This window comes from Dipodomys spectabilis, unplaced genomic scaffold (assembly GCF_019054845.1).
Source record: "Dipodomys spectabilis isolate Male_0828 unplaced genomic scaffold, ASM1905484v1 ptg000277l, whole genome shotgun sequence".
Classification (NCBI taxonomy): Eukaryota; Metazoa; Chordata; class Mammalia; order Rodentia; family Heteromyidae; genus Dipodomys; species Dipodomys spectabilis.
In genome coordinates, this window is record NW_024870954.1 from 362,334 (window position 1) to 484,229 (window position 121,896).

Below are 121,896 nucleotides of genomic sequence, written 5' to 3' on the forward strand. Positions count from 1 at the left end.
TGCTCTGACACACGCAGTGCTCTGACACACGCAGTGCTCTGACACGCAGTGCTCTGACACAGGGAGTGCTCTGACACACGCAGTGCTCTGACACAGGGAGTGCTCTGACACACACAGTGCTCTGACACACGCAGTGCTCTGACACACACACAGTGCTCTGACACACACGCAGTGCTCTGAAACACACGCAGTGCTCTGACACACGCAGTGCTCTGACACACGCAGTGCTCTGACACACGCAGTGCTGACACACAGTGCTCTGACACACGCAGTGCTCTGACACATGCAGTGCTCTGACACACACAGTGCTGACACACGCAGTGCTCTGACACACGCAGTGCTGACACACAGTGCTCTGACACACGCAGTGCTCTGACACATGCAGTGCTCTGACACACACAGTGCTGACACACGCAGTGCTCTGACACACGCAGTGCTGACACACAGTGCTCTGACACACGCAGTGCTCTGACACACGCAGTGCTCTGACACACGCAGTGCTGACACACAGTGCTCTGACACACGCAGTGCTCTGACACATGCAGTGCTCTGACACACACAGTGCTGACACACGCAGTGCTCTGACACACGCAGTGCTGACACACAGTGCTCTGACACACGCAGTGCTCTGACACATGCAGTGCTCTGACACACACAGTGCTGACACACGCAGTGCTCTGACACACGCAGTGCTCTGACACACACAGTGCTGACACACGCAGTGCTCTGACACACGCAGTGCTCTGACACACACAGTGCTCTGACACACGCAGTGCTCTGACACACACACAGTGCTCTGACACACACGCAGTGCTCTGAAACACACGCAGTGCTCTGACACACGCAGTGCTCTGACACACGCAGTGCTGACACACGCAGTGCTCTGACACACGCGGTGCTCTGACACACGCGGTGCTCTGACACACACGCAGTGCTCTGACACACGCAGTGCTCTGACACACGCAGTGCTGACACACGCAGTGCTCTGACACACACAGTGCTCTGACACACACGTAGTGCTCTGACACACACGCAGTGCTCTGACACACGCAGTGCTCTGACACACACGCAGTGCTCTGACACACGCAGTGCTCTGACACACGCAGTGCTCAGACACACGCAGTGCTCTGACACACGCAGTGCTCTGACACACGCAACACTGACACACGCAGTGCTCTGACACACGCAGTGCTCTGACACACGCAGTGCTCTGACACACACGGTGCTCTGACACACACGGTGCTCTGACACACGCAGTGCTGACACACACAGTGCTCTGACACACGCAGTGCTCTGACACACGCAGTGCTGACACACACAGTGCTCTGACACACACAGTGCTCTGACACACAAAGTGCTCTGACACACGCAGTGCTCTGACACAGGGAGTGCTCTGACACACACGGTACTGACACACACAGTGCTCTGACACACACAGTGCTCTGACACACGCAGTGCTCTGACACACACAGTGCTCTGACACAGGGAGTGCTCTGACACACACAGTGCTCTGACACACGCAGTGCTCTGACACACGCAGTGCTCTGACACACACAGTGCTCTGACACAGGGAGTGCTCTGACACACGCAGTGCTCTGACACACGCAGTGCTCTGACACAGGGAGTGCTCTGACACACGCAGTGCTCTGACACACGCAGTGCTGACACACACAGTGCTCTGACACACGCAGTGCTCTGACACACGCAGTGCTGACACACACAGTGCTCTGACACACACAGTGCTCTGACACACACAGTGCTCTGACACACGCAGTGCTCTGACACAGACAGTGCTCTGACACACGCAGTGCTCTGACACACGCAGTGCTGACACACACAGTGCTCTGACACACACAGTGCTGACACACGCAGTGCTCTGACACACGCAACACTGACACACACAGTGCTCTGACACACGCAGTGCTCTGACACACGCAGTGCTGACACACACAGTGCTCTGACACACGCAGTGCTGACACACACGCAGTGCTCTGACACACGCAGTGCTCTGACACACGCAGTGCTCTGACACACGCAGTGTTGACACACGCAGTGCTCTGACACACGCAGTGATCTGACACAGGGAGTGCTCTGAAACACGCAGTGCTCTGACACACGCAGTGCTGACACACGCAGTGCTGACACACGCAGTACTCTGACACACGCAGTGCTCTGATACAGGGAGTGCTCTGACACACACAGTGCTCTGACACACGCAGTGCTCTGACACACGCAGTGCTCTGACACACACAGTGCTCTGACACAGGGGGTGCTCTGACACGCAGTGCTGACACACACAGTGCTCTGACACACGCAGAGCTCTGACACACACAGTGCTCTGACACACACAGTGCTCTGACACACGCAGTGCTCTGACACACACAGTGCTCTGACACACGCAGAGCTCTGACACACACAGTGCTCTGACACACACAGTGCTCTGACACACGCAGTGCTCTGACACACGCAGTGCTGACACACACAGTGCTCTGACACACACAGTGCTGACACACGCAGTGCTCTGACACACGCAACACTGACACACACAGTGCTCTGACACACGCAGTGCTCTGACACACGCAGTGCTGACACACACAGTGCTCTGACACACGCAGTGCTGACACACACGCAGTGCTCTGACACACGCAGTGCTCTGACACACGCAGTGCTCTGACCCAGGGAGTGCTCTGACACACGCAGTGCTCTGACACACGCAGTGCTCTGACACAGGGAGTGCTCTGACACACGCAGTGCTCTGACACACGCAGTGCTCTGACACACGCAGTACGCTGACACACGCAGTGCTCTGACACACGCAGTGCTCTGACACATGCAGTGCTCTGACACACGCAGTGCTGACACACGCAGTGCTCTGACACACGCAGTGCTCTGACACACACAGTGCTCTGACACACGCAGTGCTCTGACACACGCAGTGCTGACACACGCAGAGCTCTGACACACGCAGTGCTGACACACGCAGTGCTCTGACACACGCAGCGCGCTGACACACGCAGTGCTCTGACACACGCAGTGCTGACACACGCAGTGCTCTGACACACGCAGTGCTCTGACACACGCAGTGCTGACACACGCAGTGCTCTGACACAGTGCTCTGACACACGCAGTGCTCTGACACAGGGAGTGCTCTGACACACGCAGTGCTCTGACACACACAGTGCTCTGACACACGCAGTGCTCTGACACACACAGTTCTGACACACGCAGTGCTCTGACACACAGTGCTGACACACGCAGTGCTCTGACACACGCAGTGCTGACACACACAGTGCTCTGACACAGGGAGTGCTCTGACACACGCAGTGCTGACACACGCAGTGCTCTGACACAAGCAGTGCTGACACACACAGTGCTCTGACACACGCAGTGCTCTGACACACACAGTGCTCTGACACACACACTGCTCTGACACTCACAGTGCTCTGACACACGCAGTGCTCTGACACACGCAGTGCTGACACACACAGTGCTCTGACACACGCAGTGCTCTGACACACGCGGTGCTCTCACACACGCAGTGCTCTGACACACGCGGTGCTCTGACACACACAGTGCTCTGACACACGCAGTGCTCTGACACAGGGAGTGCTGACACACGCGGTGCTCTGACACACGCAGTGCTCTCACACACACAGTGCTCTGACACAGGGAGTGCTGACACACGCGGTGCTCTGACACACGCAGTGCTGACACACGCAGTGCTCTGACACACGCAGTGCTCTGACACACGCAGTGCTCTGACACAGGGAGTGCTGACACACGCAGTGCTCTGACACACGCAGTGCTCTGACACACACGGTGCTCTGACACTTGGGCAGTGTGGTCCCAGCCTCTCTGGATGCCCGTGTTCATCTCTGTCTGTGGCTCCTTCCCCCCAACCCTCACCACCCCGGTTCCCGGCTGGTCAAAGAGCTTCATGGAAGGACTTCCAGTAGGTCGTGCATCGGTCTTCTTTGTGGGGCTTGGGTGAGTGTTCCTGCACAACCTTCAGCACCCGGCAGATAACGGGCACTGTGATGTGGCCCTCAGCCCGCAGGAGCTTCCTGGGGAACCAGCCGGTCTGCCGGGGCCTGTGCAGGACCTGGGCCTGGGCTCTGGTGCTCACATGGCCAGCATGGAGCTGCAGAAGCCGTGGGGGACCGGCAGGGCAGTCTCCTCCAGAGGAGCTGAGGGCTCTGAGGAGGCCACGCCCTTCCCTGGGCCCCGGGCTCAGCCCAGCCAGGGGCGCAGTGGCCTCTGAGGGACTTGGCCTGAGGCCAAGGGGCACTACGGTCAGGGCAGTCACCGTGCACCAGCCGCACTGGGGGCCCACCCACGAGCCCTCCATCCTCCTGCCTCACCGAGACCACCGGCGACTTGGGAGGAAAGCAGACCAGCAGGAGCCTGCTCTAGAAACCAGGAGTCCAAGTTTGGAAGAGAGCTAACGTGCCTACTGCTCACGCGGCAGAGAGGGGAGGAATCCCAGCCCCTCCCGCTCCACGTCCACCTTCTGATCTTAGGAGATCTTGGCCCTAGAAGCAGTCATTTCTATGCTGCTCAACTGTGATTTGGATGCTTTCCTAGAATTTTATGGTGTTGATTGCAGGATTAGTGTGTTCTATTCTGAGGATTATAAATCATTTTGATAATACAGAAATTATTTACAAGATAATTCACTAAAGCGGAACTTGGCCTGCATTAACAGCTGGGCCATTGCTCAACACAGACCCAGCAGAATATCTTCTGGAATGATCTACTTCATATAATAGATGTCAGAGGCTCAGCACAAGAGAAAAGCAATCTCTTTGCCTGTTGCTGGTGGCTCATGCCTGTAATCCTAGCTACTCAAGAGGCTGAACTCCAAAGGATCACAGTTCAAAGTCAGCATGGGAAGAAAAGTTCACAAGACTCTACCTCCAAAATCCTCTCAAAAAGCAAGGTTGGAGGTATGTCTCAAGTGGTAGAGTGCCAGACAAGCAAACAAGCAGAGCAAGAGTCCACGTTCAAATACTAGCAGGAAGAAAGTAACTTCTCTCGCAGCTCTGGCTGCCTGGGTCTGCAGGTGTGTGAGTAACAAATGACAGAGACAAATGAGCCAGTGACTCTCACCTGCCAGCTGCACACACCACCGGCCGAGGGCCACACAGGTGCACAGGTGCGTTTTGTGGAGTGGATGCTGGTGCTCAAGGTTGGAGGACGGACTCCAGGTCACACAGCTCTGAGAAGTCCCGGCGTAGTTCTCAGATCTGCCATGAGGGGCCACTCCTCTGGCCCCATCAGCCCCCGGCTCACAGCAAGACAACAAAATACATGTTAACCCTTCCATTTTACCCACACACTCAAACTACAATCGAACACGGTCCCTCCTGTCTACTCCCTACTCCAGAATATTTCATGTTACTTCATTTTCATCCAGGAAACTCCCAAGAATAGCCATGTTTATATAGGTGCAGATGCAAGTGTGGATTATGGGTACATCGGCGAGAGAAAGACGTACATCAAGGAACTTGTTTGTAGGACCTAGGGTTGGAAGTTCCAAACCGGTGGGACTGGCCATAAATAGGATATAGTCTACAGGCATAGAAGAACTTTCTTCTTCATCATGGAAACCCTAGTATTTGCTTTTAGGATTTCTCAGTGTGGACAAGGCTCTGACATTTATTAAGAACATCTGCTTGCTTCAAGCCAGCTGGTGGGAGCTCATGGAACAGCACAGCGAGGCTTTGATTGAGGAATGTGCTAGAACCAGGTCACATGAACACGTCTCAAAGTGCTGCTAATACAGGAGGCTGGAAATCAGCCGTGGAGGCTGAACGGACCCAAGGCTCGACTCCCCAAGGCTCTGCCAGCAGATGCAAAGCTGAGGCTGGCGGTGCCGAGCAGCCCTGCTGTGCCCTGAGGACTCACGTGCACCTCGCTCTCTCTGCCAGGCCAAGGCCCACTTGGATTCTCCATGTTTATGTTTCTTAGTATAAGATGTGGATGGATGACAAAACCTGAGTCCAAGACAAAGCACAAGATGTCCATCTCAAACCTGGTGATGGCCTGTGTCACCCGAGACCTATGACTTACGGCCCTATGACACGTAGGTGCTGATGGTGTCAGCCAGGACCCTCGCGTGCTGAGGGAGGCCTCGGTTCCGGGTCACAGACGTGCCTGCCCCCCAGGGAGCGGATGCCCACCCAGGCATCATCCCAACGGGCCTGTGCCGGGCAGCCGCACCAGGCAGACACTGGTTGGCTAGAGACACAAGCATGCACACACACCCTGAATCTTGAGCCTTGCTCAAACGCCACACCCAGCACACAACTCCCTCCAAACAGGATGCTCCGCAATGCTTACTGCAAGTGTTCACAGCTGGCCCTTGTTCTTGGTTTCTCCAGGTTCGAATGCCCAGATCCGTGTAGGCTGGAGCGTACACTGTACCTTACGCTTGCCGCTCACCTGTGTGTGTGCCTGTAGGCTGGAGTTTACACTGTACCTTACGCTTGCCGCTCACCTGTGTGTGTGCCTGTAGGCTGGAGTTTACACTGTACCTTACGCTTGCCGCTCACCTGTGTGTGTGCCTGTAGGCTGAAGCGTACACTGTACCTTATGCTTGCCCCTCACCTGTGTGTGTGCCTGTAGGCTGGAGTTTACACTGTATCTTACGCTTGCCGCTCACCTGTGTATGTGCCTGTAGGCTGGAGTTTACACTGTACCTTACGCTTGCCGCTCACCTGTGTGTGTGCCTGTAGGCTGGAGCACACACTGTGCCTTATGCTTGCCGCTCACCTGTGTGTGTGCCTGTAGGCTGGAGTTTACACTGTACCTTATGCTTGCCACTCACCTGTGTGTGTGCCTGTAGGCTGGAGTTTACACTGTATCTTACGTTTGGTGCTCACCTGTGTGTGTGCCTGCAGGCTGGAGCGTACACTGTACCTTACGCTTGCCGCTCACCTGTGTGTGTGCCAGTAGGCTGGAGTTTACACTGTACCTTATGCTTGCCGCTCACCTGTGTGTGTGCCTGTAGGCTGGAGCGTACACTGTACCTTACGTTTGGTGCTCACCTGTGTGTGTGCCTGTAGGCTGGAGTTTACACTGTATCTTACGTTTGGTGCTCACCTGTGTGTGTGCCTGCAGGCTGGAGTTTACACTGTACCTTACGCTTGCCGCTCACCTGTGTGTGTGCCTGTAGGCTGGAGCGTACACTGTACCTTACGTTTGGTGCTCACCTGTGTGTGTGCCTGTAGGCTGGAGTTTACACTGTACCTTACGTTTGGTGCTCACCTGTGTGTGTGCCTGCAGGCTGGAGCGTACACGGTACCTTACGCTTGGTGCTCACCTGTGTGTGTGCCTGTAGGCTGGAGTTTACACTGTACCTTATGTTTGGTGCTCACCTGTGTGTGTGCCTGTAGGCTGGAGTTTACACCGTCCCTTACGCTTGGTGCTCACCTGTGTGTGTGCCTGCAGGCTGGAGCGTACACGGTACCTTACGTTTGGTGCTCACCTGTGTGTGTACCTGTAGGCTGGAGTTTACACTGTACCTTACGTTTGGTGCTCACCTGTGTGTGTGCCCGTAGGCTGGAGTGTACACGGTACCTTACACTTGCCGCTCACCTGTGTGTGTGCCTGCACTTCCATCGGGAGCTGGGCACAGGGCCTTGTCACAGGCCGCCGTGTCAGGGCGGGATTCTGACGGGGTCGCCGCGTCCGGCTGATCTCTCTCCAGCCCGATGTTGCGGGCGGGAAGCTGCGGCCTCTTGTCTCTGCACAGTCAGGGCTCATCCTGCCATCCTAGGCCCTGAGCTATCGGGGTCTCACAGGGCCTGAGCCACAGCGGCCGTGCCCTGGCCGGGGCACTCCAGAGGCCAAGGCCCGGGGACCTGCCGCCCCGCGGGCCCCTGGGCACAGAGGGCACAGGCGGGCCAAGGCAGCGGCGACTCTGAGTGCCGCCCGCTCCTGTTTGCAATGTGTTTCTTTCTGTAATGACGCCACAGAACCGAGACCAGCGCTGTGAACCAGCACGGCTAACTCTCACAACCGCCACCGGTCAGCCGTCCTTCGTGCTCACACGCGCCTGAGACCATCACGGACGCAGGGAAGGCGTCCTGTCCCGCAGGGAAGGCGGGCTGTCCCACAGGGAAGGAAGGCGGGCTGTCCCTCAGGGAAGGCGTCCTGTCCCGCAGGGAAGGCGTCCTGTCCCACAGGGAAGGCGGGCTGTCCCGCAGGGAAGGCGTCCTGTCCCGCAGGGAAGGCGTCCTGTCCCACAGGGAAGAAAGGCGTCCTGTCCCACAGGGAAGGCGTCCTGTCCCACAGAGAAGGCGTCCTGTCCCACAGGGAAGGCGTCCTGTCCCGCAGGGAAGGCGTGCTGTCCCACAGAGAAGGCGTCCTGTCCCGCGGGGAAGGCGGGCTGTCCCGAAGGGAAGGCGTCCTGTCCCACAGGGAAGGAAGGCGTCCTGTCCCCCAGGGAGGGCGTCCTGTCCCGCAGGGAAGGCGTCCTGTCCCACGGGGAAGGCGGGCTGTCCCGAAGGGAAGGCGGGCTGTCCCGCAGGGAAGGAAGGCGGGCTGTCCCGCGGGGAAGGAGGGCTGTCCCGCAGGGAAGGAAGGCGGGCTGTCCCGAGGGGAAGGCGTCCTGTCCCGCAGGGAAGGAAGGTGGGCTGTGGACAGGGAAGGAAGGCGGGCTGTCCCGCAGGGAAGGAAGGTGGGCTGTCCCACGGGGAAGGCAGGCTGTCCCGTGGGGAAGGCGGGCTGTCCCGCGGGGAAGGCAGGCTGTCCCGCAGGGAAGGAAGGCGGCCTGTCCCGCAGGGAAGGCGGGCTGTCCCGCAGGGAAGGAAGGCGGGCTGTCCCGCGGGGAAGGAAGGCGGGCTGTCCCGCAGGGAAGGAAGGTGGGCTGTCCCGCAGGGAAGGAAGGTGGGCTGTCCCGCGGGGAAGGCGGCTGTCCCGCGGGGAAGGCGGGCTGTCCCGCAGGGAAGGCGGGCTGTCCCGCAGGGAAGGAAGGTGGGCTGTCCCGCAGGGAAGGAAGGCGGGCTGTCCCTCAGGGAAGGAAGGCGGGCTGTCCCGCAGGGAAGGAAGGTGGGCTGTCCCGCGGGGAAGGCGGGCTGTCCCGCAGGGAAGGAAGGTGGGCTGTCCCGCAGGGAAGGAAGGTGGGCTGTCCCGCGGGGAAGGCGGGCTGTCCCGCAGGGAAGGCGGGCTGTCCCGCAGGGAAGGCGGGCTGTCCCGCAGGGAAGGAAGACGGGCTGTCCCGCAGGGAAGGTGGGCTGTCCCGCAGGGAAGGCGGGTTGTCCCGCGGGGAAGGCGGGCTGTCCCGCAGGGAAGGAAGGCGGGCTGTCCCGCGGGGAAGGCGTCCTGTCCCGCGGGGAAGGAAGGCGTCCTGTCCCGCAGGGAAGGAAGGCGGGCTGTCCCGCGGGGAAGGAAGGCGTCCTGTCCCGCGGGGAAGGAAGGCGGGCTGTCCCGCGGGGAAGGAAGGCGGGCTGTCCCGCGGGGAAGGCGTCCTGTCCCGCAGGGAAGGATGGCGGGCTGTCCCGCGGGGAAGGAAGGCGGGCTGTCCCGCGGGGAAGGAAGGCGGGCTGTCCCGCAGGGAAGGTGGGCTGTCCCGCGGGGAAGGAAGGCGGGCTGTCCCGCAGGGAAGGTGGGCTGTCCCGCGGGGAAGGAAGGCGGGCTGTCCCGCGGGGAAGGAAGGCGGGCTGTCCCGCGGGGAAGGAAGGCGGGCTGTCCCGCGGGGAAGGAAGGCGGGCTGTCCCGCAGGGAAGGATGGCGGGCTGTCCCGCGGGGAAGGTGGGCTGTCCCGCAGGGAAGGAAGGCGGGCTGTGGACAGGGAAGGAAGGCGGGCTGTCCCGCGGGGAAGGTGGGCTGTCCCGCAGGGAAGGAAGGCGGGCTGTCCCGCGGGGAAGGTGGGCTGTCCCGCAGGGAAGGAAGGCGGGCTGTCCCGCGGGGAAGGCGGGCTGCCACTCCTGCTCTCTCGGTGCTGGGCGCAGAGTGATGCAGCCAAGAGAACGCGCCCAGGCCAGCCGGGGACTGGCCACCCTCCTCGGCCGTCTGCCTCAGCACGGGCCGGCGTCACGGGGCCGGCGTCACGGGGCAGCGGCGTGACAGGGCGTCACGGGGCAGCGGCGTCACGGGGCAGCGGCGTCACGGGGCCGGCGTCACGGGGCAGCGGCGTCACGGGGCCGACGTCACGGGGCAGAGGCGTCACGGGGCAGCGGCGTCACAGGGCCGGCGTCACGGGGCAGCGGCGTGACAGGGCGTCACGGGGCAGTGGCGTCACGGGGCGTCACGGGGCCGGCGTCACGGGACAGCAGCGTGACGGGGCAGCAGCGTGACGGGGGCAGCGGCGTGACGGGGCAGCAGCGTCACGGGGCAGCGGCGTCACGGGGCGTCACGGGACAGCAGCGTGACGGGGCAGCAGCGTGACGGGGCAGCGGCGTGACGGGGCAGCGGCGTCACGGGGCAGCGGCGTCACGGGGCAGCAGCGTCACGGGGCAGTGGCGTCACGGGGCGTCACGGGGCCAGCGTCACGGGACAGCAGCGTGACGGGGGCAGCGGCGTCACGGGGCAGCGGCGTCACGGGGCAGCGGCGTCACGGGGCAGCAGCGTCACGGGGCAGCAGCGTGACGGGGCGTCACGGGGCCGGCGTCACGGGGCAGCAGCGCCACGGGGCAGCGGCCAGCCCGCCCTGCCCCCACCCGGGCCTCACAGCCACCAGGCTGCGCTGGCACCGCTGCCCGGAGCTCCGCGGGCCGCTGAGGGACCCCCGCGGGCCGCTGACGGAGCCCCGGAGCTCCGCGGGCCGCTGAGGGACCCCCGCGGGCCGCTGACGGAGCCCCGGAGCTCCGCGGGCCGCTGAGGGAGCCCCGCGGGCCGCTGAGGGAGCCCCGCGGGCCGCTGACGGAGCCCCGGAGCTCCGCGGGCCGCTGAGGGAGCCCCGCGGGCCGCTGACGGAGCCCCGCGGGCCGCTGAGGGAGCCCCGCGGGCCGCTGAGGGAGCCCCGCGGGCCGCTGACGGAGCCCCGGAGCTCCGCGGGCCGCTGAGGGAGCCCCGCGGCCGCCGCTGACGGAGCCCCGCGGGCCGCTGAGGGAGCCCCGCGGGCCGCTGAGGGAGCCCCGCGGGCCGCTGACGGAGCCCCGGAGCTCCGCGGGCCGCTGAGGGAGCCCCGCGGGCCGCTGAGGGAGCCCCGCGGGCCGCTGACGGAGCCCCGGAGCCCCGCGGGCCGCTGAGGGAGCCCCGCGGCCGCCGCTGACGGAGCCCCGCGGCCGCCGCTGACGGAGCCCCGCGGGCCGCTGACGGAGCCCCGCGGGCCGCTGACGGAGCCCCGCGGCCGCCGCTGAGGGAGCCCCGCGGCCGCTGACGGAGCCCCGCGGCCGCTGACGGAGCCCCGCGGGCCGCTGACGGAGCCCCGCGGCCGCTGAGGGAGCCCCGCGGCCGCTGAGGGAGCCCGCGGGCCGCTGAGGGAGCCCCGCGGCCGCTGAGGGAGCCCGCGGGCCGCTGAGGGAGCCCCGCGGCCGCTGAGGGAGCCCCGCGGGCCGCTGACGGAGCCCCGCGGGCCGCTGAGGGAGCCCCGCGGCCGCCGCTGACGGAGCCCCGCGGCCGCTGACGGAGCCCCGCGGGCCGCTGACGGAGCCCCGCGGCCGCCGCTGACGGAGCCCCGCGGGCCGCTGACGGAGCCCCGCGGGCCGCTGACGGAGCCCCGCGGCCGCCGCTGAGGGAGCCCCGCGGGCCGCTGAGGGAGCCCCGCGGCCGCTGACGGAGCCCCGCGGCCGCCGCTGACGGAGCCCCGCGGCCGCTGACGGAGCCCCGCGGGCCGCTGACGGAGCCCCGCGGCCGCTGACGGAGCCCCGCGGGCCGCTGACGGAGCCCCGCGGGCCGCTGACGGAGCCCCGCGGGCCGCTGACGGAGCCCCGCGGCCGCCGCTGACGGAGCCCCGCGGGCCGCTGACGGAGCCCCGCGGGCCGCCGCTGAGGGAGCCCCGCGGCCGCTGACGGAGCCCCGCGGCCGCTGAGGGAGCCCCGCGGCCGCCGCTGAGGGAGCCCCGCGGCCGCTGACGGAGCCCCGCGGGCCGCCGCTGAGGGAGCCCCGCGGCCGCTGAGGGAGCCCCGCGGCCGCTGACGGAGCCCCGCGGCCGCTGAGGGAGCCCCGCGGCCGCCGCTGACGGAGCCCCGCGGCCGCTGACGGAGCCCCGCGGCCGCCGCTGAGGGAGCCCCGCGGCCGCCGCTGAGGGAGCCCCGTGGCCGCTGACGGAGCCCCGCGGCCGCTGACGGAGCCCCGCGGCCGCTGACGGAGCCCCGCGGCCGCTGACGGAGCCCCGCGGGCCGCTGAGGGAGCCCCGCGGCCGCCGCTGAGGGAGCTCCGCGGGCCGCTGAGGGAGCTCCGCGGGCCGCTGAGGGAGCCCTGCGGCCGCCGCTGACGGAGCCCCGCGGGCCGCTGAGGGAGCCCCGCGGCCGCTGAGGGAGCCCCGCGGCCGCTGATGGAGCCCCGCGGGCCGCTGCCCGAGCTGCACACACCCACGCCGGTAAGCGCATAAACTAAAGCCAGGGGCTTATTCAAAAGGGCAAAGGAGAGTTCACTGCACAGCGGGCGGCCGGAGCACAGGCCCAGTCTACAAAGGGTGCTCTCCACTGCTGCTCCCTCGCAGCACAAAGCAGGGGCCTCTGGAGCCAGCCTGGAACATTCTCTGCCGGGAGACTGAGCTGCCAGGGGGCAGGGTCCGCTCCCGGCCCCAGAGCTGCTGGGCAGCTTTGCGGCCGCGGACCCCACGCGAGGACCCGGCTCCAGCCTTCCCGGAGTCGGGCCGTGGCCCCCGGGAGCCCTGGGCCCGAGCGGCTGCCCCGGCTGCGTGAGCTCTTGGCTGGCGAGCCGATGGCCAAAGGGCGAAGCAGCCCCTGATGCCAACCTCTGTCCTCTGCACACACCGCACACAGTGCTTCTCTCACAGGGGCGTGTGCTGAGATGATTTCTATCACAACACCGGTAATGACAAGTGGTAATCATCGTAATCCAACGAGACTCAAAGTGTCCTGACACACTGAACTCACACAGCCAGGGCCCAGAGAGGTCAGGAAACGGGCCTGGCCCTGCCCAGGCAGGCAGAGCGTGAACCAGACCGGCTGAACAGAGAGGCAGCTCTCCTCTACCGCCTTGTGTCTGAGTATGGACTCAGTGCGCGTGCGCAGGGGCACAGGTATGGCCTCCAATCCTGCAGGGAGCAATCTGGCTTGGCTGAGGCAGCTCTGCTTGGAGACTGGACACCCCTCCCCAACCTCCAGCTCCCTGTCCCTCTGCTCCAGGCATGGGAGCCTGGCTGTCCACCCCACCACCCTGGGCTCAGGAGGAGAGAAGACCGCTATCTCTCAGGACAGCCTAATACACAGGCACATTTTCCCATCAGGGTTGTGCAGTCTTTCATTTCTTGTTGTGATGTTGCTAGGCTGCTGGTCAGAGCAGCTGTGAAGCCTCAGGAACTATTGTCAGGGAGCCACAGGCTGTGGACCGTGAGCTCGCGTAGGACCAGAATAGTAACAGCAGTCATGCTGGCATAAAGACTGGCCCAAAAAGCATTATTCATTTTCAAAGCAGCAACTGACATAAAGTGGAGCCCAGATGAAAACTCCAGGCAGTGCTCTGATGAAGAACTAAGGAGACCCTTCCCACACCCCCACACACCCGACCCCCTCCTGCCTCCGTGACAGCCCTACAACGCTACTTCTTGGCTTGCCAACTGTATATGTATTTATGTTGACTTCCTATCTGGGTAGAAAGGTGTCATTTATACACTCCAGTACCTGTCCTTTCCCTTTATGAGTAAACTGGATGTTAACTCAGAGAACCATCAAACTGTGCACAGTAGATCATGCCTGAAATGCCAGCTACTTCTGAGATGGAGATCAGGTGAAGGCAGTTTGAGGCTAGTCCAGTTAGAAAGTTAGCAAGACCCCCACCTCATCCAGTATCTGGGGGTGGTTGCAAACACTTGTCCTAGCTACTATGTGGGAAGCATAAACAGAAAGGTCGATAACCCAGGACAATCTGGACATAACAGTGAGGCCTGAGTCTGAAAATAATGAAGGCAAAAATGACTGTAGCTCTGTATCCAGTGGTAGAGAGCCTGGCCACCAAGCTTGGGTTCCTAGCCCATAAACACTGCTGCACACATTCACACACACAGAATAAACAAAAACTAAATCACCATGACATGATTAGCTAGCACCTAAGCAGCCTGACATTTCTGACATTTGCATTTCTCCTCTGTACTGCTATTCATTCCTCCCAGAGATCCTGAACTCTTTCTTCCTTTCTCTTGCTCCTCTTGCCATTATGGTCTTCTTCGGTTTTTGTTTGTTTGTTTTTATTTTTTCCAGTCCTGGGGCTTAAACTCAGGCCTGGGCACTGTCTCTGAGCTTCTTTTGCTCAAGGCTAGCGCTCTACCACGCGAGCCACAGCATTACTTCTGGCTTTTTCTGCTCATGTGGTGCTGAGGAATGGAACCCAGGGCCTCATGCATGCTAGGCAAGCACTCTACCACTGAGCCACCTTCCCAGCCCTCTCGTGTCCTTCTTATAACACTATCACATCCAACTTCAACCCTGTGCGGACACTCTTGTACCTAGGGAGCTCTGATCTCTCTCACACCAGCTCCTCCAGCTGGGCTTACTCCATTATCCATCTTTGTTCCAGGCTTGCTGAGCTGCATTCTTTCTTGGACCCCCACGCCTCCTCTGTTCTTGATTTACTGCCTTGTTTTCTTGAGGTGCACCCTCAAGTAACCTTCTAAAAGAGTACACCAGAGAAAAAAGCATCTGAGATTATGACTCTACTAAATAACTAGTCTACTGCCATATCTTATTCATAAGTTGTCTTGGCCTGGGTTGAAAGTCCTTCCTCTTGTCAAATGATCAGGGCATGCTCCTATGTCTCCTAGTTCCAGTGCAGCAGTGGGGTCTTGAAGCCATCTACATTTCTCCACCTCCACTCCTGCCCTGGTGCCCCGGGCTGCTGACGCCTGCCTTTTCCTTTATTTTCCTGGGCCCTGGTAGGTCCATTTGATCTGAGAACCAACGTGCTTTAACTCGGAATGTCCTATTTTTTCTGCAATTTCCCTCTATTTTATCCATTCTTTTCCCTTAATTCCTGTCGGATATTGATTGAACTGTGAACTGTTCTTTTAAGTCTTGTCATTTGTTCTACTTTCTAGGATGTTTGCTGAATTTCTCATTTTGTCAGTTATGACTGGGGTTTCCTGGAGCCTCTCTGCTTCCCCACGTTCCCCCTGTGTTACGCCGTTCCTTCAGGCTGTCCATGCCGTTCCCTCTGCTTCCTCAACATCATCTTCCTTGTTGTTGTTATGTGCTGGTCCTGAGTCTTAAACTCAGGGCCTGGGCACTGTCCCTGAGCATTTATGCTCAAGGCTGGTGCTCTGCTCCACTTCCAGATTTGGGGTTGTTAACTGAGATGAGAGTCTCACTTTCCTGCCTAAACTGGCTTCGAACCACTGTCCTCAGAGCTCAGCCTCCTGAGTAGCTAGGATTACAGGTGTGAGCCACTGGTGGCTAGCCTAGGTCACACTGTTAAGTGATTATTGGGGTCTGTTGTATGTTGAGAACTTTGTCACACATTTCCGACCAGTGCCCAGCACACAGATATCTCCTTCTGGGCTTTGCATTCCCCAAGAACCATCTCCACTTCCCGTGGCAGAGGCCAGGGAGGGAACCTCTGCCTCCTCCAGGCCAGGAGGCTCAGCGGCCAGGGTCTCACTGATGGTACACAAAATCGTCATGAATTCCCGTGTGTGCAACCCTGGAGGGGTTAACTGAACTGACACATCTGTTTTCAGCCCCCCCCTCCACATTTCCACCTGGAAGGGGCTTTGGCCTTAGCCATCCTGCTTCATGTAAGCCCAGAGGACAAAGCCATTTTCCTCTGGGGGCGAAGCTGGCTGGCTGCCCCGCTGGCCTGGGCAGGACTGGGGTGACCTCCTCCCGACCAAACTGCCTTCCGCCCCTGTGCACCCCTGCCTATGGCATCTTCACGGGTCGAGTCCGGCCTTCTCTCCTTGGAAGCTCTGCATCGCCAGGCCATGGGCTCCTAATTCCCGTGTGCTCCATGCCGGCCCTCTATGCTGCACCCCTCCCCTGCTCTGTCAGGCTGACAGCGTGCCACTCGCGCGTCACAGCACACAGCTCCCCTGCCCCAGCTCTCTCCCCTCTTATGCCCAGCACTCCACAGCCATCACAGGAGGCTCGCAGAGGTGAGCAGCTCTGGGCCATGCCTGCCTGTCAGAGGGACTCAGGAGTGTTCGGGAACTCTCAGTCACAGTAGCAGATGTGATGCATTCAGCGAACACGGGAGCAGTGACCACGAGCAGACCCATCCCACACGCAGGCAGAGAACACGGGAGCAGTGACCACGAGCAGACCCATCCCACACGCAGGCAGAGAACACGGGAGCAGTGACCACGAGCAGACCCATCCCACACGCAGGCAGAGAACACGGGAGCAGTGACCACGAGCAGACCCATCCCACACGCAGGCAGAGAACACGGGAGCAGTGACCACGAGCAGACCCATCCCACACGCAGGCAGAGAACACGGGAGCAGTGACCACGAGCAGACCCATCCCACACGCAGGCAGAGAACACGGGAGCAGTGACCACGAGCAGACCCATCCCACACGCAGGCAGAGAACACGGGAGCAGTGAGTGTTGGACAGAGCTGTGCCAAGGAAAGTGGGCTGAAGAGACAAGGGGCACCGATGAGATTTCCCAGGGAAACTTCCGTGCAGGTCTCATACAGGGAGCCAGGCGCTTATGAGGGGCAGCGGGGGGCGGGGGGGAGGAGAAGGGGGCAGGGAGGGTGTGGACCTCAGACCCTGCTCTCCACTGTGACTGGGGTGACCTCACCTCTGCCTCAGTGGGCCGGATCAGCTGGTCCCGAGGACAGGAAGGCAGCCGGCAGGGCAGGACTACAATCAGCAAGAAGAGAAGCAGCAGCTTCTGGGCACTGATGATTCTCATCCTCGATCCTAGCTACTCAGGTGCTGAGACTCAGAGGATCACAGTTCAAAGCTAGCCAGGGCAGAAAAATCTGGGAAACTCCATTTCCAATTAACCATCAAAATGCTGGACTGAAGGTTTGGCTCAGGTGATAGAATACCAGCTGTGAGCAAGAATCCAAGAGACAGCACCACGCCTCAGAGCTCAAGTCCCAGTACCAGAAGAAAGAAAAAGAAATGAAGAAAAATACAATAAAATTTAAAAAAGAAATAAAGAAGAAAAAGAAAGAGGAAGAGAGAGAAAGAGGGAAAGGAAGGAAGGAAGGGAGGGAGGGGGGGAGGGAGGGGGGAGGGAGGGAGGGAGGGAGGGAGGGGGGAGGGAGGGAGGGAGGGAGGGAGGAGGGAGGGAGGGAGGGAGCGACAGCAGCTTGGACTCCATACCCCGGCAGTAAGCACAGTAGGATCTCTCAGAGTTTGATAGGAGTAAGACTCCATATGATTGAAGCTTTGGTGTGGTGTAGAAAATAATGGTTACAAATTAAGCAGAGGGACGTAACTGCAGGGTCGACAGGGCCAAGGCTCTGCAGTGAGGAGTAAGACAGCAGCTGGGATTCAGAAACAGTGAAATGTAGCCCCCTGGCAGGCTTATTCTTTATACCTTTATGAATGTGTTTGAGACAAAAAGTTTACCAAACGATACCGTTAGCAGCGACCAGATCACGGTACCCAGAGTCAAGTACAAACCAAGGTGTGCTGGCAGACGCCAAATGAGGAAGAAGGGCCCTGGTGGAGCCGTGGTGAGGGAGGGACACACCACGCCACCACATGCAAGCGAGCTGAAAAGCGGTGACCACAGAGTTGTTAGCCTCCTGCTCAGCAAGAGGCAGGAGCAGGGCCTGTGGAGAAAGACTTGAGGGGAGAAAGCTGAGGGTGTTTCTTGCAGTTAGAGTGGAACAAAAATAACATAAGCCATCTCATGGAGGGGTGCGGAGATGAAGCCAGAGAGCGGAGGCAAACAACCAGGCCTGAATGTGCAGGTCACAGGGCCAGGGCTCAAGGGCTCACTGAAAAGCAAGCTCTGCAGAACTGGACGCCCAGTCCCCACGGCCGGAAGCAGTGCTTCCTCCAGCACAGATGTGCACCGGAGATGGCAACCTCCCCTCCTCCCCCCGAAGTCCTATGACCCCCGGAAAAGGTTACCAGAAAAACCACGTCTTCAATCATCTGCATAGCCGGTGTGGACGTCCTCCTCACACCAACACCAAGGCCCAGCCAGTGCGGCAAAGATTCCACCACTTTCTCTGTGAAGAAGGTGCTCTTCCTGGCAGGAAGTAACCATGCTGGTCTCATCACAAATCCTCGGATGCTTTTAATTTTGAGCTGATGGCCCCGCTAAAATCTAGAAACACAGTCCATGCTTCTAATTTTCTAAAGCCTCGCCCCAGCAAGCATTGTGCCATGGCCTGGAACCTGCGCCCGTCACCACAGACGCGCCCTGGGGCTGGCAGTCTCGGAACCCACTGATTCCCGAGGACAGACAGGGGGCAGATGCAGCCCCATGTCCTCACAAGAGCAAAGCAGGACCGGCACCGTCGTCACGACGCCTGATGAGGGTGTGGACTCACAGTTCTGGGCTTCTCAAGCGACCAGGCTGGCTGTGGCAGGCAGGTGGTGATGCCAGGGACCCTTGGTGGTGGAGTGGGGGGGAGGGGCGGAGGGGGAGGAGCGGGGGAGGAGGAGGGGTGGGGGAGGGGAGGGGGGAGGGGCGGGGGGAGGGGCGGGGGGGGGGAGGCCAGCTGCTGCAGGCGGACCAGGTCCCAGTCCTTCCCCGCTGTTCCACACAGGTGCACGCCATTGTCCCACAAGCACCGAGCAGAGCATGGCTGACTTGCCAACCCTGTCCCAGAATGGGCCCTGCCAACATACGATGTCAGCAACACAGGTGTTTTCCTCATGATGACATTAGGGAAAAAACAGCATGAAAATTAAGTCTTCTAATGACTGACATGTTTGGGAGAGCTTTTAATATTGTGCCTGTTTCAGGCTAAAGATTGTGAAAACATTGATTCTGGGTTCCAGATTCTCTTTTCAAAGCAGAGTTGCTGTTCATGGCAATATGTGGAATGAGTATCTGCTCCTGCTTCTAGACCTTAAAACATCACCCAGCGCTGGTAGGCATATTCACTTGGGTCACGAGAACAGACATCTTTCTCTGCACCATGGACTGTGCTGTTCTTTGTTCTATTCGCCAGATCTGTCTTGCACTGTTACCAAATTTAAATGCAAATAATGCTTTCTCTCAAAAGCGTTCAGGATTCTGGCCACAGAGGAAGTGGCATACACCCGATAGCATGAAGCAAAGGTAACAGGGGCACTATGCCCCTCCTGAATGCTGGAGAGAAGCAGACACAGCCTGGCACCACACAGCGGGCGCATGGCCACTGCCCCAGGCACCCCACCGGCCAGGCCAGCCCCCAGAAGCTTCTCTGTGCCAGCCAGTAGCTTAAGGGTTGCCTTCCAGGGAACCTAGCTTTCTCTGAGGTTCTAGCTTGATTTGACAACTTGTGTAAAAGCAAATGAAATTTATATATTCAAAGTAGGTATCTATCCAAGGCCAATACCACACATTATTGTTAAATAGCCGTTTTCACTGATTATCTGTGCAGCTTGGCAGCCTCTGCGGTGACAGTTGCTACATCTATGCTCAGTTCATAATGACAGGCATCATGCCACAGCTGATGTTGGGTAATGCGGCCTCTTGTCCTTTTGAGATGGAAATTCAACACAGTGGTGCCATAGAGAGGGGCCCTGGGTGGTAGGAAAGGAAACAGGCTGGGAAAGAACCGACACAGACATCACAGGGCTGCAGAAACTCTGATTGGAAGCGAGAGGCGCATGCTCATTTGGCTACATCTTCCATGTGGAAAAGAAGCACTGACCCTGACAGGCATCCTCTGGTCCCGGGAAGGCTCAGGGCCAAGATGTGGAAGAGGACAAAGGGGTGAGGAGCCCTGAGGATGCACACACAGTGGAGACAAAGCCCCAGGAGAGACGCTGGCCACGGGTCACCGACATCCCACAGCAGATCCCAAACACAGCCAGGAGCACTGTCTGCAGAAAGCAATATGACAACACTTTCATCTTCTCCGAAGTCAGGGGCCCAGGAACAGGAGGGAGAGGATGGCACGAAGACACAGGACAGAACAGGAAGAAGGGGACGGCACTGAGACACAGGACAGGACAGGATGGAGGGGACGGCACTGACACACAGGACAGGATGGAGGGGACGGCACTGACACACAGGACAGGATGGAGGGGACGGCACTGACACACAGGACAGGATGGAGGGGACGGCACTGGGGCCTCCATCCAGAGGTGCAGGTTCACTGTGCGGCTTCATGCCCATGGATGTCTGTCGGTGTCAAAGTTCTTATTTTCTTCCTCACTAAACTCATCTGCACCAAAATAAAAACATGTTTCCAGGTTGAAACAGATGTGTGTGGAAAGAATGGAAACGTATCTGGCTGTGAAGTTCAAACGCTTTAGAAGACTTCCTGGGAAGTCTGAGCCAAGAAAGGGCCTGGGCAGGTGAATGGCGGAAACCTTCCGTGTTGGCCGGTGGCCGTCCCTCCCTGTCAGATCAGACTGGATGTGCACACGCTCTAAGACCTGAGAACTTTTCAGGGCCTGGGAAGGATTGGGGCCAAGAGGAGCAAGTGGCAGACAGGGTGAGGAGTCCTGGGATGCACACTCCGGAGCCAGTGGAGCCACAGCCCCAGACCTGCTGAGACCCGGCTCCCGTCCTACAGAGCACTGTCTCCCTGCACTTCACGGGGAGCGAGGTCTCAGAGCCCAGGGTGGCCTCCTTCCCTCAGGAGGAGTAGAAGGGTGGTCACGGGGGAGAAAGGCACCGGGGAGCAGCCTGGATGTCAGCTTGCCCTAGTTACCCAGGAACCTCCCCAAAGGACAGAGATGCACACCTTGGGAGCTCCCTGGACCGTCAATCCTGGGTCCAGTCCTGTTACAGTATGAAAAGCAGTCGTGTGACACCACGTTTCCCAAGTATGATGCTTCTTCATCTACACTGACAGGTTCAGGAGATTGGTATAGAAAACCCACTCCTGGCCAGATGGCAGCTGGCAGTCGCTCACACCTGTAACCCTAGCTGCTCAGGAGGGTAAGATCTGAGGATCGTGGTTCAAAGCCAGCCCAGGCAGGAAGTCTTTTATCTCCAATTAACCAGCACAAAGCTGGAAGTGGAGCTGTGGCTCAAGTGGTAGAGTACTGGCCTTGAGCAAAAACCTCAGGGACAGTGTCTAAGCCGTGAGTTTGAGCCCCAGGATCCATACAAGAAAAAAGAGGGGGGGAGAGAGAGGGGGAGAGAGGGAGGGAGGAAGGGCAGGAGGGAAGGAGGGAGGAAGGGAGGGAAGGAGGGAAGAAGGAGGAAGAGGAAGGAAGCAAGCCCCCCTCTTACTGCCAGTGCCCTGGGCTGTGCTCACCCGCAAGGACGCAGTGTCTCAGCCCAGCCCAGAGGAAGGAGCGACCCCTCCACCGCTAGCAGGGGAGGTACTGACTATACCTTATGCACGTCACAGCTGTTCAGGGCTTGAGGACGCTAGCATCATGATCATCAGATTGTTTTCTTTGAAAACCCCGTGTTCACACAGTGTCTATCTTCAGAGCTGGTCCAGAGGAAGTACTCAACAAATATTCGTAAAAATGAAGGCTCGAACCATCTAAATGAAAAAAGGCAGAAAATACCAGCTCTCAACGTAAATCAAAGCTAACAAGAATCCAAGTGAGACATTGGAGACTATCAAGAAGTGCTCCCGATTATGTTCTCTCCAGGGTCTACGAAAGCCTGCCCCGTGAGATTGGGGTGTGGAGGAGGGAATTGGCCACCTGCAGCAACGGGTCCTTACAACTGACCCTGAAGGGCAGGTGTGGCAGCTGGGCACAGCCAGCGGGGATCTGCGGAGCATCCTCTGAGCAAGCCGGGGCACAGCCCTGGTCATCAGTTAGAAATTCCAGCGCGAGCATTGGCTCCCTGCAGGGAGGCGCTGAGCCTGCGTCGGGGGCAGCAGGTGCTGTGAACCCAAGAGCCTGAGCTCCTGGTCTCTGGGAAGACAGTGCTGCTCTTCCTCCCGCCACGTGTGGAAGCAGCTGCAGGCTCCCCGAGGGACCCAAGCACCCGGCACCGTGGAAGACACAGAAGAGAACCCATAAATATTGCAAATCGTGAAGCGCCGAGACCACGGTCAGACGCAGACGATTCATGCACCACTGGCCCCTGGACTCCCAGCCAGCCTGACTGCCCTGAGATTCTAGGTCAGAGGAGAGGTTTCTTTTCATGTTTATGTTTTGAACACATTTCAGACCAGCAAGCAAGCAATCATGCCTTCGAACACCTGGGGAATTTGTTCTTTCCATTATTAGCAGAAAGCTAAGTTTAAGGTTTAAATTTTTCACGAGAACTTGAGAACAATGTAAGGAAACAAGTATCTTCTACTGGCAGAGCACACGCTAGATACTATCCACATAACAGGGTACACAGGCCCCGCAGGGGGGCAGGGGTGGGTGAGTCCCACAGGGACCCGTCCCCAGCGGGAGCATGGCTCTGAGGGACGGGGGACCGGCCCCAGTGGGAGCATGGCTCCGAGGGACGGGGGACCGTCCCCAGCTGGAGCATGGCTCCAAGCGAAGGACAGTGAGGTGCACGGAGTTCCCATGAATTCCAGACAAGAAGCTTCTCGGTGGATCTCCACGGAGTTCCACCCACTGGCTCTGCCCTCTCAGGAGTTGCCAGGAGAGTTAACCCGGGAGAGTGAGCGTCTACCCCAGGCGGACCTTGCTGATAGCAGTGTGCTCTGCCCTGAGTGCCCTCAGCCAGGAGCAGGTGAGAGGATGGGGCAGTGGGGACAGGAAACGGAGCCCTCTGATGCCTGACAGCATGCAAGAGAGCCTCTCACTGGGCCTGCTGGGTCTGAAAACCCAGGCCTGGGGGCTGGTGCAGTCGCCCTAGGGGAACAGGGCCCAGGTGGGCGCAGTCCCCACACAGGGGACAGGGCCCAGGTGGACGCAGTCTCCACACAGGGGACAGGAAACAGGTGGACGCAGTTGTCCAGGAGAACGGCGCTGGGACTCCCCTCCTCTCTGGACTTTAGGAGCCTCAGGCTTCCTCCTGACAGTGGAGCGTGCCCTGGGTGTGCTTGGTTATACCACATCTCCCCCAGGAGCTTTTCCTCTCTGGGGTCACTTTGCTTTACTGTTGGTCCAGTCTATACTCGGAAATCTAACATGAGAAGCTGTGTGCCAAAATGAGCTAATAATTGGTCATTCAGAGCATTAGGACCTGAGGTGTGTTCTGTATACTCAAAGTGCTGTAGAGGCCCAAAGGGATTGCCGGACACACACACACACACACGGATGGGGGTGAGCCATGGGGATGGGAAAGGCAAGCAGGGGACTCGGGGCCCCGGCGGCTCCCGAGCCTGGACTCAGGACTGGACAGGCAGCTGCCCCTGAGGAGCACCAGGCTCAGAACAGAGACACCAGCACACCTCGCTTTGAGGACGTGGACTGAAAGATGCCCGTGGCAGACGGCACACACCAAAGCTGCCAACATGTCTAGGGACGTTTATGAAGTTTGCATGCGAACCCATAAACCCACCTGTAAGACGTGTGCATTTTGCTGAGCATTTGTACGGATCTCAGGCAAGGTAAGTGACATAAGGCAGCACTGCCACAGAATCGAGGCCCGAGGAGAGGCACAGACTCAGACACTGCCGGGAGGGGACCGAGCTGAGGGCATCCACAGGTGGGAAGCGTGGAGGAAGGGCCCCACCCTGGAGACGACCATGGGCTCCCCCTGGGGGGGCAGAGCAGGGAAGCGCCCCCCACCCCGCAGGGAAGCTGTCCCGCCAGCCTCTCGCGTGCAGGTTGGGTGCTTGGGACGGAGGGGGAGAGGGCTGTTAGGAAGGCAGAGCTCTCCAGAGGCCTGGGGGCAGGGGGGCAGGTGGAGGGGGAAGGTAGGGATGGAACTCTCAATCAGCAAGCTGATAAACCGTGTGATAGTCCAGCCTCATTCAGAAAACATGGCTGCAGGCTCTGCCTTTTGGGGGCACGGTGCCTTCCCTAGGAAGCAGAGAATTGGAGAGTGCTGCACATCTTCACACCTGGGTCTCTGTGGCTGGATCTCATGGACTAAGACCCCCCGGAGACGCGTGAATGGCTGCGGCAGTCTGGGGACCCAGCTGGTGCTAGCTGGTCACAGAACGCAGTCAGGTGGACAAGCGCCCAGGGGTGCAGACCAGCACCGACACCGAGTCTACACTGCCCAGGGCGAGACCAGCCCAGCCTGGTGGAGCACACATATCATCAGTCCTCGGGAAAGAGGAGGATCTTTGCTGCACGTGTGTGGAGCTGGGGGCCACACATGGACCCAGTGACTCCTGTCTCCTGAACAGACAGCTGAGAAGCTGGCCAACGCTCTGTCCTCAAGTCCTGATGATGGGCTTTCTTTGTGTGTGTGCAGGTCCTGGAACTTGAACTCTGGGCCAGGGTGCTGTCCCTGACCCTTTTTGCTCATGGCTGGCGCTCTACCACTTGAGCCACAGCGCCACTTAGGCTTTTTTTTTGGTCAGTCGTCAGGCCTGAACTCTGGGCCTGGGCACTGTCCCTCAGCTCCTCAGCTCAAGGCTAGCCCTCTACCGCTTGAGCCACAGCGCCACTTCCAGCTTTTTCTGCTTCTGTGGTGCTGAGGAATCAAGCTGAGGGCCTCATGCATGGGAGGCCAGTGCTGTACCGCTGAGCCACCTTCCCGGCCCCTTTTAGGCTTTTTGAGATTAATTGGTGATAAGGGTCTCACAGACTTTCCTTTCCTGGGCTGTTTTTGACCCACAATCCTCAGATCTCTGCCTCTTCTGTAGCAAGGATTACAGGTGTGAGCCACGGGCTCCTGACTTGACTGTCTTTCTTAATGAACAACTCTTATTGAAGTTAACAAACATCATCCACTCTTACCTGGTAAATCTGCTTATTGCCAAAGTTTTAGCCCAGAGAAGTCACAACTCTGGTGATTCTTCTCTATCAAGTCTATTCTATCACACCAGCAATTCCAGACAACCACTTAATCATGTAAACCCCTTCTAATTGACCTGCACATTCCTCTCGCCCAGAATGTCCTGGGTTGCGGTATTTACAGCCTCTTGTGCCTCTCTTCCCCTCCCCAGGGGAGTGGCTGAGGCTGAGAGAAGGCGCCTGGGATAGTGAGAATGTGAGAAGCCACCGTGAAGAGGGCCTGGGCGAGGCCAGCTGGGCTGCTCCACCAGGACAAGCAGCGTCTGCCAGTGCGCAGCGTCTGGGCACTGGAAAGCGGCCATCCAGAGAAGCCTGGCACCGAGCAGAGCCGCAGCTGCCTCTGGAGATGCACACTTCAAGAGGGAATCAATGACCACCATGCACGTTATGCACATACAGAAATGTCCTAATGAAACCCTAGTACCACCAATGTACATGAATAAAAATGCAGCCCGTGTTTCTTCAAAAAATGTATATGCAGAAAATTAAATTCCATTATAGTTCATAATTTCCATCTAAAAACATGTTTAAGAAACTTTGCCAGGCAGTCACTCCACGAGGCCAATCACTGCTGGGCGAAATTCACTGAGCCAGTTTTCTCCGGTGGGCATGGACAGAGTCTGGCCTAGGAAGCAGGCAAAGGTAGGGGCAGGAAACCCAGTCAGCACCAAGACTGGGCTCCAGACAGGGCAGGCGCCTGGGCCGGAGGCTGGCTACAACTACAGGACGTGTCACCGGATATCCACACAGGTCTATCACAGGAACCACCGCCCGGGACCGCCTCCCGGGACAAGCCCCCGCTATCTGCATACCACATCACAGGACGCCTGCACAGGGCAACTTGACTCCAGCACAGGGAAACCCTGTCGGAAGCCAGGGCTGCCGACCCCTGCCCTGGATAAACGTCGTTAGCTGTGCCTGGGTGCCCTTCCTACCCAGATCAACTCCAGGGCCTAGGCTGGAATGAGCTCTAAAGGCGGCTGTGGTGGGGGTGTAGAACGGTGGGCAACGCTCTGGGCACGAGGCCCGGGACCATGTGCCCACCATGCTCACACGGCTTTTCCGTACAGCCCCGCCGCTGCCGTCAGCGCCTCTGGGACCCTGGCTCGCTCTTTCTCCACGCTCCTCTGGGCTGTCCTCCAGTAGTTTATCCCCATCTTGTCTTGATGGGAAACAGTAGCCCTGAGCGTTCATCTGAAGAATTCTCCCACTACCCGGAGCGCTTGTCCAACCCCAGATTCCTTTGGCGCCCGCCAAAGAGTCCGCTCTTCCTCCTGCTCCTGCCTGTGCAGCAGTTAAACGCATCCAGAGCCCACAGTTCTCCTCTCCCTTCCATTTCCTGAAACCTCCAAGCGTAGAGGCCACAACAAATGAGACTAATTTCCAGACTTTCTGTATTTGGTGTGTCGCTTACTAGGTATAGCACACTTGTGACATTGGGCAGAAATGTCACTGAGTAATAAATGAACATGCACCTACTAGGGGATGTGTCTAATGTATTTTGATGTCCATGGGCAGTGTGGAGCAAGGTTTACTTCCCCAGCCTTAGGAGGATGGATCTGATCTCTCTGCAGAGCTGAAGGGAGGAGTCTGGGGATGAGGGCTGCAGGCTTGGGAGGCGTGCCAGGGCCACAGATGCAGGCCAAGGTGCGCCTTTGTGAACACCCAGGGTGATGGGAAACACGCGGCAGAATGAATCAGCAGCCTTGGAGTCCACTGGTCCTTACGGCTCATGGCCCTCTTTGGGAAGAAGTGTCCACAGGGACACACCGCCAGAGCCACCACCCCGAGGACGAACCACAGCCGCTCAGACTGCAGGGTCCAGGATGGCGCAGCAATGTTCTGTTGTTTTTCCTACAACCGCTCCCAGCCAGACAACACCGCCTTTCAACAAATTGCAAGTTTTACCTGCCACTTCAGTAAGGAGCATGATTTGCATATTTTCCCAAAGTTAAGGGCAGGGAAAGGCTCAGCAGACCACACCAAGATGTAAACAAAACTAACAGTAACTCAGGGCTGACTGAGAGCTCGGATCAACCAAGCCGCACAGCGCGTGTGCAGGAACTTAAAGTTCTATTGGTTTTGAAATTTTATTTATCTGCATGTGGTCAAAACTATGTATACTAGGAGACAGCAAAGAAGGGGTGAAATTGTCCAAAAGAAATGTACTCTTTACCTGACTTATGAAAGTGTGACCCCTCTGTACATCACCTTTATAATAATAAACATTAAATATATACATATTATCCATCCATGAATAAGGCAAACTTACTCTATCATGAGGAGGGCGTAGAACGTGAGCAATGCAGCCTCCCAGAGCTCAGTGGATCCACTGGAACAGCTGAACCACAGCAAAGAGGGCCAGATTCTGAGTAAAGACATCTTGAATTATAAAGGTATTTTGTATTCGTGTATTATATTATTGGGAGACTATTCAGAAAACAGACACCCTGGCCCTGGGGGTATGAGAATTGCAGAGCACAGTGTAGATCTCAGCAAGTTTAAGTTCTAAGACAATCTCTAGCAAGAAGAAAGCAGCAGCACCAAGGGCTGCCTTCGGTCTCTGTGCTAAATTCCAGTTCTGGAAAAGAGAAGACAGATGTCTGTGGACGAGCCACACAGGCTGCCCCTCGTGACCACGCATTCACCAATGGCCAGGCTGCGGCCTGTGGCTGTGGCCACTCTGTCCCCAGCCACACAGGCCCAGGTTGACAGACAGCTCTGGGCCCCAGGGGTTTACAGGGACGCCAGCGGTCTGTTCCCTCTCATTGCCTGAACTGGGCTCTGCCTGGCTCCGACAGAACCTCCCACCTGAGACGGGAGGCATTCGTGATCAGGACAGAACAGAACTCCCGCCTCTCCTGGGTGACTTCAGAGAGCTTCTGGGCGAGTTCAGAAGCCACTGGGTCACATAACTTGTCAGGAGTTGTTTCTCCTGATCATTTGAAGAAGAACACGATTGCTGGCTGAAATGGGACAGCAACAAACATCGGCTATGCACTTTCCATCCTCCCACTGGGAATCTCACGGCGGGCCCTTGTTGCTCACAGCTTGGCCTTCCTGCGATGTCGGGGCGCAGCGGGCTCTGTCCCACGGCTCCCCCTGCTTCTTTACCAGCCAGTCACCCAAGAGCACACCCGGGCCTCGGCCCCCTCCTTAACCCCACCCCCACCCCGCTTACCAGCTTAGCTCTGGATTAAACAATCGCCGGTGTGATGGACGTCGTTTGTCCTTATTGTTGTGGGATTTTCCTGGCTTCTCACAAACACTGACTGGGCCTGTGCTCTACAATAAATGCACTGTGTTACCATTCCTGACACTCCGACTCTGCCATCGAGGAGGCCGGGCCTTTGAAGGTGACCTAGATGTGCCCGGGGATTCCTTACATGCTTCAACGTTTACTCCAGACAGCATCTGGCATTGCAAACACAACACTAGAGATTTGACTGGAGTGTTTCACCTTTTGCTATAAAAAGAAAAATTGATCCCTGGTCATTTTAAAAGCCGAGTCCAAGCCCTAGAACTGGCAAAAAAAAAAAAAAAAAGCTAAGAAAGCTGTTTAGAGCAAATGCAGGGTTAATGAACCAGGATTACAAGTGTGTGTGGGCATTCACAAGTGAAGGCTGTGCATGGGTGTTTGTCTGCATTGTGTGAACTCACATATAGAGCTGAGTGTGTGTGTGTGTGCGTACACAAGTAGAGGCTGTGCATGTGTGCTTCGTTCATGTAGAGCTGTGCATGTGTGCATATGTGCTAATGTACTGCTAATGTGCTGCATTGTGAACCCGTATGCAGAGCTGTGCATGTGTGTGCATGCATGCGTGTGTAAGTGCATGTCTGCTGTGTGCATTGTGTACACTCACGTGTAGAGCTGTGTGTGTATGTGTGCTCATGCACTGTGTATGTGTGCTAGATTGTGTGAACTCATATGTAGCCTGTGTGTGTGTATGTCTGATGTGTGCGCTGTGTGGGCTCACATGTACTATGTACGTGAGCAGGTGTGCATGCATGCTAAGAGGGATCAGAGCAAAGTCCTCAGGAGGGACTTCAAGTGTTCAGGAAAGGGGTCGATTCCTCAGCACCACATAAGGAGAAAAAGCCAGAAGTGGCGCTGTGGTTCAAGTGGTCGAGCGCTCGCCTTGAGCTGTAGAGCTGAGGGACAGCGCCCAGGCCCAGAGTTCAGGCCCCATGACTGACAAAAGTAATAATAAATAAATAAGTGTTCAGGGAAGGGGAGGTAGGCCATGTGACTCAGGAATACATTTTTCTGAAGACAACAGGAAATCTGTCAAGTCTAGGGAGTGACAAGATCCAATCGGAAGCTGCAGGGTGCTCAGTGGTTAATGCGTCCTGTGTTTGTCAGAGAGGATCTGTGCTCAGAACACCGGTTCTGCCGATACCGAGGCCACCCCCGCCGAGCAGGCTTCCCAGGGATCCGCAGGAGCAGCTGCGGAGACAACAATCCAGGCAAAAGGTTGGGAAGCTGGAGACGCACAGACAAGGTTGGACACTTTCCCTGGAGCCCTTGTCTACCCCTGGGGCTACCTAGAGTCAGGCTTCGCTCAGCTGGGCTGGGCCCTGGCCGGCCAAACACGCCGGCCAAGGCTCCATGTCCCAGCGGCCCGACTCCAGCTACCTGGATGAAGGCAGGGCCATGTCAGGCTGGGACCCAGCTTGTCCGGGCTCTGCCATCTACTAGCTCATGTGACCCAGGACAAGACACACAGCCCGAGCACCAAGGGTCTCACTGAAACACGGGATACACCAGCTTTGGTGGCGTGAACTTGACGTAGGCACCAAGCACAGCTCTGAGCTCTCTCACAGGGGCTTGCTGTGTAACTCATCTGGGCCTCACAACCGTCTTGCAAGGCGGGGAAGGCCGACCTGTCTTTTGAGATGAAGCTTGCTCACAGGACTTCGTGCTGTGGGAGCTGGCACCTGCCCCAAGGTCCACTTCTGCAGTGCACATTTCTACACCATTCCTGCAGTGCACACCACTCCTGCAGTACACATTTACACACCACGCCTGCAGTGCACATTTACACACCACTCCTGCAGTGCACACCACTCCTGCAGTACACATTTACACACCACTCCTGCAGTGCACATTTACACACCACTCCTGCAGTGCACATTTCTACACCACTCCTGCAGTGCACATTTACACATCACTCCTGCATCACCCCTGCAGTGCACACCACTCCTGCAGTGCATTTACACACCACTCCTGCAGTGCACATTTACACACCACTCCTGCAGTGCACATTTACACACCACTCCTGCAGTGCACACCACTCCTGCAGTGCACATTTACACACCACTCCTGCAGTGCACATTTACACACCACTCCTGCAGTGCACATTTCTACACCACTCCTGCAGTGCACATTTACACATCACTCCTGCATCACCCCTGCAGTGCACACCACTCCTGCAGTGCACATTTACACACCACTCCTGCAGTGCACATTTACACACCACTCCTGCAGTGCACACCACTCCTGCAGTGCACATTTACACACCACTCCTGCAGTGCACATTTACACACCACTCCTGCAGTGCACATTTACACACCACTCCTGCAGTGCACATTTCTACACCACTCCTGCAGTGCACACCACTCCTGCAGTGCACATTTACACATCACTCCTGCAGTGCACATTTACACACCACTCCTGCAGTGCACATTTACACATCACTCCTGCAGTGCACATTTACACACCACTCCTGCAGTGCACATTTACACACCGCTCCTGCAGTGCACATTTCTATACCACTCCTGCAGTGCACACCACTCCTGCAGTGCACACTACTTCTCTTAGTTAATCTTTTTTTGTGTGTGTGTGGCTGAGGGGTCTGAACTCTGGGCCTGGGCGCTGTCCCTCAACTCTTCAGCTCAAGACGAGCACTCTACCACTTGAGCCACAGCGCCACTTCTGACTTTTGCTGCTTATGTGATGCTGAGGAACTGAACCCAGGGCCTCGTGCATGGGAGGCAAGCGCTCTACCACTGAGCCACCCGCCCAGCCCACACACCACTTCTCATACCAGCTCTGATGGATGAACGCGCATGGCTAAGAAAAGCTAATAAGCAAGCTCACAAGTGCTGCTGGAAAGTTGTCTGCATGGTCACATCACTCCGTGTGGTACAGGTTTCAAAATCTCCATGTCTCTCCATTCTCTCGCCCTCCTATATAAAGGTCAAGGCCCGCTAATGACAGGATGGTCCTCGCGTGTCACCCACGGCGGCAGGGCCGGGCCCCGGGTGAGAACAGGCGTGGCCCGGCAGGGAAGCCTCCTTAGCACAGCTCCCGGCCCCTCCGGGGGCCCTGCCCCGCGTGCTGGCCGCCCTGTCCACAGCGCGCCTCCTTCAGGCAGCCACATCCAATCGCACAGGGGCCGCCCCTGGCCAGACTCCCATCCACACCACGGCCACTCTGGGCCTCCACACACCTCTCCATAAGCCCACACCGCAAGAGGCGTGTAACTGCACGGTGTCCGCAAGCTGGATTCTCTAGGAAGTCTCCACGGCAGGGCTCCCCAGGGAGATTCCATTTCCAGTGCCAAAGGTTCACAAAGCAACTTGAGGAAATAAAAGCAGAACACAAGATGGGACCTGAAATGGGAAGCACAGGAAACAGCCTGTGCACACTCAGGAGACAACCCTCAGCGAACTGGGGCCAGCCAGATGGCCTGTGATGGAGAGGAGCGGGGGGAGGCGAGTCCCACGCAAGGCACCCCGGACATCCGGCTGGAAAGTTTCTGCACAGTGAAGGACACAGGCACGAAGCTGAAAACAGCCTAAACTCCAGGAGATCTTTGCAAGCTTTATGTCTGATAAGAACTAATATTCAAAATGAAGAATGAGGGCTGGGAAGGTGGTTCAGTGGTAGAGCACTTGCCTTGCATGCCTGAGGCCCTCGGTTCGATTCCTCAGCACCACATAAGCAAAAAGAGAAAAGCCAGAAGTGGCGCTGTGGCTCAAGTGGTAGAGCGCTAGCCTTAAGCTGAAGAGCTGAGGGACAGCGCCCAGGCCCAGAGTTCAGGCTCCATGACCGGACCCCCCCCCCAAAAAAAAAACAGAATAAAGAATGAAACCCCAAAGAATCAATAACTTTATTAATGAGAAATGGAGCTAGAGATTTCTCAGAAGCAGCAAAAACAGCTAATAAACACATGAAGAAATGCTCATCTCTGAAAATAAATACAAATTTAAAAAAAATATATTTCTTCCCACCCAAGTAAGGCTGGTCACCATGGAGGGTGGCGGGATGTGGGGGAAGGAGACCGGTACACCTTGGTGGGGGTGTAAGCTAGTGAATCCATGGTGGAAGGTCATTTGGAGATTCCTCAAAGCACAGAGCACAGAACTAGTGGACTACTTACGATCCAGTGGTGCCACTCATGGGCCTTTCTCCAAAGGATCTCACGTCAGGATGAAGACACTTGCACACCCACGTTTCTTGCTGCACTATTCACCAAAGCCCAGATGCCCACAATGGATGAGTAGAACAAGAAACCATGACTCTATATGGAATGGAATGGTACGCATCCATCAGGAAGAATACTACGTGGTTTGCAGGGAAATGAATGGTCCTGGAAAACCTAGTTAAGTGAAATAAGTCAGGCTCAGAGAAACAAAAGGTTGATGTTTTCTCTCATATGTGGAAACCAGATCTAAGTTACAATCACACAGGAAAACATGCATAGGGCTATGCACGTATATACACAAACAACCCATTCCCGCACCCAGCAGGGCAGCTGGGACGGGGAGGGGGGGGGAGGGGGGCCGGAGGGGCAGGTGTCAGTGGAGAGGGGCAGAAAGGTAGGCAGAAACAGTCCTAAAGTTCAACGGATATAGGTGAAGACCGAGTCCACTAACTTTAGGGGATGAGTGGAGTTTGGGGAAATGGGTGAGAATAATGGAAGGGTGACATGGATCCAGATGCATTTCGTAAACTGAAACCCCTTTGCACAACTAAAGATAATTAAAAAGGGAAGGAAAGGAGGAAGAAAGGAAGAGAAAAGGGAGGAGGGAAGGAAGGAAGGAAGGAAGGAAGGAAGGAAGGAAGGAAGGAAGGAAGGAAGGAAGGAAGGAGGGAAGGAAGGAGAGAAGGAAGGAAGGAAGGAGGGAGGGAAGGAGGGAAGAAGGGAAGGAAGGAAGGAAGGAAAGAGGGAAGGAATGAGAGAAGGAAGGGAAGGAGGGAGGGAGGGAAGGAGGGAGGGGGAGAGAGGGCAGACAGGCAAGAGGAGGCCTTCACTCCCAAGCATAGGCAGGAAACCAAGGAGCAGGCAGGGAGGACCCTGTGCACCTGCTGGGGGCTTTGTACACCAGGACCCCCTGGAATACAAAATGTCTGATGAAAGTACATCCGAGAGGGAGGGAGGAGGAGGGGGATGGGAAAGGGGGGGAGGCAGAGAGGGAGGGGAGGGCAGGGGAGGGGGAAGAGAGGCAGAGAGAATGGCTCTGCGATGCAGTATCAAGCAAAATGGACAATTCACACTAAGGAGGCAAAAGGCTGCAGAGGCCTGGAGTCCAGCGTTACCCCTCATCCCTGCCCCCGAGGGCCTGCGTTAGTGTTAAATGCAGTGCTGTAGAGCGCGTTACCTGTTTTCTGTAACATGAGCCTCAGGACATCACCTTCACAGCAACAAGACAATTTTACCTTTAAAGCGTGGCACTGTGGCGTTCTAAGAGGTGTCGCTGGGCTCGTGAACTGGTTAAAAGCGTGGCGTCTGGCTGCATGCTCTGCGTATCTCTCATTTGTGTGTGTGCTGGGAGCCGTTCTCGGTCTTCACCGTGTGGGTTCCAGGGAGGCCGGAGGACCGCCAGCCCCCAGGGGCAGCTCACTGCAACTGCCCCACGGGGTCAGCTCTGAGACAGGACTGTCAGACTGCCTCTGACGGTCTCTGAACACACCTGCGGCCTGGGACTTGCTGTTCGTATCGCCACCATCGTAGAGTGCTCAGTCTCCTCGGTTCCCCCCCATTGCCACCTTCGTTACGTACTTCATGGATATGACAACTGCATCCGCTCAGCCTTCCTCGCTCCACTCCTGCGCTCCCGTCCCCCAAACGTGTTCCTGCTTTGGGACTCGTTTTGGCTTTGCAATGCCCTCACAGGCTCTACCCCTGCTTAACCTATGACCAAGAGCCCTGCCCTGGAGATGGCTGGAAAAGGATGGCGTGATAAAGCTCTCTCTTCCACCCCCAAGTCTGGGCATGCAAAGGAGGAGCGGAGGGAGAGCGTGACTGTACCTGCAAGTCTGCAACAGACACTGCAGAGATGCTTGGGCTGCATTGGCCAGCGGAGGGCGGGAACATGTCTGCCGGCAGACGGGGGAGGCGGCCCTGGAGAAAGCCAGTGAAAAAGGCGTCGTGTCTCTGGGAGTTACCTGGCGGGTAAGGACAGGGTGAGGGCCGGGACCTGGACGGCAGCCCCGCCGGGGGGCGGGAGGCCCCTCCAACCAGGTGCCAACACCAGGTTCTCAAGTCTCCACCCCAGCCGGCCTGCAAAGTCTGAGGATGAGTCAGTATTACTGAAATACGGGCACGGGGTTTGGAGGATGCCGCCAGGGCTGCCAGCGGCCGGACTGGGGATGGATGGCATGTGTTTACTTGTGTGTCTGCACCCAGCCTCCAGAGAGGTGCCTCGGCCCCATGGCGCCCGGGTGGTGTTTAGACTGACTGCGGCAGCTTTCAGAGGCCCGCGGCTCGAGCTGCCAGGAGGACACGGCACGGAGACGTGCAGAACCAAGGCCCCGCCTCACGGAAACTATGCAAACGTTTATAAAACACTGCGAAGGTAAACAAAACCCTTGTGCGTGCAGTGCAGGCCCTCCAGCTCAGGCTAGCCACACCACCACTGTGCTGCGGGGAGGCCAGGCCTCCTTTCCACTTGTATCCTCCTGGGGCCTGTGCCTCAAGGAAGTGCCTGTTGAGCTGGACAAAAGTGAGAGACGGAGCACCACTCCAGGGCTGTTCCCGGGAGGACTCACTGGCATGGAGATGTCTCTCCAGGGCCGCTCCCGGGAGGACTCACTGGGATGGAGATGTCACTCCAGGGCCGCTCCCGGGAGGACTCACTGGCATGGAGATGTCACTCCAGGGCTGTTCCGGGAGGACTCACTGGGATGGAGATGTCACTCCAGGGCTGTTCCGGGAGCACTCACTGGGATGGAGATGTCACTCCAGGGCTGTTCCGGGAGGACTCACTGGGATGGAGATGTCACTCCAGGGCTGCTCCCGGGAGCACTCACTGGGATGGAGATGTCACTCCAGGGCTGTTCCGGGAGCACTCACTGGGATGGAGATGTCACTCCAGGGCTGTTCCGGGAGGACTCACTGGGATGGAGATGTCACTCCAGGGCTGTTCCCGGGAGCACTCACTGGGATGGAGATGTCACTCCAGGGCTGTTCCCGGGAGGACTCACTGGCATGGAGATGTCACTCCAGGGCTGTTCCTGGGAGGGCTCACTGGGATGGAGATGTCACTCCAGGGCTGTTCCCGGGAGCACTCACTGGGATGGAGATGTCACTCCAGGGCTGTTCCCGGGAGGACTCACTGGCATGGAGATGTCACTCCAGGGCTGTTCCTGGGAGGGCTCACTGGGATGGAGATGTCACTCCAGGGCTGCTCCCGGGAGGATTCACCGGGATGGAGATGTCACTCCAGGGCTGTTCCCGGGAGGATTCACTGGCATGGAGATGTCACTCCAGGGCTGTTCCCGGGAGGGCTCACTGGGATGGAGATGTCACTCCAGGGCTGTTCCCGGGAGGACTCACTGGGATGGAGATGTCACTCCAGGGCCGCTCCTGGGAGGGCTCACTGGGATGGAGATGTCACTCCAGGGCTGTCCCGGGAGCACTCACTGGGATGGAGATGTCACTCCAGGGCTGTTCCCGGGAGGACTCACTGGCATGGAGATGTCACTCCAGGGCTGTTCCCGGGAGCACTCACTGGGATGGAGATGTCACTCCAGGGCTGTTCCGGGAGGACTCACTGGGATGGAGATGTCACTCCAGGGCTGTCCCGGGAGCACTCACTGGGATGGAGATGTCACTCCAGGGCTGTTCCCGGGAGGACTCACTGGCATGGAGATGTCACTCCAGGGCTGTTCCCGGGAGGACTCACTGGCATGGAGATGTCACTCCAGGGCTGTTCCCGGGAGGGCTCACTGGGATGGAGATGTCACTCCAGGGCTGTTCCCGGGAGCACTCACTGGGATGGGCTGTCACTCCAGGGCCGCTCCTGGGAGGGCTCACTGGGATGGAGATGTCACTCCAGGGCCGCTCCTGGGAGGGCTCACTGGGATGGAGCACTACTCCATGGCTGTTCCCGGGAAGATTCACTGGGATGGAGATGTCACACCACAGCCGTTCCTTGGAGGACTGAGATTTGAGGCCAGTTTAAGACGCTCACAAGACCTCCCCTCAGTCATGACTCCACAAGGGAAGAGTAAATACGAAAAAGAAAGCTCAGGCATAAACTGAGCATTGTTCACCCTAGCTAAGACATGGAACCAACCTAGAGACCCCTCAGTGGACGAATGGATGAAGAAAATGTGGCATATACACAACGGAATTCTATGTCTCCGTCAGAAAGAATGACACCACCCCATCTGTAAAGAAATGGAAAGACTTGGAAAAACCTATGCAAAGTAAGCCAGACCCAAAGAGACTTAGGCTGCATGGTTTCCCTCATTTGTAATAATCAGCAAGCCTTCAGATAGTAAAAAACAAAACATTACACTTGGAGGTGATTAATGAAGCAGGACTCTATTCATTCACAGTGAGGCTATTCTGTTAGCAGAGGATCTCAGGGGCTCAATAGCTATGTGCACCTGACCACATCCAATGATGCTTATCAGCCTGGCACCTATGGCTCACGCCTGTGACCCTAGCTACACAAGGGGCTGAGCCCTGAGGATCGCAACTGGAAGCCAGCCCAGGCAGGAAAGTCCATGAAACACTCATCTCCAATTAACCACCAGAAAGCTAGGAGGATGGCTCAAGTAGCAGAGTGCCAGCCTTGAGCCGAAAAAACCCATACCCTACACTGAAGCCCCTACCGGCAGGGAGAAAAAGCAATCACGAGGTCTACAAACATGATTGTGGGTCTACAATAAACAAAGCAAACAGAGAAGTCTGGGAATGAGGCCTGGGGACTGATCTCTACCCACGAGACGTCACATAGCCAATGTGACAGATGTACAAACAGCTGAGGTGAGGCAGAATTACATAGGTGCCAAGTGGAAGGATCTGGGTCTGGGTGGCGATGGAGGGAGGGCGTGGCAGGTCTAAGAACCCTTCAAAAGCTACAGTATTTCATTGCCCAGCACCTACCCCTTTGGCCACAGCTCCACTTCCAGTTTCCTGATGGTTAGTTGCAGATAGGAGTCTCATGGACTTTCCTGTCTGCGCTGGCTTTGAACCACAATCCTCATATCTCAGCCTCCTGAGTAGCTAGGATGACAGATGTGCGCCACCAGTGCCTGGCCTGAGAGGAGTTTTTAAATCACATTTCTCTGTGCCTTTTGGTCATTTTTCCTCAAATGTGTGTAAAATGTAAGCCAATCTGAGGGGCATTGCTCTATTGTTGCTGTCAAGTAGCGCAGTGAAGCAGCTGTATAGAAACCTGACCAGCAGAGCTGCTCACCACAGCGCCCGGCTCGGTGTGAGAGGCGAGCCCTCGAAGGGACCCCCGGGCACCCATGCGGTGTCTGCCACAGTTCAGGTGCGGGGTGAAACCGGCACTGGTGGCTCAGGCCTGTCATCCCAGCTACTCAGGAGGCTGAGAGCTGAGGATCACGGTTCAAAGCCAGCCAGACAGGAAAGTCCGTGAGACTCTCATCTCCAATAAACCACCAGAAAACCAGAAGTTGGTGCAGTGGCTCAAGTAGTAGAGCACTGGCCTTGAGCTGAAGAGCTGAGGAATAGCACCCAGGCCCAGAGTTCAAGCCCCACAACAGACCCAAAACAAAGAAAGGAAGAAAGAGGAAGGAAGGGAGGAAGGGAGGGAGGGAGAGAGAGAGAAAGGGAGGGAGGGAGGGAGGAAGGGAGGGAGGGAGGGAGGAAGGGAGGGAGGGAGAGAGACAGAGAAAGCAAGGGAGGGAGGGAGGGAGGGAGGGAGGGAGGGAGGGAGGGAGGGAGGGAGGGAAGGAAGAAAGAAAGAAAGAAAGCCCTGTCCCGTCTCAGGCAGCATCGGCAGCCACACCCTCTGGGGCGAGGCGCAGGCTATTACCATGGACAGCTTCCCCCTTTGGGCAGTACTGGGGTCTGCACTCAGGGCCATGCTTGTCAGGCAGCATCGGCAGCCACACCCTCTGGGGCGAGGCGCAGGCTATTGTTACCATGGACAGCTTTCCCCTTTGGGCAGTACTGGGGTCTGCACTCAGGGCCATGCTTGGTAGGCAGGCCCACTAGCACTTGGGCCACAGTCACAGCTCTTCCTTGCTTTAGTTGTTTTTCAGGTACGGTCTACCCCTTTTTTGCCGACCAGACCATGACTCCTATCCTCCTGTTGCCACACCCGGTACAGGAGAGACTTTGCGCACGTTGCTTCTCACAAGCTGGTTTGGCCTAGAGCTCTACAGGGACGGGAAGCAGCTGCTGGAGAGTAGACCCGCGCGGCCTGGACGCCAGCTGGTCTTTGCTGCCCTCATGTGGCTAGCTTCATAATCACCCTTCACCAAACAGGTGAGGTCTACAGAAAAGCCATGAACATCAACCAGATTTTAAGATGGAATCTGATCGTTAAAACGTTCATCAGTGTCAGTCTTGAACACCCTAGAAAACCTACAAATAAGAACCTTAAACACCTCAGGCCGACTACTGAAGGACTGACCCCAGGACCTCCCTTCGTCCATGGGTGGCCGAGTGGTAGGTTCTGCCAGGAAACGGCATCAAGTTCAGCCCCTGCTTTAGCCCAGGCTGGCTAAGCTGCACTGACACCTGGGCTCTGTGGCCAGCCTCTGGCTCATGAATGAACAGTCCTCCGACACTCACTCTCCTTGGGTCTCCCCTTCCCAGGAACCTCTGGCAGTCTGCCCACAGCCACACGTCAGCTTCAGTGACCCACAGGCAGAGGGAAGGACAGAACCACCCAGTGGACAGGAACCCACAAGCATGGCCTCGGCACCAGCGCCTGTGCATGCTTCAAACAGGCCTGCGTCAACCCCGCAACGCCGCCTGTGCATCTGACACAGGCCTGCATCAACCCCACAATGCCATCTGTGCATCTGACACAGACCCACATCAACCCCGCAACGCCGCCTGTGCATCTGACACAGGCCTGCGTCAACCCCACAACGCCCCTGTGCATCTGACACAGGCCTGTGTCAACCCCGCAACGCCGCCTGTGCATCTGACACAGGCCTGCGTCAAGCCCACAACGCCACCTGTGCATCTGACACAGGCCTGCGTCAACCCCACAACGCCAGTGCATCTGACACAGGCCTGCGTCAACCCCACAATGCCCCTGTGCATCTGACACAGGCCTGCGTCAACCCCACAATGCCCCTGTGCATCTGACACAGGCCTGTGTCAACCCCACAATGCCCCTGTGCATCTGACACAGGCCTGTGTCAACCCCACGCCGCCTGTGCATCTGACACAGGCCTGCGTCAACCCCACGCCACCTGTGCATCTGACACAGGCCTGCGTCAACCCCACGCCGCCTGTGCATCTGACACAGGCCTGCGTCAACCCCACGCCGCCTGTGCATCTGACACAGGCCTGCATCAACCCCACAATGCCCCTGTGCATCTGATACAGGCCTGTGTCAACCCCACAATGCCCCTGTGCATCTGACACAGGCCTGTGTCAACCCCACAACGCCCCTGTGCATCTGACACAGGCCTGCGTCAACCCCACAATGCCCCTGTGCATCTGACACAGGCCTGCGTCAACACCACAATGCCATCTGTGCATCTGACACAGGCCTGCGTCAACCCCACAATGCCCCTGTGCACCTGACACAGGCCTGTGTCAACCCCACAATGCCCCTGTGCATCTGACACAAGCCTGTGTCAACCCCACGCCGCCTGTGCATCTGACACAGGCCTGCGTCAACCCCACGCCGCCTGTGCATCTGACACAGGCCTGCGTCAACCCCACAATGCCCCTGTGCATCTGACACAGGACTGCGTCAACCCCACAATGCCCCTGTGCATCTGACGCAGGCCTGTGTCAACCCCACAACACCCCTGTACATCTGACACAGGCCTGTGTCAACCCCACAACGCCGCCTGTGCATCTGACACAGGCCTGCGTCAACCCCACAATGCCCCTGTGCATCTGACACAGGCCTGCGTCAACCCCACAACGCCGCCTGTGCATCTGACACAGGCCTGCGTCAACCCCGCAACGCCGCCTGTGCATCTGACACAGGCCTGTGTCAACCCCACAACGCCGCCTGTGCATCTGACACAGGCCTGCGTCAACCCCACAATGCCCCTGTGCATCTGACACAAGACTGCGTCAACCCCGCAACGCCGCCTGTGTATCTGACACAGGCCTATGTCAACCCCACAATGCCCCCGTGCATCTGACACAGGCCTGTGTCAACCCCACAACACCCCTGTGCATCTGACACAGGCCTGCGTCAACCCCACAATGCCGTCTGTGCATCTCTGACACAGGCCTGCGTCAACCCCACAACGCCGCCTGTGCATCTCTGACAAAGGCCTGCGTCAACCCCACAACGCCGCCTGTGCATCTGACGCAGGCCTGCGTCAACCCCACAATGCCCCTGTGCATCTGACACAGGCCTGTGTCAACCCCACAACACCCCTGTGCATCTGACACAGGCCTGCGTCAACCCCACAATGCCGTCTGTGCATCTCTGACACAGGCCTGCGTCAACCCCACAACGCCGCCTGTGCATCTCTGACAAAGGCCTGCGTCAACCCCACAACGCCGCCTGTGCATCTGACGCAGGCCTGCGTCAACCCCACAACGCCGTCTGTGCATCTGACACACAGATGGCCTCTCCTGATTGGAAGGACACTGTCTGAACTATTCTAGTTCAGATACTCTCATGATAAACACATGGGTTTTGCTGATGTAAATTAACATGCTGTAAATGAAGCAAAGCGCAAAGCTTGTCGGGTGGCTGGAAGGTAGACAGAGACCGAAGTGGGAGTCACAGCATGAAGATCCACTGTCACGCAGTGCAGGCCAGTTCCCCATCGGATGAGAGGCAGATTGCAAACGCCTCTCAAGTGCCGGATGCCGCAGCTCTGGCGGGAGTGGAGGGGTGACCTGATGTGCTGCCCGCACTCTGACAGGACCATCAGCGGGGCCTGGGGACCATCAGCGGGGCCTGGGGACCATCAGCGGGGCCTGGAGACCATCAACGGGGCCTGGGGACCATCAACGGGGCCTGGGGACCATCAGCAGGAGCCTGGGGATCATCAATGGGGCCTGAGGACCATCAATGGGGCCTGGGGACCATCAATGGGGCCTGGGGACCATCAATGGGGCCTGAGGACCATCAGCGGGGCCTGGGGACCATCAATGGGGCCTAGGGACCATCAGCGGGGGCCTGGGGACCATCAATGGGGCCTGGGGACCATCAATTGGGCCTGGGGACCATCAATGGGGCCTGGGGACCATCAATGGGGCCTGGGGACCATCAATGGGGCCTGGGGACCATCAGCGGGGCCTGGGGACCATCAACGGGGCCTGGGGACCATCAGCGGGGCCTGAGGACCATCAATGGGGCCTGGGGACCATCAATGGGGCCTGGGGACCATCAATGGGGCCTGGGGACCATCAATGGGGCCTGGGGACCATCAATGGGGCCTGGGGACCATCAATGGGGCCTGGGGACCATCAGCGGGGCCTGGGGACCATCAATGGGGCCTGGGGACCATCAGCGGGGCCTGAGGACCATCAGCAGGGCCTGGGGACCATCAGCAGGCGCCTGGGGACCATCAATGGGGCCTGGGGACCATCAATGGGGCCTGGGGACCATCAATGGGGTCTGGGGACCATCAATGGGGCCTGGGGACCATCAGCAGGGCCTGGGGACCATCAGCGGGGCCTGGGGACCATCAATGGGGCCTGGGGACCATCAATGGGGCCTGGGACCATCAATGGGGCCTGGGGACCATCAGCGGGGGCCTGGGGACCATCAATGGGGCCTGGGGACCATCAGCGGGGCCTGGGGACCATCAATGGGGCCTGGGGACCATCAGCGGGGCCTGGGGACCATCAATGGGGCCTGGGGACAATCAATGGGGCCTGGGGATCATCAATGGGGCCTGGGGACCATCAATGGGGCCTGGGACCATCAATGGGGCCTGGGGACCATCAATGGGGCCTGGGGACCGTCAGCAGGGCCTGGGGACCATCAGCAGGGCCTGGGGACCATCAATGGGGCCTGGGACCATCAATGGGGCCTGGGGACCATCAGCGGGGGCCTGGGGACCATCAGTCGGGCTAGTCGGGCTTTTCCCCGAACTTACCCGAGCCTCTTGTAGAGGTTTCAATGTGGGTAACCTTCCACCATCCACAGCTGGATTTGAGCCCTGGCCACTGTGTCAAGAGACTGGTGTATACAAGCGGGGTGAAGAGACTCAACGAAAGCTGGGAGGGCAAGGGAACCAAACAGGGGGTGGAGACAAGGAGGAGGAGAGAGGTTGAAGACTGTCAAATAGGTAAGGCACAAGAGTGAACAGAGCAATGGAACAGGCTGAGATTGTTACGGGAAAGACAGAGAAGAAGGGGGCGTGGTGAAGGAGGTGGGCTGGCTGGAATGCAACCCACATGTGTAACTAATAGAAGCTAAATTTTAAAAACAGAGATTGAGCTGTGGGGTGGAGCCCGTTGAGAATGAGTCTGTGCTATTTTAAACGAGGCAGAAGAGAGTACACGAGCACTCTCCCCATCCCGCCACACAGCTGCTGTGGCTGTAACCCACAGCCACATCAGGGCACGGCTCCACCCCCAGCAGCCACCCCACAACACCAGGCGGCAGACAGCCCCCTCACCAACAGAGACCCTGGACAGACAGCCTCGCACACCATGACAAATGGTCCACTGCTCTTATAACCTGGACTAAGGCATGTCCTGAGAAACGACGCTGGTGCGAGTTTTATTTACCTGTATTATTTCTACACAAAGACAATTTTAGTACTAAGAGATCATGCAAACTGTGGTCAACTAAACAACAGTCAAGCAACAGTAAGGTTATGCCCAAGAAAACACAGTTAGCAGAGCTCACTGCAATGGAGCAATTCCTTTTAATCTAGTCATGTGTGTACCATTTTATACATGACTAAGAAAATAGCCCATTTTTCCATGGACTGTTTAAAATCTAGTGATAAATGTGACAGTATTTTAGATCTGGTTCAAAAATAACTCCTAGAAGAAAAGCATCTGGACATGACTTAATACTTCCTTTGAAGTTCAGCATACGCTAAAGGGTTCATTTGTTTCCAAAAATAGTGATTTATTTACTGGGACTACCGCAGAAACACTGCTGTAAAGCAAACGTATGTACAGAATATACACACAGACCTAGCGGTCCTTGCAGTCTTCAGGCGTGCGGTGGCCCGCGTGGGCCCCTCCGGGGGTGCTCGCTGCTCCACAGGCCTTCCTGCAGGAGCAGGTGCAGCTGGCTCTGCTCGTCGGCCTTCGGGACTGTCCACTGCCTCTTCAGGTACTGGATGTCCACAGCGCCAGAGGCCCTGGCCAGAGCCAGGGCCAGGAAGCTGCCACCAGCTTTGTCTGACTCACCCGTGACCGTCATGGCCAACAGCCTACAGGCAAGAGGGGCAGGGGGAGGGTCAGCAGAGCGGTCTCAGCCTCGTGTGCGCATGCTCGGGGTGGCCCCGGCCAGGCCAGCGGAGGGGCGCGCTCACGCTGGGCATCTGGGCAGGGGACACAGGGGGGGGCTCTGTACCTTCCCATCTCTGTTTTGCTGCGAAACTAAAACCAGTAGGTTTTTCTGTAAGTATTTCAAAGTAAGCAAGATCCAACTTAAACTTAAGTCACATAACTCTACATAACCTAGCAAGCAGGAAGGCGAGGGAGGCTGCAGCTGAGGCTGGGCTCACCGGTCTGGGGAGATGAGCTGCGTGGCCACAGGACCCAGGTCGCTCTCAAGGAGGTCCCAGATGTAGACTCTGGAGGCAGCATCCTGAACCAGGAACACGGCGGGCCTCGTCGGGGACCACTGCAGGCTGCAGACGGCGGAGCCTTCAGTGCTGTTGTCCCACTGAGCCAGCGGCCACTCCGACGCCAGCTGATGGAGCCTGATGCTTCCATCCGAGCAGCCAGCCTGCAACCAGGGCATGGGGGCTGTTTGCACGGTTCTGTGTGTGTCTGTGTGTGTGTGTGTGCATGCGTGTGTACAGCCTGCAACCAGGGCGTGGGGGCTGTTTGCACAGTTCTGTGTGTGTGTGTGTGCATGCGTGTGTGTACAGCCTGCAACCAGGGTATGGGGGCTGTTTGCACGGTTCTGTGTGTGTGTGTGTGTGTGTGTGCATGCGTGTGTGCAGCCTGCAACCAGGGCATGGGGGCTGTTTGCACAGTTCTGTGTGTGTGTGTGCATGCGTGTGTGTGCAGCCTGCAACCAGGGCAGGGGGGCTGTTTGCATGGTTCTGTGTGTGTGTGCATGCGTGTGTGTGCAGCCTGCAACCAGGGCGTGGGGGCTGTTTGCACGGTTCTGTGTGTGTGTGTGCATGCGTGTGTGTACAGCCTGCAACCAGGGCATGGGGGCTGTTTGCACGGTTCTGTGTGTGTCTGTGTGTGTGTGTGCATGTGTGTGTGTACAGCCTGCAACCAGGACATGGGGGCTGTTTGCACGGTTCTGTGTGTGTCTGTGTGTGTGCATGCGTGTGTGCAGCCTGCAACCAGGGCATGGGGGCTGTTGCACAGTTCTGTGTGTGTGTGTGTCTGTGTGTGTGCATGCGTGTGTACAGCCTGCAACCAGGGCATGGGGGCTGTTTGCACAGTTCTGTGTGTGTGTGCATGCGTGTGTGTACAGCCTGCAACCAGGGCATGGGGGCTGTTTGCACGGTTCTGTGTGTGTGTGTGTGTGTGTGCATGCGTGTGTGTGCAGCCTGCAACCAGGGCGTGGGGGCTGTTTGCACAGTTCTGTGTGTGTGTGTGTGTGCATGCGTGTGTGTACAGCCTGCAACCAGGGCGTGGGGGCTGTTTGCACGGTTCTGTGTGTGTGTGCATGCGTGTGTGTACAGCCTGCAACCAGGGCATGGGGGCTGTTTGCACGGTTCTGTGTGTGTCTGTGTGTGTGTGTGCATGTGTGTGTGTACAGCCTGCAACCAGGGCATGGGGGCTGTTTGCACGGTTCTGTGTGTGTCTGTGTGTGTGCATGCGTGTGTGCAGCCTGCAACCAGGGCATGGGGGCTGTTGCACAGTTCTGTGTGTGTGTGTGTGTGTCTGTGTGTGTGTGCATGCGTGTGTACAGCCTGCAACCAGGGCATGGGGGCTGTTTGCACAGTTCTGTGTGTGTGTGCATGCGTGTGTGTACAGCCTGCAACCAGGGCATGGGGGCTGTTTGCACGGTTCTGTGTGTGTGTGTGCATGCGTGTGTGTGCAGCCTGCAAGCAGGGCATGGGGGCTGTTTGCACGGTTCTGTGAGTGTGTGAATGCGTGTGTGTGCAGCCTGCAACCAGGGCGTGGGGGCTGTTTGCACAGTTCTGTGTGTGTGTGTGTGCATGCGTGTGTGTACAGCCTGCAACCAGGGCATGGGGGCTGTTTGCACAGTTCTGTGTGTGTGTGCATGCGTGTGTGTACAGCCTGCAACCAGGGCATGGGGGCTGTTTGCATGGTTCTATGTGTGTGTGCGTGCGTGTGTTCAGCCTGCAACCAGGGCGTGGGGGCTGTTGGCATGGTTCTGTGTGTGTGTGTGTGCATGCGTGTGTGTACAGCCTGCAACCAGGGTGTGGGGGCTGTTTGCACAGTTCTGTGTGTGTGTATGTGTGTGTGTGTGCGTGCGTGTGTCCAGCCTGCAACCAGGGCATGGGGGCTGTTTGCACAGTTCTGTGTGTGTGTGTGTGTGTGCATGCGTGTGTGTGCAGCCTGCAACCAGGGCGTGGGGGCTGTTTGCACAGTTCTGTGTGTGTGTGTGTGCATGCGTGTGTACAGCCTGCAACCAGGGCATGGGGGCTGTTTGCACAGTTCTGTGTGTGTGTGTGTGTGCATGCGTGTGTGTCCAGCCTGCAACCAGGGCATGGGGGCTGTTTGCATGGTTCTGTGTGTGTGTGCATGCGTGTGTGTACAGCCTGCAACCAGGGCGTGGGGGCTGTTTGCACAGTTCTGTGTGTTTGTGTGCATGCGTGTATGTCCAGCCTGCAACCAGGGCATGGGGGCTGTTTGCATGGTTCTATGTGTGTGTGTGTGTGTGCGCGTGCGTGTGTGTCCAGCCTGCAACCAGGGCATGGGAGCTGTTTACACAGTTGTGTGTGTGTGTGTGTGTGTGCGTGTGTGTGTGTCCAGCCTGCAACCAGGGCGTGGGAGCTGTTTGCACAGTTCTGTGTGTGTGTGTGCATGCGTGTGTGTCCAGCCTGCAACCAGGGCGTGGGAGCTGTTTGCACAGTTCTGTGTGTGTGTGTGTGTGCATGCGTGTGTCCAGCCTGCAACCAGGGCGTGGGAGCTGTTTGCACAGTTGTGTGTGTGTGTGTGTGTGTGTGCGTGCGTGTGTGTCCAGCCTGCAACCAGGGCATGGGGGCTGTTTGCACAGTTCTGTGTGTGTGTGTGCGTGCATGTGTGAGTGTGTGTGTCCAGCCTGCAACCAGGGCGTGAGAACTATTTGCATGATTCTATGTGTGTGTGTGTGTGTGTCCAGCCTGCAACCAGGGCATTGGGGTTCTTTGCACGGTTCTGTGTGTGTGCGCACGCAGGTGTGTGTGTGTGTCCAGCCTACAACCAGGGTGTGGGGACTGTTTGCACGATTCTGTGTATGTGTGTGTGTGTCCAGCCTGCAACCAGGGCGTTGGGACTGTTTGCACGATTCTGTGTGTGTGCGTGTCCAGCCTGCAACCAGGGCATTGGGGCTGTTTGCACGGTTCTGTGTGCGCACGCATGCACACGTGCGTGTGTGTGTGTGTCCAGCCTGCAACCAGGGTGTGGGGACTGTTTGCATGGTTGTGTGGTTCTGTGCACGCGCGCGTGCGTGTGTGTGTGTGTGTGTGTGGTAGTACTGGGCCTGGAACTCAGGGCCTGGCACTGTCCCTGAACTTGTTTGCTACCACTTGAGCTACAGCTTTTCTTTTGGCTTTTTGGAGGTTAACTGGAGATAAATGTCTCTCAAACATTCCTGCCTGGGCTGGCTTCAAACCAAACCGCAGGTCTCATTTCCCCGATTTCAGGCGTGAGCCACTGGCACCCAGCTTGCACACTGCAACCAGAGAAAATGTTCAGCGCATTACTGTTTGGTTTCTAAAACGAACATTAGGCTTTTGTTTTCCAAACCTGAAGCTAACTCATTGAATCTACCCTCACAAATTATACAGTGAGCAGCACCCTCAACTCTAATACTGCCTCTCTTGAGGCTCACCACCTGCATAGCTACTGAATACGTGCATCGTTATTATTTTATTTTTGTGTTGGCACTGGAACTTGAACTCAGGGCCTGGGAGCTGTCCTTTAGCTTTTTTGATCAAGGCTAGAACTCTACCACTTGAGCCATAGCTCCACTACCAGCATTTTGGTGGTTAACAGGAGATAAGAGTCTCCTAAAATGTCTTGCCCAGGTTGGCTTTGAACTACAGCTCTCAGATCTCAGCCTCCTGAGTAGCTAGGATTACAGACATGAACCACTGGTGCCCGACTAATATCTTTATTTTTTAACAGGCTGGATACTATTGAGTCAAGCGCAAGCCATAAGGCTGGTTACACAGAAATGAATAAATCACCTTTTTAGAGTTAATACATCTGCATCCACAGTATGACTATACATTCTCTTTGAATTAAAATTTCCATGAAACAACACTTAGCTGGTTTAGTAAAGCAAAATTTTAGCTTATGAAGATATTTGATTCATCGTTATTCTTTTTAATCCCTGACATACTTAAAAAAGGAAATAAAATGAAGAATGGAAGTCAAATTCTAAAAAGGAAATGAAAAGAAAAACAGATAAAATTATGCTGCAAAAATAAAAATGAATGAATGAAAATAGAAATCCATGCTGCAAAACCTCATCAGGAAGAGGGGTGAGCAGCCGAGTGTCTCTGGGTGCTGCGTCTGGCGTTCTAGGACTGCAGATCACCGCTGCAGTCAACCAGCCCCTCCCTAAGTTCACGTCCCGAAAGCCTGGTTCTCAATGATGTGGGGTCGGGAGGTGGTAGGTAACAACTACCAACAAGTGGCTTTCCAGGCTGTGGATGAGCTCAGGGGCGGGTGCCTGACTAGCACACACACAGCTGTGGCTGGACAACTAAAAAAAGTTACTTTCTTGTGGCTTAGTGGTGAAGTGCTTGCCTAGCATGCATGAAGCCCTGGATTCAATTCTTCATTACTACATGCACAGGAAAAGCCAGAAGTGGTGCTGTGGCTCAAGTGGTAGAGTAGCTAGCCTTGAGCAAAAGAGGCTCAGGGACAGTACCCAGACCCTGGGTTCAAGCCCCAGGACTGGGGGAAAAAAATTTACTTTCTTACCAAGAATATTGGTTCTCCAAATGGTGAAAAATCAATCACATTAACTTTCACTGGTCGCATACCATGTTGCTGAGGTTTGAACAGCTTGGGGGACACCTTCACATCTTGTCTTGTGCCATGGCTTACAAAACCCTAGTAATAAAAAAGACCAAGCGTGAAGCAAGGAGAGCATGTGGCCTAAGGTTGGACAAATTAGGCAGCATTATAATAAAAGGAAAGAGTTCATCTATCTTATATAAAGATACGCATCAGCTAACCCTGGGGGAAGAAGAACGAATACCAAGATAAAATATAAGCTACTGCTCACCAGGTCTGTGCCAACAATAAAGTGATTAGAATCTGAAGGCAGAAACTTGACACTCAGTGTTTGTGTAGGTCCCCAGAATTCAATGTCTTTTCGGTGAAGACTGAAAGAAAAAAACAGCAACGATGAACAAGTGGCTTGTTTGGGAGGCGAGGCTACACACCAGTCCTTCAGTTAGCTCTACCACTGGGTGCGGGGCCTGACGGGTCACACTTCCTCTGGATGGTAGCATCTCTGTTGTGCTGTTGTGCACTTGGTAGTGTCTGTAGACCTTTCACCCTGATCGCCTATTTTCCCTTCAGCTCTGTTAACTCTGCTGCGTAACCATTAGTGGTTTTGAACTGCAGAAGCAACAGCCTCACTTCTAAGGGCTCGAGTTTTTAGGGGGATAATCAATGCGTGCTTTGTACCTTGGTGGACTGCTGCCTTTTCTTGCTGGAACCGACGACCCGAGGCCGCACAGAGTCCTTCTTGCCAGCGGTTGTCCCAGTGCCTCTGAGGCCCCTGCTCTGGAACTTGCTGGAAGGCTCCCCTGCCACACCCAACTTGGGATTTCAAGTTCTTCCAAGACAGGGGAGGGAACTCACTTTCTCCCACGCTAAACAAGTGGGTTCCGGAGCCCCAGTTCTTGCTCCATGCATCAGACAGATCCCAATGGGCCTCACAGTGCAAGCGCACAGTGGAGAGTTAGCACAGCTCAGCCTGGCTTCCCGGCCTCTGAGCCGCCGCTGGCCGGAAGCTGGCCTCAACTTCCCTCCGTGCCCCTTCCATCTAGAGATCGGGAGCTTGCCTTGAGCTGAAGAGCTGAGGGACAGCGCCCAGGCCTAGAGTCCAAGCCCCACGACTGACTATATCTGTATCTATATATCTCAAATGCCTCTCTGTTCTCCCACAGTAGGTGTCTCTCAGCCTCCACTCCTAAGTTAGCAGCCACACTGCTCTTTTCAAAATATAAATCCCCCCCCCAAAAAAATATATATATAAATCCCAAAATACACTTTGTTGCTTCCTACCAGTTAGTTTCTTTTCAGACTGTATAAAATGTGCGCCTTTCTCTGAGCCCCGGAAGGCTTCTCTGTCCAAACCCTTTTCCATCATTATTTTCCACACATCATTTTCCACACCGATGGTACATTTGCCTTTTTTTGGTCTTTAAAATAGTGGCTGAAACTCTCTCCTAATTGTCACAGACTCAGTATACTCAATCTCAAATACTTTGCTTCACTGGGTCTGAGATTGAAAGTCTTTCCTTGATGCCCCGAGCCCTCCTATGCAAGCTAGAGAGCACAAGTGTGTTCCAGCTGCTCTCTCTAGCTGTGTTTGTTAGCAAATATATATATATATATATATATATATATATGCATATATATATGTGTATATGACAACTATTTTAAAAAGATGCTAGAAAAATTTAATAAGTAAAAAAATATATAATTAAATTCATATACTTTATATCAAGTTGTAATATTTTATACAGTCCTATGAAAGTTGACAGATTTATCCACATACAAAATTAAAAATTAACTTATCAAAAATACCATAAGCAAGCCAGGCATCAGTGGCTCACACCTGTAATTTCAGCTTCCTCACGAGCCTGAGATCTGAGTACCACAGTTCAAAGCCAGACAGCACTTTCCTGCCGGAAAGTCTGTGAGATTCTTATTTACAATTAACCACAAAAAGCCAGAAGTGGCGCTGTGGCTCAAGTGGCAGAGCACTAGCCTTGAGCAAAAGCAGCTCAGGAACAGTGCCCAGACCCTGAGACCAAGCCTCAACAGACATACCAAAATAAAGCCATAAACAATGCTAGCAGCAACTGTTTAATGATCAGGGAATACTTTATAAGGATTAGTATGCTAACTCAGTGAAATTTTACAAATGTGCTGAAACACATAAGGTGTTCTTTCAAATAAGTTAGAAAGAATATACAAAAATCAAAGTGAACCAGGCACACACTTCGGATTACAGGCACTACTCAGGGGACTGTGTGTCTGAGGATCAGTACAAAGCCTGCCTGGGCAGCAATGTCCGTCAGACCGCTGTGACTCAAGTGGTAGAGCGCTAGCCTTGAGCTGAAGAGCTCAGGGTCAGACTGCTGTGACTCAAGTGGTAGAGCGCTAGCCTTGAGCTGAAGAGCTCAGGGTCAGACTGCTGTGACTCAAGTGGTAGAGCGCTAGCCTTGAGCTGAAGAGCTCAGGGACAGCGCCCAGACCCTGAGTTCAAGCCGAACGACAGACAAAAGAAAAAAAAAAATGAAGTGATGTCAATCTAGGTCAAGCTAGGCTATCACCAAGAAGTGACCATTTCACTGCAGCCCATGCCCACCCCCCACCCCGTTTCTGCTCCTAAAACCTCATCTAGGTTTAACTTCAGGTTTGCATTAAGATGGAATATGAAAGAAACAAATACATCGATTTGTAAGATAGGAAGCACTTTTTTTATCAAAAAGCTCTGAACTTGGATATACATTATTACATTTACTCATTACTAATAAATGAAATAGTAAAAACAGAATGTAAGAGAGTGTGCCTTCATAACATGTGCAGTTAATCCAACGCTACCTTCTTCCTGCCAGACACGGGTCTTGAAAGGAGGGCAGTGTTAGCGCGCAGAGACCAGTCTCACCTGTTACCCAACTGGATCACAGAGCTGTGCACCAACTTGATCCTCCCTCCAGGCAGGAGACCTGGAAACGACAAGCCAGACCAGAGGCCGATTCATACCAGCTTCGCACAGGCCGACCGTACCTGAACCCCTGACTGTTTCCATGGCTCTGCTCATAAATACCACAAAATGGAACTCCCTTCCCGAGTTGGGGCGTGCAGACAGTGGGGTCAGGAATGGGGGCCCCACGCTTCAAGTCTGGTACAACCAGGGCACGGCAGCACGCACACTCGACACTCCTGACACCCACGGCGGCACACACTCAACACACTCGACACTCCTGACACCCACGGCAGCACACACACTCAACACTGCTGACACCCACGGCAGCACACACTCGACACACTCGACACTGCTGACACCCACGGCGACACACACACTCAACACTGCTGACACCCACGGCGGCACACACTCAACACTGCTGACACCCACGGCGGCACACACTCGACACTGCTGACACCCACGGCGGCACACTCGACACACTCGACACTCCTGACACCCACGGCAGCACACACTCGACACTCCTGACACCCATGGCAGCACACACTCGACACACTCGACACTCCTGACACCCACGGCAGCACACACTCAACACACTCAACACTCCTGACACCCACGGCGGCACACACAACACACTCGACACTGCTGACACCCACGGCGGCACACACTCGACACACTCGACACTCCTGACACCCACAGAAGCACACACTCGACACTCGACACTGCTGACACCCACGGCGGCACACACAACACACTCGACACTGCTGACACCCACGGCAGCACACACTCAACACACTCGACACTGCTGACACCCACGGCAGCACACACTCAACACACTCGACACTGCTGACACCCACGGCGGCACACACACTCGACACTCGACACTGCTGACACCCACGGCAGCACACACTCGACACACTCAACACTCCTGACACCCACGGCAGCACACACTCAACACACTCGACACTGCTGACACCCACGGCAGCACACACTCGACACACTCGACACTGCTGACACCCACGGCGGCACACACACTCGACACACTCGACACTCCTGACGTGACAACAAACACACTGGACACTCCACACGCCTGTCCCATGACAGCAAGCTAATCCACACTCCTGACACCAATGGAAAACACTGTGCAGTCAATGTCCACAGGGAGGGCCGCAGGGAAAGACATCCTTGGAACACAAACACGGGGTCCCTGGCCCGTCCATCCTCCTCAGTGCTCTCCATCCTCCTCAGTGCTCCCCATCCTCCTCAGTGCTCCCCATCCTCCTCAGTGCCCTCCATCCTCCTCAGTGCCCCCCATCCTCCTCAGTGCCCCCCATCCTCCTCAGTGCCCCCCATCCTCCTCAGTGCTCCCCATCCTCAGTGCCCCCCATCCTCCTCAGTGCCCTCCATCCTCCTCAGTGCCCTCCATCCTCCTCAGTGCTCCCCATCCTCCTCAGTGCTCCCCATCCTCCTCAGTGCTCCCCATCTTCCTCAGTGCTCTCCATCCTCAGTGCCCCCCATCCTCCTCAGTGCCCTCCATCCTCCTCAGTGCCCCCCATCCTCCTCAGTGCCCCCCATCCTCCTCAGTGCCCCCCATCCTCCTCAGTGCCCTCCATCCTCCTCAGTGCCCCCCATCCTCCTCAGTGCCCTCCATCCTCCTCAGTGCCCTCCATCCTCCTCAGTGCCCTCCATCCTCCTCAGTGCTCCCCATCCTCCTCAGTGCTCCCCATCCTCCTCAGTGCTCTCCATCCTCCTCAGTGCTCCCCATCCTCCTCAGTGCCCTCCATCCTCCTCAGTGTTCCCCATCCTCCTCAGTGCCCTCCATCCTCCTCAGTGTTCTCCATCCTCCTCAGTGCCCTCCATCCTCCTCAGTGTTCCCCATCCTCCTCAGTGCTCTCCATCCTCCTCAGTGCCCTCCATCCTCCTCAGTGCCCTCCATCCTCCTCAGTGCTCTCCATCCTCCTCAGTGCTTCCCATCCTCCTCAGTGCTCTCCATCCTCCTCAGTGCTCTCCATCCTCCTCAGTGCCCCCCATCCTCCTCAGTGCTCTCCATCCTCCTCAGTGCTCTCCATCCTCCTCAGTGCTCCCCATCCTCCTCAGTGCCCTCCATCCTCCTCAGTGTTCCCCATCCTCCTCAGTGCCCTCCATCCTCCTCAGTGTTCTCCATCCTCCTCAGTGCCCTCCATCCTCCTCAGTGCCCTCCATCCTCCTCAGTGCTCCTCATCCTCCTCAGTGCTCCCCATCCTCCTCAGTGCCCTCCATCCTCCTCAGTGCTCCCCATCCTCCTCAGTGCTCCCAATCCTCCTCAGTGTTCCCCATCCTCCTCAGTGCCCTCCATCCTCCTCAGTGCTCTCCATCCTCCTCAGTGCTTCCCATCCTCCTCAGTGCCCTCCATCCTCCTCAGTGCCCTCCATCCTCCTCAGTGCCCTCCATCCTCCTCAGTGCCCTCCATCCTCCTCAGTGCCCTCCATCCTCCTCAGTGCTCCCCATCCTCCTCAGTGCTCCCCATCCTCCTCAGTGCTCCCCATCCTCCTCAGTGCTCTCCATCCTCCTCAGTGCCCTCCATCCTCCTCAGTGCCCTCCATCCTCCTCAGTGTTCTCCATCCTCCTCAGTGCTCTCCATCCTCCTCAGTGCCCTCCATCCTCCTCAGTGCTCCCCGGCCTCCTCAGTGCCCTCCATCCTCCTCAGTGCTCCCCATCCTCCTCAGTGCTCCCCATCCTCCTCAGTGCTCCCCATCCTCCTCAGTGCTCCCCATCCTCCTCAGTGCCCTCCATCCTCCTCAGTGCCCCCCATCCTCCTCAGTGCTCCCCATCCTCCTCAGTGCTCCCCATCCTCCTCAGTGCTCCCCATCCTCCTCTGCCCCCCCATCCTCCTCAGTGCCCCCCATCCTCCTCAGTGCTCTCCATCCTCCTCAGTGCTCCCCATCCTCCTCAGTGCTCCCCATCCTCCTCAGTGCCCTCCATCCTCCTCAGTGCTCTCCATCCTCAGTGCTCCCCATCCTCCTCAGTGCCCTCCATCCTCCTCAGTGCTCCCCATCCTCCTCAGTGCCCTCCATCCTCCTCAGTGCTCCCCATCCTCCTCAGTGCCCTCCATCCTCCTCAGTGCTCCCCATCCTCCTCAGTGCCCTCCATCCTCCTCAGTGCTCCCCATCCTCCTCAGTGCTCTCCATCCTCCTCAGTGCTCCCCATCCTCCTCAGTGCTCTCCATCCTCCTCAGTGCTCTCCATCCTCCTCAGTGCTCTCCATCCTCCTCAGTGCTCCCCGGCCTCCTCAGTGCTCTCCATCCTCCTCAGTGCTCCCCATCCTCCTCAGTGCCCCCCATCCTCCTCAGTGTTCCCCATCCTCCTCAGTGCCCTCCATCCTCCTCAGTGTTCTCCATCCTCCTCAGTGCCCTCCATCCTCCTCAGTGTTCCCCATCCTCCTCAGTGCTCTCCATCCTCCTCAGTGCCCTCCATCCTCCTCAGTGCCCTCCATTCTCCTCAGTGCTCCCCATCCTCCTCAGTGCTCTCCATCCTCCTCAGTGCTCCCCGGCCTCCTCAGTGCTCTCCATCCTCCTCAGTGCTCCCCATCCTCCTCAGTGCTCCCCATCCTCCTCAGTGCTCCCCATCCTCCTCAGTGCTCCCCATCCTCCTCAGTGCTCCCCGGCCTCCTCACACACCTCAGGGCTCTGCTCCAGGCTGCTCCTCTTGGGCCCTTCCTTTCCCTCACCGTGTCTGGGACCCCCGGCCATGTGCCTTTGCTCCCTACCCATCCCACTGCCATGCTGGCTTTTGCTCTTTGCTGAAAATGGAGAAAACAGGGGTTCACATATACAGGAACCCACACTCTGGGCATGGTGCTGCCTAGAACTCTGGGGGCCGTTGGTGCGGCAGGGCGGCCACCACCCTGCCACGGTGGCGGGAGAGCACTCAGGCTGGTGTTCACGAATGTGACCCTGCCCAGCAGAGCTGCCCCAGGGTCAGCCCACAGGACTGGCAAACCACCGCCCCTAACTGCTATCCCACACGAGGCCCGTCAGCACCAGCCCCACATAGACCCTTTCCCAAGTCTAAGAACCTGGGCCAGCCACTACCAGTCCACACTCTGACACAACCTGAAACAGGAGGCTGGAGACAAATACCCAGGTAAGGAAACTGGGCTGGAAGCAGAGAGACCAGAGAGTGCAATTCCTGAGCCCTGGGAACCCACACCCACATCCCAGGGCATCGTGCAGCGCATACAACAGCGCAAATGCAGGGGACTCCATTTTCCGCCCCCAGTCACTTCTTTGTGCGGAACTCCGTGCCATTTGGACCCACTATCCCTGGCCTAGGGAGAGCCATCCAGGGCACACGAGCGAGTGGTAGAAAATCAGAATCACAAGGAAGAAGCCCCAAAGCCAAGGAGGACGTGCAGCCATCAGCGCCCCGTCTCTCTCTCTCGAGAGAGAGAGAGAGAGAGAGAAACTCCCGGTCAGGGGCAGAGCACCATGGGAGCACCCGCCATCAGCGCCCCGTCTCTCAGAGCGTGACTCCCGGTCAGGGCAGAGCACCACGGGAGCACCCGCCATCAGCGCCCCGTCTCTCGGAGCATGACTCCCGGTCGGGGCAGAGCACCATGGGAGCACCCGCCATCAGCGCCCCGTCTCTCGAGATCGACTCCCGGTCGGGGCAGAGCACCATGGGCGCACCCCAGCAACTGCTCAACTGTTCATCAAACAGAACTGGCTCAAGTAGCTAATGGTAGTGTCACAAACAGGCATATCCTTAAGCTCTGCTCATTTTAGCGAAACCTAACTAAAATTAACGTTTGAGTTTAATAGTTACCTAAATCACTCATTGAGCCTGCCATATCTGCCTTTGGCAGTTCAACAACCACCTAAAAATAAAATATGAAAAATGAGAGTTGGTACATTTCGTAATTCTAAGCATTTTATAACAATCTAAGCGAAGAATAGTTCTAAGGTATTATGTATATTGGGTCCTATAATTGCTTTGGAAAAAAGATCAGTCACTAACTTTAGGACTGATACTTAACTTTTGTATTTCCTTCCTTTTTTTTTTTTTGGGTCCGGTCGTGGGGCCTGAACTCTGGGCCTGGGCACTATCCCTCAGCTCTTCAGCTCAAGGCTAGCACTCTACCACTTGAGCCACAGCGCCACTTCCAGCTTTTTTCCTTTTTCTGCTTATGTGGTGCTGGGGAATCGAACCCAGGGCCTCAGGCATGCAAGGCAAGCGCTCTACCACTGAGCCACTTTCCCAGCCCTGTATTTCCTTCCTTTTGATCTAGGGCTACTCTCCTCATCCAGTGACATTTCACGCACACGGTAGGACAGTCCCAACACTCTCTAGCTCCAATACCTTGCTCCAGCCCTCCTTCCATATCCTGAAGGCCTGCAGAAGGTCCCCTGGGTACAAGATCCGCCATCCCCTCTTCACAGCACTAATAAGCCTGATCCTAGCAAACTGCCTCACCATCCTAGTCTTTCCCGAGCTCCCCGCCCAAATTCAGGTGCTGCTCTCTACCCAACCACTTTCACCCCAAGCCTGTGTGTCCAGCCCTGACCTCCGACTTACCCACATATTGAGAATCCCGCTCTCATCCAAGGAAGCAATGTGGAATGATAAACCTGACATTTCTAAGGAAAACAGAAAGAAAAGAAAGTTACCATAACTTAAGAAGTCACATTTCCTACCTGTAGCTCGCAGGATTTTACAGGAGAGATCACGTACCTTCCTGAGTCGTGAAAGGAGAAAGCACGAAACTCTGTTTTCTGTAGACAGATGTGGCAACAGGTTCTATGGCCCGAAGAGGACTTCGGTGGTTTACCGATGTGAGGATTCCATCTAGAATTTAAGGCCCACAGGGTCCATGCGTCAGTACAAGTCATAGAACTAGCAAGAAATAACACGAGAAATGAAGGAAAAGAAGGGTCATCTCAGAAATGAAGACCACACAGCAGGGGACGCACGCGGCCTCTGGGGTGAAGTCTGGTCACCCACCAGGAAAACACAAATCCCTACTCAATAAAATTACAAAAAGGGCCTGGAATGCCTGCTTAGTAAGAGCGAGCCCCAGAGGTCACACCCTGTGCTGCCGACATCAAGACCCTGAGACACACTCTCTCTCCAGAAAGGCAGTGTGTGGCTGGTGAGGCAGGTGCAGGCCTATGACCCCAGCTACTGAGGAGGCTGAGGGCTGAGGATGGCGGTTCGAAGCCAGCCACGCAGCGAAGTCCAGAAGACTCTTGTCTACCCCAGCAAATGTGTATAAGAAGTCAAGAGCGACACTGTTCAAGAGAAATGCACTTCAGTACCTGACTTATGCAAATATAACCGCTCTGTACATAGCTTTACAATAAAAAAATAATAATAAAATTTTTTTTTAAAGACTCTTGTCTCCATTAACCACCAAAAAAGCCTGAAGGGGAGGTATGGCACAAGTGGTAGAATACTAGCCTTGAACGACAACACCAAGAAGCTGAAGCCAGGTCAACCTCTGAGTTCAATCCCTAGAACCAGCACAAACAACAACAACAATAATAATAACAATCAAAAAAAATAGGCAAAAGATCTGAACAGGCATAAGCAGTGAAGATATACAGTAGACAAGTGCACGAAAAATGTTCAACATCACTGTCATTAGGGAGTAGAAGTTAAAAACCACAGTTAGATACTATTACTAAATTTAAAATAAATGATAAACACCAGATGTTGGGAAGAATGCAGAGCTGCTGAAACTCTCGTATTTTGCTTGGGATACAAACTGGTATGCACATTTGGATACAGGCTCTTAGATGCAGATGTCTGAATTAACCAAACGAACATACAAAGTAGGAATGAGATTGTGAAACATGAAGCAACACAAAGGAATCAAGCGCGCCTAAGACATCTGGAAAAAGCAAAACTACAGAGCCAGAAGATAGATCCGTGCCTGTGAGAAGTCTCAGCATGGCGTCGTGCGCTCCCGAGGGTGAACAAAGGAGGAGATCAGACAACAGAAAGCAGAGCTGGCCTGCAGGCCCCAGGGCTCCATCCCCGACAGGAAGGAGCCATTCCAGGAAAGGTGTCACACCACAGCTGGAGTCAGGCCTGTCCCTCTGAGTACGTGTCACCTCTCTAACAAGCACACTATATATAAAGCATTCAGAGAAATTCACAGAAAGAGGACAGATTTGCCATGTGCTGTGCTGGCTATGGTGGGCACACAAAGAACCTTTCACCTGCGTAAAACTGAGGGTCGTGGTGGGCTGCACAGATGCATTCCCGTTCACCCCCTCGGCTGCCTCAACCACCGATTACGCCACAGGAGCGCACACATGCCAATATGCCTTAACTCAAGACTACAATCACAGTCAACCATCAACCAATATTCAAACTAAACTTTATGTTGTTTAGAAATGTTCAGAATCTACAAATTAAACACACACAAAAATCCCAAGCACGACTGGCCCTAGGTTAGGGCTCCTTGGACGAATTTTATTTTTCTCTACTCATCTGCCCCATGGCTCAGACCCCAGACGTGACGAATGGGGCGTGAGTGGGGCTGGTCACAGATGACACTGACCAGTGGAAAATGTCGGTGTCCTGAACGTCCAGGAGCAGTCGCTCAGCCTCACATAGTGGTGTATTCTGGAGTCTTCTCTCAAGTCCCACACAACCACCGAGCCATGCACTGTCCCCGCAAACAGCAAGAATGCTTTAAAAGGGCTGAAGCAGCAGCACGTGACCTGCAACAAAAATGCAGACAGCTGATGGCCAGGAAACACAACACAGCAGTCACGGAAGCCAAGTTCACTAAGGGCGGTGTCTGACAGCTTTCATTTATACAGATGAGTGCCACTACAGAACCTTTCCCTCCAGGGAGCCGCAGGGTATAGTACACAAGTAAAATTTACAGTATAGTATATGAATAAAATTTAATTTGTGAGTACTTAAATGAAAAACAGGACGCCAAACCCCCATGTAAGATTGTAATGGTCACAACTATAATGTGGTTAGCTACATCTGGGTATACAAAATGTGCTTAATAACCTTTCCCTTCAATGCAAGTAAGTGAACCTCAAAAACGGCAATTGCAGCCTCTGCGACTTTATTTACACCTTATATTGCAATGTTTTTGTTTTCAAGGACTAGCACGAGAGAAGGTGTTCATGTGGTTTTGAAATCAGTGGTTCTGAAGTCAGTCAAAAAGGAAGCAGACTCAAGCAGGCATTGTCACCATGGACCAAGTAGACACTTGTGGTAACGCAGATACGGCAGCGGCGTTAAGTAGCACAGCCACAAAGTGAATTCGTGGGGTTCCACAGCTGAGCCCGGGCGGCCAATCACTGCCTAATTGTGGGCGACCCAGAGCCACTGCCTGATAACCCTGGCTTCCTTTCAATAAGCTCATCTTAGAATCTCTAGGTCAAATCAAAACCCCTCCACATGTCCTATCACTCGCCAGAACCAAGGCGGAACGGGACCCCAGCGTCCCTACGGTCTCCCACCTGCCAGCACCAGCACACACGGCCGCCTCGCCTCAGTGTACCTTGGACTCACATATCAGAGCCTTCTGAGGCCCTGAGGGCTGCCAAATGTCCCACACACAGAGGAGGAGCCTGCTGTCCAGCGGCGGGAAGGACGCCTTCCCGGGGACGTCGTGGACGGAGACCACCGTCTGCCTCTGCACCTGAGAGGCATGTAAGCAGAGCACTTCGCGATCTGGAGGTTTTTAAAAAAGGTGCATTTTAGTCACTTTAACAGAATCCATGTCACATTAACGCACGTTACTCAAATTCCAGCTTATGAAAAGAACAAGCATGGTCCCTCAAAGCTGAACAAATATGAAATCTGGATTGTTGTTGGGCTGGGGTTTTCTTTGCCAGCCCTGGGGCTTGAACTCAGGGTCTGGGTGCTGTCCCTGAGCCTCTTTGTGCTCAAGCCTAGCACCATACCATATGAGCCACAGCACCACTTCTAGCTTTATTCTGAGGTCATTGGAGACAAGAGTCTCCGGCTTTCCTGCCCAGGCTAACTTCAAACCACGATCCTCAGATTTCAGCTCCTGAGTAGCTAGGATTACAGTGAAAGCCACTGGTGTCCAGTGAAATCTGGGTTTTAATAAATGACCACACAGCCTACACTCAAATCTGTGTCGATGCTGACCTTGCTGTTTGAGAACCCTTCCCATACAGTGCAGCCCTGCCCACCAGCTCATCACTCAAAGGCCAAGGAGCTGGAATCTCAGCAGGAACAAACAGGAAATGACCCCAGTCCCTTTGTCTTCACTGCTGTTAGGACTCTCCGTTCTCTTTAGAACAGCCCTCAGAGCACTGCACAGCAAACAGTTCTGCTCCAACACTTCACGGTTGGCAGACTGCCCTGTCCCAGAGCCCCCAGCAGCCAGCCAAACCTCTCCCAGGCACGAAGCAGCAAAGGACCAAAGACTCAAGAAAGAACTCGACAGCACTGCGGCAAAGTCAGAGGAGAACAGAGAGCACTGTATACGTCTGGCCCAGCTGTTCCTAAGTCACACGCGTGTCCATGCGTGTACACACATGTAGTGGCCTACACCATCCACCTAGGGGTCCAATTTCCCTCCTTCAGGGAGATCTATCCACTCTATAACCACTTCCAGCTACCGAACTTCAGAACCCTCCCCCTGCAGACCCCAGGCCCAGAGCCCCTCCCCCTGCAGTCCCCAGGCCCAGAATCCTCCCCCTAGCAGACCCCAGGCCCAGAATCCTCCCCCTGCAGTCCCCAGCCCCGGAACCCCTCCCCCAGCAGACCCCAGGCCCAGAGCCCCTCCCCCGTGACCCGAGGCCCAGAACCCCTCCCCCTGCAGACCCCAGGCCCAGAGCCCCTCCCCCGTGACCTGAGGCCCAGAACCCTTCCCCCAGCAGACCCCAGGCCCAGAACCCCTCCCCCTGCAGTCCCCAGGCCCAGAGCCCCTTCCCCGTGACCTGAGGCCCAGAACCCCTCCCCCTGCAGACCCCAGGCCCAGAACCCCTCCCCCTGCAGTCCCCAGGCCCAGAGCCCCTCCCCCGTGACCTGAGGCCCAGAATCCTCCCCCTGCAGACCCCAGGTCCAGAACCCTCCCCCATGGATCTGAGGCCCAGAACCTTCTCCTTTGAACCTGAGGCTCTCCTCTGGAGAACCATGCCAGGGGAACCCTTTGGAACACATTGGCGATTTGCCACTTTCACTGGGTTCCTATTTATGTGAGTTGGGCAGTTTTCCGGGTGCTGGTGGTAATCCCATTGTCCCCCAAGCTCTGCTGTTTTCCCTGGCACTGTTGTAGAGAGTGGCGGACTTTAGGAACATATGCATCGTGTTTGGCAGAGCTGATGGCGGTCCACAGCCAGCCCGTGTTCTCTGCAGCCTCTTGGCGCTGCGAAGTCAGAGACTGCCTAGGCCTCACCTCCACAGGAAGCACCCCAGGCTCCTCCCGGACACTTCCTCATTCACACCGAGTCCTCTGCCATCTTCACTTTGTTTTTTTTGCCAGTCCAGGGGCTTGAACTCATGGCCTGGTGGGCACTGTCCCTGAGCTTCTCTGTGCTCAAAGCTAGTGCTCTACCACTTGAGCCACAGTGCTACCTACATTTTTTCTGAGTAGTATTTTGGCAATAAGTCTCACAGACTTTCTTGCCCAAACTGTCTTCTAATCCCGGTCCTCAGACCTCAGCCTCCTGAGTAGCCAGGATTACAGACGTGGGCTTTTATCTTCACTTTTCTCCTCAGAACTTACCCCTTCCTAAGATATTACATCTTTTACATGTTTAGTCAGCTTGCGGGCCATTTGACCCATCAAAAGATACGTTTCATGAAGGCGTGATTCCTGTCTGCTCAATTCATTGCTAATCCTCTGAGCCTACTAAAATCACTTAATAAATGCATAAGATGCATGTACTAATAGAAACGACAGGATTCCGTGTACACTGATGTACCACTATTATCTGACTACAGAGCTGACACACTAGTGAGTTGAAATGTTAAGTTCACAAAAGTGAAATGACCTAATCAAATAAGAAAAATAATTAAGAACACAAAGCTTCCACTACTTTCACATGCAGAAAATGCCTTAAGACCAAATGTAAATTAGTGTTGAATGAAAGATTCTGCATATAAGTAATGGATGTTTTTATGTATCTGTGGTCACCATTCTACATTGTTCCTTGAGAAAAATCATCTTTTTCTTTGCTTCTTTGTGCACTGGAGTGCGAGAACGGGGATTGTCATTGTTTCCAGTACTACAGGTTCAGTGACTTACTGGTTTTCTGAAGGATGATGCTTTTAAGATAAAACACTCTCAAAGAATGTGATTTGAGTGTGTGTGCCAGTCCTAGAGCTTGAACTCAGAGCCTGCCTGACCCTGGGCTTTTCTGTTCAAGGTTAGGACTCTGCCACTTGAGCCACAGCTCCATTTTTGGTTTTTAGGTGGCTAATTTTGGACATAGGGTCTCACAGACTTTCCCAAGCTGACTTTGAAATGCAATCCTCAGATCTCAGGCTCCTGAGTAGCTAGGGTTACAGCTATAAGGCACTAGAACCTCAAGAATGTGAAGATTTTTAAATGAACAGTGAGTGCCATCTTGGTTAATGTTAAAGGAGAGAAGAATGTATGTGAGTCAAGTTCTAAACAGCAGGCAGGACAAGGAAAGTCTAGCATAGGTAGCAACCCATGACTAGAGCACATTTACATCCTAATCTTTGGAAGAAAACCCCACTTCTTGGCCTACCTCTGTTTCTGTCACAGCTTTACACAAGCTAAAGCCATATCACTGGCCACATCTGGAAAGACAAAGCCACTAGATATAGAAATTTACAACTTATCTTCCAAATGCAGCTTGTTTAAACTGATTTAAATAATTACATATAGTTATACACTGTGAGTGATACCATATGCTTCATTTGTTTAGCCTGTTATGTTCTGTAACCATATTAACTTAAAAATGTTAAATGTCTATGTCATTCATTTTGCCATTTTACAAAACATGAGTCTTTTTCTGCTTTATATACAATAAACTTTATCACTAAACTTTATCACTTCAAAACAAAATGCAATATTAATTTCCACTGTATCTTGAGCAGTTTGATTAAGACCTCATTAAGGAAAGGCTTCTTACTTTGAAGGAATGGCAGGTCAGTGTTCAGCTGACAGGAGCTGTCACTAACATGTAGGGAATTGTCTTCAGCCGTGAGCTGCCAACTGGGTCTGGCTGACAAACGACCCTCTTCAAGCAAAACAGCAACCACCTTTCAAAAACAAGGGAGTAGTCTTTTTAACAATGCATTTATGTTTTCCAAAAAAAATTACCTTCTCATGATATTACCTTCTGCAAATAAATGCTTGGTCCCACCACATAATAACAACAATAACAAAAAACCTTACTTTTATTTTTCCTGCATAATAATGGAAACTACAAAAGGTAACTTTAAATAATGCCACAAAATGGCCACTATTTCAACTTCCACATTGTTGCTGTTTTCACTAAATACACTCCTAAAAAAAAATCCAGTGTAAGAAACAGACTGAAGATCCAACCAATAAAAAATACACCAGGCGGGCTGGGAAGGTGGCTCAGTGGTACAGCGCTTGCCTTGTATGCATGAGGCCCTGGGTTCAATTCCTCAGCACCACATAAGCAAAAAGAAAAATGCCAGAAGTGGCGCTGTGACTCAAGTGGTAGAGCGCTAGCCTTGAGCTGAAGAGCTGAGGGACAGCACCCAGGCCCAGAGTTCAGGCCCCACGACTGGACCCAAAAAAAAAACCCAGTTATTTTATGTAAGAAGTTAGTATTGTGCAATCCAAACACATAGATAGTACTTCCAGTAGCACACATTTACCCAGTGTTACTTTGTATACAAGGGCTCAATGAATGTACCACTAATAGTTCATAAGAAAATACATGAAAACAACTGATTCTGGTTTATCTGAGCTATAAAGCGTCTAAAGTTTTAAGAACTCCTAAGATTCTGTAGAGAATGAATCTTAAGTGCTTACACACAGGGTAATCACACAACAGAATATACCTGACACGCTGCCCGGAGAAAACTGGATAATCTTGGAGTATCAATCTTCGGTACAATTGTTGCATCAGAGAGACCTCTGTCTCTACTACCTAAAAAGTACAGGTTAAATGAAGTCAGTAATGCTGACTCCAACACAGTCATGTCATGCTTATATTAGCGTTCACATAAGTGTTGTCACTATTGAGAGCCCTAAAAGGAAATATCAGAATACTTTGCATTATAGTTTCTAGATCTCTGAATGATTCCCCCAAAATGCATATTATTTTATATAAATCTGCAAGCTAAGTCTTATGTAAATGTCTTAGAGAAGGCAGTCAATGGGGCTGGGAAGGTGGCTCAGTGGTAGAGCGCTTGCCTTGCATGCATGAGGCCCTGGGTTCGATTCCTCAGCACCACATAAGCAAAAAGAAAAAAGCCGGAAGTGGCGCTGTGGCTCAAGTGGTAGAGCGCTAGCCTTGAGCTGAAAAGCTGAGGGACAGCGCCCAGGCCCAGAGTTCAGGCCCCACGACCAGACCCCCCCCAAAAAAAGAGAAGGCAGTGAAAGGAATCAGTGCATTATGTAAGCGTTACATTTAGGTGTACAGATAGAACACCCCTCATCTGAAGAGCTGAGATCTGAAACACTGATGGTCTCTGTTATTCCAGGTAAGGAATGTTCAGCCTGCATTACTTAGAGCGAGGAGAGGGAGTAACAAACCTCTACCACATACATGCATACTACTCCTCAAGAAAAAAATCAGTATTTAGCACTGCCACAGATACCCTAGTAGAATCATGGGACTGCTAGTCTATATTGATGAAGTATGTTGGCAAACCGCACTTAAGAAATAGAATTCGGGCCGGGTGCCAGTGGCTCACGCCTGTAATCCTTGCTACTCAGGAGCCTGAGAGCTGAGGATCATGGTTCAAAGCCAGTCCGGGAGGAAAGTCCGTGAGACTCTTATCTCCAATAAACCACTAGAAAACCGGAAGTGGCGCTGTGGCTCAAGCGGTAGAACACTTGCCTTGAGCTGAAGAGCTGAGGGACAACGTTCAGGCCCAGAGTTCAAGCCCCACGACTGACAAAAAATAAAAGAATTGAGGCTGAGAAGGTAGCTCAGTGGCAGAGTGCTTGTCTTGCATGCATGAAGCACTGGGTTCGATTCCTCAGCACCACATACACAGAAAAGGCCAGAAGTGGTGCTGTGGCTCAAGTGGTAGAGCGCTAGCCTTGAGCTGAGGAGCTGAGAGGGACAGCGCCCAGGCCCAGAGTTCAAGCCCCACAACTGACCAAAAAAAAAAAAAAAGAATTGTACTCTGATGAGGACCGTCCCCCAGCCTCAGCCGCACGTGGTCTACAAGTGTCCAGTGTGAGGCGGCTGGTTGCAGTATAGAATTTTTCCCTCTGTATTTACAAATCTTTGTTAGTAAAAGTGGGGTATTTCCACAGTCTTACACCAAGAACCACACCAAAGAGAAACACTTAGAATGAACAAGAAACAAAACAACTATATTAAAAAGCACAGGAGCTCAGAAGTGTTACCTCCCGAGACAAGGGCGCTTTCTCCTGGGTGCTGGGTCCACACTTCCCTGGTCTCTATGTCTTCAGTCTGAATGTCTCTTTCAACATTATCTTCATTATACTGAACATATGCCTTAAAAACAGAGATACGATGCTAGCTTTAACATCAGAACCACTGGCACTACTAAAAAAAAAAAAATTACCTTTTCTGAAAGTTAACAAAGTGTAAAAGTTTCAAGCCTAGCACTCTTTTCACTTGTGTTCAAAGTAAGTATCTTTGCCAGATACAGTGGCTCACACCTATAATCCAAGCTACTCTGGATGAATGAGAAAGTGAATTGGGGAAAAATACAGCCAAAGTATTCAATGTATACATGCTAACATATATGTATACGTATGATAGCATGTGTGGGAAACAGTCAAAATATTCAATGCACACAGCATTTGTGGGAATCATCAACCAGAACACTTACTGCACACACGACAGCATATGCATAAACATGTAGTAGCAAATCCGTACATATGTGACAGCAAATGTGAGGACACCCAGTGTACACATGTGACAGCAAATGTGTGCATGCATGATGGCATGTATGGGGTCACTGACCAGAGTACTTAGTGCACACGTGTGAACATGTATGGTGACATGTGCAGGGTCACTGGTAAGAGTACTCTGTGCACACATGTGACAGCACATGTGTACATTTATGGTGGCATGTGGGGGTCACTGACCAGAGGACTCTGCACACGTGTGACAGCACGTGTACCTGCATGGTAGCATGTGGGGCTCCCTGACCAGAGTAACTGCACGCGTGTGACATCACATGTGTACATGCATGATGGTATGTGGTCACTGACCAGGATACTCAGTATACACATCTGTCAGGACATCTGTACACGTATGATGGCATGTGAAGGTCACTGACCAGGGTACTCAGTGTACATGTGTGCCCATACATGTGTACATGCATGGTGGCATGTGTGGATCACTGACCAGAGTACTCAGTGCATACATGTGGCAATCCATGAGTACATGTGTGATGGCAGGCGTGGGGTCACTGGCCAGAGTAGTCGGTGCACACGTGTGACGTCATGTGTGCATGTATGGTGGCATGTATGGGGTCACTGGCCAGAGTACTCAGTGCACATGTGTGACAGCATTCGTGTACATGTGATGTGTGGGAAAGAACCAGAACTCGGTTCACAAGTGTGATAACATGTGTGGGAAACAAGATGAGTCTGAGGGGAAAAGGCAGACAGGATGGGGAAGGGTGATCGGTCAAGGCAGGCCGGACACTTAGACAGACAGACACAAGAACTCATAAGCCCTTCAAGTTCTGAAAGTACATTAAATAGATAAGATAAATGAAAATAAAATCCTAGCTATCAGGAACCTGAAACCTGGAGGATTTAAATGCTAAAGTAGAGGTGTGGCTCAAGTGGTAAGGACTAGCCATGGCAAGCAAGCGGAGCAAGAGCACAAGACAGTCAAAGCCTACTACCAGCACAATCGCCAACCCATAAAATATTATGGCATAAATATAAAGATCCTATAGATTGCTGGATCTCAAACTTTTGATAAATTAGACCTAAGTTCAAAAGTGTTTCCAGAAAAACCACAGTAAATAATTTAGATTAATTTGAAAAGACTATATACAGCTGCATGTAAACTATACATGCTGTTTGTCAGAACATACAGCTTTGGAGAACCACAATTTTTGTATTTTTAGAAGGTACGTGCATTAAACAAGATGTGTTGTGCTCTTAAACTGACATGGTGAAGTGAACCCCTTTGTATAACTACTTAAGGATAATAAGGAGGAAGAGGAGGAGGAGGGGGAAGAGAAGGAGGGGGAAAGAGGAGGGGGAGGAGGAGGAGGAGGAGGAGGAGGAGGGGGAGGAGGAGACAGCGGCAGCGGCGGTAGCAGCAGCAACTATGTATACTCTGGAGGCTGAGATCTGAGGAACACAGTTTGAAGGCAGCTAAGACAGGCAAGTCTGTTGAGACTGTATCTCCAATTAACCAGCAAAAAGCCAGAAGTGGAGCTGGAGTTCAAATGGTAACACATTAGCTATGAGCAAATAAGCTAAGGGGCAGGACCTAGACCCTGAGTTCAAGCCTCAGTACAAGCAAGCACACACGCACACACACGCGCGCGCGCACACACACAAAGTATTACTTCAGCAAAGATAATTTTGTCACTAATTTTGTCACTATTAGCCTTAAGGTGAGGAAACTACCAAAGAAACTAATCTACTCAAGGTCAGAGCAAATGTGCTACAAAACTAGACACATCTTCAGCTTCACGTTGTGACCTTTCAGAAAGTATTGCTCATAGAGTATACCAAACAGACGATATGAATGCTGTCAACACACATTAGGAATATGTAAGAAAAATGGCAAGTACGATGTCAGACTTCACAGACCTTATATTGCAAAGCCAGACCACTTCCTAAGTAATTAAAACCTAAAATCACTACTGGAAAGAAGAAAATGTCGCATCATGGATTGCAGTAACTCTGGAAAAGAAAATAAAGTCCAGTGTAAGTTACCCTGGCAGGGTTTATGTAGAAAAGAGGCAGACAGAGAAAGAGGAGGAAGAGCCGGAGGAGCCGTGTAAGTTGACAGGAGAGCAGCCTGGCCTGTGGACAAGAGTGAAATGAAAGCTCTTGGAGATGCGTGGACCTTCAAGTGAGTCCAGTTAGAGAAAGCACAAGCACTGAGGTCACTGCACTGTCAATCTTTTCTGTCAACAACTATGGCTGTATATACTCACCAGGAACACAAGACCAAAACAAACTTGGCACTGTTTCACCTTAAATAAATCATTTGTGCATGTGACACTGTACTAACGGGTCCACGCCTCTGCTGTCTGCCCTCGGCTCTCACGGCTTCAGCACAACTGGGGAGTGTGTACTCACATCACCTCTCTAGCTAATGAATGCCATGTGGCGAAAGGCACCCTTTCTCCTTCAAACTGCACCTTCACTCCCCACCCCAAAATTCTAACATTCTCAACAGTACAAACGTGCACCTCATTTGCGCTCTGTCACTTAGCAAGCACATGTTGTACTAACCTGCTTGGTATTTTTTTTCCCAAAGTTTCTGATATACATATCATATTCATTTACTGGAGGCAAATCCAAGAGGGAGAAAGTGAATGAAAAATCTAAGTCGATAAGCCGAAGTAGTTTTGTACTTCTTGTCCTTTAAAATGAATTGGAAAGAAAGTTACACTGAATAATGTACACAGGAGGAACAGGGAATCTTAGCAATTGATGGAGGTAACTGGCAAGGACTTACCTTTCATTTCAGTGTGAACCTGCAGGATCTAGCTGTTTAGAATGACTAAGAAGCTGCTGTACAGTGACTATGTAAAGAACAGACCACACTGACTCGTGATGTGGTGTCTTTGCTCAATGCAGGGCACCCGAGACCAACACAACGTCCAGGGTGTTGGGCTGAAGACGTGATTCGGTGGCAGGACGCAAAGTGAGACTCAACTCTCGGAAGCACACAAGAAGGTGTGAAAATCCTTCCTCTTTTTTTTTTTTTTTTTGTTGGTGGTGGGTCTTGAACTCTGGGCCTGAGCACTGTCCCTCAGCTCTTCAGCTCAAGGCTAGCACTCTACCACTTGAGCCACAGAGCCACTTCTGGTTTTCTGTGGTTCACTGGAGCTAAGAGTCTCATGGACTTTCCTGCCAGGCTCCTGAGTAGCTAGGATTACAGGTGTGAGCCACTGGTGCCTGGCTAAGATCTTTCCTCTTTTGATTTCTCCACTGACTCATGGCTTATTAAAAAGAATGTTGAATTTTGTAACTTTGGGGGGTTTTCTAATTTTCTATTATTAGCTCAGTTTAATTCCTTATGGTCAGATGATGTATTCTATTGTTTTAATCCCAAGTTCACAGCACAGGCTCTTCTTGGGCTCTGAGGGACTGACAGGGGACGAGAAAGAAGCCTGTGGGCATGGCGTGTCTCCTGACCGGCCTCTGGCATCATCAACGGAACCTCACTCCCTTTGCTAGATGTTTGTCACAGTCACAAAGTCCGACACTGGAGAAGAGAGGGGGCTGCTGTGACTACCGGACGGTGTGCCTCACAAGACTTTGGGAACGGTGTGTGGGAGAGTTTGGAGAAGCCCTAAAACACACTGAGCAGAGCTCAACGGATGGTGCTGGGCTGCCCGGAATACCAGATGCGGGCAGGGCTGCGGAGTAACCTGTTCGGGAGGCTTCAGAAAGACTTCAGTTGGGGACTGGACTAGAGCCAGTCCACATTATATTGTCCCAGGCCCTGAGACTCTATGGAAGGCTGACTTTCAGCGCAGTAACGTCATGAAGCCAGCAGGGGGCTGCAAGGCAACCCGAGTCCGGCTATGGCGTGCCTACGGCTGGCTGCTCTTTACCAGTTGACAATAAGATTGTAAGCAAGAAGTAGAGCAGAAACATTCAAATTGGCAGTTTGCCCAGAAAGAAGCACATGTAAAGTTTGGATAAGGAAAGCATGGCTGAAAAGATTAGAGACATTAGAAGGAAACCTGAATCAATAGGAAAAATACCTCAAGGGTCCTCCCTTCCGCCAGACTCCATCAGTGGAGAGGGGGGCTAAGGTAGAAAGGGTTTCCTGCCTGCCTGCCTGCCTGCCTTCCCTTCCCTTCCTCCCTCCCTCCCTCCTTCCTTCCATCATTCCAATCTTCTTTTCCCTGCCTTCCTTCCTTCTTTCCCCTCCCTTTTTTTGCCAGTCCAGGCACTTGAATTCAGGGCCTCATCCTCTCAGCTTTTTTGCTCAAGGCTGGTGCAAAGAGTCTCATAGACTTTCCCACCTAGGCTAGCTTTGAACCATAATCCTGCTATTTCAGCCTCATGAGTTGCTAGGATTACAGACATGAGCCACCAGCACCTGACTTGAAATACTTTTCTTTAAGAAGGGAACACTGAGGTTCAAACAGGGACAGGGGTTATCTATAAAAGTGTTTCCCACATCCATCCGTTCGGGTGCCACAGCCCAGGTGGGCCAGGATATGGCTCAAGCTGGCAGACATTGGCATTATACATGCGAGGCAAGTTTTGCAGGCAAACTACACATACAAGAGTCACCAGGTCACTGGAAGCTAGTCTGCTCCCCTGGGGCTGTCCCTAGTGGGTAACTGTGAGGGTGGAGGCTAACGAGCAATGGAGCCCTAGGACATAGTGATGGAAGAGAGGCCAGGAACACAGAACGTCTGCAAGGGAAGCCACAGGCAGCGGAGGTGCCAGTCTAAGAGAACGGCCACGCAGGCTGCTGGAAAGCCCTAGGAAGCTGGTACTTTGCTACTGTAGGACTCAGACGGCAGAAGGTTCCTCATTCCCTACTGGGTTACACTCTTGCTTTGGTCTCATTCCTCTTTTCTATGCCTCTGACCCTCCCTTTTGGAATGGGATTGCTCACTATGAGCGGCTGCATGATGTAAATATGTAACTACAATTGAACAAGTGTTCAGAGATAAGGGTTTGTCTTGAGAAATAAGACTCTGAACTTGGACTTTTGCACAATATTGGAACTGTGAATACCTTACAAACTCTTGGAGATGGACTAAGTGCCTTTTTGTGGTGCAGTGGATATGGGGTTTTTGGTGTCACCAGTGGGATGCTGTGACTTAAGGAATGGTGTCAAGCTGCCTGGGTAGACTACAATGGATTATCGAGTACCTATCAGATCAGCAAAGCACACCTTGAAGTGTGTCCCTGAAGGCTTCTTCAGAGAGGATTAGCTACATGGGGAAGATTCATTCTGTGTGTGGGTGGCAAGCACCATCGACTGGGGGCCCAGATGCACTTAAAGCCCATTAGTGCAGAGGTTCAGTTTCCCGATCACCATGAGGGAGCTACTCTGCCCCCCACCTCCCTGTCATAATGACCTGAGACCTCTGAGACTATGAGCCAAAGACGTTCTTTCCTCACTTAAACTGTTCTGTATGCTACAGTAACACAGCAACACTAAGTCTCTCAACAGATGCTGATTCTGATCCTTTCTCTTCATCTGTGTGAGGGTCCTGGGACACACAAGCATGCATCCCAGTTATCTAGCATTAGTGCTCTTAGTCCCAGTCCTCAGTTCATTCTTCACCTGACAGGGAAGACATGGTGAGCAATACAAAATGAGCTAGAATCACACCCTTTAGCAGCTTTCTGACCCCCAGACTTGTAAATGTGTAACTGTAATCTAGTCTGAGCGCAAACTAGCCAGGATGCCCAAGGAGATATTAGATGGCAAGCACTAGTACTCAGAAGCTAGTACCTGCACTCTAAGTACAACATATGAACATACAAGAGAACTTTAATGCAAACAAAAATATATCTTGGGGCTGGGAAGGTGGCTCAGTGGTAGAGCGCTTGCCTTGCATGCATGAGGCCCTGGGTTTGATTCCCCAGCACCACATAAGCAGGAAAAAAAAGCCGGAAGTGGTGCTGTGGTTCAAGTGGTGGAGCACTAGCCTTGAGGTGAAGAGCTGAGGGACAGCGCCCAGGCCCAGAGTTCAGGCCCCACGACCAGACCCAAAAAAAAAAAAAAAAAAATTTATATATATATATATACATATATATATATACACACACACAATCACAGTGAAAATAAAATGCATGGCTCTATTTTGAAAAGCAGGTTGAAGAAAAGGATTACTGAAGAATTACTAGTCCTGAGGCTGATCCTTAGTAATACCCCACATATACACACAACCGTAACAACCAACTTTGGCAGAGTTCCCAATATACCTACTTTTGTTTAAGGGCCTGACTTCGGCTCTTTTGACGGTGTGAGGCTGTTGCAAAATCCACAAAAATTCCACAAACAGGAGTTCTGGAAGGGGAAATGTTTGCATCTGTACAGAAAAGAAAGCTGTTTTGTGACAATGAAATATTACTTCTAACCCAATAAAAACTCAAATCAAGATTAGAACAACTAGAAGCATACATAACACTCATACTCATGTCTTTTGTCCCCGACGATAAATAACAATAAACAGCCTTTGTATTTTAAAGTTCTGCTCTTGCTGACTTTATCTAAAACATCCAAACAACAAGGCAAGATTTACTGATCATCTTTTTTTTTTTTTTTTTGGGGGGGGGGGGGGGTCAGTCATGGGGCTTGAACTCTAGGCTTGGCTGCTGTCCCTCAGCTCTTCAGCTCAAGGTGAGTGCTCTACTGCTTGAGCCACAGCGCCACTTCCGGTTTTCTAGTGGTTTATTGGAGATAAGAGTCTCATGGACTTTCCTGCCCGAGCTGGCTTTGAACCGCGATCCTCAGATCTCAGCAGTGAGTAGCTAGGATTACAGATGTGAGCCACCAACACCTGGCCTGATCATCTTTTATATGTGCCAGTCACACCACTAAGAATCTTAGAAATACTTAAGGATAAAGGATGTGGTCTTCAGCCCACACCTCACTCAGCCTGAAAAACAAATTTTTTTACTGCTAAAAACACAAAGATTACATGGAAGTCACCCTTTAACTGTGGTTTCTCTGAGATTTCAGTACCTGCAGTCAATTAGTCTGAAGATATTAAGTGGAAACTTCCAAGAATAAATCAATCTTAGGTTTTAGACGTATGCTACTTTGAGAAGCCTGGTGGCTTCCCCTGTGCTTTCTGAGACAAAGCCCCTCTGTGCAGCACGCTCACCCCCACCCAGTCACTTCCTAACGGTCAGCTTCCAGACAACTGTCTTGGAATCGTAGTGCTGCCAAAGAGAAGCGTGAAGGGTTTCCCTCAAGTGCAATGGCGAATTTTCAACTTCAGGGAAATTTAAAAACCATATGTTGAGATTGCCATAATCTACGGCAAAACAAATCTTCTAACCACTACACTGAGAAGGAACATAAAATTCATGCTGCCTTTGCTGTTGCACCCCAAGCTGCCAGTTACCGGCGCCATGAATGAGGGGGCTGGCTAAGATGGACAGGCGCCGTGAATGAGGGGGCTAAGATGGACAGACGCCGTGAATGAGGGGGCTAAGATGGACAGATGCTGTGAATGAGGGGGCTAAGATGGACAGATGCTGTGAATGAGGGGGCTAAGATGGACAGATGCTGTGAATGAGGGGGCTAAGATGGACAGGCGCTGTGAATGAGGGGGCTAAGATGGACAGATGCTGTGAATGAGGGGGCTAAGATGGACAGGCGCTGTGAATGAGGGGGCTAAGATGGACAGATGCTGTGAATGAGGGGGGCTAAGATGGACAGATGCTGTGAATGAGGGGGCTAAGATGGACAGGCGCTGTGAATGAGGGGGGGCTAAGATGGACAGGCGCTGTGAATGAGGGGGGGCTAAGATGGACAGGCACCGTGAATGAGGGGGCTAAGATGGACAGGCGCTGTGAATGAGGACGAGGCTAGGACGCACAGGCACGGGCCTGGTAAGCAGAAGACATGAACAGCAAATGGCTTCAGTCATTTGCTGCACCACAAGACACTGAGCCGATGAAGACTTCAGCAAGGGGTTCCCTGACATGCGGGGTGAGGTGCCGCGCTACCAACTGCAGCCAGGGACTGTCACCCAGCTCAGGGGCAGGCCTGGGCTGAAAACGTAGACATTGCCAGGAGGCTCTGTCTGCGGGGAAGCAGCAGCTGCTGCCGCAGGTGAAGCCACTGACAAGGTTGGCTGAGGAGAAGAAGGATGCCCGATGGAAGCCACCTTCCCAACAGCACAGAGGCGGCTCCGCCGTGGGCCGTGGAAGGGCAGAGCACCTGGCAGCCCTCCACCACATGATAAACCCAGATGCAGCGCAGAGCTTAAGTCTCATTAATAACACACCATACACCTGACTGTCCTTCATCCGTTTACTGTGAAAATGAAAAGGTCGAGGTGGTGTTTATCTCGTGTTTACCATGCAGGACCTCACCGCTTCATGCCTTCACCAGGTACACCTGCCAGCAGTGGTCACATCCAATTGGCTGTTGACATGGAGGACAGAAGCTACTTTGTTTTTACAATGAGACGCCTGGGCCCTAAGTCTACACCACAGGGAGCTGGGGAATCACTCTGGCAGGAACCAGAAATGTCCATCAAAGCTTCAATGGATAAGTTACATCAGACACTGTGGGAGGGCTTATGGAGAGAAGTCAGCGATAGGTTGAAAATGCTTCCCGGGACCCACCGGGAGTCAGGAAATTAGCTAGCAGACAAACTGGTAGAGAGGGCGTGTCAACACTCAAGCAAGCAGAAGAAAACAGAGAAGGCTACTGACAAGCGTTGAGGAAGGAGAAACTGGAGCCATCTGCTGAGTCACCTACAGGGAAGAGGAAGATGAAGAAGAAATGTGGACATCCCCAAAATGTCTTGGCATTTCACACTGCACAGACATGAAAGAACAGAACTACAGAATGTGATCCTCACAAACAACACGTCGCTAAAATCACCCTGCAGCAACACTTCAACAATGAGCTAAAAAATAAGAGACCACAACTTCCAATTACAATCTTCTCCCAAAAGGTCTCTGAAAAATGTCTTTATGTGCAGCTCTAGGCGATGGCCACTGTGAGTCCTGACAGATGTATAAGTATATATAAGGATATAAGGATACGTAAGTATCAATGTCGGGAATGAATGCCAAACACTGGTTATTCTTAGATCCGCCAAGATGGGAACTCTAAGAATGGACTCTTGCCTCTCCTCAGCAAGTCAGAACAGGTGAGTGGCGTACTGCTGACCCTGCCCACAGCGGGGCACAGCGGGTAGGTCCAGCTCAGACCGCCAACACAGCCAAAACGAGGGCTCATCCAGGGCTGGTACCCATGGCCTCCAAGAAGTGCTCCTGGCTATATTTATCCACTCAACGGTTTACCTCGGAGGCAGGCGACAAAATATTAGTAATGATTACCCTTTCAGACTTCCATTTTTGAATTATACTACGCTAAATACTAATTATAATTAAATGGACTCATTACTGGCTACAAGATCGTTTAAAGTGGTCTACTATTCGTTAATACTTTAATAACTGTTCTATTTTACCTTTAGTGCTATTTTTAGGGCTAATTTTATCAAGTTTCCCAGCTTTCCTTTAAATGACTTAAAAACATTTATTCTGACTCTCACATGTAACTTATTATGCCTGGAGGCCAAGAATGTGGGGGAAGCACAAGCCTGGCAAAAGCTCCCCGGCCGCCCTGTGGGTGGCGTCTCTGAGCCCTGTGGTGCTGAGGGAGCCTCCTGCCCATGACTGCCTGCGCCTTTGTGGAAATGCAAGGAGACACCACCAGGAACGAGAGGGCTCATGTGCAGACTGTGCAGGGAGGGCAGCAGCGGGGCAGCAGGCCGGGCCCGCCTCTCACAGCCACCTCCGACCTCAGTGCTGGGCAGGATGCAGCTCGCAGCCCCTCCTTACAAAGTGACCCTTCCCAGGCATAACGCCCCCCACGCATGGCTTGCAGAAGGGAGCACCCAGGGCCTGCTGTCGCCACGCTGCACAGAGTCCTGTTACCTGCCCGCCTGGGTAGGCCCCAAGCCACTTCGCACACGGCCCCTGGGCTCTTGGACACCAGGGATCACCACCGTCTCACGTACCTGCCCGGGACTGCTTTTCGTACTCCATCCGACTTTGCTTTGGAAAACGTTTTGAAGACAGCTCGCCAATCCTTTCGTTTTCTGCATTGATGGCTTTCTGAATTTCTTGTATTTCTCTCTTCTGGGCTGGAGGAAGCTCCTCACTTTTTTCTTGTGAGTCAGGGTCATAGTTGCTCTCATCATCATCTCCATCACAAACTTCAAAGTCATCCTCATAATCCTACAAACAGTGATAAGGATTTGGGCACTCTTTAAGACAAACGTGTTCACACTCCAACAGAACAAAATATCACCCTGTACAATCTGAAATTGGCAAAGTCTCCTTATAGCCAAGGAAGTTCACTGATTTTGATGTTATACATTATAAATCTGTAAATATCACTGTATTTGTCTCTCTAAAAGTAAAACACAAAATACAGAGCCAGGTACACTAAGAGCTATTGATAATGTATGAACATCTGTGCTAAGAGTGAACGTGTGTATCTGCTTATGGTTAGATAAATATACATGCTTGGGTGCCAAGCACTTTTAAAAACAAGTTTAATTATAAAGTCATTTAACTACATCATCTTGGTCAGCTTTAATGGAAATAACTTCAACCAAACCTTATCCAATATTAAGTATAAAGAACAATAAAAAGAAAAATGGTTACCTAATTATATATATATGTATATATATATATATATATACACATATATAAAATAAGCTGACTTTTAAGAATTACTGTTAAACTGAGAAAAAACTTTTAGGCCAAGCACCAGTGGCTCACGCCTATAATCCTAGCTACTCAGGAGGCTGAGATCTGAGGATTGTGGTTCAAAGCCAGCCCAGGCAGAAAAGTCCGTGAGACTCTTATCTCCAATTAAACACAAGAAAACCGGAAATGGCACTGTGGCTCAAGTGGTAGAGTGCTCACCTTGAGCTTAAAAAGCTGAGGAACAGCACCCAGGCCCGGAGTTCAAGCCCCACAACTGACTAAAACAAACAAAAAAAATAACTTTTATACATACTTCAAAATCATCTTCAAAATTGGCTGAAATTTCATCAGGCCCAGCATTCTGTAAATCACTGGCTTCCTTTTCAATTTCCTGGGGGCATAAATTAAGCAGGAAACAAATTTAATTATAAACTTAAATATTTCAAGGTTAGAAACAAGTATATTTTCTGAGACTCATTTGATATTACTGATTTTATAATATATTTATAAAAGTAACATCCTTGTAACAATATACTAAAGCATTCCAAAATATTAGAAGGATAGTGAAAGTTTCAACATAAACCAGTAATAAATACTTGAGAATTTAACCTGATTTAAGCAGTATACCATGAATACATGCATCAAACGTACAGTATTCACATTAATATATACAAGCTTAATGCTTGGCCTGGCTGAAGTGGTAGAGCACTTGCCAGGCAAGCAAAATGCTCCGAGTTCAAATCTCAGTACTATCAATAAATAATTTTAAAAACAATTTTTTTTGTCAGTCCTGGGGCTTGAACTCAGGGCCTGGGCACTGTCCCTAAGCCTCTCTGTGCTGAAGGCTAGCACTCTACCACTTGTGCCACAGCACCACTTCTGGCCTTTTCTGCTTCTGTGGTACTCGGGAATTGAATCCAGGGTTTCATGCATGCTAGGCAAGCGCTCTACCATTAAGCCACATTCCCAGCCCAATAAATATTTTTTTAATTATCAAAAATAAAAAATTCAAGCCAGGTGCTGGTGACTCACACCTGTAATCCTAACTACTCAGGAGGCTGAGAACTGAGGATCATGTTTTGAAGCCAGACTGGACAAAACAGTCTGAAAGACTCTTATCTTCAACAAACTACTCAGGAAAAACTTAGAAGTGGAGCTGTGGCTCAAGGGGTAGAGCCCTAGCCTTGAACAAAAGTTCAGGGACAGAGCCAAGGCCCTGAGTCCAAGTCCTGCACACACAGAAAAGTTCAAAAGGGGAAGAGGAGGAGAAAAATAGAAGGATAAAATACCCTATTAGCTTACATATGTGATAGAAATGGTTATAAACAAATCTTTTGGGGAAAATCTCTAATGTACAAGTGAACTGCAATATGTCGTACCGGTGTATCACCGTGACCTTACTCCCCAAGCCATGGAGCATGTCACCTGTACTGTCAACAACAAACAGCAGCGCAAGTGACCGTCCAGGCTCTGCCTCCACTGCCACAGATTCCGCATGCAGGGCACACCTGAGTGGCCACAGCAGGGACAGGAGCAGACAGACAGACAGGCCCTGGTATGCACCCCGCCGTGACACGTGCTAGACACAGGAACAGACAGACAGACAGGTCCTGGTATGCATCCCGCCGTGACACGTGCTGGGCACAGGAGCAGACAGACAGACAGACAGGCCCTGGTATGCACCCCGCTGTGACACGTGCTGGGCACAGGAGCAGACAGACAGGCCCTGGTATGCACCCCACCGTGACACGTGCTGGACACAGGAGCAGACAGACAGACAGACAGGCCCTGGTGTGCACCTGCCGTGACACGTGCTGGGCACAGGAGCAGACAGACAGACAGACAGGCCCTGGTATGCACCCCGCCGTGACACGTGCTGGACACAGGAGCAGACAGACAGACAGACAGGCCCTGGTATGCACCCCGCCGTGACACGTGCTGGGCACAGGAACAGATAGACAGACAGGCCCTGGTGTGCACCCCACCATGACACGTGCTGCACCCTGCCGTGACATGTGCGCACACAGGAACAGAAAGACAGACAGGCCCTGGTGGGCACCCTGCCGTGACACGTGCTGGGCACAGGAGCAGACAGACAGACAGACAGGCCCTGATGTGCACCCCGCCGTGGCACGTGCTGGGCACAGGAGCAGACAGACAGGCCCTGGTATGCACCCCGCCGTGACATGTGCTGGACACAGGAGCAGACAGACAGACAGACAGGCCCTGGTGGGCACCCCGCCATGGCACGTGCTGGGCACAGGAGCAGACAGACAGACAGACAGGCCCTGGTGGGCACCCCGCCGTGGCATGTGCTGGGTACAGGAGCAGACAGACAGGCCCTGGTGGGCACCCCGCCGTGACACGTGCTGGGCACAGGAGCAGACAGACAGACAGACAGACAGGCCCTGGTGGGCACCCCGCCGTGACACGTGCTGGGCACAGGAGCAGACAGACAGGCCCTGGTGGGCACCCCGCCGTGGTATGTGCTGGGCACAGGAGCAGACAGACAGACAGACAGGCCCTGGTGGGCACCCCGCCGTGGCACGTGCTGGGCACAGGAGCAGACAGACAGACAGACAGGCCCTGGTGGGCACCCCGCCGTGGCACGTGCTGGGCACAGGAGCAGACAGACAGACAGACAGGCCCTGGTGGGCACCCCGCCGTGGCATGTGCTGGGTACAGGAGCAGACAGACAGACAGGCCCTGGTGGGCACCCCGCCATGGCACATGCTGAGCACCGAAGTGAAGCGCGAGTCCTCTCAAGTACTGCAGTGATGCTGGGTCAGGCCTGGTGGTGGCCCAGAGATCTCCTCCGGGGCCTCACGTGGTAAGTAGGGTTTGCTAGGAAAACCGAGTAGCCGCACTGCAGAACCCAGGCCAAGGGATGATTCTGAAACTACTTTGTCTAGCACGGGCACACACCTGTAACCCAGACGTTCAGGAGGCAGAAGAAAGAGGACCAGGGGTCCCAGGCCAGCCCAGGCCTGCACTGAAATACAAAAAAAAAAGGGCTAGAGGGCTAGCTCAGGGGGAGTACTTGCCTACTCGGCTCAAATCCAAGTACCACAAAAGAAATACAATTTCCTAAAGTTGCTATTCTCTTAGGTGCACTTGCTCTATCCACAGGCTGCTTGCTGGGACTCTCGCTCCACACACCCTATGATCACAAGCACCACTGGACCCTCTAGGCCTCCTTCCTGCCCATCCGACGTGCCAATCTCCCTAGGCCCGAGTTCCCTCCATCCTGCCACCCTCAGCCTGGCTCTCTGGTACCACACATGCCTCTTGATTCACATGGAGTTCAGAGGTACCTTTCTAGGAAAGCAACTCGGCCAAACCACATCCATGTTCAGAATCCAGATAGCTGCCCACCAGCTGCAGCCGACACTCGGAACAACTCCCTGGTCAGTCAGAGGAACTGCAGCTTCATCCTAGAGGTGGGGGAGCTGTGATGGAGCCACTGTACTGCCCTACGGCAAGAAAGACACGAGGAGCAGGGGGGGAAGGGCTGGAAACCACAGAGCTGGTAGAGAGGCCACCATGATGGCGACTGAGCCTTAAGGGAAAAAAGAAAAATCATCCCACGATGTGGAGCAGCTATATTTGTCATCTAAAGGTAGGCAGAGGAGAGAGAACAAACTCAGGGCAGATGGACACAGTGCGTGTCAAGATGGAAGGAAGATTCAGCGTAAGACGGAGCGCAGACTCAGAGCTCAGGAGCGAGACCAGCGAAGTACCCAGTTACACGACTTTCACCCCCAGCAAAATGCCATGCTATAAACAATGCCATAAAACTTACCCCTCGTGACACCCCTCTATTCCTGTAAGCTCTGAGTACTAGTAACGACACCTCACTGCCTCTACGCAGGTAGGTTATTCACTTTGTGTGTTTGAAAATACCTATAAACCCCTTGCTCAGCTAACTGGGAGAAAAAACAAAGAACCCAAATGAGGAGAAAAGACATCACTACAGATCCCGGGGATACCCCAAAGATATCTAAGGAGTACCAAGAGTAATTCTGTGCCCACAAATTTGATAACCTAACTTACACCTGGAAAGAGAGAAAAGAAACAATATGTATAGGAATTGACTCAACTGTTAAAAGCCTTCTGAAAACAAACAAAAACCAAACAACAACAACAAAAAAAAACCCAGCCCAGTTAGTGGGTGCTAGCAGGCCTTCACAACGGTGCCCTCTGCCAACTCTGCCCTCCTGGAGGAGGGGGTGGCGCAGGGCTCTGCAACTGTATCCCGGGACACAAGCAGAGGGACTTCAGTAAGGCCAACACCAGCCGAATGCCACAAGCCTAGACACCGTGAGAACGGAAAACCACAGACCGGCATGTCTTATAAATGTACATGCAACAGTCCTCAAGCCGTGCGCAGTGGCTCAGGCCTGTCATCCTAGCTACTCGGGAGGCGAAGATCTGAGGATCGCGGTTCAAAGCCAATGCAGGCAGGAAAGTCCCCATGAGACTTTTATCTCCAATAAGATACAGCACTCGCCTGGAGCAAAAGAGCTCAGGGACAGCACCCTGGAACTCAGGTTCAAACCCTACAATTGACCAAAAAAATAATTATCCAGGGGCTGGGAAGGTGGCTCAGTGGTAGAGTGCTTGCCTTGCATGCATGAGGCCCTGGGTTCGATTCCTCAGCACCACATAAGCAGAAAAAGCCCAAAGTGGCGCTGTGGCTCAAGTGGTAGAGCGCCCGAGCCCAGAGTTCAGGACCCACGACCGACAAAAAAATAAGTAATTATCTACATAGACCAGCTGGGATTTATACTAGACAAAGTTAGTTAAACACTCAAAACTCAATAGAATCTGCTAGGTATGGTGATGCATCTCTATGACTCAGTACTTGGGAAGTTGTGGCAGGAGCTTCCCATGTTCAAGGCCTGGCTGGCTTCACAAAAAGGCCCCATCTTAAAATATAATCATTCATTATATTATTGATTAATTAGAATCCATCAATCAACAAGTTAAAAATCACATGATCATATCAATGGGGGTAGGAAAACAACTATCAACATCTAAGCATACCTTTGTGATAAAACTCAGCAAGTCAACGGTAATTCTTTCTGTGTCAGTCAGTGCTGTGGCTTGATCTCAGGGCCTTATCCTCTTTCCAGCTTTTTTCACTCCTGTAGGACACTACTACTCAATCAAACCACGCCTGCTCGTCTGGCTTTGTACTGGCTCATTGGAGGTAAGTCTCCAGCCTGTTTGCCCAGGCTAGCTTCCAACCATAATCCTCACATCCCAGCCTTCTGAGGAGGCAGGATGACACCCATAAGCTACTGACATCCACAGCTCTTCAGTTGTTAATAAGAACACATTCATGAACACACTCCTTATAAGGAGCTGAGGTGGGTGAACAAAAACATGGAGGAAGACTCACACATGCTTCAAATCACAAGAAGTTAAACAATACAAAAGGTCTTAAGATACTCTGTAGCATGATTTAATAACTTCACAATGTAAATATATGAAAACATCACACTTTATACCATAAAATATAAACAATTGTATTTTAATTAAACATACTTTAAAAAACATGAAGGTCATTTCTACAAAGAGATACTCATATTTCCTATATGATCTAAACTTTAAAACTGAAATTTTATTTTACTGAAAAATAAAACTCCCAGGGCAGACACAGTGGCTCACACATTCATGCCTGACTGAGAGAAGAAGATGAAGAGTTTTGTGTCTGGAGGCCAGCCAGTCACACCTGTAATCCCAGTAAGGAGGAAGGCTTTAGGTTAAAGGCTCCCAGTCTGAAGAGAGAAACTTCCAAGTTTTCTCACTAAGATTAGGAATGAAGCAAGAATTTTCCTCCCACCAATTCTTCCTGACATTATGCTGAAAGTTCTAGCTAAGGAAAGAGAACAAGAACAGGAAAAAGGTATACTGACCGAGAAGAAAGAAATAATTCTTTACTTACAGATACAACTGTGCTGAAAATCAAAACAAATGGAAAACAAAGAAAGAACAAATTTCTTGGAAGTTGGTAAGGTTAGCAGATCAAAGTCTATTGCTTTCTATAAACAATGAACTAGTGGAATACAAAATTAAAACACAAAACCATTTATACTAACACATCAACCTCAAATACTCACTCAGGTATAAAGCAAACAAACTTCTACACAATCTACGAGAGCAGACAACCAAGCTGTGGTTTGAGAAAGAACTAAATAAATGAAGAAGAATCCCAAGTTTGTGGGCAGAAAGGATGCCAGACCTGCCCGCTCTCCAGGGAGTACTGCAACCCCAGCCTTTTGGTTGGGCCAGCAAGTTGCTTTGTGGAAAACAGCAAGGCAACTCTAAAGTTGGCAAGGAGAGACAACCAAACACAGTCAACATGACACTGACACAGCTTGATGTCAGGACAAGACAACAGAAATGAAGACAGTATGGAACAGGCTGCAACGGGGCAGCCACATACAAAAGTCACAAAAATTGACTTAAAATGGACCCTACACCTAAAATTCCCAGAAGGTAACTCAGCAAAAATCCTTGATGACTGTGGCACCTTTTCAGATATGACATGGATTACAGTTCAATCCATAAAATGAAAAATTGGTAAACTGGACTTAATTATAATATGAACAACATATTCTATGAAAGCTATGTCAAGAGAAAGGAATGATGGGCCACAGATGAGAGAAAGTATTCTCCAGAAATGCAAAAGATCTCCTAAAACTCAATGGTAAGAAAGTAAACAGCCCAAGGGAAAAAAAAGGGCACTGGTGGACTGATAGCTCACATCTATTTAGGAGGCTGAAATCTGCGGATAGAGATTCTTATCTCCAATTAGTAAGCACAAAGCCAGCAGCAGAAGTGTGGCTCAACTGGTACAGTGCCAGTCTTAGGCAAAAAAGTTAAGAGCAGAAGGCCCTGAATTCAAGCCTCAGTACTGGCATACACACACACTCACAGACACACACAAAGAAAATGAACCAGTGACCTTAAAAACACCTTATCAACTAAGATGTATAAGTAGATGGTGTGTAAATATAAGAAAAGGCATTCAACATCATATCAGAGAAATGCAAAATAAAACTGAGATACACTATACACAGATTAGAATGCCCAAAACCTTATCCTTGGACACACTAAATGTCAGTAGGAACATGAAGCAACAGAGCCAGTTTGAATACAAGAGGAGCTGGTCTGGGAGTGACTTAGGAAACCACGTAGATAGACCCCACACACTCCAGCAGCCATGCTACTTGTTATCCACCTAAGTGAGAAGATATCTGTGACCAAACACAGAGAAATTACACACCAACGTGCACAGGTGCCTAAACCCAGAAGCAACCAAGATATCCTAAAGCAGATAATGGTCTACCAGGTACCAGAATATGACTCAGCACCAAAAAGAAAGAAGCGGGGCTGGGAAGGTGGCTCAGTGGTAGAGTGCTTGCCTTGCATGCATGAGGCCCTGGGTTCGATTCCTCAGCACCACATGAGCAAAAAGAAAAAAGCCGGAAGTGGTGCTGTGGCTCAGGTGGTAGAGCGCTGGCCTTGAGCTGAAGAGCTGAGGGACAGTGCCCAGGCCCAGAGTTCAGGCCCCATGACCGGACCCAAACAAAAAAAAAGAAAAGAAAGAAGTTGCCAAGACATGGAAGGCTCCAAAGCACACATTACACATCCCCATGTGACAGACTCTGCATGGCTCCAACTCGATGACATTCTGGAAAAGATAACACTTGGGAGACAATGAAAAGACGGGAGTGAGGAGCCTGAGAGGGAGGCGGAGCAGAGAGGAATTTCGGGGCTCTGGATCACTCTGAATGACACAAGTCACACATTTGTCTAAAGGCACAGAACGCTCGACCAGCAGCAGAACTGCTGAGCCATGGACTCCCAGTGGACGTTTGTCAATTGTAACCAATGTAAGAGGAACAATGCACAAGTTTATAATAAAGGAAACGGGGGTGGGGGCAAGGCAGGGTAACAGGATCTATGACGGATGTCTGCTTAATTTCTCCATAAACGTAAAACTCTTAAGACACCAGGGGTAGGGGCAGCTTGGGGACAGAGACTTGACTTAGCGTACATGAGATCCTAGGTTCAACCTCTAGCACTGAAGCAAAGTTAATTAAAAGGAAGCTGAGGCAAGCGCCGTGGCACACGTGCTACCCGGTGGCTGAGGTGGGAGGGTGGGCTGGGCACTGTGGGGTAGGGCGGTAGGGGCTACACAATGAGGAAAGCCCAGGTAGCAATCCCAGCTACCTGGAGGTGGAGAATGAAGCGCTGCAGTTCAAGGCCAGCCCAGGTACTGACAGCACAAGGCTATCCAAAAAGCAAACTAAAAACCAAAGACTGCATGCACGGCTCTAGTGGTATAGCACCTGCCCAGGAAGCACAAGGTCCTGAACTACATTCTCAGTACAGTACACACATACACGTGCACACGTGCATGCAGACACACATGCATGCATACACATGCACACTCGTGTGCACGCACACACTAGTGCACACACATGCATGCCCGCAGATGTGGACACACGAAGATTAAGAGTCACTTTTCTGGTGCTGGAGTTTGAACTCAGGGCCTGGCACTTCTCGGGCAGTGCTCATCCTGTTAGTGACGCTGGCTTTTAGGTTGTTTTCAAATAGGGCCGAGCTGGCAGCCAGCCTCAGACAGACTGAGATCCTCCCTACATCTTCCCATGCTTAGCTGGGAATGATCAGCACACATATTATTACAGCAAGCTACTGGTTGAGATGGAGTCTCACTAAATTTTTGTTTAGACTGGCCTAGAACCATGTTCCTCCTCATCTCTGCCTCCTGGCTAGCTGGGATTACAGGCAAAAACCATTGTACCCAGCAAAGTCACTTCTTACTTGAAGTAAGATAACAGCGGGCAGATGTTTGCATACCTCCAAAACTTCTTATTTATGTCCAAGCTCAGTAGGTACCAGTGACATGCTCATGAACTATTTCTAGCCGGGATTTGGAACAATTCATTCACTCAGAATTCATTCACTACAGTTCCCGCTAGTGTGCCAGGTACTTGACCAGTGAGTACAAGAAGAAACACAGACAGACACGGTCACTTCTGCACAATAGACAAACACTACATGACAAACTAATGTGAGCCAGAGAAACCAGGGCTGTTCTTCTACTCTGTGCCCACCCTTCTACAGGAGACAAATGGAAGTACCTGGGCCTCCTACTATGAGAACACCAGCACACCATGACACCCGGCTGTCACCTGTGCTCACAACACCTGGACCTCCTCACTACAGGGACACCAGCACACGACGACACCAGGCTGTCACCTGTGCTCACAACACCTGGACCTCCTCACTACAGGGACACCAGCACACGACGACACCCGGCTGTCACCTGTGCTCACAACACCTGGACCTCCTCACTACAGGGACACCAGCACACCATGACACCCGGCTGTCACCTGTGCTCACAACACCTGGACCTCCTCACTACAGGGACACCAGCACACGACGACACCCGGCTGTCACCTGTGCTCACAACACCTGGACCTCCTCACTACAGGGACACCAGCACACGACGACACCCGGCTGTCACCTGTGCTCACAACACCTGGACCTCCTCACTACAGGGACACCAGCACACCATGACACCCGGCTGTCACCTGTGCTCACAACACCTGGACCTCCTCACTACAGGGACACCAGCACACCATGACACCCGGCTGTCACCTGTGCTCACAACACCTGGACCTCCTCACTACAGGGACACCAGCACACCATGACACCCGGCTGTCAGGTGTCTTAGGAGAAATCCCTCTGCTCCCAGTTCCACTGCTGCTCCTCCCCTGTTCCTCTCCCACCCTGCACCTCCCTCAGGGTTCTTCCAGGCCAGGCACACCAGCATGTTCACGGTCGCTGCTCCTCCCCTGTTCCTCTCTCCCCCTGCACCTCCCTCACCATTCCTCCAGGCCAGGCACACCAGCATGGACACGGTCGCTGCTCCTCCCCTGTTCCTCTCCCCCCATGAACCTCCTTCAGGGTTCTTCCAGGCCAGGCACACCAGCATGGACATGGTCGCTGCTCCTCCCCTGTTCCTCTCCCCCCCTGAACCTCCTTCAGGGTTCTTCCAGGCCAGGCACACCAGCATGGACACGGTCGCTGCTCCTCCCCTGTTCCTCTCTCCCCCTGCACCTCCTTCAGGGTTCTTCCAGGCCAGGCACACCAGCATGGACACGGTCGCTGCTCCTCCCCTGTTCCTCTCTCCCCCTGCACCTCCTTCAGGGTTCTTCCAGGCCAGGCACACCAGCATGGACACGGTCGCTGCTCCTCCCCTGTTCCTCTCCCTCCTCCCCACCCCCCCACCCCCGCACCTCCATCCTTTCCTTCCCTCTGCCTGTCAACAGGACCAACCTCCACCAGCTCAGGGCTCTCAAGTAAGTACAAGTGGGAAAGTCCTTTGTCTAGAAGGATCTACAGGACTTGCCCGCTAGTCAAATGAGCAGGCTTGTGCCTGGTGGAGTTATGAAAACGTGAGAGGCACTCTTACCACTGGTTCTTCCCCTTCCTGGTGCTGAGGCAGCGTCCACAGTGAGGTAGCCTCTTCCCGGCTTCGCTGGAGGACAGAGGATACAACAGTCAGCCAGGAGACAGGGCAGCGGCAGCCCCTGGGTCCCCACCCAGCTTCTCCCAGGGAGGGGCCAAGATCAGCAGTCAGGAGCAGCCTGTGAAAACAGGTGCTTTGTGGCTGGTAACTGTGTGACTTAGGGCAAGTGACTGAACCCCTTTGTGCCTCAGCCATTACCTCTGAGGCCCTGCACCACATATGCAGAAAAAAAAAAAAAAGCTGGAAGTGGCGCTGTGGCTCAAGTGGTAGAGCACTAGTCTTGAGGTGAAGAGCTGAGGGACAGCACCCAGGCCCAGAGTTCAGGCCCACAATCGGACCCAAAAAAAATTTTTTGAAAAAGAAAAAAGAAAATAACCCCTACACAGAGCCTGCACAGCATGATGGAAAATGCATGTTGGAATTACAAGTTTTCAAGGCAGAAGGGTCCACAAGACTCTGTCTCCAAAATAATCATGAAAAGGTTATGATGGAGGTACAACTCAAGTGGTAGAGTGCCAGCAGAGCAAGCAAGAGCAAGCAAGCACAAGATCCTAGGTTCAATCCCCAAGACCAGCCAAAATAAGGAAGAAATCTGATCCGCAGCCCAATGGCCAGACATGTGACCTACTTCATAGAAAAGACTGCCAATCAGACTAAAGAGCCAGGGAAATGCAGCACCAAATTATGACCTAAGATCAAGAGTTCTGAAACAATCAAATAAAATTCAAAATATGTCTGCCACATTATCTACCACAACAAAACCAAACACTAGAAAAGAGGGTTTGGTAATAAGCACGAATCCCGTGGCCCCTTCTACAGTTCTTTTAGATAATCTAAGCTGGCCAAGTGGCGTGTGCACGCGGCAGTGCACCGTTCGTGAGGCAGAGGCAGGAGATGGCCAGTCTGCCTGAACGACACAAGACCCTGAGTCAAAAATCTTTCTGGAAAACCATGATGAACACCAGACACCATGCTGAACATGAGCTACTTGACTTGTGAGTGAGGACTGGAAGGGAGAACTGTCCAGAAAGAAATGTGCATCTGTACATCACCTCTGTACATCACCTTTACAGTAAGAAATAAAAAATAACCAAAATGATGAAAACAATTTTTACCATAGTAATTTAAGATGACATAAAAAAATAAAGACCAGCTGGGCACCTATTTCTCAGGCCTATAATCCTAGCCTGTCATCCTAGCTACTCAGGAGGCTGAGATCTAAGGATCACGATTCAAAGCCAGCCCGGGCAGGAAACTAGAAGTGGCGCTGTGGCTCAAGTGGCAGAGTGCTCGCCTTGAGCTGAAGAGCTGAGGGACAGCGCCCAGGCCCACAGTGTAAAAAAAAACATAGCACTAGCAGGGCGCCAGTGGCTCACACCTGTAATCCTAGCTACTCAAGAGGCTGAGATCTGAGGATTGAAGTTCAAAGCCAGCCCAGGCAGGAAAGTCTGTGAAACTCTTAAGTGGCGCTGTGGCTCAAGTGGTAGAATGCTCACCTTGAGCTGAAGAGCTGAGGGACAGCCCTGGCCCAGAGTTCAAGCCCCATGACCACCACCACCAACAACAACAAAAGAGTACTGTTTATATGCAATGTAAAAAAACCTAGCACTTGTTACAGTTCTCACTGGACATCAACACAATTTCACAAGGCAACTTACAACAGGGAAACACCGTGAGGAGGGGATCACGGGTGTGCACTAGACACAGAGCCAGAGGAGCTGGAGCTCCTCTGTGCAAAGATGCTTGCTACTGCGGGGTTTCTCACTGCCGGCCTCATTAGCCAGCTCTACTAGTACTCAAACGGAAGGGTTAAAGTCTCTATACCATAAACTGTTTTTTCCCTTCAATTCTGTCAACTTTTGTTTCTTAAATGTTGGGGCTCTCATTAGGTTTACATTCATTTAAAGTTTTATATCTTCTTGCTTCGCAAATTACTTGGTTATTGTGAAATACACATTTCTGATAACACATTCTGTCTCCAGGTCTATTTTGTCTGGCCTTAGCGTAGCCCCTCCAGCTGTCTTCCAAGTTCATTCAACAGCTTCTTTTTGCCAGTCTTATTTTCTTTTTTTTTTTTTGGTTGGTCATGGGGCTTGAACTCTGGGCCTGGGCGCTGTCCCTCAGCTCTTCAGCTCAAGGCGGGCGCTCTACCACTTGAGCTACAGTGCCACTTCCGGTTTTCTAGTGGTTTATTGGAGATAGGAGTCTCACGGTCTCTCCTGCCCGGGCTGGCTTTGAACTGAGATCCTCAGATCTCATCCTCCTGTGGATTACACTCGTGAGCCACCAGCGCCCGGCTGCCAGTCTTATTTTCAATCTGTTTGACTCTTCTAATTCAAAGTGAGTCTCAGGTATGCTGAGGCATCGCACTTATGTACATTATTTGTATATGCCTGTCTTCAGCTCTGTTCCCAAGGGAAACTCAACTAAGACACAGGGCAAATCTTACATAGTAAAACCCACATGTTCTCAGTAGAGACTTCTTACCTTCCTCCTTGAATCTTTATCCTTTCCAATACTCCTTACTAAATTCTCTGCATGCCTGGAAAGCAAACATGATCAAAATCAAATTTTACTTTTAAGTGTAGACTTGTAAGGAGTAAGGAATTTTCCAGGCATGCGGGTAGCACATGCTTATTATCTAGCACTCAGGATGCTGAGGCTGGAGAGTTCAGTTCAAAGTCAGTGTGTGCTACATGCAAAAACCCTGTCTCAAAAAGCAATGAAAGGAGGCGGGCACCAGAGGCTTACACCTGTCATCCTAGCCACTCAGGAGGGTAAGATCTGAGGCCTGCTGTTTGAAGACAGCCGGGGCATGAATATCCACGAGACTCCTATCTCCAATAAACCAACAAAAAAACAGAGGTGTGAGTCAGGCGGCAGAGCACCAGCCTTGAGTGAAAAAAATCTGAGGGATAACACCCAGGCCTTGAGTTCAAAAATAAACAAATAATAAAATTTAAAAATAAAATATTTTCCATCTTAGTCAACTGCTAAAGGTTAGAAAAATCATGGTTTATTAGAACTATGAAAACTAAAATATTCCTAATATTTTTATTATTTCAGGAACAAATACAAAAAAATATCTTCAGCAGACAGAAGAATCTATGCATCTTGACCAACATTTGTATGCATGTCTGTACATCAATCCTGAGTACTAATTTATGTTTAATATAATAATGTTCAGTTATAGGTTCTATTCCCAGAGAGATACTCTCTATTTTTAATCTTATATGTTAGTTAAGATTTAAGGGTTTTCAAATTTTGAATTGATTCTCAATTTTTACAACTCACATTCTTCCCAATCAATAGATCACAGAACTGGGCATGTATTCTAACAGATTATCAGTTTTAAATCCAGTAATTTGGCTCCCCAGGACTAAGTTCTAGCCTTGTTCAAACTGGTAAAAATTTTGCGAAGACATTTTAGCAAGCTTGACTACAGTATGAAAAGGAAGTACAAATTACCATGGTCATAAACAGCAGATTAAAACCTAGTACTAATGTCTGGGGTATGGCTCTGTGGTAGCACATTTGGCACAGCGAGGCCTTAGACTCAAACCTTCCCACTGCAAAATAAAATACAAAGTATTTAAAGTAAACTACAACCTAGGGCTTCTGTACAGACTTAGTTTACATATGAACTCCAATCTGCAATCCACAGAGTAGGTATTAGCATCCTAGTTTCACTGAAAGATCACTCTTGAGGCCCACATCGACTCCAGGCCAGGGCCCCAGCGCCAGCTGGCCGGGACCTGTCTTAGGCCTGAAGGCTCTCTCTCTCCTGCTCACTCACCCACTACCAACACTGGGACAGGAGACTTGCACAGTGTGTTTTTTGTGGATATGAGCTGGAATGAATGTGCTCACACCCACAAGAGGGGCTAGACCAGCCACCTGCAGCCGTGACTTCAGGTGGGGTGGGGCCATGGCTGCTCCCATACCAACCAGTCTCCCGCAGAGTGAACACTGATTCTCTTAGTTGGCATGAGACAATATTCAAAAAGCTAAAAAACTTTTCGCCATTTATAATAAGTGTCTAGCTGCTCTAGTATACCTGAAGTATAATTTGGAGGAGTTAAGTCTACAGAAAACAAAGTACAACTATAGGTTATTACTATTTACCATCTGTAAGTAAGACTAATTTTTAAAGCATTCCATTAGAACTGTATTAAACTTAAGAGTCAACAGAACGTGTCCTCCTTACTGGCTGCCAGGCCCATCTCTTTTCAAACGTGCACCTCGATTTCTGTGTTCACCATTCTAGCAAATGAAGAAAGAATTCCATAACCATTAAGTTGTACATTGTAATGAATTAAGTATAATTAATAAATTTAAAAGCAAATGTGGACTTAAAAGTTAACAGCATCTATGCTACGAGTAAATGTTAAGATAACTATTTTTGCTAGCTATCTTTAACAAATTAGGTAACTCATGTATTTCATGAGTAATCACATTACATTAGTATGTAAAATAATTGTGCCCATCCATTTCACATACACAACATATTTAGTAACAAACCTAACAAGTGCCTCATAATACATACAATTATAGACTTTCAAACATATAGGATGCACCTATTTCACAGGCCTATTCTCCTATAGAAAAAAAAAATTAAACAACCTTCTCTTGAATTAAGTGAATTTAAATATAGGATTAAAACTATTAGATTATAGCGGGCACTGGTGGCTCACACCTGTAATCCTAGCTACTCAGGAGGCTGAAATCTGAGGATCTTGGTTCAAAACCAGCCAGGGCAGGAAAGTCCATGAGACACTTATCTCCAATTAACCACCAGAAAACTGGAAGCGGCACTGTGGCTCAAGTGGTAGAGCGCTACCCTTGAGCTGAAGAGCTGAGGGACAGTACCCAAGCCCAGAGTTCAAGCCCCACGACCGACAAACAAAACAAAACAAAAAACTATTAGATTATAAACCAATAAATGCTGGTGAGCTGCTGGAAAAGAGATCAAGAATTGGACTTCCAGAGGAAGCACAAAGAGGAAGTTTATAGTCCCGGCAGCCCTAAGACTGTGTAAAACCCTATCTGAAGAATAACCAATGCAAAAAAAGGCTGGCAAAGTAGTTCAAGTGGTTGAGCATCTGCCTAGCAAGCACATCTCCTAAATTCAAACCCCAGTACCACCACCAAAAAAAAAAAAGATTTAGATGCATTGATACATTTGGCCTGTCAGTTCTAACATTCTTAGAAAACAAAGATGTAGTTAAGACTTAACTAGCTGGATGTACAAACCTATAATCCTAGCTACTCAGGAGGCTGAGATGAGAGTGTCTTGGTTCAAAACAAGTCTAGGCCTGAGACTGTTATCTCCAATAGCCAGCAAAAAACACAGAACTGTCAGCCTTAACTAAAAAACTATAGAGCATGAGGCCCTGAGTTCAAGCCCCAATACTGGTACTAAAGAGCTTGTAACACTGCTCAAAAAGAAATGTACTCATTATCTGACTTGTGTAACTAGAACCCCTCTGTACACCACTCTCACAATAACAATTTTAAAAAAGAGCTGGAAAACTTAACTCCTAAAACAAACATTTTATTCATGAACAGGCAAATCAAATAATCATTCTCAGAAGAAAAAAAATGGCCAACAAGCACACAAAGCAACGTTCAGTCTACTTAGACATTAAGGAAATACGAATCAGGCCAACACTGAGATTCCAACACACCCTAGTCATAAGGGCGATCATCCAAAAAGCAAGCAGTAACAAATGCTGGTAAGAGTAGGGTGAGGAGACTGCCAGTGGAAATGTCCTTAGTGCAGCCACGACAGAAATCACTGTGTAGGCTCAGCTAGGAATGGAGCAGGTTTCCAGCACAGTTCAGGTAGCAGAGTACTATCTGCCTAACAGGCACCAGGTCCTGAGTCCAAACCTCAATATAGAAAAAATAATTGAAAATCCTACTATATGATAGTACCCCCTGACCTTTCCTACTATACTCCTGGGAATATAGCCGAAGGAAGGCAAGCCAGCAGATAATAGAAATTATATCACAGCACTATTCACAATAGCAAAGCTAGGTGATCAGCCTAGGTACCCAGTAATCAATGAATGGAGAAAGAAAATGGGATACATATACAAATGCAGTACTGCTCAGCAATAAGGAATGAAAATAGATGGAAGCCAGGACCAGAGGCTCACACCCGTAATCCAAGCTACTCAGGCTAAGGTCTGAGGATCACAGTTCAAAGCCAGCCTGGCAGAAACGTCCGTGAGACTTATCTCCAATAAACCAATGAAAAAACGCTGAAAGTGGAGCTGTGGCTCAAGTGGTAGAGTGCTAGTCTCGAGCATGGAGAAGCTCAGAGACAGTGCCCAGGCCCTGAGTTTAAGCCCCAGGACTGACAAAAAAAAAAAAGAGGTCACCAGTCCATGACATTAGAAAACATCTTGTCATATTCATCATGCTTAGCTATACCCTTTTCATCTCTAATTGATTTAACTGCAGAACTGAACATGTACCTCACTGGCTCAGTATATACTCATCATACATAAGGCCTTGTGTTCCATCACCAGCACAGAAAAAAACCATAAAGAAAAAGCAAGCAACTCCGAATGCAACATCTCCTAAAACAGAACAGTGTTCTTCTAATCATGGCATAGTGTATGCATATACAGAAATATCAGAATGAAACCCTGTAGTCCAACTGACTGATGTAAATCAAAAATGTGGGAGGGGGGACCAAGATGGCGACGGGGCAGTAGGGAAACGCCACAGCTCTCTCCAACCAAAAAGAGAGTTGAGTTCCAACGTTTAATCTCCCCAAGAGACCGACAACAACAAAAAGACGAACACTCAGAGAAAAACCAGAGGTGGAAAATAACAAAAAAAGAAAGAGAGGAAAAGAAGAATTTCAGAACAGAGAAGAGCGAAGACCCCTCCCCCAACCTTTACTGGCCGCGCGGCAGTGCGCCAAGCCGCCGGCCAGCCGGCCCGGCGGGGGCTGCCGGAGACACAGAGACACAGGGGGCTGCTTGCAGATCACCAGGTACCAGATTGCAGAACAGCAGATCGCCAGGAACAGAGAAACCTACCAGCCGGGAGTCTCCACGAGGATCCCACCCCCACCCCTCACTCTCCACTGGAGCGGAGAGGCTCCATCCCGCCAAAGCCGCCCGGCACCAGCAGCGCGACAAAGGGACCTGTCGGCAGACCACCCGCCCAATCGCGATAGCAACTACCCGGCGGGGGCCGCCCAAACCAGCCCGCAACCACCCCAACTGAACTCGGATTGCAACAACGACTGACGACCTACAGGGTGAGTACCCCACAGGGGACAGTGTATCCCTCAAGGGAGACCAGAGCTGGAGGGAATCCCCAGACCCTGACCTAGACTCCCTACCCCAACACCCGGACCACAGGACCCACTAAAACTGGGAACTGTTCGAGAGCTCCACCAGCCGGTGGAGCACACTCTGCTGGCCAGGCCAGAGCAAGAGCGCCCCTGGGTCAAGACTACCAACAGTAGAAGAAATTTGAACTGTGTCCTCCAGGCTGCAAAACCTAGGTGGTATACACATTAGCACAGGCCTAACGAGCGCTCCAGGCTGGGGCCGGAACCAGGCCCGGGGACCGGCGCCTGAACAAAGCAAAAAGGGTCAGAAGTGGGGCTGTGGCTCAAATGGTAGGGTGCCAGCCCTGAGCTGAAGAGCTGAGGGACAGCACCCAAACCTAGAGTTCAAGCCCACAACCAGCCCAAAACAAACAAACAAAAACACATCAGGAGCCCATAGCAGACTCCAGTATTTGGGAGAGTGCATCCAGAGCATCTGATCTTCCCAAGAGCACCCGCAGGAGCAAACACAAGCAGTCTAGGCTGCTCAACCCTTCCAAAGGCGGGAATTGCTACAGCAGAGAGCTGAGAATCCTAAGTAAGTCAGAATAGCAGCTGGAAATAGGCTCCCAACAGAATCCAGATCAGGCACAGACTCTCTCTACCAATACAGAATCAGCAACCAAGCAAAGACAGACACACCAAAACAAGATTGAAGAGCAGTCTCCTGAACCCCCATGCGAAAATCACAGAGAAAAATCACAAGGTTTACCACTACCCAGGACAGCAAGCTCACCTCAAAAGCCAGCAGCCACGCAGGGGAGAGCCCCAGTGGGAGCAAAGCAGGAATGGAAGACAAAAGCTACATCCAAGGGTTGCTGGAGGCAATGACTCAAGAAATAAAGCGAGAAATGGATCAGAAATTGAAAGAGCACAAGGATGAACTATCAAAAGAGATACAGGATATCAAACAAAAGTTGGATGCAAAAATAGAAGCTGCACAAACCTCAGTAAGAAGTGAGATAAAAGCCAAATTAGAGGTAATGCATACTGATCTCACCTCATTGAGAGGTGAGATCAGTACTCTGAGAACCAACATTGAATCCATAAAGGGATCCATTTCCTCCATGCAAACCACAATAGAAGCCACGGTCAACAGAGTGAATGAAATGGAAGGTAGAGTGTCAGATACAGAAGACAGAATACACCAAATGGACCAAAAAGTGACAGATATGGAAAAATCACTCAAATTAAACCAAAGGGAAATTCAAGAGCAAGCAGATAATGCTAAAAAATTTAACCTTCGCATAATCGGAGTGGACGAAGGTGAGGAATTCCAGAGCAAGGGAATACAACACCTATTTAACAAGATAGTCAATGAAAATTTTCCCCACCTCAAAAACGACCATCTTAACTACATCACAAAAGCTTATCGAACACCCAACAAGCAAGATCCCAGGAGAAACACTTCTAGACACATTATAGTAAAAATGATGGATCTGAATAATAAGGAAACAATCCTGCATGCAGCAAAAATGAAGAAGGAGCTATACTACAACGGGAAAAAAATTAGAATCACTGCAGATCTCTCCACACAAACAATGAATGCAAGAAAAGCCTGGGAAAGCACCATACGAGCCCTGAGAGCCAATAACTGCCAACCCAGACTGATATACCCGGCAAAGCTAGCATTCACATTCGATGGAGAACTGAAAACTTTTAATAGCAAAGAAAAACTAAATGAATACATAAACATTAAGCCAGCATTACAAAGAATTCTAAGAGGGGGGACACAACCTGAAGAAAGCAACCAGGAACTGGGACCTGCCCCAAACAGGCATTACTCAAAGTCTAACTGAGCAAGCACAGGAGGAAAGGAAAGAAGAAAAACTTAGGAAAACGGAATGGCAGGGACAACAATGCATCTCTCTATACTTTCTCTTAATATAAATGGGCTGAATTCGCCAATTAAAAGAAAACGAACTGAGGACTGGATCAGAAAACAAGACCCATCCATCTGTTGCCTTCAGGAGACCCACCTCTCAGCCAAACATACAAACAAACTCAGAGTGAAGGGGTGGAAAAGGATCTACCAATCAAATTCCCCCAATAAGAAAGCAGGTGTAGCTATCCTGATATCTGACAAAATAAACTTTTCATTAAAATCAGTACAGAAAGACAAGGACGGACACTACATATTAATAAAGGGAACAATCCAAGAGGAGGATATAACCATCATCAACTTATATGCCCCAAATATCGGTGCACCCAGATATGTTAAACAAATGCTCTCAAACTTACAGAATAAAATAGATCCCAATACGATAATACTAGGAGACTTTAACACGCCACTCTCACCAAAGGACAGGTCTACCAACCAGAGGATTGGCAAAGAAGCTACCGAATTAAGTGAGGCCATACTTCAAGCGGAATTAACTGACATCTACCGAGTATTTCACCCTAAAACAACACAGTACACATTCTTCTCAGCAGCTCATGGAACTTTCTCCAAAATAGACCATATCATAGTTCATGCAAGGAACTTAAGCAAATACAAAGGGATCGACATAATCCCCTGTATCCTATCTGACCACAGTGGAATCAAGCTAGCTCTCAATAACAAAGCATACCACAGAAATTTCTCTAATACATGGAAATTGAACAGCACACTCCTTAACAAGGCCTGGGTAACAGAAGAGATCAGAGAAGAAATAAAGCATTTCCTACAACTCAATGAAAATGAAAACACCTCACAAAGAAACTTGTGGGACACAGCAAAAGCAGTCCTGAGGGGCAAATTTATTGCCCTCAGTGCCCACATCAAGAGAATGGAGACAGACCAAGTAAATAATCTCATGTTGCAACTAAAACAGCTAGAAAAACAAGAAAAAATGGGACCTAAAGCTACTAGACGAAGCCAGATAACCAAATTGAGAGCAGAGATTAACCAATTAGAAAATCAGAAAACCATAACCAAAATAAACCAAACAAAAAGCTGGTTCTTTGAAAAAATAAACAAAATTGATGGCCCGTTGGCAAGATTAATTAAAAAAAGAAGAGAGGAAACCCATATTAATAGGATTAGGGATGCCACCGGAAACATCACAACACGTACCCAAGATATCCAAACAATTCTAACAGACTACTTTCAAAAGCTATACTCTCTAAAGGAAGAAAATCTGGCGGAAATGGATGCATTTTTAGAGAAATACAAGTTACCCAAACTGAGCAAAGAAGAAGTTAACCAATTAAATAAGCCAATATCCTATAATGAGATACAGGAAGCTATCAAAAGTCTTCCAACAAAAAAAAGCCCAGGACCAGATGGATTCACAGCAGAATTCTATAAGACCTTTAAAGAAGAACTAATACCCATACTCCTCAAGCTCTTCAGAGAAACAGAGAAGGAGGGAGCTATCCCAAACTCATTCTACGAAGCCAATATCACACTCATCCCCAAACCAGGCAAAGACCCAACCAAAAAGGAGAATTACAGGCCAATCTCCTTGATGAACACAGATGCAAAGATCCTTAACAAGATTCTAGCTAGCAGAATCCAGAAACACATTAAAAAAATAATACACTATGATCAGGTAGGCTTCATCCCAGAGACACAGGGATGGTTTAACATACGTAAGTCAATAAATGTAATCCAGCATATCAACAGAGCCAAGGTCAAGAATCACATGATTATCGCCACAGATGCAGAAAAGGCCTTTGATAAAATTCAACATTCATTCATGCTAAAAGCTCTGGAGAAAATAGGAATAGAAGGAACATTTCTAAAAACAATAAAAGCCATTTATGACAGACCAATAACCAATATTATACTTAATGGGGAAAAGCTACCACCAATCCTCCTAAAAACAGGAACAAGGCAAGGATGCCCACTGTCTCCACTCCTCTTCAACATAGTCCTAGAACCCTTAGCCAGGGCAATAAGGCAAGAAAAAGACATTAAAGGGATCCGCATAGGGAAAGAAGAAGTTAAACTATCCCTTTTTGCAGACGACATGATACTATACCTCCACGATCCCAAAAACTCCATCCCCAAACTTTTAGAAATCATAAGTCACTTCGGCAAAATAGCAGGATACAAAATAAACCCACAAAAATCAGTTGCCTTCCTATACACTGATAACGCACAGGAAGAGAGGGAAATAAAGGGAGCAACCCCATTCACAATAACCTCCCAAAAAATAAAATATTTAGGAATTAACCTAACCAAAGATGTAAAAGAACTATTTAATGAGAACTATAAAAAGTTAAAGAAAGAAATTGCAGAAGACACTAGGAAATGGAAAGACCTCCCATGCTCCTGGCTAGGCCGACTTAATATAGTAAAGATGGTGATACTTCCAAAACTAATATACAAATTCAATGCAATTCCTATTAAAATCCCAATGACGTACATCACTGAAATACAGAAAACAGTCCAAAAATTTATATGGAACAACAAAAGACCTAGAATAGCCAAAACAATTCTAGGGGATAAAGACAATATGGGAGGGCTATCCATGCCGAACTTCAAACTCTACTACAGAGCTATAATCACAAAGACAGCATGGTACCGGCACAAAAACAGACCCGAAGACCAATGGAACAGAAAAGAAGATCCAGATATAAATCCACAGGCCTACAGCCAGCTGATATTCGACAAAGGAGCCAAAGACATACAATGGAAGAAACACAGCCTCTTCAACCGCTGGTGCTGGGAAAACTGGGCAGCCACATGCAGAAAACTAAAAGTGGACCCCAGCCTATCACCATGCACCAACATCAACTCAAAATGGATTAAAGACCTTAACATTAAACCTGAATCTCTGAAACTACTACAGGACAGAGTAGGAGAGACACTTGAACTAATAGGCACAGGAAGGAACTTCCTGAACAGAGTCCCAGGGTCACAACAAGTTGGAGAGAGACTCGACAAATGGGACTACCTTAAAATAAAAAGCTTCTGCACAGCTAAATCTATCGCAACTAAGCTAGAAAGACAACCAACTAATTGGGAAAAAATATTTACCAGCAATATATCAGACAAGGGGTTAACATCCTGTATATACAGGGAACTCAAGAAACTAATCCCTCCCAAACCTAACAAACCAATTACTAAATGGGCAAGGGAACTAAAGAGGGACTTCTCAAATGAAGAAATAAAAATGGCAAAGAAACACATGAGGAAATGTTCATCATCCCTGGTGGTGAAGGAAATGCAAATAAAGACAACCCTGAGATACCACCTTACCCCAGTCAGAATGTCCCACATCCACAAATCAGCCAACGACAAATGCTGGAGGGGATGTGGAGAAAGAGGAACCCTGTTACACTGCTGGTGGGAACGTACACTTATACAACCACTTTGGAAAGCAGTCTGGAGGGTCCTTAGAAAGCTAAAGATTGACCTCCCTTACGACCCAGTCATACCACTTCTAGGCATCTACCCTGAACAACAGGAACCAATATACAAGGACACGTGCACCTCCATGTTTATTGCAGCACTGTTCGCAATAGCCAGGATATGGAAACAACCTAGATGCCCCACCACAGATGAATGGATCCAAAAATTGTGATATCTATACACAATGGAATATTATGCAGCCATTAGAAATGACAAAATAATGGCATTTGCAGGGAAATGGATGGAGCTAGAAGGAATCATGTTGAGCGAGGTAAGCCAAGAACGAAGAGACAAACGGTACATGGTCTCCCTGATAAGTGGATGCTAAATCCAAAAGGTTAGGTGATACGATAAAACTAACAGGACTTAAGAAACAAAGAACTCCCGCTCATCCGGTTGAACCACTACTAAATATCCCCATGCTGCTGATCACAAATATGGTATATAACATGTGAACACTGTTATATATTACAGACTGTGGTAGACAATTTGCTCCAGGGAAGTTAGAATGAACTTGTGACTTTGAAATTATGTAATCATTTAATCACAATCAAAAAAAAAAAAAAAGAACCTCAGGGAAGGGAGGGAGGGAGGGGATGGTAGGGGGAAAACAATGGAGGGGGTAACAATGTTCAAGAGGAAGTGTACTCATAACCTCACTCATGTAACTGTTACCCTCTGTATAGTAGCTTTACAATTAAAAAAAAAAAAAACTGGAAAAAAAAAAAAAGTCATTCCTAGCCAGGCTCATACCTGTAACCCTAGCTACTCCATAAGCTGAAATCTGAGAATCAAGGTTGGAAGCCAGGCAGACAAATCCAAAACATTTTATCTCCAATTAACCAGCAAAAAGTAGAGGTGTAGAGCCAGCAGTAGAGCACCAGCTATGAGCAAATAAGCTAAGAAGAGTATGAGGGTTGGCGTTCAAGCCACAGCCCCAGCACCAAAGGGGTGGGGAATCATTCCTAATGTCATACTGGGAACCTGTTTGATATCATATCCTTGGCACCTACAACAGTCAAGTTGTTTCAATGGGAAAGTTTGTGCCAGACATGGTGGCTCACACCTATAATCCTAGCTACCCAGCGGCAGAGACTGGGAGAGCCCACTTGGAGACAATTCACCCCAACAAATAGAAGCTGGGAGTGGAGTGTGACCAGTGTCACCGCACAAAAAGGAAGTGTGTGGCCCAGGCTTGCCAGGCGTAGACGTAGAACCTGTCTGAAAATAAAGCAAAAGAGAAGACATTTGCCTAGTGGTGCAGAGCTCTGAGTTCAAGCCCCAGTGACTCCAAGAAAGAGGAGGACTTTATCAAGCACGGAGAGAATTCTTCTGGGACAAACTTTGAGGATAGTAGCTTAATAACGATGCATGTTCTTCACTAATTTTTTTTTCATTCACCCTTAAGAGTAAAAGCCGAATGTATGTATTAAGATGTGTCAGAAAGGCATTTGCAGGGCAGAACTAAACAGATGCAACTCAAGCATGTGTTTCTAGTAACCAGACATGACCTATGCATGGAACAAGCATGGTCAATGAGATCTAGCGACAGGAACAGGAACGGGGTGTTCAATATAGTTCGCTGTATGTCTGAAAATAATCAAATAAAAATGCTGGGAGGGGAGCTGGGAAGGTGGCTCAGTGGTAGAGCGCTTGCCATGAATGCCTGAGGCCCTGGGTTCGATTCCTCAGCACCACATAAGTAAAAAGAAAAAAGACGGAAGTGGGGCTGTGGCTCAAGTGGTAGAGTGCTAGCCTTGAGCTGAAGGACAACGCCCAGGCCCAGAGTTCAGGCTCCACGACTGGGGGGGGAGGGGAAGCTGGGAGGAAAAATAGGAAGTGTTTGTCTACAGAAAGAAAATTTTAGACCAAGCAGAATGCATACCTGGGTCCAGGAACCCCCCGAGGCAGTCTCACAGAGGCTTTCCACAGTCAAGGCCCCAGGCGGCAGAGTACAGGGTACGTCCCTGCTGCCTGTCCCACACGGGCAAGACTGGCACGGTCTCCCAACTGCTAAGCCATGCACCCAGCACCCTGACCCACAAGGAGGTGACAGTGGGGCTTCAGCACAGCTGTAGGGAAAGGCAATCAAGACGGAGGGCTGACTATGACTCACCATGCATCACTGCCAAGGGCACACCAAGGTCATAGCACCAGGCACGACCTGCCCCTACCACAGGTGTTTCTGGGCTTAATTGCTCCTGCTTTTAATGCTGTTTTTTGGACCCTATGCTTTCATGGACACTGGCCATGAAATCTCTATCCTGTGTCTGCATATTTTATCTCCCCCAGCCTGGGACATCACCCTGAGATTACATGCCAGGAAGCAAAACAATGAAGTCACCATAGCTCCAGACTATGTAAAAACAGCCAGAGTGCACGTGAAAACAAGTCACTAAAGTGAGTCTAGAAAATATTAAGCAATTACAGGGATAAACTCAACATACAAAAAAGGAAATCAGATCCTTTGCCATCGACAGTAATACACTCTTATTCTGGTTCTGGGTTTTTAGTAAACGTATACCAATTCTGTCTATAACTGTTTTATAAGTTATTCACTTAATTCTCACTTTAAAAACATTAGCTTCTTCATGTCAAAGTTCATTTACACCAGGGTGTGCGGTCCGTACAGCTGAGGGCCAGTGCCTCAGGAGACTGAGTAGGAGGACTGCCCCAGATGAGGAGCAGCTCAAAGCTCAAGTCGGAGCAACACAGTAAAACCCTGTCTTGAAAAATGAAAGTATGCTTATGACCAAATCAAAGATATGGATCCATATTCCTTAGAAGATAAATAATCTCCGCCTCTGATCACAAAACAGACCTGAATCACATTTGTACCAAGATGAGTACTTGCGAGTTAATCCGGAATGTCAGCATGGTTTGAAGGAGATCACTGAAGGTGTCTGTAGAGTGTTTCCAGGGAGGGTCAGATAGGGGGCAGACGTCCCCTGAATGGGGCTGCACCATCCCATATACAAAAGGGGAAGGGGGAAAGCCCACAGTGTAGGGACACGCTCTGATTCTCTCACTCTGAAACCATTTCTTCTTTCCCGCCTGTCTCTCCGCTCCCCCACGCCTCCTGTGTCCTGGCTACCCTGCGGTGAACAGCTCTGCCACTCCAACACAATGGTTGAAACCTCTAAAGCCACAAGCCAAAAATAAATCATCCCTCCCTTCAGTTGTTTACGTCACATCTTTTGACACCGAAATAAAAACTTAGCAACTACTAAGCAATGAACCTTAACTTTATCTAGCCAAGTTATTTGTCTACTTATTTATTTATTGCCAGTTCTGGGGCATGAACTTGGGTCCTGGGTGCTGTCCCTTAGCTTTTTTGCTCAAGACCAACACTACTACTTGAGCCACACGTCCACTTTCTGGCTTTTTGCTTGTTAACTTGAGATACTTAGCAATCCCACATTAGCTCTGAACCACAATCCTCAGATGTCAGCCTCCTAAGTAGCTAAGATCATGCATATGAGCCACTGGTACACTGCAGTCTGACTACATTTAAATACAACTTTTTCTCGGTGATCGTTGGTCTCCCAATGACTATACCAGTAACAAAGAAAACACATTTTTCCATGTATGTAGAAGCTAGACTTAGCTTAATCTATACGTAAATACCTTGGGTAGTATATAAACCAAACAGTATATTCTTCAAAAAAGGCAAAGTTCAGCAAAATAAAACACCAGGGGTGCGGAGAAGGAGGGGGAAGTGTGAACTGATGCAATCATAGTATTCAGTAGACACTGTGGAGCGTGACCTATGTACCTTGTGGGCAGGGAAGCGAGGGGGAAACTAGGGAAAGCAAGAGAAGAAGATTGTCCAAAAACAGGAATGCACTCATTACCACACTTACAAAATGGTAATCCTTCTGCATAGCACCTTAATAATAACGACAAAACTGTATTTTAAAATAAAATGAAATGAAACACGAGGAAGCAGGTACTTTGACTGACCGAGTCAAAGGGAAAGGGGTGGACAAATGAAGAGGAGAAGATGGGGAGACACCACCAAGAGTCCAACGTATATCCCACAGAATTAAGAAGGGTAGGGAACGGGTGAGAACACTGGGAGGGGCGATACTGAGGTAGTGCATTCATAAACGGCTTTTTTCCATGGCAACTCCCTGTACAGTCAACTACTTAGAGATAATAAAAGATCAATTTTAAATGAGGTTTCTAAGGAGATACCTTGGGCTCCTTCTTCTTATGCTCTTCCTTGGACAGTCTCTCTTTCCTCTCAGTGTGGTTTCGGTGCCTCTCATCATCAAGGTCCCTATGCCGTTTTTCTCTGTGTCTCTCTTCCCCTTCCTTGTCAGTGAGAAAGTTCCCCTTTTCTTTCGAATGTTTTTCTCTCTTCTCTCTTGTGCTGCCTTTTTCTTGGTGTTTCTTTTCTCTATCTACTTCTCTAGGCTTTCTATGTTTTCTCTCATCTTCTTCTTTATAAAGCCAGAACTTGAGAGGGTTGTCTTTATTGTCACCATACTGCAGCTGAGGGACAACAGAGAGAAGTGTGTGAGCAAATAAAAACACATCCTCGGCCTTCTACGTGTTTCGGTAAGAGACCACCAGGAACAATCCTTGAACTACCACTGTCCCTTTCACACCACTGTTCCACTCCCAGATGCTGCTGGCCACCCACCTCCAGCACCACAGAGATGTCGAAGCCCAGTGCGCTCCCTCTGCCCTGCTCACAGGGTCCAGCTTTCCCAGCAGGATGATTTGGATGCTCCAAGTCCCTGGAGGGCCCCTGTTGGTCCTCCGCCACCCTGCACCCTGCATGAAGTCTTCGTAACTTCTCTAGGCAAATGGTCACTTTGCCAAATGCCACAGTTTTTGTAATGACACTGAACCACCTACTTCACTATCCCATCTAGATGGGAGTCTTGAAAATGAGGACCACCCCTCATTAGTTATCTATATAACCCCCAAACATTGCAGAGACTCAGTACATAACTGGTGACATCAACTTAAGTTGTCCAACAATTGTACAAGGAATGCTCCAGCCAGCGCTCAGTGCTGACAGACGCCAGAGAGCCCTGAGGCACACCTCACCCCAGCCTTTCCCACCAGGTCCCCTCCGCTCATCCAGGCCAGGGTCTCTGCCCGTGCTCTCCGTGGTCCCTTCACTTCCCCTGGCATCCCGGCAGCCTCCTCCATTACCTGACCAAGTATAACTATAAAGCTGAGAAACTGCCAAAGGAACCTCATGGGAATTAAAGACTTAAGTCTAAAAACAAAGTTAAAGATCCAGAACAAAAAGCAGACAACTACTTACATAACTCTAGAGTGGGAAAAGGGCTCACCAAGCATTTCATCAACAAAACGACAGACTTGTTCACTTCGGAGTTTACACGCTGGGCCCAATAGCTCAAGTTTATAATCCTAACTACATGTGTGGCAGAGATCCCGGGATCAAAACTTACAGCCAGCCTGGTCACAGAAGGTCAGAAGACTACATCTTACTCGTGGTACCTGCCACCCAGCAAGAGGAGAGGCACGCTGCTGGGTGCCTCACCACTGGTTTGTCACCCCAGAGACAAGGGGGAACACAGACAGGGAGCTACAACCCACACCAACCCGGGCACAGAGCACCACTGGCTTGTCACCCCAGAGACAAGGGGAAACACAGACAGGGAGCTACAACCCACAAAGCACCAAAGCACCACTGGCTTGTCACCCCAGAGACAAGGGGAATCACAGACAGGGAGCTACAACCCACACCAACCCGGGCACAAAGCACCCCTCTATCTTTTTTTGTTGTTGTTGTTGGTCCTGGGGCCTGAACTCTGGGCCTGGGCGCTGTCTCTGTACTCTTCAGCTCAAGGCAAGCGCTCTACCACTTGAGCCACAGTGCCACTTCTGGTTTTCTAGTGGTTTATTAGAGATAAGAGTCTCACAAACTTTCCTGCCCAGGCTGGTTTTGAACCATGATCCTCAGATCTTAGCCTCCTGAGTAGCTAGGATTACAGGCATGAGCCACCGGCACATGCTTAAGACAAAAGGGCTCTGGAAGAGTAGCTCCACTGGGATAGAACCAGACAAACTCAGGGTCTTGAATTCAATCCCAAGTACTGCAAACATAACAGACATACACATATACATATGTAAATAACCCACAAGTCAAATTCAAAACAAAACAACAACATAAATGACTAGCAGAGATAGCCTTTTAAAGTAGGCTTAAAAAAGTAAGACAGCCGGGCATCAGTGGCTCACACCTGTAATCCTAGCTACTGAGGAGGCTGAGATCTGAGGATCACGGTTCAAAGCCAGCCCGGGCAGAAAAGTCCATGAGACTCTTATCTCCAGAAAACCGGAAGTGGTGGCTCAAGTGGTAGAGCGCTCGCCTTGAGCTGAAGAGCTGAGGGACAGTGCCCAGGACCAGACCAAACAAAAAAAGAAAAGAAAAAGAAACAAACAATCCAGGTTGGGAATGTGGCTCAGTAGTAGAGTGCCTACCTAGCAGGCATGAAGCCCTGGGTTCGATTCCTCAGTACCACATATACAGAAAAAGCCAGAAGTGGCACTGTGGCTCAAGTGATAGTGCTAGCCTTGAGCAAAATTTGAATTTCAGGGACAGCACTCAGGCCCTGAGTTCAAGCCCCAGGACTGGCAAAAAGAAAGAACGAATGAACAAAAGAAAGAAAGAAAACCACCAAGAGCTGGTGAGAATGTACTGTGTGAGGAAGAAACCCTTGTTACCTGCTGATGGGAATATAAACTAATGCAACCTGGAAATCAGTAAAAAACTAGAACTGGACCTTCTATGATCCTGCTATACCCTCTAAGGAGTGTGAATCAACACAATCACAGCACTATTGACAACAGCCCAGCTGGGAAACCAGCCTAAGTGCCAATCAGCCAAGAATGAATAAAGAAAATCCAGTAAATGCATAACAGAGTATAGCCATAAAAAAGAAATTACCCCTTGGGGCTGGGAAGGTGGCTCAGTGGTAGAGCGCTTGCCTTGCATGCATGAGGCCCTGGGTTCGATCCCTCAGCACCACATAAGTAAAAAGAAAAAAGCTGGAAGTGGCACTGTGGCTCAAGTGGTAGAGTGCTAGCCTTGAGCTGCAGAGCTGAGGGACAGTGCCCAGGCCCAGAGTTCAGGCCCCCCCAACTGGACCCCCCTCCCCAAAAAAAAGAAAGAAATTACCCCCTCTGCACAAAAATAAATGCAACCGGAAACAATCATGTTGACCAAGAGAAGCCAAGTTCAAAGACCCAAACAGTGTATGTTTTCACTCATGTGTAGAAACTACAGTATAATAGGATATGAGCACAAGGAGGAAGACTTTGGGGGGACCAGAGTTGGGATGAAGGGGGAGGGGAAGGATACAGAGGGTGACACGGTATGTAGGTAGAGGAAGACAGCATAATGAAACCCACTAAATAGTCTGAAAAGGGGGAAGGAGTAGATCAAGAAAAATGTGGGGGGCTGCGAAGGTGGCTCAGTGGTAGAGCGCTTGCCTTGCATGCATGAGGCCCTGGGTTCGATCCCTCAGCCACATAAGCAAAAAGATAAAAGTCGGAAGTGGCACTGTGGCTCAAGTGGTAGAGCGCTAGCCTTGAGCTGTGTCCAGAGTTCAGGCTCCACTACCAGACCCAAAAAAAAAAAAAAAGAAAGAAAAAGAAAAACGTGGTACATATACACAATGAAAGAATTTTACTCATCCATTAGAAAGAATAATATTCTATCATTTGCAGGGAAATGGATGGGCCTAGAATTATGTTATGTGAAGTCAGGCTCAGAGAGACAAACAGCACGTGTTTTCTCTCATATGTGGAAGCCAGACACACATAACATACACAGGGCTTTAAGCTCAGTAGTAGAAACAGGCTTTCAGGAGAGGGCAGTCAGAGGGGCCGGAAGGAAGGAGGGAGCTATCATATTTGATGTACATTCTGTAAAGCCTAACTATGTAGCTTGAGGGAGTCGGCATGGGACGGGGAAATGGAGGAGATAATGGCAGGGGTGATAATGACCAAGACTAATAGTACTCATAACCTGATTTACGGAATTAAAATCACTTGTACAACTTCTTAATCACAATTTTAAGAAGGAAAAAGGGGAAAAAAAGCTAGCAGGGAAGATTTCAATGTTCCTAAAACAAAGAAATGCAAAACAGTCTGAGATGTTGGATTTGTCAGTCACCTGTTACAATGTTGCAGTCATTACACATGGCACAGGTATTAAAAAGAAACACTGCTCTGGGCACCACTGGTTAGTGCCTATAACCTTAGCTACTCAGGAAGCTAAAGATGCGAGGACTGCAGTTCAAAGCCAGCTCAGGCAGGAAAGTCTATAAGATTAATTAATCACACACACACACACACACACACACACACACACACACACACACACACACACAGAGGCAAAACTGGGTCTGTGGCTCAAGTGGTAGATCACTAGCCTTGAGGAACAAAAGCTCAGGGACAGAGCACAGGCCCTGAATTAAAGCCCCACAACTAGCACACTCACACATACAAAAAAGTAACACTGCACCCTAAAATATGAACACTTATGATATGTTAATATAAACTACGTTTAAAAAAAACTTTCAGCTGGGCGCCAGTGGCTCACGCCTGTAATCCTAGCTACACAGGATGTTGAGATCTGAGGATCGTGGTTCAAAGCCAGCCCAGGCAGGAAAGTCTGTGAAACTCTTATCTCCAATAAACCACTATAAAACCGAAGTGGAGCTGTAGCTCAAGCGGTAGAGCGCTAGCTTTGAGCTGAAGAGCTGAGGGACAGCACCCAGGCCCAGAGTTCAAGGCCCATGACTGACAAAAAAAAAAAAAAAAACTTTCAAAAATTTAATTGTCTTGTGGATCAAATTAGCAATATTAAAAATAATAGTTACCTGTCCAGAATATGGTAAATTATACTGTGATGTTATGAATAACTATATAATTCTTATGTAAAAACAGTGGGTTAGGTTTATATTTTTTATCTAATCCATTCATTTCCAGAAATTAACCATAAATAATTAGAAATAAATATAGAAAGCTCACACAATGGATGTCTTTATACTTAAAAAAAAAAATCAAGCAATCTAAGTGTCCAACAACTGCAGATAGGACAAGTAATCCATATTACTAAATATTAATTACAATTCACTCAAATACTACAAAAAATATCCTAACTCAGGAAAATACTCAAGATGTATTAAGTTTAAACTAGTATAAATCAACGAAATGCTGTTGTCTTTAATGTACTATGCAACTTCTTGTTTCTATTATATGTTCTTCCCCCTATGGTATATCCCTTGTTGTCACTGGACTTGATTTTGGTATGCGGGTATCGTGTGTGTGTGTGTCTGTGTGTGTGAGTGTATATCTGAATTAGGGAAGGGAAAGGGAACAACAGAGTGAGATAGAAGACAAGAGGGAGGGACCATTTCAACAGCAATATTCACAAGACAAAATGCTGGAAATGATCTGTACAACTTGGGGGTAGGGGAAGGGAAAGTATGAGAAAAATGAGGGAAGGGGTAAGAAGTTTGACAAGAAATGTACTTATTGGGGCTGGGAAGGTGGCTCAGTGGTAGAGCGCTTGCCTTGCATGCCTGAGGCCCTGGGTTTGATTCCCCAGCACCACATAAGCAAAAAAGAAAAAAGCCAGAAGTGGTGCTGTGGCTCAAGTGGTAGAGTTCAGGCCCCACGACCAGACCCAAAAAAAAAAAAAGAAATGTACTTATTAATTTACTTATGTAACTGTAACCTCTCTGTATATCACCTCGACAATAAAAAAACCACAACACCAAAACTAAAAAAAGCAACAAAAAACAAATTCAAGGAAATTACATAAACACATTCATACATACCTATACACATACTATATATATGTGTGTATATACATGTATACATACATATATATATATAAATGGGGTAGGATATATATGCTTAAATATTATCAATAATCTCTAAGTGGGGAATAGTTTTAGTTTTATTATTATCTGTGTCTTCCAAACTTGCTAAATTAAGCAAGAGTTAGTCTTAGAATCAGAAAAACCACGAGACCTCAAGAGAAGAGACTGATTAGCCTTGGGGCTTGACTCCTTCCCACTTACTTCCCCGGTAACCCCCCCAGGCCTGTGTAGACAGGTAGAAAGCCCTTCTGTGGGCCACCCGGCTACCTTTCTCTCCCGGTATCTTCTTTCTCTATCTTCATCGACCCTCTCAGAATCCTCATCTCTCCTTTCTTTTTCTTCAATTCGTACTTTACTACCTAAAAAAGCAAAAAAATTGAACGTATTTTTAACTCTCCCAAATTTTAGCTTATAAAGGATTGTCTAACAGCTTGCTGATGTTACTACAAATCTGTTAACAAATATTTTAAGGTAGTCTTCAACAAAACACATTTCCAAACACAAGAGTGACAGGTCTGCCAGGCACTAGTGGCTCACACCTGTAATTTTAGCTACTTAGGAAGCTGAGATCTGAAGATCAGAGTTCAAAGCCAGCCTGACAGGAAAGTTCCCCGAGACTCTGGTCTTCAATAAACTTCCCAGAAAAGGCCAGAACTTGTGCTGTAGCTGAAGTGATAGTGTGCTAGCCTTGAAACAAAAAAGCTCAGAGACAGTGCCAGGGCCCTGAGTTTGAGTCCCAGAACTGGCACAAAAGTGTGACAAGTTCTAGTGTGTAAACTTCAAACAGAATAAAATAGGCGCTTAATATGGCAATCTAAGAAACAGTTATGAATTTTTTTTTCCCTTCTTCTTGCTGAAGCAAGCTGGCAAATGTGTAAGTCATACCCATGGTAGTCAAAAGGGGCACCAACACCCGCACAAACATCTTTAGGACTTCTGTGCCCAGAAACAGAGCTGCATGGCCAGCAGAGCTGTCTAAGAAAGATCAGCCCTGTTGGCCAAATTTTTAATCAAGTATGAAGCCCAAAAGAAACTCCTTCTCAGCAACACCCCCACAGCCTCCTAATACGCCTACTGGGGAAACAGGCAAGAGGAGGGCTCCAAACATGGAAGGGGCCCACCACGAGGGGAGGCTGAAGCACCAGTTACGGGGCAAAGTGAGCATGTTGCCCAAAATCTCGAGAGAAGCCACTGGCAGGGGGAAGCAGGGAGAATCTATGCTATCTAGCAGACCTCAGAGGGTGGACAGCCTGTGATTCAGAGGCGAGGCCCAGCTGGGCACTGAGTCTGAGAAAGCTAATGGATAAGTGTCATTTAGACTGTGAGACTAGATGCAATGAGCAGGAAAGGTAGGTCCTTGACAAATGGAGAAGTATGAGGAAACAGATCTATGGATGATGACAGAAAAAACTTCAGAGTCTAACTGTATAGCTGGCCTTTCCATCACATCTTAAATACTGTGCTGAAAAAATAAGAGCAGGAAGCACAAACAAAAAAGATGTTATTAGAAATAAACAGGAGGGCTGGGAAGGTAGAGCGTTGGCCTTGCATGCCGGAGGCCCTGGGTTCGATTCCTCAGCACCACGTAAGAAAAAAGCCGGAAGTGGCGCTGTGGCTCAAGCAGTAGAGCGCTCGCCTTGAGCTGAAGAGCTGAGGGACAGTGCCCAAGCCCAGAGTTCAAGCCCCATGACCGACCAGAAAAAAAAAGGAAAAAGAATATAACCTGGCACTGGTGGCTCACACTTGTAATTCTAGCTATTTAGGAGGCTGAAATTTAAGGATCATGGTTCAAAGCCAGCCCTGGCAGGAAAGTCTGTCAAACTCTTATGTCCAATTAACCACCAGAAAACCAGAAGTAGAGCTGTGACTCAAGTGGTAGAGAACTAGCCTTGACCACAAAAACTCAGGGACAGTGCTCAGGCCCTGAGTTCAAGCCCCATAGTTAACAAAAAATTTAAAAAATTAGGGGCTGGGAAGGTGGCTCAGTGGTAGAGCACTTGCCTGGCATGCATGAGGCCCTGGGTTTGATTCCTCAGCACCACATAAGCAAAAAGAAAAAAAAAGCCAGAAGTGGCGCTATGGCTCAAGTGGTAGAGCGCTAGCCTTGAGCTGAAGAGCTGAGGGATAGCGCCCAGGCCCAGAGTTCAGGCCCCATGACTGGACCCAAAAAAAAAAAATTTTTTAAATTAAAATGTGTATATATATATATATATATACATATATATATACATATATATATGTATGTATGTATGTATATGTATATATAAAATTCGGTATAACATACACATTGGAGGGAAGAGAGAAGAGAGGAAAAAGGAGGAGAGAGAGAGAGGAAAGGGAAAGAGAAATGGGAGGAGGGAAGGGAGAGAAGAGGGGGAGAGAAAGAGAGAGAGAGAAAGAGAGAGAGAGAGAAATAGGGGCCTGCACCTACAAAGCCAAAGCCTTCATAAATAAATAGGAGAAAATAAAATGATGCCAAATGCCCTGAATAATAAGAATATCTAAAAGAAACACATATATTTTTTTTTTTTTGGTCAGTTATGGGGCTTGAACTCTGTGCCTGGGCACTGTCCCTGAGCTCTTCAGCTCAAGCCAAGCACTTTGCCACTTGAGCCACAGCGCCACTTCTGGTTTTCTGGTAATTTCTGATGCCGGGCATCAGTGGTTCATGCTTGTAATCCCAGCTACTCAGGATGCTGAGATCTGAGGATCACAGTTAAAAGCCAGACTGGGCAGACTCTTATCTCCAATTAACCACTAGAAAACCAGAAGTGGCGCTGTGGCTCAAGGTAGAGTGCTAGGCCTAGAGTTCAAGCCCCACCACCGACAAAAAAAAAAAAGTTTCACAGACTTTCCTGCCCAGCATGGTTTTAAACCATGATCCTCAGATCTCAGCCTCTTGAGCAGCTAGGATTGCAGGTGTGTGCCACCGGCACCCGGCGGGAAACACATTTAACAAAATTCTGTAGCCAGTCCAGTGTGTTCAGGTGAGTGAGGACTCACCTGAGCGGGTCTTCTTGTCTGCTCTGTCAAGCAACTGCCGGTCCCGTGCCTCCCGGACCAGGATGTTGTGGTACGCGGCAGTCTGCTTGATCTCTTCTTTCCTAGGCCTTCTATCCCTCTCTTTTTCTCTGTCCTTTCCCCTGCCGTGAAGCCTTTCTGCGTCTTGGTCCCGGTGTTTCTCTTTCAGCTTTTCTTTCTCCCGGTCTTTGGTGTCTTTTCTCTTTTCCCTGTGCTTCTCTCGATCTCTCTCCCCGTAGGGATTCTCCTTAGAGGTGTAGAGGTCTCTGTGCCGAGCATCTCGGTCTGGGTCCCTGTACTTGTGCTCTTTGTATTCGAGGAGGTCCAGTTCTGAATCCTTGTGCAGCTTCTTGTCTCTATGTTTCTTATCTTCCTTTGGACTACCCGATTGTACAGCCTGAAACAAGAAAGAAGCTCTTCCTTGACCAGGAAGCTTTACTAACGATTCCCTTTACTATCTAGAAATCCATACTTACTGGAAAGATCTTTAAAAAGACACTGGCTGCAAATTCTTTCTAATCCCAGCAGGACCTGGGCAGGGGTGAATGAATATTCTTGTCTTGTTTTGGTTTGGTTTTTTGTCCATTGTGGTGCCTGAACTCTGGGCCTGGGCGCTGTCCCTCAGCTCTTCAGCTCAAAGCTAGCGTTCTACCACTTGAGCCACAGTGCCACTTCCAGCTTTTTCTGTTTATGTGGTGCTAAGGAATCAAACCCAGGGCCTCATACATTCAAGGCAAACACTTACTACTGAGCCACCTTCCCAGCCCAATGAGTATTCTTATAGTACTGAAGCAGTTACATTTAGAATGCGTATCAGACAAGTTCGGTTTACCGGAACACAAATCTAGATAAATACTTGAGGCCAGGATGGGCTGGGGATGCCGACCAGCAGACAAAAATTAAAATTAAAGGCCGCCTGTAGTACAAAAAGGACAATGAGCTACATTTAAGTGCATGACACATAACCACCCCTTGGCAATATACAAAGCAAGGATCTTTCTTATAAAGCTCTTGGGAGGATTTCATCTCAACCCCAACCTTCCGCCCCCAACCATGCGCCTGGAGGCACAGCAACACCCACTCCACAGCTGGGCCCAGGAGCTGGAGCTGGCCTGGGGCCAGGCTGGACAGCCAACAGGACACATCCCAGCCAGAGCCCTGCCCACATAGGGGTTTTAAACACAGGGCTTCATCATCTGTGAGTCCAAACGCCTTTGAAATGAGCCTCATGGAACCAAAGTTATGCAGCAGTATGAACCCAGGAAGCCATCAAGTCCCACACAGCCCCAGCTTCAGTCATTAAAATCATTACCCAAAGGTGTTTCCTGAGGTCCTCTGCCTTCCAAGTATCATCTTTAGTTCTTCTCTAAAAAGAAAAGCAAAAAGAATTGTTAAAGTTCAAAACATAAAACTTTAGCCAGGCACTGGTGGCTCATGCCTGTCATCCTAGCTACTCAGGAGGCTGAGATCTGAGGATCGCGGTTCAAAGCCAGCCCAGGCAGGAAAGTCCATGAGACTCTTATCTCCAATAAACCACCAGAAAACCAGAAGTGGCGCTGTGACTCAAGTGGTAGAGCACTCGCCTTGAGCTGAAGAGCTGAGGGACAGCGCCCAGGCCAGAGTTCAAGCCCCACGACTGGGAAAAAAACAACTGGAAGTGGTGCTGTGGCTCAAGTGGTAGAACACTAGCCTTGAGCTGAAGAGCTGAGGAACAGTGCCCAGGCCCAGAGTCCAAGCCCTATAACCAAAATAAGATATATGTGTGTGTGTATATGTGTGTGTGTGTGTGTGTGTGTATATATATATATATATAATTATAGATATATCTAACTTGGTGTCCTCTAGTGAGCTTTTTTTATTACACTCTAAATCAACAGCAATCATTTCTGATATGCTAGAACATACACAACTGCTTATCTACTGAAAGGTGGCAGAAAGCACCTGGAGGACCACTGTGCAACCGACTCTGCTATACCTGGGTGTAGCAGCACATACCTGTAATCCCAGCATATGGGAAACGGAGACAGGAAGACCTCTAGTTTAAGGCTATGTAGAAAGAGGATATCTCAAAATAAAAAGATCATAGGAGCTAGGAAGGTGGCTCAGTGGTAGAGAGCTTGCCTTGCATGCATGAGGCCCTCAGTTAGATTCCTCAGCACCACATAAGCAGAAAAAGCCAGAAGTGGGGCTGAGGCTCAAGTGGTAGAGCTCTAGTCTACAGCTGAAGAGCTGACCCAGGCCCAGAGTTCAAGCCCTACGACCAACAACAACAAAAAAAAGATTATAGGAACATGGAATTTTTAAATATATTCACCAATCTAAATTACCCTAGCTACTTCAAAAATTATTAAATATTGCAAAATAAAAGAGATAATAGGCTGGTCACAAACTTACAGGCCCCAAACAGCTGTTCTGACCGCTTGTCAGGGTTGGCCTGTGATCAACACTGTACTACCCTATCAGACAAGATCAGCAGTGGCTCCAAGTGTCACCTGTCCAATCCTCTGCCATAACTCCAGTCTCAACCCTAACAGTCACAAGCCGCAAAGCCACGTCTGACCTGTGTCGATGGCACACAGGCAACATCACTTGCCCAAGCACGCACGGTCTCTAGTCCTGTGGACCCAGCATCAGGTGTGGCGTTCACAATGTCATCACCTACCTCCAAAGGACACCAGCAAGAGTCCTCACACCACAGCTCGGAATAAGATACTACTGCGCCTCTTGCCCTAACCAAGATATGGAAATAGCCTGTGTGCCTCCAACAGACAATGCAGTAATATACACAGTGGAACTTTTATTCATCCACTAGGAAGAACGGTATGACATTGTTTGCAAAGACACAGATGGAAAAATTATGCTGAGATAAAAGATGCATGCTTTCTCTCCCATGTGGAAGTCTGATAGCACTGAGTCTGTTCTACACAGGGGAAATAGACCTCAGATGGATTCCTTCGCAGACCTGGCTAACAGTTAGACTAAAAATGGGAGGACGGTTGCCCTTTGGGAGCCTGTGGAGGCTGCTGAGAACAAACAGGATGCTGAAGAGCTGGCTGGATTTACTGGCTTCTTTGAGGCAAGACATTATTCTACTTGGGCAATAGACATGATATGTGAACAGAGCAGAAAACAACAGTGACTCCTGGTGGCAAACAGAACAAAACCATAGCCATCTGGGCAGGGTAACTCGTGCCCATGGAAACAGCAGCATGGCTTGTGCCAAATTCTGACATAACCTCCCCACCAAGGCCATTGGAAACCAAATCCATATGAAGCTGTATTCCACCAGAGTTTAAAACTAACAAAAAGTAAATAAAGTGGATTGTGCACTTGTTTAAAAAAAAAAAAAGCAGGGCACCGATGGCTCACACCTGTAATCCTAGCCTTGAGCTGAAGAGCTGAGGGACAGTGCTCAGGCCCAGAGTTCAAGCCCCACAACTAACAAAATAAATAAATAAATAAATAAGCCAGGTACCGGTGGCTGGCTCACACCTGTAATCCTAGCTGCTCAAGAGGCTCAGATCTGAGGATGACGGTTCAAAGCTACCCCAGTCTGTGAGACTTTTTTTTCCCAAGGGCTGAGGACCAAACCCAGGGCCTTGCCCGCACCAGGCAGGTGCCCTTCCGCTGAGCTAAACTCCCAGCCCCTGTGAGACTTTTATCTCCAATAAATGACACAAAAAATGCTAGAAGTGGACCTATGGCTCAAGTGGTAGAGCACTCGCCTTGAGCTGAAGAGCTCAGGGATAGCACCCAGGCCCAGAGTTCAAGCCCCACAACTGACAAAAAAAAAGAAGTGGGAAAGAGAGATATCAGATAAAGACATTAATTTGGTAACAACATATTATACTCAGTATCACGGACAGCGGAAAAAAAAGCTGAGCTACACTTCTGTACACGGTGACTGATATATAAAGGGAGAATGGGGGAGTCTCAAGGGGAAAATCTGAAAGGCTGGCCAGGATAAAAGCAGTCAGGCCAACAACATCTACTAACTAATAATTACCTAAGTTAGGATTCTATCCTCCAGAGAATGCAGGCAGAGGTCTCGACTCCTGGAGCGCACATGCCAAAGGAATGGCCCTCAGGCCCTTGGTGGAGAGGCTCCGGAGCTGCAGGAGCTACAAAGACTCCCCAAACAGTATTCACCTATTGCTGGTATAGCTGTTCCATGAAGGGAAGGCAAGGGCCTATCCTCACGTGACAGCTCTGGGCTTTTCCAGAGTGATAAGGAAACCTAGGTTGTCCCAGGAACTCATCCTTTGGCTGACACAGCTCTGTTAAGGTTTGGTCAAGGCTCTTGGCAGTCCTGGATGAAGGGTTCATATGGAGAGTCTGCAATCCTCAAGGGAGCCCCATACTGGACTAGTGAAGACCAATCTTTGGAAAGCCCACCTGCTTTTCTAAAAACAGCATGAAATGGTACTGCATTGTACCTCATATCAAAATAAAAAGGATACAAATTTACTTTATCTCCTAAGGATGACCAAAATATACAAAAATATACTTTTATCTTTTAAGTTCTGATTAATAAGTTTCTACTTTAAAAATGTCCATTCAACTGCTGACCATTGGTGCTCATGATTATATCCTAGCTACTCAGGAAGCTAAGATCCAGAGGCTAATAGTTCAAAGTCAGTGAGTGAGTGTCAGTGTGGATGAATCCACACTTGTCCATCTCCAAAATAATCAGCCACCAAAAAGAAGTGGTAGACTGCCAACAAAGCAAGTAAGCTGAGAAAGGGGGAGGCTCTGAGTTCTAACCCTGATTCCATCAAAAGAAAAACCAAAGTCCATTAAATATGTATCTCTGGCTGGAGGTTCAATTCAGTGTTGTAGCATTTGCCTAGTATGTGCAAGAAACAGAGTTCCATCACCAGCACTGAAAAGTAAACACACATATGTGTGTATGTAAAACCTGAAAGGGGCTGAATGGAAAAAGATTCCAATAAATTGCTATATACATTCCAAATACCAAGAAGACCCTAAACCTTCTAAAGAGAAAGAAAACGGTGCTTAGATACCTAATCACACAAAGTGGTTGACAAAATGTCTTCAAATTTTGCAGATTATTTTATCCTAGAGTTCTTTGTAAGCCTAAATGACGATCTGTGTTTTTAGAGCTGTTTTCTTCCTACCTATCCTTGAAAAGGGGAGCAGACTCATTAAAGATGAGAGCACTGGATCCACTCCCGATCCTATCCAATGCACTCAGGAGAAGAATTCACAGCAAACGCCCCGGGGGGAGGGAGAGACCCCATACCCGCCCCAGGGGGACACCCCGCTCCCGCCAGCCCGTCCCCCCCCAATCCCGGGAACCCCCACTCCCCACCCCAGGAGGACCACCCCCTCCCGCCAGCCCATCCCCCCCCCGCCCAATCCCGGGAACCCCCACCCCCCACCCCAGGAGGACCACCCCCTCCCGCCAGCCCATTCCCCCCGCCCAACCCCGGGGGACCCCCCCACCCCCCTTCCGCCAGCCCATTCCCCTCGCCCAACCCCGGGGGACCCCCCCACCCCCCTTCCGCCAGCCCATTCCCCTCGCCCAACCCCGGGGGACCCCCCCACCCCCCTCCCGCCAGCCCATCGCCCCCCCCCCCCGCCCAATCCCGGGAACCCCCAGCCCCCACCCCAGGAGGACCACCCCCCTCCCGCCAGCCCATTCCCCTCGCCCAACCCCGGGGGACCCCCCCACCCCCCGCCCAACCCCGGCGGACCCCCCACCCCCCTTCCGCCAGCCCATTCCCCTCGCCCAACCCCGGGAACCCCCCCACCCCCCGCCCAACCCCGGGGGCCCCCCCACCCCCAGCCCAACCCCGGGGGCCCCCCCACCCCCAGCCCAACCCCGGGGGCCCCCCCACCCCCTGCCCCAGGGGCCCTCCCGCGCCCCCGCCCCGCTCCCGGGCCCACTCCCTCGCGGCTTGGACCCCGGGTCCCGCCGCCGCCCGCCGGCCGCCGCGGGAGGAGCGCAGGCCGCGGCCGCGCTGGCTGCCCGGCCCCGGGGCGCGCCCTCCCCTCTCCTGCCCGCGCGCACCGACCTTCCCGGGCTCCATCGCTCCTCGAAGGCCCCGGCGGCCGCGGTCTCCCCGGTCCGGGCCGACGCCGGGCCCGCCCGCTCGCCCCGCCAGCCCCGGCCGGCCAAGGCCGCTCCTGCGGGCGGGCGTCCCCGGCTCCCAGCAACCGGCAGGCGGGGCCGCGAGCCGCTACCCGGCATGCTCAGCGGCCTCCCCCGGGCGCCTGCGCCCTGCGGAGCCCTCCGCAGGCCGGAGTAGCCGAGGGCCGAGCGGCCGCCTCCACACCGCGGGTCGGGCTCGGCTCCGGGCTGACGCGAGGCGAGGCCAGCTCTGCGGCTGTCTCTGGGCGGGGCTCTGCGGCTGTCTCTGGGCGGGGCTCTGCGGCTGTCTCTGGGCGGGGCCGTGCGGCTGTCTCTGGGCGGGCTCTGCGGCTGTCTCTGGGCGGGGCTCTGCGGCTGTCTCTGGGCGGGCTCTGCGGCTGTCTCTGGGCGGGGCTCTGCGGCTGTCTCTGGGCGGGGCTCTGCGGCTGTCTCTGGGAGGGGCTCTGCGGCTGTCTCTGGGCGGGGCTCTGCGGCTGTCTCTGGGCGGGGCCGTGCGGCTGTCTCTGGGCGGGGCTCTGCGGCTGTCTCTGGGCGGAGCCGTGCGGCTGTCTCTGGGCGGGGCTCTGCGGCTGTCTCTGGGCGGGGCTCTGCGGCTGTCTCTGGGCGGGGCCGTGCGGCTGTCTCTGGGCGGGGCTCTGCGGCTGTCTCTGGGCGGGCTCTGCGGCTATCTCTGGGCGGGGCTCTGCGGTTGTCTCTGGGCCGGCTCTGCGGCTGTCTCTGGGCGGGGCTCTGCGGCTGTCTATGGGCGGGGCCGTGCGGCTGTCTCTGGGCGGGCTCTGCGGCTGTCTCTGGGCGGGCTCTGCGGCTGTCTCTGGGCGGGGCCGTGCGGCTGTCTCTGGGCGGGCTCTGCGGCTGTCTCTGGGCGGGGCCGTGCGGCTGTCTCTGGGCGGGGCTCTGCGGCTGTCTCTGGGCGGGCTCTGCGGCTGTCTCTGGGCGGGGCTCTGCGGCTGTCTCTGGGCGGGGCTCTGCGGCTGTCTCTGGGCGGGGCTCTGCGGCTGTCTCTGGGCGGGGCTCTGCGGCTGTCTCTGGGCGGGGCCGTGCGGCTGTCTCTGGGCGGGCTCTGCGGCTGTCTCTGGGCGGGCTCTGCGGCTGTCTCTGGGCGGGGCCGTGCGGCTGTCTCTGGGCGGGCTCTGCGGCTGTCTCTGGGCGGGGCCGTGCGGCTGTCTCTGGGCGGGGCTCTGCGGCTGTCTCTGGGCGGGCTCTGCGGCTGTCTCTGGGCGGGCTCTGCGGCTGTCTCTGGGCGGGGCCGTGCGGCTGTCTCTGGGCGGGGCTCTGCGGCTGTCTCTGGGCGGGCTCTGCGGCTGTCTCTGGGCGGGGCTCTGCGGCTGTCTCTGGGCGGGGCCGTGCGGCTGTCTCTGGGCGGGGCCGTGCGGCTGTCTCTGGGCGGGGCTCTGCGGCTGTCTCTGGGCGGGGCCGTGCGGCTGTCTCTGGGCGGGCTCTGCGGCTGTCTCTGGGCGGGGCCGTGCGGCTGTCTCTGGGCGGGGCCGTGCGGCTGTCTCTGGGCGGGGCCGTGCGGCTGTCTCTGGGCGGGGCTCTGCGGCTGTCTCTGGGCGGGGCCGTGCGGCTGTCTCTGGGCGGGGCCGTGCGGCTGTCTCTGGGCGGGCTCTGCGGCTGTCTCTGGGCGGGCTCTGCGGCTGTCTCTGGGCGGGGCTCTGCGGCTGTCTCTGGGCGGGCTCTGCGGCTGTCTCTGGGAGGGGCTCTGCGGCTGTCTCTGGGCGGGGCCGTGCGGCTGTCTCTGGGCGGGCTCTGCGGCTGTCTCTGGGCGGGGCCGTGCGGCTGTCTCTGGGCGGGGCCGTGCGGCTGTCTCTGGGCGGGGCCGTGCGGCTGTCTCTGGGCGGGGCTCTGCGGCTGTCTCTGGGCGGGGCTCTGCGGCTGTCTCTGGGCGGGGCCGTGCGGCTGTCTCTGGGCGGGGCTCTGCGGCTGTCTCTGGGCGGGGCCGTGCGGCTGTCTCTGGGCGGGGCTCTGCGGCTGTCTCTGGGCGGGGCTCTGCGGCTGTCTCTGGGCGGGGCCGTGCGGCTGTCTCTGGGCGGGGCCGTGCGGCTGTCTCTGGGCGGGCTCTGCGGCTGTCTCTGGGCGGGGCTCTGCGGCTGTCTCTGGGCGGGGCCGTGCGGCTGTCTCTGGGCGGGGCCGTGCGGCTGTCTCTGGGCGGGCTCTGCGGCTGTCTCTGGGCGGGGCTCTGCGCTGTCTCTGGGCGGGGCTCTGCGGCTGTCTCTGGGCGGGGCCGTGCGGCTGTCTCTGGGCGGG

The 121,896-nt window shown here is 51.8% G+C and overlaps 3 protein-coding genes across 7 annotated transcripts; 1 reads left to right on the top strand and 2 right to left on the bottom strand.

Annotated features, from left to right (window-relative positions):
- Positions 1-10,574: 10,574 nt before the first annotated feature.
- On the bottom strand, positions 10,575-12,497 carry LOC122126407 (collagen alpha-1(I) chain-like). The gene has a single exon (XM_042701010.1). It carries the CDS (start codon positions 12,495-12,497, stop codon positions 10,575-10,577), a length of 1,923 nt encoding a protein of 640 aa, XP_042556944.1.
- A 16,483-nt stretch (positions 12,498-28,980) lies between these two features.
- LOC122126419 (balbiani ring protein 3-like) lies at positions 28,981-45,664 on the top strand. The gene is made up of 2 exons (XM_042701028.1): positions 28,981-28,986; positions 44,324-45,664. The coding sequence occupies exon 2, from the start codon at positions 44,391-44,393 to the stop codon at positions 45,648-45,650; it is 1,260 nt and encodes a 419-aa protein (XP_042556962.1). The 5' UTR covers positions 28,981-28,986; positions 44,324-44,390; the 3' UTR covers positions 45,651-45,664.
- Dync2i1 (dynein 2 intermediate chain 1) lies at positions 43,135-119,694 on the bottom strand. 5 transcript variants are annotated; one of them, XM_042701023.1, is made up of 25 exons: positions 119,576-119,694; positions 114,850-114,903; positions 113,520-113,934; positions 110,784-110,875; positions 104,833-105,132; positions 92,148-92,203; positions 90,428-90,482; positions 87,884-87,949; positions 77,681-77,758; positions 76,671-76,890; positions 72,890-72,992; positions 69,211-69,340; positions 66,154-66,265; positions 64,632-64,720; positions 63,725-63,854; positions 60,145-60,317; positions 59,179-59,341; positions 57,345-57,458; positions 57,189-57,250; positions 56,439-56,490; positions 51,598-51,658; positions 48,976-49,075; positions 48,669-48,800; positions 44,105-44,328; positions 43,135-43,807 (listed from the first exon to the last, which is right to left on the bottom strand). In XM_042701023.1, exons 1-25 carry the CDS (start codon positions 119,588-119,590, stop codon positions 43,585-43,587), a joined length of 3,219 nt encoding a protein of 1,072 aa, XP_042556957.1. In that variant the 5' UTR covers positions 119,591-119,694; the 3' UTR covers positions 43,135-43,584. The 5 variants fall into 5 exon arrangements, with proteins under 5 accessions (XP_042556957.1, XP_042556958.1, XP_042556959.1 ...); XM_042701024.1 differs by lacking the exons at positions 90,428-90,482; positions 92,148-92,203; XM_042701025.1 differs by lacking the exons at positions 87,884-87,949; positions 90,428-90,482; positions 92,148-92,203.
- Between the last annotated feature and the right edge of the window lie 2,202 nt (positions 119,695-121,896).

Coding starts and splice junctions, on each gene's coding strand:
- LOC122126407 (XM_042701010.1), bottom strand. CDS start 12,497: ATGCGCTTACCGGCGTGGGTGTGTGCAGCTCGGGCAGCGGCCCGCGGG.
- LOC122126419 (XM_042701028.1), top strand. CDS start 44,391: ATGCGTGTGTACAGCCTGCAACCAGGGCGTGGGGGCTGTTTGCACAGT.
- Dync2i1 (XM_042701023.1), bottom strand. Junction 66,266..69,210: donor GGAAAAAAAATACCAAGCAG/GTTAGTACAACA, acceptor TCTGTTTTTAAG/GCATATGTTCAGTATAATGA. Junction 60,318..63,724: donor TGACCTGCCATTCCTTCAAA/GTAAGAAGCCTT, acceptor AAAAACCTCCAG/ATCGCGAAGTGCTCTGCTTA.